At 35.9% G+C, this 137,167-nt stretch overlaps 6 protein-coding genes across 6 annotated transcripts; 4 read left to right on the top strand and 2 right to left on the bottom strand.

Annotated features, from left to right (window-relative positions):
* The first annotated feature begins 12,721 nt into the window (after positions 1-12,721).
* Positions 12,722-23,885, top strand: LOC119084374. Its single transcript, XM_037194326.1, has 3 exons — positions 12,722-13,918; positions 15,524-15,751; positions 21,182-23,885. The coding sequence occupies exons 1-3, from the start codon at positions 13,462-13,464 to the stop codon at positions 22,147-22,149; spliced, it is 1,653 nt and encodes a 550-aa protein (XP_037050221.1). The 5' UTR covers positions 12,722-13,461; the 3' UTR covers positions 22,150-23,885.
* A 9,153-nt stretch (positions 23,886-33,038) lies between these two features.
* Positions 33,039-35,263, top strand: LOC119084387. Its single transcript, XM_037194351.1, has 4 exons — positions 33,039-33,292; positions 33,364-33,498; positions 33,557-33,855; positions 35,072-35,263. The coding sequence occupies exons 1-4, from the start codon at positions 33,137-33,139 to the stop codon at positions 35,205-35,207; spliced, it is 726 nt and encodes a 241-aa protein (XP_037050246.1). The 5' UTR covers positions 33,039-33,136; the 3' UTR covers positions 35,208-35,263.
* A 2,536-nt stretch (positions 35,264-37,799) lies between these two features.
* LOC119084382 (odorant receptor 43a-like) lies at positions 37,800-39,171 on the bottom strand. Its single transcript, XM_037194343.1, has 4 exons — positions 38,389-39,171; positions 38,232-38,331; positions 37,919-38,182; positions 37,800-37,858 (listed from the first exon to the last, which is right to left on the bottom strand). Exons 1-4 carry the CDS (start codon positions 39,129-39,131, stop codon positions 37,808-37,810), a joined length of 1,158 nt encoding a protein of 385 aa, XP_037050238.1. The 5' UTR covers positions 39,132-39,171; the 3' UTR covers positions 37,800-37,807.
* A 4,881-nt stretch (positions 39,172-44,052) lies between these two features.
* Positions 44,053-72,990, top strand: LOC119084368. Its single transcript, XM_037194317.1, has 9 exons — positions 44,053-44,422; positions 66,959-67,908; positions 69,223-69,547; positions 69,616-69,827; positions 69,893-70,386; positions 70,444-70,573; positions 70,638-70,890; positions 70,965-71,179; positions 71,246-72,990. Exons 2-9 carry the CDS (start codon positions 67,736-67,738, stop codon positions 71,901-71,903), a joined length of 2,460 nt encoding a protein of 819 aa, XP_037050212.1. The 5' UTR covers positions 44,053-44,422; positions 66,959-67,735; the 3' UTR covers positions 71,904-72,990.
* A 10,621-nt stretch (positions 72,991-83,611) lies between these two features.
* On the bottom strand, positions 83,612-84,645 carry LOC119084391. Its single transcript, XM_037194355.1, has 4 exons — positions 84,557-84,645; positions 84,196-84,363; positions 83,955-84,131; positions 83,612-83,889 (listed from the first exon to the last, which is right to left on the bottom strand). Exons 1-4 carry the CDS (start codon positions 84,638-84,640, stop codon positions 83,710-83,712), a joined length of 609 nt encoding a protein of 202 aa, XP_037050250.1. The 5' UTR covers positions 84,641-84,645; the 3' UTR covers positions 83,612-83,709.
* Positions 84,646-91,103: 6,458 nt separating this feature from the next.
* LOC119084390 (protein dimmed) lies at positions 91,104-132,899 on the top strand. The gene is made up of 4 exons (XM_037194354.1): positions 91,104-91,423; positions 122,600-122,977; positions 130,790-130,987; positions 131,354-132,899. The coding sequence occupies exons 2-4, from the start codon at positions 122,804-122,806 to the stop codon at positions 131,600-131,602; spliced, it is 621 nt and encodes a 206-aa protein (XP_037050249.1). The 5' UTR covers positions 91,104-91,423; positions 122,600-122,803; the 3' UTR covers positions 131,603-132,899.
* The last annotated feature ends 4,268 nt before the right edge of the window (positions 132,900-137,167 follow it).

Below are 137,167 nucleotides of genomic sequence, written 5' to 3'. Positions count from 1 at the left end.
TAAAATTTTAAAAAATTAAAAATTCTTCCAAATCATCGTTTTAATTAGTAATTCGATGAACATGGATTTTGCTGTGTATTGATACAATGGATATTGATTCGCAACATGTAATGATACCTTTTTCGACGAGAACATTTACACCGGCTAGAAAGTAAAAGGTGATCATCATCTTTTGCAAATCTATGTAGACAAATTGGCATTGCCCAGCTAGCCCAAATATGAGGTCGTTTCTCTCTTAGAAAGTGTTAGTCATCTGTTATTGATGTGGCTGGTGTTTCTTTTTTATAGGAAAATGTATGGTTGAAATCACTGAGAGGGATTCTTTTGAAAAACAGCCTACCGAAATCGGACGCATTTTCCAGTGGACTTTTTTATATGTGCCTAGAAAGGACTTCGACCCTAGAACCCAAAACCACTTTCAAAAAAATTCTTCGAAGCTTTTGTGACTGGTGAAAGGTGATCAAAAACCGAAAACCTGCAATTTTCTTACCAAAATTTCTCCGGGTACACGAGCCGTACATGGTCTTGTGGGGTGTCATTAGAAAGGTAATCACATGTACTATTGAGCCGAATAGAGACTCATTGGTTTTAAAATTAATCCACACTGAAATATGTGCAGTTGAAGTTTTCAACCGAAAACTTGCACTTTTCTTACCAATATTTCTCCAGTTACACGAGCCGTACATGGGGGTGTGGGTATCATTTGAAAGGTAATTTTATGTGCTTTTGGGCCAAATAGGGTCTTATGGGGTTTGGATGCATCTACGATGAAATATGAGAAGTTGAAATGTTTAAGTGCCCACATTTCATCGCATATGCATCCAAACCCCATAAGACCCTATTTGGCCCAAAAGCACATAAAATTACCTTTCAAATGATACCCCACACCACCATGTACGGCTCGTGTAACTAGATAAATATTGGTAAGAAAAGTGCAAGGTTTCGGTTGAAAACTTCAACTGCACATATTTCAGTGTGGATTACTTTTAAAACCAATGAGTCTCTATTCGGCTCAATAGTACATGTGATTACCTTTCTAATGACACCCCACAAGAGAGTACCTATAAAAAGTTCCACTAGAAAACACGCCCGATTTCGGTAGGCTGTTTTTCAAAAGAATCCCTCTGAAGTAAAAGGGACGCTATAATACACTTTGAACAAAAGAAGTAACAGATTTAACGTCAGAAAAGATTGCAATTTTCACTTGAGCTGACGTAAAATCGATATTTATAAATTAGCTCCACTTATACAATTATCGTCAATGTAATTTGTAACGCAATTTGCGTCAGTTGTTTTTTAGCTGGTCCCCTCAAACTAATGAATGTAAAGTATCGGGTATGTCTTCCAGGTACTTTACATCCATTGACTCAAACAACGTAACTATCTTACACGTATTTATAGTGATAGACGTGTGTGGTAGTTCACATCATTAAAGAGAATTTCACGAAAATTGAAGATAAGGGTGCTGAGTTCGGTCTAAAGGTCAGTGAGAGAAAAACCAAGTACATGAACATGACAAACTCATTGTCTGATGGCAGAATGAGGTGAATGGAAAACACTTCGAGACTGTCGACAGCTTTGTTTACCTTGGGTCGCTTGTCAATAGTGATAACAGCATCTGAGAGGAAATACGTAGAAGGTCTTCAAAAACTCATCCGGTCAAAAACACTCAACCGCAACCTTAAGTGCGATTTGTACAGATCGCTGATTCGACCAGTTGTAGCATTATGGATCAGAAGCTTGGTGCATGAGCATGACACAAAGTGACGAACAGACACTTTTGGTTTTAGACAGGAGTGAACGGCAATTGTAGATGCAGATACAACCATGAGATGTATCAGCTTTACAAGAAGCCCGATATAGTCAAGTTGGCTCGGTCATGTACAAAGAATGAATCAGGTTCCCGCATCTAATAAAACTTGAAATCAGTTTATTGACTTTTTCTACATAAAATTATCGCCAATGCTCTTCCCCAATTATGTGAATAGTCACCACGAAACAATATTGGCAGAATATGCAGATGACATCGGTTTAAATCGTACAGCTTCAATGATAGATTTTCGTCTGAAAATTTCGTAGGAAATAGTAGTGTTGGCCTGTTGCTTTTGTTTAAAAAAAATAATCAGAAAAGTGCAAGTACTGCTGAAAGTTCACCGAGGGTACTCGAATGATTGTTTTTCTCAAAAATTGTGGAGTGTTTTTATAGTAGATTACGTTAGATGCTGTGAAAGTAATTCATTACATGAGACAGTAATTTTTTGATAACGGCAAACTCACAAGAGTATATTAGTATTAGTTAGTATATTCGAGCCAAAGTATACAGCTAAGCCCGTTGAAAAACAGTTTCCAAAACTTGTTGCTATAAAAAACACGAGCGAGTTTGCGAGTATCACAAGATTGTTTCCGAATTAATAAATTGCATGTCCCATGCGAAAGTTGATTAGCCCAAACGAGTTCACGTAAAATGAGACGAAAATTTACTGGCATGTAATTGTCAACTTTCGTATGGGTCAGGCAACAGATTGACTTTGAAAGTTAATGTTTACCGTTTTTCAGGAACGGATCAGCAGTTCCAATTGGTTTTATGTGGCTTCATGGTACGTTTAAAAAAAGGACGTCTATAGACTGTATACAGTGATAGTCTTTATTCAAATCTGTTTCAAGCGAACCGTACACTAGTTGTCGCATGGAATTAAATGGACAGAAAATGGGAGGCCAGTTGATTTGTTCGACTTTTGCAATGGAAATTTTCACATTTTGTGTGTAAAACCACCAGCAAGAGTCACTTAGGTATTTTAGTGAAATAGCCATATTGTCATACTAAAATTGCTCATTTTTCCATAGTTTGATAAACAATTTTTGCATCTGCCTAGGCACCTGCATGCTAATCAAATCTGTTTCGATGAGCCATTGTGTGTCAGAGGTATATGAAGAAAAACATCATAAATGTCTTTGTCAATAAATATGATCTGCTGATATGTGGTTGTTGACAAATATGGCATCAGTACCACATCATACGTCGATCTGATTTGTTTTTTCAAGTAATAAATAATTGGATGTACCATTGAAACCTTCAAGTATCTCGTCAACAACATAATGTATGTATGTGTCGCCTATATTGGCCCCCTATGGATGGCGTCTGTCTGCTTGATTTACCCTTTGTATTCAAATTCACTTAGCTCATCGTAACTCTGTGTTCAAATTACAAGCTCAAATTTGAACTTAAAAATTTGGAAAACATTTTTATTGACTTTGAATATGGGAGGAGGCTCGCTTCTGTGTTAAATTTAACTGAAACATTTGCGAATATAATATACAGCGACATGCATGCTCCACACACAATGGAAGTTTATGAAATTCATAATTGAATTAGACTGGAGGTTCTAAAAAATTTCTACTTTGATAATTTCACAGAAATTGTAGCAAATTTAGCGACGATACGTATGGTATATATTCGACGTAAACAAGTTTTATTTAGATATTTTCCTAACTTATTTACAGACCAGACCGACAGGTACATATTGATGGAAAAGAATGGTAAATGGAAAAATTTTTAGACTTGATTTTCGATTGCAACAATTTCTCATTGAGTATTTTTACAGTTGTCGAATTAAATACTGAAAACGGTAAAAGTTACCCAGTTAAACACGATCACCCTAAATTATTGTTTTAGGCGCACTATAAATGTACACGTTTTCAGTAGGAAATCTACTCGTGCCTTTTTAGATAGCCACTAAAAACACACTAATGCAAACTTATTGTAGGTATGTACACATGGCAACGAGAAAGAGAGACAGACCCAATTCAAATTTTTCTGTAGTTGTTTTGTCAAGTTTGACAGTATTAACAAAAGGAAAATTTGAATTAGGTCTTCTTCCCGTCGCTATAATGTACCTAGAGTTACTATGGCTACTAATAGTACCGCGAAGGAGACCTAATTCAAATTTTACTTTTGTTATATTGTCAACTAAAGAAAAAATTGAATTAGGTTACTTTCGCATCGTTTTGTTCAGGGACAATAACTCTAGCAAGAGACAGTCAAGGGACAGTCAAGTTAAACATCATCAACGAAAATTTTTTTTGAATTAGGCATCCTTTGTGGTGTCTATTGCGTTACTATATCAAGCTTAGGTAAGAATACTCAAACTAACCCCTGTGCAGACATTTACTTTAAACTTACTGTAGCTACACATTGCGAAGAAGACCTAATTCAAAACTTTCTTTTGTTCTACTGCAAAGTTTGACAAACGAAAAATTTGAATCAGGTCTCCGTTGTATATAGCTATGTATCGCTAGAAAATGACAATTGACGGTTAGACTCGGTGTTGTACCTTTATAACTGAATTAGAGTGTCCTTCGCTTGTTACTTTGAAAAGGAAAACAGGGTTGATGAAACCGTAAAATCCTTCAACACAATTATCATTTCTAGTTACAAGTTACTCACTCCATCACGGGGGAACAGAATCTGACGAAAGTGTGCGCTCAATGAAAAATGACCAGTAGCTGCTTTTTTACCAATTTGAAAATTTTACTCATAAATCCGTATTCACTCTTTATGAATTGAATAGTAGCTTAAAACAAAACTAGTGCGGGTCTGCAACAGTCAACAGTTGTAACACGACAATAATATGCTTTGGCAATACACTTTTAATTGATTTGGTCGTTATGTACGTATTTTGATGGCAGATATTTATTTTTAATTTTAAATACAGCGCAATAATTGGAATGTTTTTTACAAGTTATTTTCAGCCGATGACTGACTACATCATTGACTCCGTTCTCATTATATATGGTGAATTTAATTAATTGAAGCGTCAACATCGTCACCACAGTCGAAAGACGTACTTGGTATCCTTAAGTGACGGAAAGCGGATGATAGGTGATATAGAAAACAACATATGATCATTTGGATACTCTTTGGATTAGTAAATTGCAGGACGTTTGACCAGGACATATTATTGGAATTATTTGAATTACCAAATTTACCTAATTTACCGGTAGAATTACCCAATTTGTTGACAAAATCGCCAAATTTACTTTTTGGTATCGATAATTTAGGTAAACCAGTAATACTGCCGTAATTTCCACTAGGTCCCACCTGTTGGGTGGGTCAGATCCCTTGACTGTTTGTCTGAGCTTCTCAATAGTATTTTTATTGGCAATGACTTGTTGATTTATTTCAATGAAATGTAATTTTGTATGTTGATGGCCACAAAAACGCATTTAGAAGAAGAACTACTAGAACGGTCTAATAAATCTCTCATTGATGATTTAATTCTGTTTAGTTTCACTGAAAATCGTCGAAACTTTGTATATAAAATGCACCTGTAAAAAATGACGTATGTTTTCAATAAAATTTTAACTTCACACTCTTAATCGTGTGATTTGCGGCCCTCGCTTCGCTCTGGGCGCAAACTTCACACTCGTAAATTTTTGTTCTATTTATTCGGTTATGTTTACAAGGCAAAGTCACATAACAAGAAAAATACTTTTGAGATACAAAAATTCTGTTAGCAACATCAGCTTGTTCGTTTGACCAACATAATCTAGAACCTAACCTCAGGAATTAATTTCATTCTCCACCAAACATTTTTTTTTAAATCGGTCGAGAATTATTCCAGTTGTCGTGTTGACAAAAAGCAGCAAAGGCTTCTTTCGAGAACTACTCCCAGATGGTTGAACCGATGCCACCCATTTTCGAACTTGACCTGAGGATTTCAATACTTCGTCGAATAAAAAAAGTTTTTGAAAATCGGTTGAGATTTACTCAAGTTATCGTGTTAACAAAGAGCAGAAAAGGCTTCTTTCGAGAAACTACCGATACCGATGGTTGAACCGATACCGCACATTTTCGAACTTGACCTGAGGATTTCAATACTTCGTCGAATAAAAAAAAGTTTTTGAAAATCGGTTGAACTCTGCTCCAGTTATCGTGTTAACAAAGGGCACAAAATTTTAGCATTTAACGTTTTTTCATCACATTTCCATACATTTTTAATCATAGTGAACGTTACGTACGGTATATTTTCTTTTGTAAAACCCATGACTTACAGTCAACGGAATAACGAACTTAACTTTTTCAGAACAATAGGAATTCTTTTGTTCTAAAAAAAGTTAAGTCCGTTATGCAAATTACGGCAGAACAGGCCCTGCTTTTGATTTGAGAGAAAATTAAATGTGTCTTTCGATTCAGTTCAAAAATATTACTTATTATCAAGCACTGTACCATGTTGCACACGAACAAGTCTAGCGAATCATAAATTGTAATGTGTCAGCAGTAAAAATTTGAATGTCCAAGTCGCTAAGAAATGTTTGTTCATACAATGAACAAAGCGCCCTGACTATCAAAAAGCTTTACAGCTTTGTGTACGTACCGAGGTACGTACATATATTCATTTCAAACAAAAAAGTTTTTTTTTTCGTTCTGCAGTTGTATCACATTGCATACGTTTTGGCGTTTGTGGAAATATAAATTATATTTTATCCACCTATGATGTATTACTATAAAGAGCTTTAGTTATACCAACGAATTATAACTCATCTTTTATACACAGAGAATTGCTAATGCAACGTAGCATTATTTAAATATTCCTCTGTACATACCAAAATTAAAAACAGTTCCTTTGTAATGTGACTACATAAAATCATATCATTTTCATGCTTCGGGGCCGAAAATGAGGGCAATTTTTTGAATTTTCTCGGGTTTCTGGCCCTCTGCATGAAAACTTACATGTGCACCTGTTTGGGACGGTTGATTTAAGGCACTTTCGCTTGTAAGCCTCACTTCGTTCGGCCTACAATCCGCGAAATTGCCTAAAATCAATCGTCCAAAACAGGTACACAAATAACCATTTTTTGATACCAACATCGAAAGTTGATACTTTCGCCCTCGAAATCCGGGGCGAAAGTAAAAAAATGCAAGTTATGTGTTTGAGCGGGGAGAAAGAAAGAATACATAAAGCCAAAGTCAATATACATAATGCGAAAGTCGACTACATAATGTAATAGTCGACTCTTGTCAATAAGTGTACTGCGATCAAAATTGAAATAAAGCGTGCGCCAGTGCTCTTATTGAAATTAACATACGAAGTTGATAATTTTTGTTGTTAATGATTTGTTAGTTATTTGTTAATTTTTGTGTGTGTTATTGTTGTGATGGCTAAATAATTAAATTTTTTATATACCAGGGGGCTGCCGCCCCCTGGACCCCCGCATTTTCTGGCTAAATGCCTTCATATTTCAACATTTTGTTCTGCTGTTTGCGATACGTATCAACTTTCGATGTTGGTATCAAAAAAAATAGTATGAACGACTCGGGGCAAAAATAAAAAAAATTAACCTGTGCGATTGAGGCCCTTGCCTTCGGCGCGGGCATCAACTCTCGCACACGGTTGAATTTTTTTACTTTCGCCCCTTGTCATTCAATGTACTATTATCACATCATTTCGCTGATTTAAAAAAAAATAAAAATGCGCCGTTCATAAGCGAACCCCAAGTCTCCAACAGTTTTTAGCTTTTCGTTGAAAGCTTCTTTCTTTAGTTCTTAAATTTTATAGGGAAATGCTCTTTGGAAACTAACGCTTAAATGTAATACGTTTTCGTATAATTCACCTGAAAATAGAGCGAAAAGAGTGAAGTACGGAAAAAAATTGTGGCGCCTGTATATTCCAACCAAAGGTTTTGTATAGGGCATGGATCTCGTTGACGTTTTACCACTTGGTCAGCAAATTTTCATTAGCTGAATATGGCGCTGTTGTAGTTTTCAGTGTAACATCTTACGAAACAACCGTTTTCAGCTATGAGAAAGCCCTATCCTTGACTTTTGTAGTTTTCGGGGTAAATTAGTAGTACGACCGTCCTATGCCTTATTAGCTTTGGATTATTCACAAGAATAATAATCATCGAATCTACTACATCTGTTGGTCTAAGGAAGCTAATAAGATAGAATAGCTATTTGTTTGGCAAATTTTCCATTTTACACATCGTTCTTCACAATTACTGTTTTTCTCCACGATAAAAGTTGTGCACTTTACGGTAGTGCAAGCGAACTTTAAGTCGCTCGAAGTATATTTTTGCTACTAGAACTTGAAAGCGGTGTTACAGTTATCGTAGCATAAATATCTATTATAAGCAATAGAAGATTACATTGGATGCTGCGAAAGCAATTCATTACATGAGGTAACAATTTTATGATGAAAGTAAACTAAGGGAAAAATGTGTTTTTTGAGCAACAAACCTCAGTAACTGATATTCGACAATTGTTTTTCGGCTCTTTTTTACACTTGTCGAAAAACAGTTACTGAGGCTGGTTGTTCATGTAATGAATTACTTTCGCAGCATCCACTGTAATCTACTATTACCTTATTGTATACGATTGATTGAACGTTCATAAGACCACATTTCATTTATGATTCACTAGACTTGTACATGCAAAAAGGTATGACCTACTTCATTGAGGTTGGTTACTCTTTGCCACTGTCGCCATGATCTGATGAGATTTGGTTCATTATAAAATGCAAACCATCGTAAGATGCTGATCACATAACTAACAATTCGAAACGGTGGCAGAAACAATTTTCATTAGACCACATTGTCTCATTATATATCGCTGTCGATAATAGATAACATGCCTTTCGTTGATGAACTATTGCTTCATTTAAAAGAAACAGTTTTTTTTTGCAAACTTCAACAAAAGTGCGAATCGGGAAAGATATGCCGGGCGATAGCTCTCCCCGAATGATATTTAATACAACTTTTTAGGCATACTACTCAAATGAATATTATTAAGTCCAATGTAAACTACCAAGAAGTGTACAAAGCAATAATTGAAATTGAAGTTACTTTCGACGGTTTTCTGTTCACTTGAAATTATGTAACTAGCCTCACCACCCAGTAAGTAGTTCAATTACAATTATTTGGCTTTTGAGTTTACTTGTCATTTAAATTTGAAATATTTATAAACTGGCTTCACTGCAACGTTAAAATATTTAGCGTTTCAAAGCTATAATTAGAGTGTCAAGTCTTTGAGTTCATTATTCATATTTCTGTATATCGTGAACACGATATTAGCAAAGACATTACCGTGACACATATAGAAATTTCGAACAGAAGCACTTTAATGCTTCGGTGTGTCTCAGTGTATACCGATCAATTGAGAAAACATTTTTCAGTTTGCCGAATAAATAGATATCAATGTCAAGACTCAGTCGAATAGATATATCAACTTTTCGGTGAATGATATGGACCATGATGACTGTTATGTGAGCTGTGTCAACAGAGCTAAAATAAATAACAAATTTTACAGAAACTAATGACTGAAGAAAACATGACACGCAACAGTGTGTATGTATAGTATAACAAGATGCCATACATATCTAACGAAGAAGTGGTAACCTTCTTCAAAGTCAAATTGTTTATGAAAATCGATTTCGCATCATCGAAAACAATCGCCACCTAAATTCACGAATTCTTTTTTCATTGAAAGCAGGGTTTCTATATAATACTAGCACTCTAGCAGTGTGTTTACTTAAAAGTAAATAGCATGGAATGGATATCTTTTCGCTCGACCGCTATTATAATACGCGTATTAATGAACATGTAGATTGTAGATTTACGTACACATTGCAACATCTTCAAACTGGTATTTAGTTTGTCAAGTCCCCCAAAACAAAATTGTTCTTTTTTTAAGTTTTTTTTTTACCACAACACAAAATTCAACGATTCCTCTTCTACCTGACTTACATATAGCCCGTTCACATACATATTATAATAATAGAGATTATACAAGAAACAAGTGGAAACCATGGATTTCGATTGCAATCTCAACTGTTTTATTGTTGCGACGAGTTCATTTTTTGCGTAAGATTTAATCTGCACTCGGAGTTTCGATATCCAACGAAATTTATGTGGACAAAAGATCAATTCCATTTGATTGATTTTAAGTGGGTTTGTAGTTTATGTGGATTGATCAATGGATAGTTTTTGTCTACACTTAAATTCTTCAAAAAAAAAACCTAGTTCAGTGGAAATAACAGAAAGGTTAAAAGTATGAAACACTTTAAGTCATAGACATAATAGCAACACATCTAGCATACTCAGTGCCCTGGACCATTAAGCTCTCTAGGGCTTCTTTATCTCGACTAGCACTAGTACATTACTGCTATAAGGCTGTATATAAGAGACGTGTACGTATACGAGAGCTTGCGCGAGTATTAGTACGAGTCTCTTATATACAACCTTATATCAGTGTGGTATTTTATCGCAGTAGGCAAATATGAAAATCTAGTGATGTAATTTAGCTTGCAAAAACGTGAGCACTTAGGATAAATTTGTTTACTTTTATGTACATCGTGTATATAGCGCACAATACACACACACACCGTATGCAATAAAATAAGTTAACACGACAGAGTAAAGTAGACCAGGCAGTAGCGCTTGATTTGAGTTTATTTTCACACAGTGTATTAGTTTATTTGACGTTTCGAAAATGCACCGCTCCCTGAACCGCGTAACAATTGGCTTTTTCCTTTACCATCCATCATATTTCACTACTATTTTCCTAGCGACATCATAGCGCCACGAACTATTCCTTCAGCAATTATTATCGTAAAGTGAGAAAAGAACGACGTAAAAAGGGGACTCCACCTTGAAACATCATCTAATTTTTGTTGCAGTTTCTAACACGATTGTTATGACAACTATTATAATTTATTGTTCTCTCTAGCAAAGAAACTACTTAATGAAAGTACCACCAAGGAATGAAGTAGCCTTTGGCATTTGCATGAAAATTACAGCATATTCAGTCAAAATGTAAAATAGTGTTTGTAGAATACAAAGAAATAAGGTGTGAATTTGACAGAGAGTACTGAGAGTTTGGTTGCTAGAGAGAGTAGTGGGAGCAGCGGAACTTCAGTGTGTTACTAAGATTTTTAAATTCTTGCATCGCAATACAACAATGGAAATATCTTGTGTAAAGGTCACATTCAAATAGTTAGTATTCTATTCTATTCTATGTCAACTCTACCTCAGGTGAAATAAAGTGTTAACTCATAGCACACGGCCTCAGGATTCCGGAACAGTAATTAATTTTGTAGTCATTTCATCCAATACCCTCTCTAGCAGCTTTATTAAGGTGGTAAAAATTAGTCAACAGTGCATGATTCTACGAACAAAGGAATAAGGTGGTATTTTGACAGCGTCAAAACGAGGTTTGTTTGCTAGAGAGGGTATTGTTTCATTATACCCTTTTTTAAGACTCTAATCGCCAAGCCGATTTAGGGCCGATTGAAAAACTGATTACTGTTCCAGAGTCCTGAGGTCCTAAGTGCCGTCGAGTGAAAATAATTATTTTTCTGTTGACATTGGCTTTGTTGCAGCGACATCTCTCAGTGAAATAGTGAATCGTACTCTATGATAGAATTGACATAGAATAGAGGAAAGAGAATTGATGTCGTATTCCTCTCCTAGAACAGGTGCTATTTGCTGTCCAATAGACACAAAGTTGCCTCGTGCAACTGCATACTGGATGCGTGCTAACAACAACGTTTCTGTGGGGTTAAAAATACGCAGTATTTCGTATTTTTAATAGACCAGAAGGATCTTCATCGTCGTTTTGCGTCTGATAACGTCACAACTGTACTGCAGAAAGATTATTTTAGACGCGTCTGACTTTTATAAGTCTCTGCTTCTTAGACTGAATTATAAGTTCATTCCTTCTCGACCCTTGTCCAGTTACTAAAACCTAGTTGGCCTCCAAGCTGGTGAAGGAATTTAAGGAATACCTGAACCTTCTTGGTCTGAGCAATCGGATCAATTTGGTCTGGGTACCAGGACATTCCGGCGTGGAGGGAAATGAGGAAGCGGATAAGCTGGCCAAAGAAGGCTCGGCGACTCAGGCAAACGGGCCAGAACCGTACCTTCCGATTCCCAGTCGGAGTGTAAAAGAGCACTAGAAGACTGGGTTAAGCATAAACACGCAGAACGCTGGGAAGCGTATAATGGAGGCGTTCACACGAAATGCTTCTTCCCTAAGCCTAACAAAAAATGGGCCAAAGATTTGCTCAAAATGGACCGAAATCGCATTAGAAGAGTAGTAGGAGCGATTACGGGACATTGCGGGCTGAATCGGCACATGAATAAGTTGAGGCTTTCGGACACTCCGAGATGTTCCTGCGATCTAGAAGCAGAAACGGGTGCACACTTGATATGTGATTGCCCCAAATTTCTTCAACTAGAAATTGCTGCAATAGGACCTGACATCTTAGACAGGTTCCTATCGGCAACATGAAGGCTGCCATGATTTACATGATGACCGGGAATGGAAACAAAGGATCAACAGATCTGTGTTTCGAGATCTTAAATGATCGTCCCAAACTGATAAATCTACTAAAACCTTTCATACGAAAACCTTTCCATTCCCAGAAAGTTTCAGTAAATTTTGATTTGTTATTCCATGAACGTTTCATTCATCCAAAGGCATTCTATAGGAATTGAATACCTGAGAAAGAGCACAAATTTTTGTATGTTAAACTCAACATAATGCTATGTGTGTATGTATAATATACAACACACAGGTAGGTATACATTTACCTGTACGTATATATACAACAACAACAACATATTTATATACAAAAGAGATGGAAAAATCTTTAGGTTTTTTTTTCTTCAAATAAACCGGCTCAACAGCTTTAACGTAGTCAGCCGATCAACAACTGAAAAGTACATCGGCAAACATTCTTGAGCTTACGTTTGCCGTGAACACAGTCAGTCTGCGCACGACGATTTCTCTTTTAACCAACAAAATCATTCAATAAAAAATACCTGTGTGTATGGACGGTGTATGGTTAGTACAAGAAATAACCTAACAACGTACGAAAAAGAAAAAAAAAATTATCTTTCGCGAAACCGTTATCCGTCATAAAGTGAAAAGGTTCAATCACCGTCAATAAAAAGTGTCGCGCAAAAGTGTTTACGTGGTAAAATCAATAAATGATCCGAACCTTTCAATTTTGAAATACTTAAGCCATCATCTTTCGCGAACCGTTGATGCACACACACTGTCTGCATGTGGATTATTATTTGTGCATAACCGATATCTGTTGCATTCGAATGTGTTTATTGTGATATAATGACCCGAATGACCTGTTTCACCAGCGAGTAAAACACTGAAACAAATTGTGGCCAATTGATTATTGAGTACCCAGATATGTGCATCGATTGACTACAATAACAGGAAGTGAATTTTAAGCCACAAGTTTTTCTTGAATCGAATTTATATCGAGCCGCCATATTGGGATCTTATAAAAATTAAGAAATTTCCTCAGACGTGATCGGAATGCAGTGTCTTTGGTGGTATTAGTGTTCATTATTGTGAACTTTTACGTTTTACGGTAACGCGAGAGGCGGTTATTGTGTGTTGTTGTGCTGCTTTTGTGGTTAGAAGAATAACATAAATAAATAGCAATGGGTGACTCAACTCCCATATGCCGATGTCGTGTTCTTTATTTGGGTAGTGCTGTGCCCCGACAAAGTAAAGACGGCCTACAGGGCATACAGGAACCGTTGCGCAGCCTGTATCCCTCCGAAGGTGCCATCGGTGCCAAAGGTATCGACTCGTGGCTGAGTGTGTGGTCGAACGGGATACTGTTGGAAAATGTGGACGAAAATCGTAAGCAAGTGACCCGTTTTTTTCCGATCGAATCTCTGCACTACTGTGCAGCCGTACGGCAAGTGTTGATACCGGAACGTGGCAACAATAATCCAGAGCCGAAATTTCTTCCGCTCGATTCACCGTTCGCCCGCACACCAAAAGCACAACATCCGCCAATTTTCGCCGCTATTTTAAGACGTACCACTGGGATAAAGGTACTGGAATGTCATGTGTTCATTTGTAAGCGCGAAGCAGCCGCCAATGCTCTAGGTGAGTGGAAATACTACCCATTTGAAAAGAGCTAGACCATGCTCGTAATGACTGACCTTCAATGTGTGTGTCACAAAGATCGTTAACTTTAGTATGTCACATTGTCGTAACTAGGCGAATGAAAGAGGATCTTTAACAAGTGAAAGTTTCTCAAGATATTTGTGTAAATAATCGCTTGCTCTTGTAGCACCTACCAAATACCATTTATAAGAAATAATTTTGGGAAATATTTAGAGAATCACATCGAACCAGACAAAGTAACGACAAGGAAATCAGAATTATGTTCAAAGTGTTTCAAACGGATTAACCAATTCTTGGAACTTAAATTTACTTAATTTTATGTGAAAGGAGGACTTGAATTTCAAATTTATTGTTTACACCAAAACCTGGTTTCTGATTGCAACCAAGCGTAGTTTTGTTCAACATTTCATCAATACAATAACAATAACAATTCTCCAACAAATGCATAGCGAGGAGAAGACAACAGATTGTCATGATTGGAGCGAGATTACCGAAGACAATTTAATTATAACTTGCCTTGATTTACTTGTCCTTGAACAATTTCATATTTAACATATCCCTTCAGGCAATTCAAATTAAATTGGCTCGAATTACATTTCAGTCTCATCATAATAGTCCATAGGAAGTTACAGATAAAACAGATCAACCTGTTACACTATCTAATTCGGGTAAAATGTCACAAAAACAGGTGAAAATATGAATGAACAGAGAACAAGTGTGACGACAAGACTTTCAGAGTCTAGCTAGGGTCTAGGGGAAAAATGATAAATGAGAGCCATAATTCATTTTCCAATGATAGCGAATAATTCGTATTTTAGTTGAGTCGAATGCGTTGATAACGGAGAAAGATTTAGGCTCAGTTGAACTTGACTGACATGGCCTCGAAAGGAAGTGGTATTTTCATTCAGTTTTTGACATTGACTCAAGACCAGTTAAACATAGCAGATCTTTGTTTAAAAGAAAATTTAAATAAGAGTGTAACTCCATCGAGCCCAGTTAAACTTACTGGTTTTTTCCTAGTTAACTGGACACTTACGTAATAATTTTGACATATCACCCATCGAGACCAGTTGAATAAGTGGTCTTTTTTCTCTCTTTTTCCTCTCTCTTAACAGTCTATACAGTACCCCATATTTGAGTCACGATTTTCATAGTCGTTTTTTTTCTAGATAGAATTCATTGTTTGAACAAAGGTCTCCGCTTTGTCTTTGTTCTCCTTTTCTAACAATAAGAAGCGCTACAAACGAAAGCCGAAAGAGACAATTTTTCTGATGTGAGAGGTCTGTTCTCTCTCGCCATTGTTATAGCGTAAACCGAGTATACTGCGTTTTGTTCTTAAAAACATCTCTAAGATACACCCAATTTTTAGGGAGAATGTTGGCGGTTGAGTCAGTAAATGATCCTAAAATATTAGGTCATTTCCCCCAGTAAATTACGAAAAAATTGAACTCTGTCGCGAATGATTTCGATTTTCCACGACTGAATCCAATATTCCTCTGAAAAAGTATTCAATCCATCCAGATTCAATTGAATTTTTTTTTCTTTAAAATCACAATTAAAGACCGTAAACATTTTCCCCTCCAGTCAGATGCTGTTTCCATGCCTATGCGGATAATTCATATGCACGTCAATTGGAAGTCGGCGGCAGTAACAATGGCGGAAGTGTATACGGAACATTAGGCAAACCAAACGGAAATGGTGACGGTTGGCGATCGAGAACGGGCAGCACGACAACGCTGAGCAGTATAGGTCGAACGCAGGTCGTCAATGGAATGAATAACGGGGTCAATGATGCGTTTACAGTTAAAAATTGTAAGTAAACAAAAGTTGTAAAAATGAAAATTGTGTCTTCGAATTTCAAACAATGTGTCATTTCAAAAGCCACGTGATTATCGAATTGAGAAAGGAATCCATTTTCAATTCAAAAAATGAAAACAAAAATTTCGAACAAACGAAAAATGTATACGAAAGAATCTTACAAAACAGACATTCACTCGACGAACCAGCAGATTTATAATACAACGTTGAATATTTAATAGGTTTATCCTGTTCAACTGGTTTTGTTTCGAGAACCCAACCACTCTCACTCAATATTACATTTCGGTTTACCGACTGAAGCGATCGTTTCGAATGATAAAAAATATTCTTGAGAAATTTCATAATTTATCAGGCGTAGCTCTCGGTTTAATTAGCGGTGGAAAACAGATGAGAAAAATAATGAAACACCAGAAGGAAAAATACTCCCAAGCAAAATGTATAGCAAGTGTAACATGACATAACTTACATGACTGTGTCTGTATCACTTCTCGTTTTTATTTCAATATCAATGTCATCGCTTTTTAGATTGTCTCGATTATAAGTTCTGACGATTAATATAAAAAATATTTGTTTGATAGGAAACACATTTTTATATCCAATGATCTCACTCTCATTCTTATAAAAAATATAAAATATTGTTGCTATGAATAATAAATTTATTGAACATGACAAAAAAAATAACACGCCAACGGGGAATGGAACTTGATAACAATTCGTTTCACGGAAATTCTAAAATTTGTTTTTTTCTACAGATGCTAATTAATTTCCAATTTTATTTTTAGTCGGACTGTTAATATAATTTGTATGTATACCGAGCGTAAAGTTGTTGTTATTAATCACTGTCATGTTAAATCAAAACAATCTAAAGTCAATCAAACAGTTGCAGCTTTTAATTCAAATGGAAAATCCAAGAAAAATTGGATAGTTCGTAATGTGTTAAAGGTCTGTGGTCCCAAATTTTTATTTCGACAAGTGGGAATTCCGTCATCCTTTTCGGGTCGGGTTACAACGTCAAAACTCGTAAAAATAAAAATTTGGAACTACGGACGTAATGTACTATTACGTGCTTCCGGTCGGTCAATGCGAAAATGAACACAAAAAAAATGCATTTATCGAGCATTGGATACGTCGCAAGAAATTCATTACAATTTTGTGATAAAACCAAGGATTATTTTCAGGAAAACGTTTTCATATTCCCCCCCCATTTTCCCACTTTTCCTTAAGTTTTTTCATATTTTCCCGAAAATGGTTGTTGGAAAAGCGTAGGGAAAATGTATGAAAAACTGGAAAAAGATGGTAAAACGTTTTCCTCAAAATAGTCACTGGATAAAAGCAAACTCTCAAGTGTGGTTTTGAGCAACATGCTTCGGCAGCTCTCTATTTTTGAAAAATGTGTAGAGTTTGTGGAAGAGCCGAAGGCGAGGCAATAGCTACACCTGTCGAAAAACTGTTGCCGAAGCAAGTTCCTCAAAAACACATAGTTCAGTTTGCGAGTATTTCAAAGTGGTGTCCAAAGTAATGAAGTACTTAGCAGCATCCAATGTATTCTGATTTACTTCCTGCCCCATGCAAAAGTTGATTTCCACATACGAAAATGAGAAAAAAAAATTAACCGAAAATAGTCTTCGAATTTTGATACTTCGTAACGATTGGGTTAAATAACTTGAGAAATACGCGTTCTACGGAGTTGAGAAAACGTTCTTACCTCTCCATTTAGGGGTGTATTTTGGAACAGTCAGCAGTGCTTAAAATGTAGGAGTTCTTGAAAATGGCTTTTATTTTTTAAGAATCCTTGAACTACAAAGACCTATTTTAAGGGAATTAAATTCCCTCAAATTCCTCAACTTTTTAGACTTTTTTTTGACTAAATACAAAGAGGGATTCTTTTGAAAATCCACCTATCAAAATCGGACCCATTTCGTCTGGCATACATATGGTTTGAAAGGTCTTTGCCAGTAGACCTCAAAACAGGCCTTACACAGTCTCGAGCCACACCTGGATGCTGGTGGAAGATCTCCGAAGTTGGAAAAATTGTGTTTTTTATCCGAATTTTTTGGCCGCTATAAATGATCGTTCCGGGTGAGATTGGGCTTGTTGGAAAGCTGAGCTTAAGTACTTTCGGGTCATGCCTAGTTTGATTAGATTCATTGATACATGTTTTTTCAAAAATTTGCAAGAATTTTTTTTCGAAATCTATGTGAACTTTAGACAGGTCTGGGCTGGTACTGATGACGCCTAATGGGAACCTAACATGCTAGTCGTAACATACATTGTCTAAGCTTTCCATTGATACCTCATTTGCAGTGCTGGTGACTGCTGGCGAGTTTTACGAGTAGCGGTTGTGCTAACATAAAATTCTGTTATGTCGGCAATCACCAGCACTACAAATGAGGTATCAACGGAAAGCTTAGACGATGTATGTTACGACTAGCATGTTAGGTTCACATTAAGCGTCATCAGTACCAGCCCAGACCTGTCTAAAGTTCACACAGATTTTGAAAAAAAATTCTTGCATTTTTTGCAAACATATATCAATGAATCTAATCAAACTAGGCATGACCCGAAAGTACTTGAGCTCAGCTTTCGAACAAGCCCACTCTCACCCGGAACGATCATTTATAACGGCCAAAAAATTCGGATAAAAAACACTATTTTTCCAACTTCGGAGATCTTCCACCAGCAACCAGGTGTGGCTCGAGACTGTGTAAGGCCTGTTTTGAGGTCTACTGGCAAAGACCTTTCAAACCATATGTATGCCAGACGAAATGGGTCCGATTTTGATAGGTGTATTTTCAAAAGAATCCCTCAAAATGAAAAAAGCTATGGACTCTTAGTTGTTTTATGTGAATTTAGTGAATTCAATTCCTTAAAAATAGGCCCTGCTTTGTACACAAAGTCTCAATATTCTATCAATCGAGAAATTAAACCAGCGAAGAAATGTTCAGTCTGAGTGCAATTTCTCGTATTACTGCTATCGAGTTTATGGCACTATCGACCACAAATAAATCTTTTCACAACTGTCACGCGAAACGAACTGAAACCCTGCAAGTTCAAATTAAAAAGAAAAAAAAATCAAAAGCAGTCGAGAGAAAAAATTTCCTTGGGAAAAGAGTTAGATATGAAATGCAATTTCAATGAACATTGCCAATCATTTAGTATGGTGCCACTGTATGACGATGAGCACTCATTCTCTTATATGAATAATTAAATGCGAGAAATGAACGTGTCACAGTAGCGAATTATGATCAATATGAAAGTGTTGAAAGCAGCAAAATATTTTAATTTTCATTTCTCTTGTAATTCGCTAATGTCATGTTTCTGTATTGAACTAATCATTTAAAACGAAATATTTGTTCAAATCACTGAAAGAAAATATTTATTTCAACAACAATTTGAACAAAAGAAGTGCCAGACTACATAAAACTACGTCTCAACATGCTGCCCCTTGTAAATGATCTAAAAAAATGCATTTCGTCTGGTGAAAACCATAAATTTGTGAATCTCTTTGATAAGAGCCTGAGATTATATATAATTATGACCAGAAGACAACGGTTCCATATTACTGCACTAAGACCTCACTATACTATACATTCCAGCAGCTTATTACTAACGTATTTTAATAATATTTATTCGAAAATTTGCATATTTTTCGATGTTTTTTAAAAGCTACGAACCATAATAGTATACGAAGCAAACCAGTATGACCTCGACATTTCCCAAACATTTTGTTTTTAAAATTTTTACACACAAAAATAATGGCCAAAGTTTGCGAAATTAAAATTTTTATTTCAAATTGATTCATTTGCATATTATCTTTATAAGTTAATTGATATGGAATATCAACCGTATGTATACCATACACATAATCTATTATAGATGCTCTCAGCAGTAGTGTGTATAAATGATGTTTCGTTGTTTTGTATGCTAATATTACACCTCGAGTTTTTTTCCAAACACACATTGTTTCCATATTTCAATGTTGAAAAACGCTGCGATCAATTATAAGCAATAGGCAGCAAACGAAACAATTTATCGTGGAGAAGATTTATAAAGACATAAAGAATCAATCAATTTTGTAACACCATTCGCTGTCGATTACACACCGTAATTAAATGAAATTACTAGGGGCAAAGATCCGATGCTTATGCGATTTTGTAATAGAAGCTTCCATTAGCATTCGCCAATGAATTGTTGTCTATTGACCGAATGCGACTCAATATTTTCAATGCGGGTTGGCCTAAATGTACATCACGGTACCACTAGTTAGAATGGCACAATCACTTTGAATTAACGTGTCACAGAAGGAAGGAATGTTATCCATGTATCGAGGTCGTTACTTCTGTCGATCGAAGTACTTTCAAGCAATTGATGCAAAATCTTCTACTTCAAATGTTTTAACATAAATTCTGGTTTGTCTTGTGAAACAGTGAATGTCACCGGATGATTGTTTGGGTTAGGAGTCCTAACTTAGGACTCTGTGTGTACCGTATAATGATACTTTCAACTTTATCTGTGCTTGTTAAAGAAACGACGAAAGTGCAAAAAAATCAACTAAATCTGCTACTTCTTTTGTTCTGTGACTGGTTGATATCAAATCTTTTACTTCTTTAGTTTGACTGTAAGCTTTATTATACAAGAAAACATTAGCATGAACTCATCTATCATTTTTGCCTATTGTCTATACCCACTGGAGTTGTTCAGTATGCTGAACTGTGGGTTCTGAAACCGTAAACATCAGTAACGACACAAAGAAGAACTTCGTGTTGAAGTTGTACGTGTCGTAATGCTGGAAACTAAGATTTCAGGTTCGACCCGAACTAGATGTGAGCCTTAAATTTTCGATTTACCTGAATTGATTCGACCCGACTTTGAGCGAACTTGTAACCTTGTGTTTGACCCGAGCGTGAACCGAACCTGAAATTTGCAGGTTAGATCAGGTCGAGTTCGGGTAAACCGAAATTTTCTGGGAAAAATAGTGTTTCCAGGTGCTTAAATAGCAGGTTCAGATCAGGTAGAAAGTATTGCTTATCAGAAACATGAAAACTTATTGTAAAACTAAAGGGAAAATGTCATTTAAAAGTCTGAGTGTTATTTGAGAGACAATCACTTAATAGTAGAACTTGCAGACGTAATCATGACAATACGTTGTCCAGTGCGATAACTGTTGACAATCGGTTTTGAGCGTATCGAAAGTTCAACTGAAAGTTTCACTTCATCTTTTTGACTTGAACAATGTAACAAAAAATTGTCACCACATACGATGATGTAACAGCAACGATTATAAATTCAACAACAAAAGGCAATTATTTGCGAACCAAAATCCATAATCCGATTTGCCATGAATGAAAAACCACTCCATTGTCTGTTTAAACCATTCATCCAAACGATTTTCCTTTAAAATAATTTTTTTTCTTCAACTTTCAGTATATGCAAGCAGTGCAGATTTAGATGTGGTGGACGATGGAGACGGTTCAATATTCAACGGAGATGAGAATCACAAAGTCTGGTCTGGATCACAAGACAGATTAGATGCCATAGGAACAGAAAGTCCGTACGATTTCTATTCGGGCGGTACGTCTACATTAAGCCGAGCGCCACGAGCACGACAAATTAGTGCACCAATTCCAGTGCCACCGCCGCCAAAGGAAGAACTGAAAAAACAAAAAGTGAAGAAAGCGAAAAATGTCGGCAGTCAAAGTCTATCGGGAACGCTAATCCGACCGAAACCGGTACACGGAAGCACATTGATTCGAGGACCACCGCCGCCAGGTAGCATGATTTACGGTCCAATGAACGGAATGGGACCGCAACCACGACAATTCCACACATTTAGTCATCGCGGTTATATGAACGGATCGAACGGTCAAATTATTACCATGCCAATGCATCATCCTCATATGCAAATGCCCGTCATGATGCCCACACAATATGCAACGCTCCAGAATCCACGCAACAATAAAAAGAAAAAGAAGGACAAAATGAACGGCATACCGCTCGGCATGCCAGTTGCACCACCAATATTCGCCTATCCGCAACCGCCAATGATACCCGAACCGCGACCGATCGGTATGAGCAATCGGAAACTGGCTCAATCGGCTGCAGCACTGGACGAGTCGGGTAATTCGGGAGCCGAATCGCCGGGCGGAACCGGCATTTATCGACGAAAGGGCATGATGAACGAACGAGCGTTTAGCTATTCGATTCGTCAGGAGCATCGCAGCCGTAGTCATGGATCGTTAGCCAGTTTGCAATTCAATCCGCCCGATATGAAAAAGGAGAGAGAAATTGCACAAATGGTGGCCGGTTTGGATTTGAACGAAGACGCAACACTGCATAGGCGAAATCATATGGCCGTACCGGTGAATGGGTCGTATGGTAATCTGAGAAGATAGTTTTTTGTTTGTGCTGTGGTAAAAAAAGAAAAGAAAAATCTCATTCCATCCGAATCGATTTCCCATTGTGGTGGAAGGTTGTTCGAACTTGATTTGTTTTTCTTGTTCGTTTAATTAATTAATTCGACGACAACAGTGTGTCTGCTTGATACATTGCATCTTAATCAGATAATTGATTTTGTAATTAGAAAAAAAAAAAAAATATTTTCCGTTCGTGCGATTATGCAAAATACCTAAAGTGTGTCGAACATTCATAGCGACATGTCTATATCATTAGTCAGTCAATGTCACCGTTGTGTAGTTTTCATTAATTTCAAGTGGAAAGAAACATTAAAAAAAACTGTTAAGGCATCACTGGTAACACGAAATGTACCTTCAAAATAACGAGAGAAAAAAATTGTATTTTCAGCTGTTTAACAATAGAGAAACAGCTATACCAATTACATTTACCAAGTACATACATTGTCGACGACGACATACGTATATAACTTACCGTCAAACTTATATATATATTGCATACGTACTTAATACTTATATACATACATGCCAGGCGTGCTATGTAGCAGCGAAATACATTCATTTTGACTGTAATAGTACTGGTTCCCATTCAATGCATAATTCCCACAAGAATTTGTGTAGCAAAATAGTTCAAAACAGAGGGCATTTTACTGTAATACGTGATAGGTCACTAATGAAACATGATAAACGCAAACGACTTTTGTTACATAAATTATGTTGCTTGATGAATAGTAACATTGTAATGTCTACATTGTATGTGTGTGATTGTTTGTGTGGCCGGCTATTCGTACACACCACAGAAAATTTTAACTTGACTTTAAAGGACGTTTCAGTGACCGTCATGGTAACATTGCAAACGAAATGGAAGAAGTATTCCAAACAGTTTTCCAAGAAGATTTAATTGGTTCAACACGAATCACGTGAATCGTCTACCCCTGCCTCGAGAGACTCAGTCTCAAGAGATGTCACTTCTGATTTTCTTCTGAATTTCTTCAGTTTCTTTTCGGTCTTTGAAATTGTTGGAGGAAATTGTTTCTTGAACTGAATACTCAACGTTGAGCCTCATACACAGCACTGAGTGAAAATTCGATAAGAATGTATGACATGCTTTGAAACCGCATTGAACTTACTGGGAAGCTTGAGATTTTAAAGGGTAGTTGGGAAAAGGGAACGCTGAATGTGAACCCTTTCTATTCGATAATCATAATTAGTTTGTTTGTTCACAACACGTCATGTCTTGTGAGACCGTGCAACTTCACTTCCAAAGTTACAGACCACCCATATCGAGTGACCCAGTTATGTCGGATTACGTTCCTGTAATTGATGTTTGATGGCCTATTTGATTATATTATGAAACTTGATTTTTTTGGTTAAGGAAATCGTACAACAAAGAAAAAACGTGCAGAACCTCAGTAAGGTAGGACGGTTTTTTTAAACTTATGGCCCTTCATTGCGTTTTTAAATGGAACCCTAAGTCAATTTTTTTCAACTGGTTGTAAGCCTGATCATTACTACGGCGAGTCACAGAAAGCATATTCACATTGTCTATGAAATTTTTAAATTTCACTCAGTGTTGTAGACCGGGCTTTACAATTAAGCGAGAAATGAAAATCAGATTCGACTGTGACCAGCGTCGGTTAGTTAGCCATGGAAAATGTTAGTTAATAATTTTGTTGAATTCATACGAATTCGTAACGAAACAGCAGTTAAACCAACAATAAACGTCTCGTTTCAATAAAATAAAACGAAAAACAAATACAGCAGAAGCAGAAGAACATGATGCAAGAACCATAATAGATTTTAAAGTTTCGTTTTGTTAATAATAAATAAAAGCTAAAAATAGACATTTTTATAAGGCGGAATGGATAGAATCACGTTGTGTGATTGTGTATGTGGTTTTTTTTGTATATAATTAATAGAAAAGTAAAATGGAATTTAGTATTTAACAATGAAATGAAAACATCGACGAAATCAAATTACGTGCCTTACTAGGTGTAACAAAAAAAAAATATTTTTTTTAAATTTTATAAACTTTTAATCAATTTAATAATAAAAGCAAAAAAATTGTATAGAAAAATAATTTTATGAATAAAAAAAAAACATTTTTACACAAAAAACCGAATGACCGTTTGGTATTAAACACTTCATTTAGTTTCGATTGTATCTGAAATGATGGATGTGTGGTGTGACCACAGACACGAAATGATAATAAACAATTCATTACAATAAGAAATAACTGAAAAGGCAACGTGAACAATAAACATCGACAACGACAAGCGAGCGATGAGCTTTGGCTTATTGTAAATCTAGTAAAAGCTTCAGTATCAAATAGAATAAGGAATTGGTTCTCGCTTTATCCGTTCGTCAAGCGAGTCGCCACCGTTCAGCAGTGGATTTTGATAATTTATTTTTACAAGTTGGCACACATGCATTCGTACGTTATACCACTGAAAACCCGTGCTTCCACCTACATAATAAACACACACTAAGCGAGCTAATCTGAATTTTTCGATACTTTACACCTCAAAGAACGATAGTATTATAGTATAGTTGCTCTTGACGACAATTTGCAAACGTTGGATGTCAAATGAAACTTGAAATTTCTTACCACAATTAAATGTATTCAATTGATCGATTTTATTATAGATCCCCCGACAAGACTGTTCGACAAGACTCGATATAATGTAATGCATAATGAATGTGGGCGGCATAAAGTGCATAAAGTGTTGACAAATACACTATTGACATGAACCGCCGCGCCGCAGTACTCCCAGTACCAGTGCCTATATTCGCGAAAATATTTTCACGAATTTTCTCAAATTTTCACGAATTTCTCAAATTTTCGTGAATTTTCACAAAAAGTTTTTTGTGAAAATTTGGGAAAATCGCGAAAATTTGAGAAAATTCGTGAAAATATTTTCGCGAATATAGGCACTGCCCAGTACTGAGTTTAGAAATTCTTACAATTGAAAAAAAAGATTCCCATAACCCGTCGAGACTTTTCTGGTACGTTGACTCTCACCGGGAGTAGTAGTTGAATTTGCTGAGCGACAGTGTTCTCACCCTCTTTTCAGCGTGTTTAACGCATTGCTCGTTTGAAACTGTAAGACTAAGTTTATTTATTCTGAAAATTTGTTTTCATTTATGATAAAGCAAAACGATTTTATCGGTCAAAGGATCCAAAAGGTTGGGCCTAGTACTTAATTTTAGTGCTAATTTGTATGTCAACTGGCACAGCAAATATTTTAAAACTTTGAGTATAACTTTGAAAAGATATTTGCCATTTATAAAATACAAAGATAAATCATCTACGTTCAACTTCACTTTACAAAATATGACAAACAAAAGAGTTCGTTCCCACTACGCTTCTTTCCATTTTACAATCAGATCCATTTTTTTGGGTGATTTTCATTGATATAGTAATTGTATCGATGGTGATTTAAGTCAATCATTCATTACTATATTTAATGAATAATCTCAGACATACAGTTGAGGGCAGTGAAATTTAGACAAGAATTTACTTCAGCTGTTTTTCAGCTCATACAAGCAAAAGGGCTTATATAAAGACGTGTGAGCAGTTTTCTTTGTATGAGTGAACCAGCTGAAATGAAACGGAAAATTATTGTGACTAAAAGACAGTTTTCGTTAGTGTACCAAATTTGTCCTAATTTTCAACATTTTCTTTGAATTTCTGACAATGTGTTTCAGCTCCATTTAAATCGAACGTATAAAAACACCTTCAATTATTTTATTGAGAAATAGTGCGGTCAGTGAACTAAACACTAAACACTTACAATTGACTGGTACGTTGTACGTCAATTATATTTTATGTTTCATTATGAAAATGCGGTATAACTCTCATAACTACAAGCAGATTAAATCAACCTCAAAAATTACACGAAAACCAATACCTATGAGTGTAGTGTACGAATTTTACGAATCGAGGTAAGATACCGACAAGAAAATATGCACATTACAAACGCAAGTGAAATCGCTTTACAATAAATACGTGAGAAAATGTAGATATACGAGTGAATGAATGACACACAAAATTTTTATTTTCGGAAAGTAAATTAATTGAGAAATTAATATTGCGAGCGAAATTTCGATTCCGATTTCGTAATAATAAATGTTCGGGTGATTATCTCTTCTCTTCGGTGTTTCTGATTTTGCTTTTGAATGGTGGGACCCACTAGGTGTGTGAGCTGCTGAAAATAAGAAGCCAGTCATGCTGACGAGTAATTTTTCACGAAAACAATTTCCCTCGTTTTATCTGCAGACATTTAAGCAGTCATCGAAGCAGGCTTAATTGGCCTAAAAATACAAGATCCCAAAAATCGAAAATCGGTCCTTCCTTGCAATCGAGATCGAGAATTGATTATAAAGCTAGAAAATCGTAAAAATAGCGAAATGAGTGGGAAACGAGCACGAATCAGAAATTAAAATGATTTAGATGATAACAGATGAAAACTGATCAAACGAAAATTTTCTCTAGCTATTTCAGGTAAAAAAAATTGTTAATCAATTTTCTTCATTTCGGAAACGTTGAAATAGTGTAGCTTCAGACAACATACTTTTTCCTCTGTCACTTTTTTTTCTCTCGCGCCACTCGCTCTATTTTTCTTGATAAGTACATTCCCATTCATCCGTAAGGCTCCATTCGCAACACATTCGCTCGCTTCGCTACTGCCTTTCTGATGATATGAAGAAAAACATTGTTTGTCAGCATTATCGAAGAATTATGATGAAATTATGCCATATGTGTTCAGTAACCTTAAAGAGGATTTACAAAGGTATTTTGCTTCAGTAAGATTGAAAATAAATTTTTTTATCGGGAAATCCCAACATTTTTACCAGAAAATCTCAATATTATTACTGGCATATTTGGTCGAATTTTAGTGGATACACCAGGTAAAATCCTTAAAGGCTAACACACATTATAGTCCAGGGCCACAGAACATCCTGTGACCATGAAAGGGGAGGAGAATCTGTTGGTCGTTCTTGGTGCATTGATTACGAAAAGTTCTGGTGCCAGGCTCAGTTCATTTTTAACGATTTTTACCTCATTTTCGATCGATTTTTTCGACCGTTCCTTCAATTCCTACAAAATTTTCGTCCAAAGGGCTAAGATGCAGAATTTAATATCCTATAATTTTCTCAAAGTCTGTTTTAGTCTAAAGTTTGATCTTCATGGGCCGATATAGCAAAGACTGAAAAAAGTCCGAATTTGGGCCAAAAACTGACTGATATCTCGAGAATGACCAGGAACTCAGCCTAGCACCCGAACTTTTTGTAATCAGTGCACCAAAATGCACCAAGAACGACCAACAGATTCTCCTCCCCTTTCATGGTCGCAGGATGTTCTGTGGCCCCTCGATTATTAGCATCTAAACCGGTTTTAACAATCGAAATCTCATATTCCCAACTGACACTAGATGCTAGTGTGTGTTGGCCCTAAATTCTTACCAATTCTCAAAAATTCTTAAAGATTTTGAAAATTGTAAGAATTTTCAAAAACTAACTCTCAAAAATTATTGGAAATTCTCAAAAAAATTAAAATTCTGAAAATTTGCAAAAATTCTTTAAAATTCAGAAATGCGAATTTCCAGGAATTTGAAGAAATTCTTAAAACTATCCAAAAAAAATAGTCTCATGAATTCATGAAAAATCCGACTAATAAGCCCTGAGTATCAATTTGACGAGGTTTTTCAATATTTTTTTGTAGTTTCAAATGACCTGACGCCGTAACCTTGAGATGGCATGTGATACAATTTTGTCCCATGGGCTTAGTTTTGCAAGCACGTAAGTTCAGATGCACCACGTTCAAGTGCAAATCTAATGATGTTATACAGATTCAACATTAATGTCCTACTGAAACTGTTCACATGAGTCAGAGCGTGGCTTATCTTGCCTGAACCTAATATGATCAATTTTGACCTCAAACTTGAACATAGCAATCAAACATTGATATTTTGAAGTCAAATCTGACCTGACAGGCTTCCTGAACAATTCTAGGTTTTATGAAAATGACTGGAATGATTGGTTTGAATCGGACCACGTTCACGAAAAGGTTGACATCAGGTCAACCAATTTTTCTAAGCTTTCAAACTGTGGTCGGTCCTGGAACCTACTCTGAGCTTTACCATCGACAATTTAGTTTTGGCTAGATATTCGCCTGGACACTGTAAACTGTTACATTAACATGAAGATGTGATTCGCTGGAGCCGTCGAAAAGGTTTCCCCCTCAAAAAATGGTAACTGTAGGTGAGTGCAAAATATGTTTCCCTTTTCTAGAATTATCTCCCTAGTTCTGGATGCATACGAATAGATCGAATAGCATATATTCATAGGTGCGACTTGAACGTTTGGATTGCTAGTGACCAGTTATATTTAGTGATTAATTCCTCTAAACTTTGAATATTGGTCTTGTGGTTATATTGAGACGCTTCGCTAGCTCAATAACAAATCAGTCAAAAGACATCGTAATTTCCTTGTCCAACAAAATGAATTTTATGTCTGAGGTCTGGGGTCATTTCTTTCGATATATTGAAGCAATCGACTGTTATCGCCAGGCCATTATATAAAGTCCAATCATATTTAAGACCAGAAATTCTTGCACAAAAATCAATTTGTAAAGCAAAGACAAATTCAACACTCATGCCAACGACGCGAGAATGCGGTTGCCAATAGTTTTTCTTTCATAATTTGTTTGAATATATACATCGAGTAATCAAAATACTAAGCGTCTGTTACATAATAATAACAGAGTCCGCAACGTCTTAGACATTTTTAGTTTTTAAAAGAAAACTCGTTTTGGTGTTGTGCGTTTTTAATTAAACATTTTATGTTTAAAATACTTGATTCAAATGAATGTTTAAAATGTGTGTTGATTGGAATTCCTGACTGCTAATGACTGCTCAACTGGTGGTATGTCAAAATTGGAAACCCATTCATAGCTAACGTGTTTGCCGTTAAGTTAAAGGAAACTTTTTTAATTTAGTGAACTAATGCAATCCCGAAAGGAGCATATGCCACCGTAAACGTAAAAGTGCGATATTTATGCTGTCACATGCAGCCAAAATGCAGTTTATCTTGAAGTTTTCCATAATTCGTTTTTTGTTAAATGAATATTTATTACGACTTGAATAACAAAGCGTAGAAAATTTGAATAAAATTTCATATGAAAATCTATCATCCAGTCCATGGATAACACGTTATGAAAGTATGGAACGAGAAATGGAATATAAGTAGTTGCATTAGGTCTCATGCCACCATATTTTTGCCTCTCTTCATTTTTCTTTCCAACCTAAAACCTTTAAATGAGAAAAAAAAATTGTACCTCCACAAGTTCAGTCAGTTTTGTAGCTCTACACATAATTCGAGAAACAAGAATTTTATTTCTTTTTGCATAAATTTGATTTTAAAATAGGCGATGGTTTACACGAACGAAAAAAATTTACATTTTCAGGTGTGGTATGCAATAAAAATTAGTATTAAGTGTGTGGAATTTCTGAGACTGGAGAGAAAGAATGCAAATAAAATGACATTCATTTCGGTGGGCTTGCTGTTGCAATCATTCGATGATATTGGGGCGATTGAATCCGATGCTAGTTGCAATTGGTTACACATGGTCTTTCAGTGTTTTCAGATGCGGGAGTTGCTGCGAGACAAAGTATATAAACAACTGATAATGAAATCAGCCAAATCAGCAAAATCACCCCGAGCCCAGTGAGCGTATACTCATATAAAGTTCACTGACAGCTACACCCCAGAAGTGTGTCGGTGTCGATACACTTAAATTCACCCGAAACTTGGGTTCCGTATTTTTTGTGTGATTCGCTGAAGATTTGCATAAGCCACGAGAGGATTGACACTTGAGGTTCAAGCTGACAACAGCAATAAGCAAAGATCACGATACGTCAAAAATATATGGAAATATGAGAGACATGACAACTTGTGATCTCTGCTCCCACTCATTTTTCATAGAAAAGTGACACCAAAGAACCTAGCAGGGTAATAGAGATTTTTAAACGTCAAATAGAGTTGTATTTCGATACCAATAATACCATTAGCAGCACTAATGGTAATGGTGCTTTGGTGACGCCATTTACAGTGCAGCACTGCTTCTAGCACGAACCTAGAAAATATTCGGAGGCTGAAGCAATGCCTAGCGTTTCATCCTAAATGCCAGTCACTTAAAGATAGATAATAAATTGACAATTTCGTTGGAGAGTGACTTAGTAAGCAAAATGTCGTAACAGACGCTTGTTGTGAGCCGCGTATATTTGGTATTGTTGTAAAGCTGAGATTATTGTTTCGATGTAAGCAGAGTCAATCTGTGTATTGCAGTGTAGTCCAAGTTTCGCCGAGGACGGTGAAAATAACCTTTCATTTTCTCTTCGTCTTGAACATATTACCATTCAAAAACGTCGAATTTTCGACTTTCGCTGGTTGTAGCTTGGTGGCCAGGTTGTCGAGGGAAGACAATTTAACACGAATTACCTTAGAATTAGTCCATCTATCCGTTGCGATAACAATCTGTACTCAAATTGATTCGTGGATCCCGAAACGGCCGAACGGATCCGGAAACTTAATAGTGTTTCGTGTAGTACTCGAGTACCTCAAACTAAGTATAAAGAAAAATCAGAGGTGTTGTCGCGACCCTATTTAAACTTTTTTCAACCCCACCGTGCATGCGTGTCAAAACTTCTATCCCTAATTGGCAAAGCAAAATGGTAATGAAAGAAATTAGGCGAAAATCATTCGACTGTTTACCGCATCAGAAATGGCTGTATGTAAAACTGTTAAGGAACGACGAGGTTAAATTTTTAACTGAATCAGCTGAAAGCGTGAATTACAAATCAATTAATTTTCAAAGTACTCCAGTCTGCAATTAATCTTGCCATCACCTAAATTCTCGCTCTTTACGATTTCGTAAATTTATGCAAGAAAAAAGGTTATTCAATAACCGAATTGCTCAAATTATTTTCTTTGCTATTTACAATGGTGATAACATGTGATTGATTACCAATCGTCGAGCAATCGATATTAGGAGTGGCCCTCCAGAGCACGTATTCGATTCGATGCTAATTTGAACACATAAATCTTTGAAAAATAAATTTCAATATTTTGTGTGATTCTCAGTGTTGGTTGTTGTTGGTTTGGTTCTCTCGTTTATTATTTATGTGTGTACACGATCCAACGCTGTTATAATGTATAGATGATAATGTGTAGAAAAAAAGAGCTACGATTGTAAGGTAACATGATTTTCAATTTTGTATTTACTTTGAAAATATAAATGGAATGAATTAACGAACGGTTCAACTATTGTTATCCAATGAAAATAAGTTCAATGTCTTCAGATAATAAAAAAAAAAAGATTTTTTCATCTTCTCTTATTACATTAAATGTTTGCTTTTATTTAAGAATATAAATCACGCATCAAACTGTACCTCTGAGCACGTCGGTTCATGAATATTATGTACCAATTGTACTAACCGAAAGAAATTAAGCGCTACCGTACTGCTGAGAAGGTGATTCGAGAATGTAGGTTTGTGTTCAGGCTTGTCCGAAAATTGGGTTAATGATAAAAAACGTTTTCCCACGAAATCGAAAAACTTCCAGGACATTACCTAGCAAAATTATTGGACACTGCCGCCGTTTGAAACCTCTACGGAAAATTGTTACATTACCTGTCCAAAATACGTAAAACATTTCGTCTTTTATTTTTGGTCCTCGAAGGGCCCTGAGGAGGCTGGCGCACATAGTACGAACTTCAAATTGGTGTCAAATGAAATTTAAAAATAACATTTTTGTTGAAAGACCTGATGTGCCAGACAAGTAAAAATTTTATTTTTAAATTCCATTCGTCATTCCAATTTGACAATCAACTTGCAATTTTATAATATGTGCCGGCCGAGACATAGATCCTCTCTCTTTCGGGTTCTAAACTCCTCTATGGCTTAACTTGTTACAGATGGCTGTCGTCTGTTATGGACCATGACAGCAATAATAAACGACAAGCTTCGACTAATGAAGTTTTATGTAGCAAAGAGCATGTTCAAAACAAATGAAGTAAAAGATTTCTGAAATCAATCTCAGAAAATCTTCCATCAAATAAAGTAATAGTTTGAACAGTAAAACTGTTAATATGCTTGCCGTCTGTGCCAGGTTAAAAATAGAAGTCTTAGAACAGTCATAATATATTGGTTAATAGAGCAATTCGTTTGCTTTAGTTACACTCTCATAGAGTTTAAAATAGATGGCGTTGCTTCCTACAGCCGGAAAATTTGGTAAATGAACTTTGCCATTTGTGTTTGTAGGTCAGTCTAAAGCTCAATCATTGCATCATCGGTACATGTTATGGTACTCTCATCTATGAATTCTTATTGTCTTTAGAAACGGCGTATCTTCAAATCTACTACTTCTACTAGTTGATGTGTCGTCAAATGTTTCACACAAAATCTTTTGCTGCATCTGTTTTAAAGTACACTTTGCACACGGCAGAGTAAAACCAGGCAGGACCACTTCACTTTTCGAATGTCAAAAAAGAGACTGTAAGAAAATGAACTCGAATGAACACTGCCATAAAATGAATTAATTTTATTCGCAAAATTTAAGGTCCCTTGTCAAATGAAGCCCTCTTGTCTGGTTTATTTTACTCTGTCGTGCTTTGCACATGTTAGAGTACTGTCATTACCACAGCAAGCAATAACTGCTTAATGACAGACACGATGCTAACGAGCTAACGACACATGCCTGCCCGGTTGAACGAAAATCGTCATGGACGTGCGAGCCCTAACTTTGACCGCAAAGTAGGTTGCTGAAGACACGATAAACGATTGAAATAACAATGACTTATCGAGAAAAAAGATTCAGTTAAAGGTGAGGTGCGAGAAATTATTTCTGAAAAACGTACACATTACAGTCGGACGTCTTGATTGTTACGGTAGTGATTTCATGCAGAAAAATGAAATCGTCGAACATCATTTCATTTGTGATGCTCGTTAGAGCAATCGAGTGCTTAAATGCCGTGGCACCAGTCATACCTTACTCTTCCAATAAAACGGCAATTGTTTCACGTGAATCAAGGGCATTGGCTTTTCCCGGTTCCAGTACCGTTGGAGTATGTTCGAATGGGTATTACCGTATGTTACATAGAATTGATTAAACAAAGACCGTTTCTCGAATGATTAGATACTACTGGCCATCGCTGTACCGCTAGGACTTCCGGATCAAGAAGTATTCCTATCCTACAACTTTGAAGCCAATTACAACAGTCCTGCCGCTCCAGATTATGCTAACCTAGGATTAGCTGGCCTGATAGATAGGGTTTGATATTCCATTTACATTTAACGTAGGACAACAAATCCATGATGACTATTTGCAGTATGGATATCCTGACGATGGAGGTCGATCGGTAGACGGAAATAATCAAACATCAGTCGTTCCACCGAAGAAAAAGTCAAAACAAAAGAGCAAAAAGGGTAAAAAGAAGGGAAAACCAAAGAAAGGATCCAGAACTCGTCGGTTTATCGATCGAAAAATTGTGTTCAATGTCATTGAGAATAAGCTGATTTCGTACGGCTTCAGCAAGGCCTGTCTCTTACGAGCAATATGTGAAGTGGCTTCTATCGAATACGGTTACAATAATGGCGTGTTTGGCGACATTTTTCACATTTTATTCACGTGAGTTTTTGTCGTGTCATGTCCAGTTCAGACGTGAGAGTCGTGTTAAAAAAATGAGCGAAAAGTGTTGCAACGGAGATGTTCTTTGAGGAGAGATAGTTTACCAAACCGTTCAATTTCATCATACAAAATTGCGGCAGAAAGCAGATCCTTAATTTTAAGCCCCGTACGAAGTATAGGATTAATATATAAAAGTTTAGCAAAGCGGGTTTTCTGGACCATGATACCTCAGAGTGGACTTAAATTATGCTAGTCGGCTGTACAATGATAGGTCTTTGCTTGTAACTGAAGAAAAACCGATTTGTATAATTCTCTTCAACTTTCGGAACTATTGAGGTGGTATGTTGGGTCCTAAAATTCCAGCACCACAATTTCTATAAATCGTGGAATTTGACGGATTTGTGAGGGTTTTCTAGGTTTCCTTATGGACTTTTGAGATTAGTAAGGTGGCAATGTGTTGATTTTAAGTTCCACCACCTGACATGGTTCACCATCTTCTTAGTTCTAGAATTTTAAGAATTCAAAGGATTTGAGAGGTTGTTTTTGGATCCCCTTCTGGACTAATTGGCTTATTCAGGTGGTGGTAGTCTAGTCCTTACAATTTCATTGTTAATTTGGGCTCCAAGCTATTCCTTCTTACCTTTCGTTAGATTTGACAGATACTTCGTATGGGCTTTCGCAATTGCGCTATTGACGCATTACGATTACGGTGTCACTAGGTTCACGTATGTAATAGGTTAGGTATGCTACGTTCTCATATTGTTTATAGTGAGAAACGATCCGGTGGGCAATCAATTTACTCTAACGCGTTCATTGTGTCATTTCAAAGAGAAATAGTTCGCCCACATATAAATTTGCGACTATACCGCAGTTCTAATCTGCTGCAGTTTTGTATGAAGAAAAAGAGCTGATAGGTACAGAAAAGGGCAATCAAATTTCAGTCTTTTACTTCCTGCTGATTTTCAGCTGGTTTACTCATACAAACAAAACTGGCTATGAGTGTTTATACGGATTTAACGGTACATACATGCGCGAGATATTGATAGAACCGTATTAATATGCATATACAGTTTGGTTTTATGAGTAGATCAGCTGAAAATCAGCTGAAGAAAATTTCGCCTTTGGAAAGGGTGTATCGGCTCTCACATTTGTTCAAGGGGCGAAAATAATTCAAACAAAAATATCGACAACTTACCTTACGCTTTATCCACCATAGGCCTACATCTTCGCACGACGATGGAATTGACTTAAAATATTATATCGCTGAATACAATGGCAATTCGGGTAACTGTTCCCCGTACAAAGCGGAATGTCCGAAAAGTATTTTGGATTTTTTTACGACGGAAAGGTGATCGGACGATTTGTTTATAAAATTAAAAAGATGTTTTTGACCACTCTTGTCCTTGATGTTTTACTACGGCAGAGTAAAGTAAACCAGGCAGGAGCGCTTGTTTTGTTTACATCTAGCACCTGTTACATTTAGCAGACTTTGTGGTTTGCGAATAAAAGTTTTGCAATAGGTTTCTTCCATCGTACGGTAAAAACGAATTTTGACAAGCCGAAAACAACCGACCGTCGTCATCCACAGAAGCAAACATAACCGCAACTTAAACAAATTTGTTCGTCAAAAATTCAAAGTGAGGTTGTGTTGGCCTATCTGTGGATGACGATTGACATTTTGAACGGCCTTGGAAGAAACCTATTTATGTCAGTGTTCATTTGAGTTCATTTCATTCAGTGAATTTAGGTCCGTTATTTGACGTTTCAAAAATGAACCGTTCCTGCCAGGTTTACTTTACTCTGCAGTGATTTTACAAATGTTTGACATTATATTATACGAATCAGAGTGAAATACGAGTTTTCACATTCATTAAAATTGCATAATCGGCTCACTGAGTTTAACCGCATTGATTGATCAAAATTAGTAATCGCCCATCGATTTTAATTGGTGCGATAACACCATACATAACTTTACACTGTTGACTGAATGATTTTTCCACTAATTTTCACATTTGTTCAGTTTTACACGTAGAATGCGGATTTACAAATTAATAAAAATAGCCTGGTGGTATGCAACTCGATATTCCTCTTCGTTTTGTGTTATGTCTGCAATTTTAGCATTTTATTTTCAGTGGTTTGAATATACACTCCAACTGTATTATTAATCACAAGCTGTTATATTGTGGTTATCGCGGTATATATTTAGTTTGAAGAGCGAATTTATATTAAACGCCTGAAGCTTGCCTGCAGCAACATATGTAATACGAGTAGGGTTATGGAAGCGAATGGAAGTAATGCGAGCGTGACTGTTTATTTACTTACAAATAAACCAGGCAATAGATTGTTCCACATATACTCAGGCCACTAGTGGCAAACTGAATGAAAAACAGGTCTGAAAAGAATGACTCCACTTGGTTTACCAATCTTGGAAATGAAAATGAAATCCCTGAACTTCGCACTGGATTACAAAGTGCAGCACGGTCACACACTCTCTTAAATAGGTGTGAACGACGATCGACGCCTTTAAGTCTTCAAGAACGTTGTTGTGCCTTTGCGTTTCCATCATGTTTCTACATGTCAGATCGTCCCATATTCCTCAACTCACTTCCCAGCACTTCATATCTCAGGGAGCAAGTCAAAAGTAGATACCAAATTATTATGGTGAAAATGAAAACCAGTTGTCATCGAAAAGACACAAACTCGATTCAACAAATCGAGAATTTCGTTCTGCTTCCAGATTAACAGGCAAAGTTTTACGCACACAACTGCGATTCCGATCGATACTTCAGCTAAGAATATAGAATTGTCCCTATTATGGTTTATAATTACTCCGACCACCAATGATAGAAAGAAGAGGGCGTAATAAATGCAGCAGAATGCCAATTATGATAGCGATAACTCTGTGAATTCGATCTGAATGCATCGCTCGGCCGTGGTAGACGTAAACGTTTCAAAGTAAAAGCAACACTAAACTGAACTGACGTGGCTAAAATACAGACCAAGTTACTGTAAGCGAAGCTTTCGATCAATATTTCATCGATATTTCCACCCACACCCACATTGTGTACACCATTGCAACGTCAAATTATATGAAAATTGTTTCGATTTTATGTCACGGTCATTCAGTGAAATGATAACTGCGTGTGTCCTTTTGAAATATATTCGAATGAATTGTCTTTCATCCACCTCCCACATTTCACGAATATTGTAACCAGGTTAAGTCAGTACAGTACACACTTGACCACGTTAGTAGATTTTAAGTTTAACCAATAGTCGCGACATCTATAAGAAATTAAACTACCAGCGCTCCCACAGTGTCTTAATTTCCTACTTTGGCTCACTAAGTGCTATGCTTAGTGCTATGATGAATTCGATTAAATCTCGGAAATTGGGATAACAAAGAGAATTTCTCGTTCCCTAAATATTGACCTAAACCCAGAGAGGAGAGGTTTGGTTTCCGCTAAATTTACTGTTATGCTAGAACCACCAGATGTACTTACTTCGATTCCAAGGTCCGTTCTATATCGCTGGAATGTGCGTGTTTACATAGGCGATTTTGATATTTTAGGGTAATTTAAGGTGTAGTGTTAGTATTTTGGCTAAGTAAACAGATTTATGGGTTAATTTGTGGATTTTATTCAAAAACGTAAGTTCGTTACATTCATGTTCTAAAAGGAGCAGGATGCGCAATGTTTCAATGGACCCTAGTGTAAATGTATGACACACTGACACTGTCCAATTATGGTGTGTACAATGATACACGAATGATTTACTATGTTCTAATTGCAGGTTAAGTACGTGTTTCTTGTGTAGCGTAGCGAATGATGTTTGTCGTTGAAATAGATATTTTCCAGCTGCTCTTTACAAAGCAGATCTACGAATTACAATAATGAAATATTGGTTCAACGCCATTCTTATAGAGTAAAATTCACAAAATGACTTAACAATTTCACTACTGAAAACTTTTCAAGATGTTGAACATGCTGTAGGCTGAATTCATAACCTGAAACAAAGGTCACGCTGAAATCAGTATACAAAATTATAAAAACAGACCGCGGTGAACCCTTGTAAATGTCTCCAAAGTAAGCGGGTACAATTTTCCGATCACCAGCTCTTGCGGTTTCTTTAAATATTCACCAAAAATAATGATGCACTTTTTGGTCGACTGCGGTTGATTGTACCAGTCCGGTTCGAATAAGCTGTATGAGAGTCGATTACTTGAAAGCATAATCTCGTTACCAAAGTACGTGATCATAAATAGCTCGGCAATGAAGTAGAAAAACACAAAGATGTAGATAAGACGTTCCACTAGATTGTCACCGATATCCTACGAAAAAATTAACGAATAAATTTGTAAATGATGTCAATTCAATTACAAATGCCAGGCAATAGATTGAGCCGCAGATGCACAGGCCGCTGGTGGCCAGTTGAATGAAGAATAAGTTTAAGAAGAAGGACTCCACTTCCTGTATCAAACTGTAACATAAAATTAATTACAAAGACCACAGACTGGACTACAATGCGGTCACACACTCCTTCAAGTGCAGATGAGCGTCAATTGACGTCTTTAAATCTTCAGTAAAGTTGTTGTGAATCTGTCTTTTCATCATCTTCCTACTCGATTTCCCGCTAATTCGTCCCATATTCCTCAACTCGCTTTCCAGCACTTTGTACCGCAAAGAACATGTCAAAAGCAAATACCAAATAACTACGGTGAATAACATAATGATGACTGACAAAAACATTTCAGTGAAGAGAAACGTAGCTGCAAGCCAAAATGCAATTTCATTTCCCCTGTAATCCAACGGAAATCCAATGTCCACAAATAAAGTTCTGTCACGCCCAAGTAACGGGAAAACTATAGTCGATAAGGAACCAGCACCGGTGATCGCAATTGCAAACACAAACACGAATTTCATGAATCCTCGAAGATTGTTATTGAAACGGTTGAAGTCGTCTTCAATACGTATCGAAAAGACGCAAACTCGATTCAACAAATTGAGAATTTCGTTCTGCTTCCAAACGAGAAGCCAAAATTTCATTGCCAAGACTGCAGTTCCGATCGATACTTCAGCTAAGAAAATAGAGTCATCCATTTTATCGGTATTCTTTGCTCCGACCACAAATGATAGAAAAAAGAGGGCGTAATAAAGGCAGTACAATGACTTTATTCGTATCTCCTTGACTGTAGGTTGATCTCCACGGTGCCAAACGCCAATGCGATAAAAGATGGAAATTATCAGAGCGATAACTCTATGAATTCGAACGGAATGCATCCTTCGGCCGTAGCAATCTTAAATGTTTGAAAGTAAAGACAACACTGAACTGACGTGGCCACAATTGAGTGCAGCTTATGTATCCAACATTCCAAGAAACCACTGTCCGTGTGTGTATTGCAATACAAAGCGTTGTGAAAATTATTTCGATTTTATGTCACTGTCTACCAGTGAAACGATAATTTTGGGTTGTCCCTTACAAGACATTACTTGCAATCGATATTTATAAGCATCCAATTCGAATGTTTTCATTAACTCCCACATTTCGCGTTTGCTTTAACAGGGAGTTGCGGGAATCATAAATAATTTTTAAAGACGACAAGTCTAAAAGAATTAAATGTTTAGCTCTTTTTCGGAATTGTTGAACGTGGTAAAACTAACATCGGTACATCGGTAACATAAAGCAAGAGAGTAATACTATTTACCCTGGTAGCAAAATAACAGAAAAAACACATGAAAAACGCGCTACAAGTTATTTGATCCAAAGGATGGCGCTGGCCGTTCAACGTGGTCATGTTGCTTCCATATTAAGCACTTTACCGCCTTCGAAGAACTTAAATGAATTAAATTATCTGTAGATCCAAAAACTAGTACATTGATCCAAGTTTTTACAGGTTGGAATGACGGCTTAGCCTGACTACCTTTTCTTGGCATGTAAATAAGGAAACGAAAATTTTGAACCTTGTAACTACGAATCCTCTCATTCCATCATACTTTTTATGAGTGCCAGTGTTCCAAAACGTTACTGCCACATTCATAAATCTATTTTTGACATCATTACGTCACTTTGCGACCTCTTTATGCACTCCTACAGTAACAGTAGACTTTCGAAAAACCAAGAAAAATTTTTCTTGGTTTTTTGGGTTTGGGAGCCCATTTTCCCCTTGAGGGTTTTGTAAATTATCCTTGTTAAATATAAAAATCCTAAGGACGTTGCAACTTGCATTGAGACATCGTGATACGAGATATCAAATTATTTCACGTGTAAAGTATGGCGTTTTACTTTACGAGCGAGGGAAAGGGTCTTCACTAGTGAGGGAAAGGCCACATTACCTCACTAGTAAAGTAAATACATTTAATCCACTTTACTCCAAAAACTCCTAAAAGTGGATTTTTTCGCCTTTTAACATTGTAGTATGAGTTGTAGTACATGGTTCGATCAAAATCAACAATTTTTAAGACTTTTACAGTAAAATGAACTTTTTTCCTATTTAATCCATTTAATCCAATTTTTATTCCATTTAATCCATTAAATCCATTTAATACCATTTAATCCATTTAATCTAGAAGTGAGTCACCCCTTGGTTTTGACATTGACATTTTTGACATCTGAAAAATTCCGTCATAACCTCAACTGAAAACGTGAACTGTACACAAAACTTGTCTTTAAACAATTAATTTTGAATAATTTTACAGTGTTATCGTAAATATTACAATAAGGATGTGGCTTGACTCTTTATTATTATTTCGTATGGTACAGATTACATGAACACAATTTTCCTCTTTATAGAAAAAAAGAACAGCAAGAATAGAATTCTCTAAGTCGTTGAAACGTGAAAGTCAATTAGAGGAAAGAGAGGATACCAAGAATTGGCTTGACTCTAATTAATCAGAAATAATAGGTCTGTTCCAAGGTTATTTGAGCTATCAAAACGTCATCCATATGGCCATAACCAAAAAATAATTGTTGACGAAATGTTCCCAAAAAAGATGAGGTTGTTGGCTCTGTGGATGCTCTTTTCGTTTTCGGTTTCTCAAAAATCGTTTCAAATGTAGGCTGATGCATAACACTCCTTATCAGATTCCATCAATTGTTAAGTTGGATTCACAGTTGTCCGTTTTGCCTCCCGTCAGCTCTTCGTTTAAGTGACGTTTCTATTGTTTAAATGGCTTTTGCATTTAACGGCTGGAAAACAGAGGCAACACGGCTGGAAAACCGGAAAACGGACGATTGTGAATTTAACTTTAGCATACTTTTCACCGAATTTTTGTAATTTTTCACTTTACACACATACAGTTACATCGTAAACTGAATTAATAAAAAAAACACGCACAACAGAGTCTATTGAACAGAACCCCATGAAATTTGTAATTCATTCACTTCCAATGCTGTGAATTTACTCTAAATGAATTACGAAATTAATCAATTAAACAAAATGTCTACATACCAGAAAAAACAACGCGGTTACTATCGGTTCAGCAATTATTCAGATCTTGTTTTGTGGTTACGTTGTCACCGGGTTATTCGTTTTTTTTGTAATTTAAATTTATTGATTTTTAGCCGAGAAAATTTCTTTGACCGCGGTACCCAAAACTCAAATCGAAGTACCTATACTATTTAAACACTTAAGGTAATGCCAACCATCAGAGGTACACATATGTTACGACATCCCAACTTCTGGAGAATTTGATTGCTGCGGGATATATCCTTCAGTAGGAAAATTCGAATATTGGAAAAGCACGATTCTAAGTCTGGTCGGTCAATGTGTTCATCGATTTGCGTTCCTGTTTCATATTTATGTCATTTTTGTACTCTGGTCATATACCTGCTTGAGTTCCGTAGCACCTCGTATAAACTGATCGATTAATTGAAAGTGTGTTACATCGTCCATCATAGACCCACATTCTAGTGACATAGAAAATTTTATGGGTGACCGCAGTGTTAATAACCCAAATCTGTTGTATCAAAGAATCAAGAATATAAAGAGAATTTGAGTCATTGTGTCGCACAATATTTTATTTCAATCACATTGGGGGACAACACACCAGCCAGAACAAAACAAAAAACGAAAAATATCTTCTCCAAACTTCGACGCATAAAAAAGCATCACGAACATTTCTGAATAGAAATAAAAAGTTACATAAAAATGGATTTGTTTACAAGAATAAAACCAATAAAATAAATTCAATTCAATTCAAATCCATTCAGATTTACCTACAAACCATAACCGATATAGTACGATATGGTAACCGCATAATAGTACACATATATACCATACATCGACCATAAATAATAAAAAAAAAAAGAGAAGAAGAAGATTATCGGAACAAGAGTCCAATACATAAGAGCAACGAAGCAAACTTCTTCCACACTGAATGAAATAACTGAAATAATAACGTTTTTCACTCGACGATCGAAGATGTTTTAATAATAAAATTTTTGAATAATTTTTTCTCGCCTTACAAAAAGAAAGATGTTTTTGCTAATCCCGTTACTAATTCGATAATCGTCCGACGTGAAGCATTCCGCATCTATGCTGGATATGAATCAGAATTAAATTAATTTAAAAAAAAATATTTGGGTGAAAGTGTAGGAATGGTATTCTATCCCACATATTCCCACAGTAAACAGTTAAATAACCAACCGAAGAATATCCCAATAATTAATTTAGTTAAATAACCATTTAGTCATTTTTGTTGTTGATAAACACAAGTGAAAATAATGAATCGGCTCTGAAAATCGTTCTCTTTTATAGTAACATTTTTGTTGAAACAAGTGAAGTAAAAGATTTTGTATCAAACACCTAGCGACGCTTTGAACAAAGAAAGTAACAGATTCAATTATTACGCTGTGAATCGCAAATGACTCTTGGTTATTTATCTACCAAGGTACACATGAATGTATTTTTTCGCACTAGATGTCGAGGCGAAGCCGAGTTCGACAAGTCGTCGTATGCGAAAAAATACCGGCATACCTACCGTGGTAGATACAATTTTTTTTTGACATAATCAACTTTCCAATGCAAAACATGTCTTGTACCAAAATTCATTTGAACGAGTAAGAAGACTGCATTATAATTTAGGAGCATTATGTTTAGAAACTAAGAAGAAATGTAATAGAGTTTTTCCATAGTTTAGTACATTCTGTCATAAAATTACTGCTGTCACTGCGCTTATTTTCATGTGAACCAACTTCATATGGTGACACTTGTTCTGTGATGACAAATCTGAAGTTGGTTCACATGAAAATTAGCCGTAGAGAATGAAGTACTATGAAAAAAATGTGGCTCCTCTACAGGCCAACCCACATTGCAATGTGATGTAAATCAAGTGAAATCAAGTAGTCAATGGTTAGTATATTTACATGCTACATGCGTCGAAAACCGTACTTTTCATGTTTTAACCACTTCTTTCGACGCCCTCAGCATGTAAAATCCATTACATAACTCGGGATAAATATGAAAAGTCTCGTTTTCGTGTGTTTATTGACCTCGGCTTCGCCTCGGATCAACAAAATTCACACGAAAACTCTACTTTTCATCTTTTTATCCCTAGTCATGTAAAATACTAATACGCTTCAACAACCGATAGGACGGGATTTACATTTTCCGAATTTAATTTTAAAATTTATTTTAAAACTCAATTTGATTTGTTTTCCATCTTCTACTGCTACAGTACGCTCGACAAAACTAAGAACCAATTTCCTTCTATTAATCACATTTACGTTGGCTCTGTGGTCTCGCAAATATTCTGAAAGTGAAAGAGGAAAGTTAAGGATTCTTGAAGCAACGTTCAAAAAAAGGCTCGGAGCTTTCAAGTTTCATTGAATTTTCCATGGATGAAAGACCGCCTTAGGATTTTAGGCATTTTGACGATGTCTAATTTTACGAATACATCCACACTAGTCGGATGCCTATTTTCAAACCTATGAGTCTTAAGAAAGGTAACCAATGTAAATAAACACCGAATTCGCTTTTCACAAAGCCCAAACAACGACCACAAAACCAATAAGTCGCTCGACTTATTTACATATTTTTTTAACACCAAAAATGTTAAACCGAACATCATGTGTTGGTATACAATAAGGCATCGATGGACTATTTTACGATATATTAAATTCTTGTTGAATATAAGTTTGTGTGCGCAACCAGGTGAATTGCGCTTTTCTTTTGCTGAATTATTTTCAGTTTACTTTGAGCTGTTCGCCGTTCATGTTGTACATTTGTCTTAACATTGGCTTCGCGGTTCGCTGTTTTTTTTTCTTTCTTGTATCCATAAATTTTTATGTGCAGTACGTGCTAAATAGAAACATATAGCTCGCGTTTTTTGTTTTCCACCTCGTTGATTTTGACTCAGACTTTTAGTGTTAAAAAAGAAATTGTTCTTCGATACAGATAGAGAGAGAGAGAGAGGAGAAAAACCATTAAACTTTTAAATAACCAAATTTTGTTACAATCACAAAAAAAACTTGTGTTAAATATCACAGCATACGACAATTGTTTTATATACACATCTCCACCGATCATCTGGATTATATGGACTAAATATTGTGTACACATTGCCGACATGGGGTAAATATTTTTATTTCGTTAACTCCTCTATGTTGTATATATAAATGGTTGGATTGGATACAATATTGAAAATATTGCATTTGACTGTTCACAAAAAATACACTTTCTGATCGAATAAAAAAAAATTGGTTAAATTTGCAGAGCGCACGTGAAAGCTTGCCTAACTAGATTTCAGTTCATTTGACAAAATGTTATTTTTATGTGATTTTAATGTCGTAAAAATGTTTGATGACGAGATAATTCCATCAGGACGGTTTGTGCAATATCGGTTGATCACAAACATAGAAAGCGATTGTTTGTTTGCAAATATTATGGCAAAGTTAATTACTGTTTTGCATGAAACGTTGAAAGCAAAATTAATTTAATCAGGAAGTAAAATAACAAACACTCGTTTCTGGGGAGCAAACCAAGACTCTATAGTTTGGGGAGGTCACGCAGATCTCCATTTTATTAGATACGCGGGAACACACCTTTTCCATACAAACAAATTTACAAAAATTGAATTTGTATTCTGTGGTGAATTTTTTGTATGAAACGTGGTGTGTAACCCGCGTATCTGCATCTGCGTGACCTCCCCAAAGTATACAGCCTTGGGAGTAAACAGCTGATAGGGAAACATTATGGTTTGACGAAAAGACGTAAAGATTCGAGAAGGCGATTTGGTTTTCGGTCGTAGGAATTTTTTGTAAATTTGAATGACATTTTTGTTAGCTACCGTTGACCAAGCAGTATCTCAGACTCCAATGATTAAAGGGGTTTTCCGACTTCTGTTTCAGCTAAGACTTGAAATTTAAAACCATTGTCAAAATCCGACATATTTTCGGTGAATTCCAACAAATCAAAATCTGGATTCAGTATTTCATTTGAAGAAAATAGGAATCTAGACCTTTATTTGTTCAACGAAATTTATGTGGGGATTATCGATGAAAGACGCCATTTAACAAAGCAACAGACGTAATTATTTGCTTTAAATCAAACACAACAACTCTTAAATCAGACACTTAATTAAGTTCTAACAGTTTCGTGGCACAATACTGTGTTACGTGCCAGGAAACACACAATTTATTGGCAAGCTTGTTATACAAAACACTTCTAGGGTGCGTATGATAACATTCATATAACTAATCACTGAAATTATTTGGCAGAATGACTTTTGGTCATTTCTTCCCGAAATGTTTATTATTGGCAAATAAAACTTTCTGGAAGGGGTGCCACAACTTTACCTATTTCGTAATCTTTGTAAAGCGTAGCGAATATCTTTTTCTTTTGCCTATTCCTTTTATGAAAAGGAAAATTGAAACAACTCCATCCGAAAATCGAACTCGGGTCTTCTGTTCCGAGCTAGACCAAAGAAGCACTCTTTCATTTAAAATCTAATTTTGAACTGAGAGATTTATTCATGGCATACAGTATTGTCAAATTAAAGAAAATGTCCTATTCAATCAATTTGTAAGGAAACATCTTGCATGTTTGCATAAATACTGTCGTTAAATTGATCAACACGCACCGATATTTATACTCGAGCAAGTACTCGTATACGAACACGTCAGGTAAAAACGAGGGTGAGCGGTAATGTACTGTATGCGGACACGTTTTTCTTTATAAAAGAACGTAAAGCTATTGATATCTTGTAGCTTCATTGATTCGACGTGACGTTCGACAAATATTTTCTAATTTGGCCCATGTTTCATGAGAAGCTTCAACCCTTCGGTATTTTGGTTTCGATTTTCATTCACTGTAATGACATAAAACATTGTCCTTACACAATGTTAATTACGCTAAATGAAGCGCAACTGCTAATATTTATTGTCGATCCCAGCAATTGTCATTACTGTATGAGAGTAATGAAAGCACTGAATGAATACTCGACCAGGATTCATTTCAATGTGACCGCAGATTTCATCTCTGGATTGAAATTTCGGTGTATTTATCAAATGGTTTCCCAGTTGTACTGTTTGTTGGGTTGTTGTTGTTTTTTTTGCATACTATTCTTGTTCAACCATAATTATAATTAGCAATTCAGAATCTCTGCTGCGTCTGCTGTTTTAATCGCGCCGACATTTTCACTGAAAATTTTATGAATTATTTATATTTCATTTTAAAAGGTATTTAGACCATAAACGAATCAAAGTTATTAAAGCAAAAGAAATGGCATAATGAGCATATCTTTTACAGTAAATTATGCGATTCGCCCGGTGGGTGGATAAGTAATATGTATGATGATGATGATGATGTGGTACAAAATGAATATATTTCGTTCTCTTTTTCATATATGTGATTAAAGCAACAAAACTTGAAAAGAATTTTGCTCTGTAGCCGTAAAAAATTTTCATTTAACCTTTTTTCATATCGTTAAATTCGTAATTAATAAAAATTAAACTTATGAACGATAAAAAGAAGCTGAGTTCAATTTTTTTATTGTTTCACAGTCGTGTTATATGGTACTTTGAACACATTTCCTATTTCTTTTGTTAATTTAACATACGCATCGACTACGCATACATTGGCCCAATGAATATCAGATGTTCAGCTCATGTGCAGTTATTTTATTTGTTGATAATTTATCGGCCAGCTATAATTGTCTACTGTTTGACTACGAATCTTGTACTTCGTTAACTTCGAAATACATTCGTCTATGGAAGGGAGAAAGGTGGAAAGTTGTTGCTATATTTGAACACATCCAACAGCAGTGTAATACAACTTAAATATGTATTTGAGTAATGTCGCAATCTTTGGTAACAAAAATTTACTTGTTGATAGACTTTTTCACTCTTTCGATGACGTTGTCACTCTTTCGATGACGTTGTCACTCTTTCGATGACGTTGTCACTCTTTCGATGACGTTGTCACTCTTTCGATGACGTTGTCACTCTTTCGATGACGTTGTCACTCTTTCGATGACGTTGTCACTCTTTCGATGACGTTGTCACTCTTTCGATGACGTTGTCACTCTTTCGATGACGTTGTCACTCTTTCGATGACGTTGTCACTCTTTCGATGACGTTGTCACTCTTTCGATGACGTTGTCACTCTTTCGATGACGTTGTCACTCTTTCGATGACGTTGTCACTCTTTCGATGACGTTGCCACTCTTTCGATGACGTTGTCACTCTTTCGATGACGTTGTCACTCTTTCGATGACGTTGTCACTCTTTCGATGACGTTGTCACTCTTTCGATGACGTTGTCACTCTTTCGATGACGTTGTCACTCTTTCGATGACGTTGTCACTCTTTCGATGAGGCTGTCACTCTTTCGACGAAGTTGTCATTCTATCATTATGTATGGTTTCCACTCAACAAAAAGTACTCAGTGAGAGAGCCGTGATAGAGCAAGCTGTCAAATAAACAAAGAAAAATTGAAAAAACTCAATTTTGTCTCTCAAACGGAGTACTTATTTGGTTAGTGTAAAACAAGCATTAAGCTGTCACTCTTTCGATGAATAGATTGATTCAAAGAGGCGATTCGCTCAGTTTCACTATATATTCATTTTTTGTCGCTGTACGTTGTTGTTTAAATTTCCATTTAACACAATGGGAAAGAATGTGACACACGCGAAAAAAGCTCTCTTTGCATCGGTCTAATGTCACTCTATTTCGTAAAGTTGTCACTCTCTCGTAAAGTTGTCACTCTCTCGTAAAGTTGTCACTCTATCATGAAGTTTTCACTCTCTCGTTAAGTTGTCACTCTTTTCGATGAGAAGTCACTCTCTCGGTGAATTGTCACTCTCTCAATTTTCAATCATTATTAAAATTCCGTGTAAATAGATCGGAAGCAGAGAGGCCTAATTCCCATTCGGTCGAATAGATTTACCATTTAATTCTCGTTTCAGCGAATAGATTTATTATTTGTATAAATTGGAATGCGATTTACCTAAAATGTGATGCAATCGGCGGTAAACCAGAATAAAAAGTCAATGGCAAACTAGACAAAAAATACTTTTGAAAACAATTTCTGTTTCTGTGTTTTACTAGAGTTTTTGATTTTTTTAAATATAAAAATGAATGCAAAATTAACAAAGCCACAAAACGGAAAATGTGTCGGTTTTCAAAATTACATGAGTGTATTACTCAACTCATTCACGAAAAGTAAAACTTTCGTTGCCTTTATTGAGAAAAATGTTTTATTGAAATAACTCGGTGATAAATGATTTTGTATTCAGGCGGGCCAAAAACTTCCCGTTCTCACACCCGTCCCACTTTTTCGTCTGTCAATTTTTGTTCAGAATATGACTTTTTGGTACGCCTGAATATAAATTAGGTGTAATTTTTGGTTCTAGTGACATAATATACTATTTTGGACACACGATGCGTATTCTGCACATCTAGTGCCGAAAATAGCATATCATCTAGTGCAGGGCAAATGAAAAGTGTCAATTAATTTTGTAATTGGTGAATTTTCTATATACACCACAGCACAATTGCGTTGATTTGGTACTAACAATTCACCACGCCATTCAAATGTGATTTTGCTGAATTGGTTAATTAAAATGGTTCCCGTGTATCTAATAAAATGACGATCAGCCTGACCTCTCCTAAGTTTACACCCTTGTTGTGGACGTCGTCGTAAGAAGTGCATGAACTATGAAAAGTACGGTTTCCGACTCATGTAAAGTATTTGCTCTGTACTGTTGAAGTTATCAAACTAGTAAATGTGTTCAAAGTGGAATGAGACACAGCTGTAATTAATGAAATTTAAACTCTTTTTTTTAAATGAACGAGAAAGAAAGAAAAACAGCTAAATCTGCTGTGCATTCATGTTCTTTGTATTATTCGTTACCATTATTAATAACAATTTGTGAACTGTGGAAGCGCATGTTAAAGATAAGCATAAATTACATATCATTATATTTCCATTTTATCCACCCGAAAAAAAACCTGGTGTGTGCTCGATGGACGCCAGTTATTATTGTTTATTATTTAAGCATAAAAACACTCTTCTTCCACTTTGGACTTCGCTCTATTGAAATGATAATTTTTCTTCGTCTTCTTCTTCTGCGAACAAAAATTTATTAATCAAATTAATAATTTTCACAGTTCGACGATCTACTTTCTATTATTTGGTTATAAATGCGTTATTTGTGTAAAATATAATGTGTACATGCAAACACACACACATATCACAGCCGAAAAATTAATAATCTCTAATGGATTTCAACAAGTTACGCCATATGTTCTAGATATAATATGAAATAACCATATGCAAGACTTTGATGGATCCATACCAGGTAATATTCAAACGGCAATCATGTTTGCGTGCATATTTTAAATGTAAATTCCATAATAGTTACAATAAAGCAAAAGCTTAACTGATTTCAAGCTTACCATCCATATGGAATGGTTGAACTGAATCAATTCCAATTTGAATCTGATGACCGGAAACATCGGCAATATTATGCTCTCCGACAAAGTCGATTTATTAGAATCAATAACTAAGGCCAAAGTCAGTCAAATAGGATTCTGTTAGTATAGATTGGGCTGTGAGAAGTGAGATGTGTATTAGTTCATATTGGCGATTTTCACGACGAAAATATGTCACTGCCGTTCTATATACGGACGGGTTGGCTCAGCCTTCCACCAAAATGATCCGGGTTCGATTCCCGTGTCAAACAATTACACATGGAATTTTTCTAACGATTATATCGCATTGGTACCGTCCTGAACTTCACTCAAGCTTCATAATTTGGGTAGTTGCAGTGTGTTTGATGCCATTGTAACGATGTACACACAGAATGACTCGTATGAGGCAACTCAAATTTGTCTGCATGTGTCTAGTCTACATTCAGGCGAGATATCAATTAGAGCATACTTTGAGGCGTGGTTCAGAAGTTTTGTTGTTGGCCGTAAAGGGCTGTTAGTGAGGTCTCTTAACAAACAAATCAAATCTAACTGAACTGTACTTCGTGTAATGACAATATCTTCCGCTACGCAGTAATCTCGCCACTATCTATGTATCAGGTAGAAACATTTGGGGACGATATTTTTTCCGCTATGCATCGAAATATAACAAAGAAATTGTGTTTACCAGCAGCAGTGCTTCTGGTCAACGTATAACAGAGAAAATAACAACTGGCCAATCCTACCACACAACGTATAAAGAACTTAGTGGAAAAGAGATGCAAGATTTTGGTAGAGTAGACGTATGAAATTCTCTCACGAAATCATGCATCTCCTTTGTACTAAACTTTTTATGCGCCGCCGGGCAGATAGTGTAAAATACATTTTTACCAACAAGGTGCAAAAATTCTATTTGCACCCATAGAGTCTTAGTCCGAGTTCTTATGTCATCCTTCAAGCTTCAAATAATTACTAGTACGCTTGAACATGTAATCAAAAATTAACCCTTACAAGACGATTGTAATTCATTAGTGTTCACTGGTCATGACTTTTTAAATTTTAAAAACTTACCTCTTTAAACTTTAAGTTGTTTTTTGCGCATTTTATCCTTGAGTTCTAGCGTTGTGAGCAAGATGGTCACTGAGGAGTGATGAGATCTAACGAACTGACCTCTAGAGGCCTTCAACTATCCTTAAAAACAAAATACAGTTGAAAAAAAACTGATGGAAGCTCACTTTATCCTTGAGTTCTAGCGTTGGGAGCACTTAGAGGACATTCAAGAATTGTCATATTGTTCAGGTAATTTCTCATTTTATTTAGAGAAAAATGTCTGTGGAAAAGGGGGTGTTTCATAGCGGTATATCTCATGTTCCTCTGATACGTACAAGCTCGGCCGACTAGATCTGAAAGTACTATTCACCAGCTTTCCAACGCGCCCTCTAACGTCAAATTTTATTTAGAACTGGCCGAAATGAAAGTTAGCGGTTATTCCGGTACACTTTTTAGGAACCCAGGATAACTCAGTGAACTTTAAATTTTCAAAAAAAAGTTTTTCTAGCGATTATAGGTATTGAGCCAACCTTTCCGATTCTGGTTCAACTATAAAAAAAATATTCAGTTTTGACCGAGATATTACCAATTTTAAGTTTTACACTAATATGGTTCAAAGCACAAAAAAAAAATAGTTTGGAAAGTCTGGCCCCCCAATCATATCCAGTCGTCAAAAATCAAAAAAGTTATGAATCGACATAAGAAACCAGACTAACTCTTCATTTTTCCTTGCATAAACTGTTCAAACAATTCGTGAACATCGGTGTCTCCACGAAAGCAACTTGAATCTTCCTTGTACAAACTGGCCTAACAATTGTATGTTTCGACAATTGGGTACATGCATATATACAGTTACATCAATATTTCCACGCTGCAAATAGTGTATTTGTGTGGTACTTGTACTTCAGGTCTGGGTGCAAATAGCATATACCTCCATTAGCGTTTAGATCATATTACAAGCCATACGAAACGCAGAGATCCTCTTACCATTTTTGTTTTGTTTTCGTTTACCATTATATCAACGAACAATGGCTGTGAAAGTAACTCGCAACAACAAAGGATTAACACAATTGCAGTGTTGATAACAATACAAAAAAGACAGAAAAAAAATGAAAATTCATCCAATAAAATCTGTGGAGCACGAAATTTAAGTGTCACATTGAAGTCAACACACATCACAATGAAAAAGAGTTTCAGAATTTCACGGTTCAACGAACTGTGCGAAAATGTGTTACAGAAAAGTCAAGTCCAACAACAAACAAACAAACATAGAGACGACGATATGATGATTTTCTACTTCTCTTTTTTTTTCCTATTTTATCAAGGAAAGCTATCCATGTGAGTGCACAATTTGCTGTACAGCAAAAAAAAAAAAAAAATTTTTCCAATATATGAGTTACTTAAGTTAGCTCCATACGAATCATCACTGAAAAATTGCACATTATAATCTCGTAACGGCTTTTCAGATCGACTTGGTGAAAAGTTGTTGAACAACATTGGGATCATTTTGTTGCATCGATCAAAGCTGGTATTGCCTTATTGAACTAGTTAAATTTAAAAAAAAATGATTTTTGAAGATCGCAATATAACCTGAATTACATACGGGGTCTGGGTATCATACATACACAGTATAGGAATGACAAAACGTTATGTCCATTGTGTGTGGAATGAATAGCGTTCATTCAACTTGCGGTGATAACAGGCCTTCAACTTTGTTAGACTAATTAAGTTACCGAGAATTTAATTACGAACGATTTCCTAGGAACCGATACCGTAATTACCTTTTTAATGCGAAAGCATACTCAAACACCATGGGTTAATGTTTTGAAACTGAAGATTCATTGCTGCGCTGAAACTTAATTGGTGTATTCATCAATATAGAGCTTTTATGTTGAAGAGTCCACATTGTCAAAAGGTTGAATAAATGAATGTTCAGATTGTTGAATTTCGAAAGGGGGAATGTTTAGAATGCCAAATATTCGAGACAGTGAATTAGTAGAATGGAGTAGAGCAAATAACATGTTGAACGTCACACATCGCAGAAAATGGAAATGGATGTGAAAATGATGGCATTCAGCCGAGGGGGACCGCACTGAAAAGAGCTGCAATCTGAAAAAAAGAGTTGCACGCAAAAATAAAGAGTTGCAAAAGAGTTGCACGCAGAAAAAAGAGTTGCAATAGAGTTGCACGCGGAAAAAAAGAGTTGCAAAAGAGTTGCATGCCGAAAAAAAGAGTTGCAAAAAGAGATGCAAATTCAGTGCGGTCTCCCTAGCATTCGGCACCTACAAAGAATAAATTACATTTAATGCAATGGGAATAGCTATTTTCATAACTAGGTAGTAAATGGGGTTGTTTTGCGCACAAGATGCGTCATTATTTCGTTTGTATCGACAATCCCACATCTAGTGCGTAAAACACCATTTAGACACTTAACGGGAAAATAGCTATCTTGAAAGATCTACCGTGCACAAGGTAAATAAACTAACTGAAGGTAACGCAAATCCGTACATGGATCCCTACTTTCGGATGAATATAATTTTGATAATGTTAGATACCGGTGTAATTCACAAATCTTATATTCACCCGAAGCTTGATGTCCGTGTTTCTTGCTATTATCTGACTGTTTGCGTTATCTTCAGTAAGTTTATATACCTTGATCGTGCCAGTGCCTTGCATGACAAGCCAAGTTTTCGACTTGTCTGACATGACAGGCCTTTGAAAAACAATGTTTTTTTTTTTTAAATAGGTTTAAACTACGCATGCGCGCCTGAAGGGAAAAGAATCACAATTTATATATGAAAAGACCTGAGCGAAACGGGAGGAGTGATTGATGTTTACGACTGACGTGCGTAATTTCTGAATGAGAGTATTAGGTCCCTTATTTGACATTTCGAAAATTAACCGCTCCTGCCTGATTTATTTTACTCTGCCCCGTGGTAGAAGTTAAGCCGCGGTGAAGATTGAATAATAAAGCATCGATCCTTCTAACACTTGCATTAATATCGTCCCAAGAACCCGTGTGCAGAATTATCAAGCTGCAAAGTAACGTTTTGCTCAGTCTTTCAATTTTCAGTTCTAATTTTCACAAGCTTTCGCTAAGTTATTGTCATCATTGTCTGTATCAATACTCTCTCTAGCAAACTGTACTGAACGGTGTTTTATTTGGAAAATAAGTCAAGTGTCACGTAACTCAAGTGTAATTTATTGCCAAGATTTTTTGGTGTTAGTCAATGGATACATTGCCATCAAATCGGTCTAACCTAATTTTTGTCAAATTGTAACTGTTAAATTCGTCAAAATATATGTTTACCATCCACGTAAGAACAGAATTAATTGAATTAAACTAACGATTTACCGCTGATAAGTGTGCCTGTCTTTAGCTTAACTGTTTTGCATTCATTCAATCTGTAATTACCAACCGCATAATTGTCCATCATCTATTAAAGATTAATGCAGAAATTGTCAAGTAAAATGGGTCAAGGCTGCCTGTTCGAACGAAGAACATTTTCATCTCACACAGCTCAACTCAACCAGTCATTCTGGTTTTCAAGCAAAATTTTTATGACCTCCTGACCATCATAATGTGCATATAAATTCTTAAAACGTTAAAATATTCAAAGTCGATTCAAGTTTACGGTTCGATACAGAGAGTACATAGAGCCCACTTTGCGTCGCAGTTAATGTAGAAAGATATAATGTTGGCGACTCTTTTTAGTTCACCAGTTCTTTCTCAATTATGTTTACCTTTTCTTCACACACACACACAACACCGTAACCACACATTATTATCGATAGGCTGTGTAAGTCGACTCTGAATGATTTTATTTTATGCGTTTTGTTCATTTAAATTGATATCTTCGTTCGGTATTTTGGTCTATTTTTTAGCAGACTCGTAAAGTGGCAGGAAATAATGTCTGTCCGACTAATTGTTGACATAAAGAAGCGGTGTTGGTCTGGTATCATATACTCGTCCATGTGTAATTATATATGTAGACGAGTAGGTAATGTTTTTCTTCCTATTCTTTACTATTGGCAGAGAGTTCTCTGCTGAGGTTTAGTTGTTTTTATCTAACAGAACTCAATAACTAAAGGTCATCCATCATATTTTTGATTTTTCTTACCCTTGTCTCTTTATATCCAATTTTTGATTCTGACCAACGCACTTCAAGCATGGATGGTCCTCTAAATAGGGTACTGAAACTGGACAGTGTATCGAACAAATTTTGGCACTGTAAAAAAATTCGGACACTTTTTTCATACAAAGTAGTACTCTATTTGGCAGCTGTCATTAAGAGCACTTTTTCTTGAAGTGCGTTGTTCTCACTTAAGTGACTTGATCACTTGAGGGACGCATTTCAAACGAGGAACTGATAAGTTGGTATGCCAGTGGCTGATAGAAAGAACATGTGAATGACAGATGGTTCCTATGGTAGACTATAGAATGTTTAAAGAGAATGTCAAAAAGAGTGGCACCCATGGAACTCAGTTAAACTTCCATCAAAATTTTGACGTATCACCTATCGAAACCAATTCTTTTAACTCTCTATACAAGAGAATTGCACAGACAATTGATTCCATTTTCTCTCATATGTGCCAACTGTCATAGGTCTGTTCCATCATACAGTAAAAACGATTTTTAACAAGTCGAAAACGCACTAGAGACCTTAATGCTTTTGCGAACATTTCGTCAACAATAATTTTTTTCGCTAAAAAATTTTTATGAACAATAAATCAACGCGACATCACAGCGTAGCGACGCTGTTGCAACATTATAATTTCATCTTTAGAGAAGATTTTCTTTTCTTCGAATAACTTAATTAACAAATTTTTCGATGTCGTATTCGTCGTCGAATATCCCGTTCCCTATTTGTCCAACATTCTCAAGAAACTTTAATTAAGTGAAATGTATAAAAATTGACTAATGACAACTCACTTGAAGCATGAGTGGTACTGAAAACTATACTGAAGCATGAGTACATACTATTAATAAAGTCCTGAAATGATTTTGACCATGTGCAACACTTTGTCTTTGTCTTTCGTTACTCATGATAAATGCTAAATAAGAAAGACCGGCAGTGCTTTAATGAGACTAATTTTCAATTATTCCCACGCTGATTAGTCTTCTTCAAGTTACGTACGTAACGCTTTATGTGTTTCAAATCTAATTGAATCATGTAAATCTTGTAATTTTTCATAAAAGATGTGCATCAGAAACGCATAATATGGAGATGCAACTACAGGAAAATGCTACTCGTAACAAACAATTTGTTCACAAGACATGTGAGCTGGCTAACGTTTTAACGTTTCATAATAGGGAGCCGTTTGACGCGTCGACGCAAAATGTCACAAACAAACTGACAGTGTACCTTACATTCGACTAACGCTCATAGCAAATGAATGGATAGAAACATTCTCCCATTTTTTGCACATTTTCCTAAATTTTCACACATGTTTTCCCAATTTTATTTGAAAAATGTGTGGATCACTCGCTATCTACGAGTTTAACACAAGGGTGGACTGACACACAAACGCCTTTCGGGTGCAAAAATGCCAAAAATTCCTAAAATGATCTTCATCATACAAATTGAAAAGTCTTTCGGGGAAGGGGCTTAACAGATTCAACCATTCGATAGATCATTTTCAAGTAACGGTTACTTTCAAACGTAGGCTCCAGAGAAATCATAAGCGCGGCCACTCATGGCTGGGATTAGTTTCGTTGTGTTTTATTTAACACAAACTTTTATGTCAAAAAGGAGCTTCCATTGGAGTACTAAATTTAAAATCCTGTGTAAAATATAGAACTAACAATAGGCGGCGGTTCAAAATCTCTCGTTCAAATAACATTATTTTTAGCGTAGATGACATTACAAACGAACCTTGAAGCCGATCTATAAAGCTTTTTGGCGCCTTTTCTCAACGCACTCCAAGAACAGGCACAAGAATAGATTTTATGACTGTCAAAAAGTCTCTTATTTTGGTCCCCGCAGTGGTATTTATGTGGTACCAACATAAAAAACTTAATTTATATGAAAAATACTGACGTCGAGTAGGACCCTTATTTTAAATATGTTCTTGTGCCTGTTAAGGAGTGCGTTTCTTTTCTTCACTCTAAGCGCCTTCTCCTACACTTCACAGGAGCGCCTTTAAGTAGTCAGTACGGCCATGTTAAAAATGGATATATCGAACAAAGCCAACGCTTTTTTTGGCTGCCATTGTCATCGACGCAGCCGGCGCACAGACCTATGTCATTTATTTTTAAATAAAATTTACGGAGCGATATTTGACTCCAAAAAATATTTTTTTTAACAATTGAATTTTTGTGCATTGCAATTCTGCTATTAAATTTCAGTAATTTCAGTGAAAGTTTTTTTTTTAATTTTATTTTATTAAATAGACTGAGCTCTCTGCTTCATCATATTGTTACATATTTTCGTTTTCATTTTATTGTTTAGCAAACGTGTGATCGCGGTGTGATGGTAAATTTACCATCATACAGCTTAAAACTATTTTTTTTTTAATTTTCGCTAGGTATCGTCTTACACACAATAAATCTCATGAAATATTATCTTTGAAATCATAACAATCATTTAATTCAATTACAGAATGATGCGCTCGAATTTGTCGTCGCGTCTGTTGTTTTTGTTTTATTCGAAAAACGAAATTAACTTGAAAAGAAAAATATGGATAAATGGTTGAGAGTAATACACACGGCTATTATAGCTGACAATAGATTACAATATACCAGTTAGTTGTAATGCAAGCCACTGTATAATTATGTCATTGCATCACAGACTTCGACATAATATTTTATTAGAGTTTACCTATTGAGGTGCTCATTATATTGTTCGATAAGGTAGATGACGCAGGTTTTACCTTTTATTCAGAAATTGCTTCACATTTTCCAATTATTAGTTTTCAATTTTCTACCATGGCGGCCTGAGCACTTTGTGTAACCATGTAGCAAGTACGGATTTTTGTTGTGCGCTATTAATAAAAGTTGTTTTTTTTGCTTCATTTTTTCTTTTGAAAGCCGCATTTTTATGCATAATATGTTTTAATTCGTTGGGTTCTTAGGTTGTTGACATCTCGTGTAGTATGTGTGTCTGTTCAATGCACTTGGTATACATAAACGTATTTCTTGTTACACAAAAAAATGCTTCTGCAATTTTACATTAATTAAATGCAAATTAACGAAATGTGAGTTTCGTTTAATTTTTCTCTCTTTTTTTTGAAGCGAAATTCATTAGTCCATAACGAAAATAAATTATTCCTTTGACTGCAGTTGATATATGAACTTGAAAGTTTGCTCAATAAAGATGGCATTTGTTGACGTGGAAAATTCGATGTCGAAAGCCTTACTTTCCATAGTTAATACTATTTTACGTACATGCGTCGAAAACAGTACTTTTCATGTTTCCTAGCACTACTTTCGACACCCTCAGCATGTAAAATCCACTACATAACTTGGTATAAAAAGGTGAAAAGTCTCGTTTTATTGACCTCGGCTTCACCTCAGATCAACAAAATGCACACGAAAACTCTACTTTTTATCCCTAGTCATGTAATAGTAGAATACTGTAGATTACTATACCAGTTAAGTAATTTAATATCTCGTATCCAGATCAATCAATCAATCAATCAATCATTTTAAGCAGACTTAAAGTATAGCAGGGAATGGTTATATTACCTCCCTAGTAAAGTAATATATATTACACACTTGTCGCGAAGAAGTCGAGGCTTGCCGAGACTAATAGTGACAAGAGTGTACTCTATTTTATCACATAAGCGAAAACGAGACAACAACATAGAAATGAAGTGTAATTTTTGAATTATTCTTCTAGTTAAGTAATTTTGACATCCGAAAATCGCGCGTATGTGATAATAGTATATTACTTCCGAGGTTCCAAGTTGTGTATTTGATAAGTGGGGTGTTACAGCCCGACCCGAAGGGGAGGGCTGTATTCCTCACTTGTCAAATACACAACTTGGAACCTCGCAAGTACAATGCTTTACGTGATTAGGAAATGTAAATGAAAATGAAACATGCCGTAACACGTAAACAACTATTTCGTCGTACATCAGTATATAAAGCTACATCAGATTTTTCTTTGTTACATGTTGTTTGCCATCATAATGTTGTGGAACAAAAACTTTTTCCGGAAAATTAAATATCGTTTTTCCAGCTGGAAACGACATTTATATGAAAACCTTTATCGTCGAATATCTCCGGAACTAAAATATTGAAAAATTTCTTGTGGTTTGGAAAGTATAGCTTATTACCGATATTTGATGGAAGAACGTTTTTGACAGAGTCGAAATTTTTCATACAAGAGATGTCATTCGCAAGCTAAATTCAATTACTTCTTATTTTAACCAACCGGCCGAGCATGTTCAGAAGCCAGAGATTTTCTAAGTTTTGTTTACATCATTCTTCGCTATAATTTGGGATACTAGTTCTCTAGTGTTTCGTACACAGACCGTTCATAACTACTTCCCCTCTCCTTCATTTTTGTTCTATTTTTGGGACGTTACTGACGATTTTCCCTATGAAAATTACAATTGACTTTTACGGAAGCTTTTTCGTGTCACATAACTATTTTATTGATCCCGTTCCTCGATGAATTATTTTTTGTGACTGTTTAGACTATTTATAAGTTTTTTGGCCATTGTCTCGGCTAACATTTCGTCTTTTAACAAGTTTAAAGTCACAGAGGTCAGTTCCAAAAAATCAGTGACGTCTTCATCGTCCCTGTTCTAGAACTAATAGACGATTTTATGAATAGTTACACGATAACACCAATAAATGTTTTCTCACATTAACCTGTTACAGACGGCAAGCATATGACCAGTATTGTTATCGGCTCTATTACTTCTAGTATTTTTAATCGATTGATTTCAAATCTTCAAAAATATTATGAGAGTGAGGCGACTGAGGCTTGTATTGTTTCCCATTTTATAAATTTTAGTTTAGAAGGGAATAATAGAACACAGAAGAGGATGATTCCAATTATTTTTCAATTTAAATTTCATGTAGAAAGACAAGAAGAAAAGTAAGCAGTAACAAAGACTAGTAGTAGAACATAAGCAATATACTAGCATTCCATCCTAGGTGCTATAGTACTAACACCTTCCGTTTAAAATTTTGGTAGAGATAGAGCGACTACTTAAACGATTTTACTTCGCGAGCAAGTTTTTCGAAACTGAACACGTTGCCCAATTTCTAAATTCAATCACTGCAGTGAAATTGAAGGAAACTTCAAACAAGACGTCTCTAACAACTGCCTTTGGTTGTTTCAAATTTCTAGGCTAATCAATAAAGGGCTAGACAGGTCCCATCCAAAAGATGGGATATAATCATTGAAATTAATTAACTCAAAACATTGCTCAAAATCAATAAGCTAATCAACGGTCAGTGTACCTACCATTGAAGCACACATTTATACCAAAGTCAAGACCAATCAATTCGAATGATTTTTTGTTTAATATTATTTCAATTTCAATTAATTAAATTGGGTAAATATTGTTATTTTAACCATCAATCAATTTCAGACTTTCTAGCAGAGTTATTAAACACTTTCATAAAAATTTAATCAGAAAAATATTGTGTTCTTCGATGGGTATAAATTATATACGATGTGTACGAACTCATGTCTATATATGCGAAATGTAAAAGTTTTAATTGTTAAAAATATAATAAAAAAAAACATTTTTTGTTCAATAGCTTGGTATAATATCCAACAAAAAAATTGATTTCAACATATTGTTATACATAATATTTAAGTGTTCAGTGGCAAGGCCAGGGCCGTAAGAAACAGCTCTCGCCGCAACAATTTCCCCTCGTCAACTCTAGAACAATCTGAGCGTTTTTAGGAAACGTTCAAAGAATCTGAACACGAAACTATCAGATCGTGTTCTGCTGTTCAAACTGTACTTGTAGAGTGTGGGTTTTTTGTAAGATTTTGCAGAAATTGCCGCCATTGTAAAAATTGTGTTATGTTGCTCTCGAAAAGTCGAAAAAATGTAATTTTCGGTCATTAGTACCAACGCGAAAGAGACCTATAATTCCAAAAATTTTCTTTGACTTTTTGACTGTCAAACTTGACAAAAGAACAAAAGGAAAATTTTTATAGTTCATTTTCGAGTCGCTTTGTGTAGTTAGAGCAAGTTTTAGAGGAAGCTGATTCCAAATCGTAGCTAAATTATTCAATACCCAATTAATTATTACCCAATGACGCCGTAAGTGCGCTGAAAATGCACTCAAAATTTAAATTCTGAAGCACACTTACGGCGGGAAATGTAATGTTCTAGACCGGTGCGTTGTGACAACATTTTAAACGGTGACGTCCTATAATTCGAAAAATACACCATGAACAGAAACACCATATTAAGGACAAATGCTCATATAACCTCTTGCAAAAGTCCGTGAATCTGACATATGCAGATTGGTTTTTTAATGTTACAACTTGGCAACGGACTAAATGCAACAGTAGAACTCACCCACAGCGCAAGGCCATTATAGATCATTTTCATGACCTTGTAAACGTCAGACACGATCCCAGCTGTCAGACATGTCGAAAAATAACGAATGAATTGAACGAACGATTTTCATGTAAAAACCAGTAAATTGAACGCAGTCAACGTCAATTGATTGAGGTTAAGGACTGCTTGACGAAAAATTAAGTGGGGTTACGTTGACGAGTACCGTATAATGAAAATGATCACGGCAGAGTAAAAGTAAACCTGGCAGGAGCGGTTCATTATTGAAACGTCAAAGGAGGGACCTAATACATTGTATGAAAATGAACTCAAATGAACACTGACATAAGTTGAAAAATTTAATTCGCAAAAAACATACGGCTACTAGATTATTCAGGTCCCTAGTCAAACAAGCGCTACTGCCTGGGTTACTTTTACTCTGCCGTGAAATGATCTATACTAATTCAGCTGAAAATAAACTTTAGAAGGCGATAATAAGGGCCAATTCTTTGTCATAGTAAAATACGCGATAAAACGACGAAAATAAGTTTTTCCAAGTAATGTTATCCCTAGAGTACCTAAAGACACCGTTTCGTTCCGCTAAATTAAAAAACTACAAAGTTCCTCTTTACAATTCCCGTGAAATGTAAAGTGAAGACAGACACATTGGGGAACTCATCAGGGTGGGTAAAATTTACCATCAAGAAAGTGAAGCAGAAAATTAAACCAAATAAAGACTCAAAATATCAATCGAAAAAACTTTTAATTTTAACAAATAACAAATTCAGACCTCCAGTTATCAGCTCACGCACGTATCACTAAGCTAAAAATTTCAAAGTTCTATTTATCTGATACGGTTATGCCCAAGGTCTTATATTGGGAGGTTAAACTGTTCAGACCGCAGAACAGCTGTTGTAAATTTTGCACTCCAATGACACCCACCCAGTGTATTACCACTATTCATCATATCATAGTCAAATTCGAAGGAAGTGTGTAAGTTTTGCAATTAGATAAGACTCACGCATCATGTTATAGATAAAAGACCGACCCGTCCTACGATTCAGTTACGGCTCTGTGCATAACTTCTTCTTTGATCGAAATTCGAACTGTAAAAACTGTTCATTAATTTCAGTTTTTAATAAACAAATTTTTTGTATGGAGACTTGCCTTCTATACGTTCAATAAATCAATAAAAGTAAGAAATTCATTGTCTTTCACTCGCGCTCTCCAGTTACGCTGCAATTTTATTTTGTAAAATTGTCTACAATTAACTGCATTCAGAAGCACATTATACATAACTGTCTGTTCGGAAGATTGTAGGTAGGAGCAAATCGAACTGAATTTTCACCTACTTGTGTCAACGTAATATTAGAACGCGAATAGAATTTATAGTTTCTGATTGTTGATTTAATGAGTTACACAATATCGCCAACCCGTTTCCACTGATCACAGTACAGCTAAGAGATAAATTGCAATATGTTGCGTTTCATATATGGGTCAACTAGTTCGATGCAACTGTAAACTGAACATTTTGTTACATTTATTCTTCGTACGTTTTTTCATCTACTTCTCGCGTAGAAACTGTACAAAACAACACTCGTATTCAGGTTCCATGTCTCATATCTGCGAATTTATCGATTAATGAATGTAATCGCAATTTTGCCATTAAACCAAAGAAGAAATGAGAAGAACGAAAATAAAAAAAAACTTTAACTAAGTTACGGGTTCCATGATTGAATCTTACTAGTTTTGCTGCATGCTTTACCCGAGATGCAATTCTCGGTCACATTATCGAACATATGTTGATGCTGTTACTGATTCGCGATTGGATTATAGCATTTTAGAATGGAACGTTTAAAATTTACCATTACGTTACATATATCTCGCGGCGATGTTGCTATTATAATTCTTCGGTATAGTACATCGATGGTTAAGTAACTGTACCGTGTCCTTATACCTTGTGAAGAATGTTAGCAGCTCATAAAAACGTTCCGTATTCACACTCGTCTCGTCTCGTAATAGGGTGCAAAAATGTGAACTGTGGAAACTTCAAAGTAAGTGCAGTTTATGGTAGTCAAACCGCAGAGAAGTTGTATAATTATTGGTTGATCTTTGGAAGCAGATTACCGATATCGGCTTTCGAGCTGTAAATATTACCTGGCCGGTCTTCTTGTTTTTAAGCTTAATGAAAAAGAAGGGAAAAAATAGCAAGCACGAAGTTTGTCAAACCAAATCAAGCGCTGGCCAAGGTTTCCCGTCACTATTACAATCGTTATTTTTACGTTGTGCACATGGTTGCTAGGAATCTCGCGCCGCGTCATTCACAATAATTCACATTTTGACACATTTTGTATAAGGAAAATGTCACTTTGTGAGTAATTGTGAATGACGCGGCGCGAGATTCCTTTACACCTGTGCACATAAATCTTCTAACCATTATAGGACAATCCTTGGAGCAATTAGTGTTCTGCATACGAGAGGACTTTGAATCCCATAATGCTATTAGCAAAATATTTCACCCAAAGTGCAGATTTGGTTGAAAACAAAACACTTAAAAATACCGAAAGTCTTTTAAGAGAAGTGGGATGAACATAATTCCGAAAGTTTCGAAGTTTTCGAAAAATGTTCCACTTTTTCAACTTAGTTTGCTACCATCACTTCCCTGTAGCAATATTGTTTGGTCTTATTATGTACAGCATTTTTATACTATGATTAAGCGTGAAAATCCGTCTCTTATTACCAATGTGTATGCCAATGCGGAATAAATAATTCAATTTAAACCTTCAGCACACCTAGCTGTTCGTTCAGAATGCGATTGTAAAATTGGTTCCACATCAAACGAAAGACAAATCGATGAATAATTCCACGTTTCAACGTTTATCTGCAGTGTAAAAACAGAGAAAAATCTGGACCAAAAATGCGGTTTTCATTTTGCATATAGACAGTGCCGAACTGGCCCTTTGGGCATTCGGGCGATTCCCGAAGGGCCTTTTGATTTTTGTATGTATAAATGACGACGAAGGGCTTTTTGAAAAATTTCTCCATACAACGCCCGAAGGGCTTTTTTGAGCCAGTCCGGCACTGCATATAGATTACGGAAACAGTCAAAGCACCAAGCAGGGTAATAGAAAAAAATAAAGTAGGTAATTTTAACAGTGTCAAATGTCATTTTTTTCTTTCAATGAAAATATGATCACTGAAATGTACATTATTTTAACAAATAATCTAACATCACGTAACTGAATGTAAATTCTTTAATAACAGTTAAATGAAAACCCTTCGCAGTAACCACTGTTTCGTTTTCAAATTTGCCATGCGGCATCTCACGGCGACTCCTGTCTAATATAATGTAAATGGCAACTCGTACTAAAAACTACTCTATTTGACACCAAAAAATCTCTATTACCCTGCTAGGTGCTTTGAAATAGTAGTTTCCGCTTTCCGTGCCGGAAAAATTTATGAATTGTCACGACAATGTCAATGTCATATAAGAAAATTTTGATGCAATTATGCCCATTTTGACAAGAAATCAGGGCAAGATTTATTCATCAATGACGTCGATTCTTTGCAAGATACGCTACTTTGAAACGTAACCTGCCCTTTGTTTCGTTCATTCATTTGTTTGAGTTTTTTTTAATACGGAAGGTACGTCGGAAGGTACTTGAAGATTATGCTGATAACATAACCATTAAAAACTCGAAAACTGCTAATTTTCGTAAACTAATGGGTGTATGACCGATGAAAATGCCTCCACAAGAGGCAACTATTTTGGCTCATAGGATCGATTTTTATCGAACTATCAACGATTTAAATCTATTCGACCACATTACGTGAATTTCCGACTGTCAAAGTTTTTTTTTCTTGCTGTGTAAAATTGTAAAAAAGTACAATAAAAACGTGTCTCAACTGAATATTTCTATTGGAAAATATCAATTAGCGATTGGAGTTTCTCGAGCTTATGGAGTTTCGCGCATACGTGCTAAATTTAATTAAATTTATCGCAATCGAAATCAGAGCAGTGAAACATAACCTGAAACGACAAAAAGCAAAGCAACTGACAGCCCAAAATCTTCTTCGGAAAATGTTGTTCTTCGATGGGAAATGTTAACTCGAATACAAGAGTCCATCTTTTAAGCATTGCTTAAAGAAATAACATTATTTGGTTGCCGAACTCCTGTGGGACATCACGGCAAAACGACTGGAATCAACAACTGCTAAGATCGAAACCAAACATGAAACATTCGAATGGTATCCACGTCAATGAACACTTGGCAAACAATTTTGGAATGGGGAATTGTCTCGGTTGGATGGTTGATCGTTACGCTCATCATTTGGTTGCTGATTCCGAATGGACATCCCGGACTATTGTGAAAGTGGATTCACCAATCAATCGTTTTCTTTCCCACATCATGAACCGACCGATTATTTCTAGCCGACCGATTGCTTTGACTGGATTCTTGATCGTTGTGCTCATCATAATAGCTGCTGAACTCCGAATAGGACATCCCGGGCTGATGTAGTGTGATTCAATTGTTGGTCATTAGCAATCGTTTAATATGTTGCTTGCTGTGTTTAATGTTGGTAATCCGATTGTAAAATTTTTAATGATGTTTGTCGTTCAAACCATACGATAAATAAATTAAAAAATGTTCGAGAATCTTTATTGGTTGCTTTATTGCTGTCTTCAAACGCTGGAAATAACATAAGAATCGTTCCAGTTATTTAAATACAAGGCCAAAAACACGCGAGAAATGCGATCGACAATTATGCTGAGTTTTCCATTGTAATCCCATATTCATCACATGCTAAACAATGGAAACTCCACCATAATTTGTGATCCCATCAACGCAAAATCCGTCAGCCTTAAATAATTTCTTCATTTAGTTCAGAAATCTGTAGCTAGAAAGAGCAATCGTCGTTTCATCTTAATAAAAGGTAGCTGTAGGCAGGTTCACTGAAAAATATCATCGAACATGCCAAGGTATAGCTGAAACAGAGAGAGAGGCATTTTAAGATAGAAAATGGCCAAATTCAACCAAGGTGACAATTTTCCATCCCGTAGACGGTAAAGTGAAATAGTTATTTGTTTACCGAGGGAAGAAATATGAAATTTCAGTAAGAGCAATTTCGCTCGACTTGCAACGTTTTTCATGCGTGCATGTTGTGTTTTGCCGTTTTTTTTTCACGAAACCAAAACATCGATTTGCCATACCATTTTCGAAAACATAAACAAAGTGACAGTTTGAATGAGAAAAGTTCTATTTTCTCCCCATGATGGGAGAGAAAGTGCTGCACTATTCTCACTAGAAATGTCATTTCTCCTATTGAGGAGAGAAAATAAGGCACAAAGTGCCCACGAAAAATTATTTTAATCAATGATTCTCGTCGGTGTGCATATAGTTACAATAATGTTCGCATGAAAAGCTTCAAAATATGCAGATAAAATTAGCGTATACGTAAAAACATTTCCTATTTTCAATTACACTATCTCGCCGATATTTCCATCATAAAAATTACATTTTTTTGCGATCCGCTCGTTATAATAAAATAATCATATACAGACAGCATCCAATCCAATCGAAGAAATGTTTTTTTTCTTATTTAACAAATTATGAATTCATTCCGAATTATGTTTAATAAACAATACCGTTCTCGATATTTGAATTTTTTTTCAGATGTAACATCTTTATTATGAACCGGTAATCAGCTCAGCTTTAGAGAAGATAATGGTTAACAGAAGTGTTCTCATCAACAACCACAATTTAAACGTTGGAGTGTAAAAAAAAGTTGCTTTTTCTTCTCTTCCACTCTTAAACCATAAAGTTAAACTCATGGAAGTGTGAATGATGGATCTGTATACACCGAAAGTAAATTAATCAATTTGTAAATAAATAAAAGCGAGGCATCAACAACAATTTAATAAATCAAAGAGCATTTTCGAATCCACTATACACACACACGTTACTTGACTATTTTATGGTATGTGGATTGTGTGTTAGATGTAAAATCCATGTTGACGCATGAATGACCGTTAACACTCGAAACCATTCAGTTCGAGTACGAGAAATGCTTGCCAATTGAGATTTCGGTGGAAGATGAGCAGACAAAACTTTTTTTTCATGTTTCCAATTGTGAATTGAGTGATCTTCGTTATACGAAAAATTATTTACGAAAAAAATTAAAAACAAATTAAACACCTCATTTGGTATTACAACCGCAGAACCGTTAGATTATTTCGTTGATTGTATGAACTCATCATTTAATAAATAATACCAAAAAGTGATCGAATGAACTGTTGGCATGACACGCGTGTTATTTAACAATAATTAAAAATTCAAAAAAAAAAACATTTTTTTCGCCTTATATTCTGAGTGACTCACTAGTTCAATAAAAACCTTATAATTGATTGGCTGGATGATTGGTCGAATGCAGGATGATTTTATTCCGTCAAAATGGTAACGTGCAATATCGATTCGAATGCAAAAATGAATAGACAACGACGAGGTAGAACATCTAGCAATTCATCGGGATTCCGTTTGCTGGACGATCAATGTGACACCGTTTCGAGTGTCAGCCGAAATTCCATTTACAAGCAGAAAATCGATTCAATGTTTGACGACTCAAGGTAAGAAAATTTTAATGGAATCAGATTAATCGTGTTATCAGTCAAGCTTGGATGTGGCTTGAGACTTGAAAGTATTTCAGACGCTACATTACAGAAAGGATAGTAATAAGTCATTTCACCTTTGAATGCTTTGCTAAAACACAGTGACATTATAATGCTTAGGTCGTAAATGAGCATCATCTGCTTATTGATGAACATATTTGATTCCGGGCAAAAATATGCCACTAAGTGTTACTATTCTTTAGCAAAAATCACTTACAGCATTGAATTTATGATGGAATCTCAGGAACTAATCTGCTGGAATTTTAAGAACCAACATGCTACCACCTCAACATTCCTAAAAGTCAAGAATGTAACCCAAAAAAACCCTCACAAATCCTTGAAACTCCTTGAATTCTAGAAATGGTAAGATGGTGAACCATGTGGGGAATTTCGGGAATCAAAACCGTGTACCTCAATCATCCCAAATATCCAGAAGAATCCAGAAAGGCCTCACAAATTCTTCAAAATGTGAGTTGCTGCAATTTTGGGAACCAACATGCTACCTCATCAATATTCTTAAAAATCCAAAAGATAGCCCAAGAAACTTCACAAATCCTTCAAACTTCTTGAATTTTAGAAATGAGAAGATGGTGGAGCATGTGACGTGCTGCAATTTCGGGAACCAACATAAATATTCCCAAAAGTCAAGAAGTGAGCCCAAAAAGGCCTCAGAAATCCTTCAAATTCCTGTAAATCTAGAACTAGGAAGATGGTGTAGGATGCTGGGTATTTTGGGAACCAACATACTCCCACATGAATAATCACAAAATTTCAGAATTGAACCCAGAAAAACCTTAGAAATCCTTCGAAATCCTAAAGCTCTAGAACTGGGAAGATGGTGGACCATGAGTAGTGGTTACAAAATCGGTTTAAAACTCTCGAGTTTCGGCTGCTAGGAATTTCGCGCCGAATCATTCACGATAATTGACACATTTTGTATAAGGAAAATGTCACTTTATGGGTTATTGTGAATGACACAGCGCGAAATTCCTCAACACCACCTCCACCAGCCTGTCAAAGTAGTACCTTTTCAGCATCTTCAAAGCTAAGACTCAAATGCGATGCACAGAACAATAACTCTTAGAACAGTGATGTGATTCTCAAGTGAAATTTCTAAGAGATGAAATTTTAAAGTCAATATTTGCAGTCGTCAATCACTCTAGAAACGTCTGCTTGGACAGACTTAAAAAATCCGAAATCAGTAAACTGACAACGAACGGTTATCCGCCTACATTTCACACATAACACACACAATTCGCTTTCATCTTCCAGGTCGATAATAAGCCAACACCTCGATGACCGAAATTCCGTACGTTCCGATCGAAAGAGCAATTCGAATCGGGGCAGTTCAGTTCGATCATCACGATACAACTACAGAAGCCAGCTGCAAAATGTTATCGAAGACGATGTTCAACGAGTTAGCAATACTGTTCAAGCTCAAATTGAACGAATGTTCACCGATGTTGTCAAGGATACGACGTCGTGCAGTTTTCCGGTAAAATGTTTGGGCTCACTACCACTGCGCGACAAAGTCACAAGTTTGGTTGGTTTGCAGGAGCCACTGCGAAAATTGTATTTAAGCGGTGCTGGACATGGCGTAAGTGTTGATTTCGATGGCGATGGGTTCTGGAAGAATTGAAAAATTGAATTTGTTTTGTTCCGAAGGTTCAGAATGCGGGTACCTTGGATATATGTGCAAGTGGCATGCGCGTAAAGTTGAGTAACAGTCAAGACATGCAAATGACTCCTTTTCATCACATTGCTGTGTGGTCAGCTGTTAAATTTATCGTCTCTGCTGCTGAAGGTGGTGCTGCATTTTTGCCACTTATTACCGATCCGGAAAACATTGATAAAAGTTCCCTGTTCAGTCCGTTGAGGTAAGTGACGCAGGTTTGTTCGATCTGTTAGATTCCGTTTTGAACACATTCCTTTCTTCAACTAGTGCCGCCGACAGACGAAGATTATCCTCCAGTCTGCATGCACCGATTTTTGCTGTGGTAATGCGTTCAATAAAGGTTCAACGCCAGCTGGAGTGTCATGCGTACGTTTGCCAAACGCCAGAAGATGCAATTGTGATAGCTGCAACTTTGTATCAAAGTTTAATGGCCCATATGGGCAATAGTCAGAATCAAAAGCCTCGTAAGCCTCGTAATCAGAATGGCGTTAGTTGCATTAGCATCGCAAGTAGCTCCGTGACCAATGGCCGTTACAATGAGAGTTTATCGAAAATCATTCAAAATAAGCTCGAAGTGCCCAGACACAAACCGCCACCAGTGCCATCGAGGCCACCACGCAAAAAACGAAGCGCTACGAGCTCGTTAAGTGGTGAAAGTGATGTGATAAGGGAAGCCCATATTCAGACCTCGACCGATGAACGAAAGAAAAAAAGCCATAAAACGAGACGTGCACCGCCAGTACCTGGCACACAGCAGAAAGGTGAGTGAGAAGAAATTTTCGAAATGGCTTGATGTCCAATCGAACTTGCATTTTCAGACCAAGCAGTGGGTGATATTTTGACAAGGGTTGCAATTCCACGGTCCGGAAGTTTCCTAAACACAAGTGGCCTAACTCGCTACAAGTCCAGAGCAACTCGACGACCGTCGAAACCAGGCGGAGGTGGAGGGTAACGCAAGACCAACGAATTTCGCTAAAAAAATTTGAATTCAAATCTTTGAAATTGTGTTTAGTAGATCGCCGCTGGGTTTCAGTGAACTGTTCAACGAATTCCGTTTGCAGGAGAATCTCCATTCGCTGGACGATATTCTGAACGCTATAATCAATTCGGATGGCATGTCCTTCAATGACCTGAAACCGATCTACAAGGAATTTCTGCTGAAACTCGCTGTGACTCTGACAAAGGACGAACTATATCAGAGATCAAAAAGCATAATGCGTCGACAGAAGAAGAAGAAGTTGCGACGCAAGAAAAGTATGGCGCTGGTAAGTTTTGCTGCTGATTCATTATTGTTGTGATTTTTGTGACATTCGTCTTTTCCTTCTTTTTCAAACAACAGACGCATCGCAAGGGATTGATCTTGGGCTCGAAGTCGCTAAAGAAAGTTTTTAGTAAATTTCGGAGCAAAAATGTTCCCGCCAAATATTCGAAAAACTTAGGCGACAATTTGAGTAAAAACAACAAAATCGATCACACCGGCACTAGTAGCTCAGATGTATCCGAACCTCGCCTGGAACATACACTGAATCAACAGAACCGAAACAGCTCTAGCGGGTAAGACTGAGACCATGTGGCGTGACCATTCCTCCTAATTTCTAATCAATTTTCTTTGGGTCTCAGATACGTGTCTTGCTCTGAATGCAGTTACGATTCAGAAGCTTGTACATGCACATCAGCTGATCGGTGCTACTGTAGCCTGGGCGCTGACCACGAGAACGTTAATTCAAAATTGGCCAAGCCAACTAATCGAGACTCACTGTTTTCATGCAATACGGAGGACAAATGTTATTGCTCAATCAGCGAAAGTAATTGCAACGAATCGGATACGACGTGGTGCGATTCGGACAGTTGCATCAGTGCGAGTAAATGTTATTGCAAGGGCCACAAAGATGTAACGATTCGTCGGCTTGCGTACAAAAAGGACAATTTGGCACTGGATTACGAACTGTTTACGGTCGGTGGAGGTGGTGGTAAGCATGTGGAGGCGCACGAAGCGTTAAGTGTTAAGAAAAGTGTAGAGATGGCAGCACTTTTCGCAGATGTTCGACTGAGTCAAACTACAGACATAACTAATATGGTGAAAAATCACAACAATCGGAAGAAATGCGAGAAGGTGGCGAACAAGAAGGGTAGTGTTAAGTCGAATAGCTCGGAAGTTGTGCTACGGAAGAAGAACGTTGAGCACTTCAACAAATTTGGTAAAAATGAGGAAATTTATCAAGCTCTACCGAGACCGGTTAGCGCAACGCTAGAGGATTCGTTAGGATATTTGCCATAAATTTTTCATTTTTCGTCAGACGAATTCGGAGTGACAGAAACGGTTCTCAATAACCGAATCTCTGTGACTGTTCAGGCTCGCAGAGACGAAGCAGATAGTTAAGGAGCTGCAGTTACATTTTAGAAATAATTTACTTAGAGTTACGTCATAGTGTAGGCTGCCTTGGTAATAATGTCAGGGCAGCATTCATTGACTGGTTTTATGTAGAAAGAGTTGACTTTGCGCAAGAGACAGCTCACTCGTTCCACCATCTGTGAAATGTGTCGACTTCAGGATTATTACGAAATCAAGTAATTGATTCCACAAATTCCACAGTCAAACAAATTCACACGTGTGAACTTACTCCGCGCACTCGCACCGCTTAGTTCTCTGTTTACACATAACAGTCCCTTCAAACAATGGGAAAGATATTTTTATCGTTTCCACAAACCACGGCAGAGTAAAAGTTAACCTGACAGGAGCGGTTCATTATTGAAACGTCAAAGGAGGGACCTAATGCGCTCCTGCCTGGGTTACTTTTACTCTGCCGTGCACAAACTGGTCAAGTAAACGGCGTAGGTGCGTGGAGGCCTTTAACCTAAGTATCTTGCTGAGAGAATTAATTCTTTACAAATTTCGAAATCAGTTTGAGCGGAAAGCTTTCTAATCCTTCTATAGATCACATAAAATACGAAACTTTCATTTTCGGTCAAACTCACCCGGTAATCTCGTTCGTCCTATTTATTTGGATTTATTGTCAACGTTCGAATCAGGAGCAAGAAAATCGTTCAATTCAAATACATTCTCTACGTCCTTGGTACATGTTCTTTTTTCCAAACCCTCTGCATTGTGGTGATCTGACGTTCTCGGTAGAGTTTACAGTGAACCCTTTCCCCTTTCGCGAAAATATAAATTTTTATTGGTTATGGGACCGTCAGTTTTTATAATGGGAATATTTTCTATTTTTTTTGGGGTCAGGTGATTGGATAGATGTTAAGACTTTAAATTTGTAAGATTTTATGTCGATCGATATTAAGACAAAGACTTAAAGTTAACTGTGCAATATTTTTGAAAAGCTGTGTAATTTATCATACAAATAAATATATTTACAAAATAACAACATTTCAAAGGCTCAATAAACTCTACAATCGAATAGAACACAGATGCGAAACCCTTCGAAACAATACGATTTACTCATACTTACCTCATACTAATTTACTCCTCTCAGCCAAGAGTACAACCAAGGTTCTGAAAGAACAGGTTAGGGCACTTCTGAGTTGATCAGGGAGACTGTGGTCTTCGTTGGTTTCTTAGTCTGTTCTAGAATCTTGAATACAACATGACAGTAAAGAGGAGTACGTGGAAAATCACTTGAACTAATTCGTCCACTCTCTCATAGAGGTGGCGTTACATCGATAAGTTACCTGGTAGAAATCTGATTGCTGGCAGTCTATACATCTCACACAGTAAGGCCGAAAACACACTAGCAATTTGCGTTTTTAGGCTGCCTCTTTCATTGTGATCCGATATTCACTACGCTACTCCATATAAAATCTCAAAAACTTACTTGTGTTTCACAAAATATTACCTCCTCCACACTATAATCTACCTTGGACAATCCAGTATTATGTTGATCCCATGAACAAAAAATTGCCAAAGATCTCAGGAATTTAATCGTTTGGCAATTCATACAACAATAATTTATGACAGTTAGATGCATCGCGCTAAGTTAGAGTAATAGTTATACACCTACGATAGAACCCAATCCAATAAACTGAAAATAATTTGATTACCTGATTTGAACGATTAATTTTAGGTAATTTCGCGAACTGTGGCATGAACGAAGTGGCTAACTTGGAGACGGGTACTGCCGATTTTTCAAAATCTGTCGATTTATCTTGAACGATGAGTGGTCAAAATAATATGAAAATGGATGCGTTAGAATCCGTTTTTAAAATCGTTATTTCCTCCGAGGTGACATTTTAAACCATACCTATGGGTGATTTAATCATTGGTTAGATAGTTGTTCTTTAACTTTCGCAATCATTTAAATCAAAGCACTCCAACAACAAACAACAGATCTAACAGGTTTTATGAACTGTCATTTGGCCTCTTATTTTGAATGAAACGTCCGTAACGCAGTGGCTTATACCAACATAAAAAAACTGAATTATATGAGAATTTTGGACTAAAGCGCCGTGGAGGGCACTTATTTAAATTCTATTCTTTTGCCTGTTCTTGGAGTGCGATGTTCAAATGCACGAAAATTCTACAACAGAAGCTCAAAAATACTGACAATACATATATATGTCAATATTTTTGTTATAGTGTCTCTGTCATCCTAATGTTTCTTTAAGTTTTCGCTTAACTAGCACAAACTGCTCGGTTGTTACTTTACACTTGGACAACATCAACCAACCAAGCCAACCTACATGATCGGTAATATAAAATTTGTCGAAAACCCCAACAGTATACAGCCTTAAGTTAACTTGAAGACACTGACCAATACTCTCTCTAGCAAAGAAACTACTTTTATTAACGTTTGTAAAAGTCTGCTAGTTGTTTAAGATTCTTGAGTCTGTTCACTTTAAGCGTTATGAAGAAGCATAATTTCTCAAACCTATTTGCTAGGAAGGGTATTGCACTGCTGTTTTTAATCAAAGCTGACACACAGTCAGCTGGTTTACTCTACAACAATGACTAATTTTAGAAATTTAATTCTTAAAAACGTCTCCACAGTTAACCAGCAAATGAGATGTGTCCTTTGCACCAACGAAAATACCAAGAACCCATAAATAACATGGACGGACATTCTTTGCGTAACACACACGATACCTTTATTCAAATTACTCAGAGCATAGCAAACATATCTACCAACAACTAACAAGATTTAACCCACCATATCCACACCTCCATCACGTATAATTCCATCACTTAAATTCAATTATGCAAACAGATAAATTAGACGAAATCCTATTTGTGCCTCGGTGACGACGACACCTCTACCAAATAAGTGCTCTATTTTGCACCGAAATTGGAATGCTTCGAATAAACTCTTTGTTTATCGATTTGTTATATTCTGTTTCGTTTGTTGATCTAATTAAAGTTAAAGAGGATTATGTGTGTGTGTGCGCATCGAATGTTAATTAACTGTCATGAATACAATTATCGCAAATAGCTTCCGCGCTTCCCCTATTGACAAACAAATGAATGTAAAAAAAAACACCTTTCGTGATTATATTTGTTCATTGAATAAACAACAGACGCAGCAGTTTCGAAAATTTGGTATGATTGAAAATTGTTTACTATCCGCTGCGTCGTTGGTTCGTAAGTTTTGGTAGCGCTGAAGCTGTTAAATTTCAACAGAAAGACGAAAAATACCGATTCCAAAACATATGACCTGAAAGTGTACGGCAAAGTGCTCAGAAAATTGAATCTACGCCTAGTCTTCTCTCACTTAAACTACATTGTGTTCATTCCATAAAGTCAACTGCTCCTATCTGGGTCACTAATTTGACTTTCGAAAAATTGACCACTGCTGCCTGCCATTATGTATTGATCAACTTAGATCTCTCTTGGAAATGACCACGTCAGGATATTTCAATCAGAAATTGTGATTGTGGGTGTCGTACAATGTCATCTAGAAATAATTTCTGATCAAAATCAGACGCACAACATTGACCACTACAGTGACCTAGCATATCATTTTATTTTTATTCCTGTTGCCACTGAAACGTCTGGAGTGTTTGGTGATATTGGTTTGAAATTCATTAAACAAATTGGCAGCAAAATTGCAGAGGTTACAAATGAAAAACGTTCAACGTCATATCTTATACAACGTTTAAGTGCAGCCATCCAAAAAGCGTCATACATGGGAACAATACCTCCATCCAAGAATTCGAAAGAAATATTTTATTTATAAAATCAATTATGTAAATCTGTGCCTAGCTTACTCATATGACATTCCCAACATTCTAGCCAATAAATTTATATGAGGACCAAAAAAAATCAATCAAGTAAGTAGTGTGAACAGTAGGTTCTACGTATCACTCAACTAACAATATCTGAATTGACTCAAAGGACACTACAAACTGAACATGAAACAAGAAACCACAAGCTCTCTTATATGAGGGAAATGCGGCCAGCTAGTGAGCGTCCAACACTTGCTATGTGAATGCCCGACCTACGAGCCTATAACTCTGGGCGGGTATATAAATGTTGTGATTAAATGCAGTGAAAAAGAATGTATCAGAAACTCAAAACCACTTTAAGCCACAGAAGTAGCAAACTTCTTCATATCGCTTATGATTCGACAGATGTGTGTAGAACAGTATGACTTACCTTTCTCATAGATGTGTAACAGAAAATAAATGTTACTTCTTGAAAGCCATTCTTTTGAATGGCACTAATTTCACCACTAGAGAGTAAATGCAATTCACTTCTGATTCGACTATAATTTTAAACTCAAATCCAACCAATCCCAACAAGATTTCAGTCTTGCTCCACTTGTGTGCTTGTGTTACAATAATACTACAATCAGTTGATAAATAAATAAATTGGCGGCGGTATCATTGTTGAACAAATCCATAGGAAAATGGTATTTGATATGAAACCTTTTCCAAAAACAACATCCTAAGTAAATAATTTTTTTTTTCGATTACATATTTTCCATCAGATTTACTCTGAATAACTGATAACCATATCCTTACCGCATCATATAATATGAGTTAAGAAATTATATTTATCTCCCATGCCTCCTGCCTTCCGTTGAATTATACTGGTTTTTGGTTGGATTCGAAACTGGCAAAGGAAGTAAATTGTAAAGCTAAATCGCTCTCTGAATTGAGTTCAAAATGTCATTCCGATTAAATCGACCTGAATTTGATTCGCATATTTTGTTGTTTGAAAGAATGGCATAATAGTGGAGGGGGAAAAAGGCAAAGAAAGGCCTATTCTACCAATCAGATTACAAAAAGGCGAGTAGATCAAGTCAGACATTTTGGTGACCATTGAACCTTTGTAAGGGTGAGGTTGTGTTGGCTTCTCTGTGGATGACGATTGACATTTTGAACGGCCTTGGAAGAAACCTATTGAGGAGAGAAAATTTATGCTAACAAGTAGAGAGAGAGATGAGTCATGCAAAAATGGCGTCCACATTTTTTATACATCATTTTCATGACCTTGTAAACGTCAGACCCGATCCCAGCTGTCAGACATGTCGAAAAATATCGAATGAAAAACCAGTAAATTGAACGCAGTTAAAGTCAATTAATTGAGGTTAAGGACTACTTGACGAAAAATTAAGTGGGGTTACGTTGACGAGTACAGTATAATGAAAATGTTCTATAGAGTGTTCCAGTTCGAATATTGGAACAGCTTTCAAAAATGGATGCCGTGGTACGCAGCTGTCCAAAGCCAAAACAAAGCAAAAGAGGACAAAATAAAATTTTTGTTTTGAGTGTTTTCCTGTTTTAAAGCTGAAAACATTTCAAACAACTTTGTCCCCGCAGCATCCCATATAAAAAATTGCAAAAGTGAATACGAAACTATTTGTTTCTATTGTGTCCCCGCGGCATAAAAGTGAACAACTTCCGAAATGGAACACTCCATTGTGGCGATATTTTCCAAAAGAAATATTTTCGAGAACATCTGATAGAAGAAGAAATTCGAGGCCAATACAGATTTAGATTGGTTTTTACAAAATACAATTTTAACACCAAGCCTTTTATCCGATTTACTAGTGCGAATAATTAAATCTTTGGATATTGCAATTATATACCAAACTGAATTGATGAATTGTAATACGCTCAGCTGTTAAGCGAATTTTTATCAGGTGGCTTTTATTCTAAAATCGATTTCAAATAATTACATTTCTATTGAAATAGAGTTTCCAACATGTGTTATTTCTACTGTATCTACCAGTATATTTATTTATAAGAATGTCTACTCCGATGAAAATATTCAGTCTTTGAGTCAGACAGTTTAGATTGTAAGAAATTTCATTTACGAACCTATGAAACGCTGACAGAAAAGCTGTGCGGACCCTAACATTATTAAAATTACTAATAACTTTAGAGATAATTACAAATTTTTTGTAATTATCTCTAAAGTTAATTCGATTGGAAGTTGATTAACGAAGCAAGTGAAACGTTTGTTTAACGATGTAGAGCTTTCAGTAGGAGACTGCGAAGTATGTAATGCAGATAAAATCCGAGCGAAAATGGTCGATCATTGAAATAAATCTGCTACTGTTGAGGAAACCCTATTAAATCTCATTTCGTTAAGATTACTTCTCTATTTCTCCTAGCACTCTACTAGACAGTAGAAGTGAGTAAAGCGTATAAAAAACTAGCTTCTCATTCGTTATTCTACAAAACCCAGAGAAATGGTAATATAAGTTGGTACGCCTGTGGCGAGATAGAAGGAGCATTTCGAAAAAATTGCCACCTCTCTTGAGAGAATTCGTATGTAATTCTCTCCCATACCGTACACAATTTTTGACCTCAGATTCCAGTTTTTAACCTAAGATTCCTTCTATCTCGCCACAGGCGGACTTATCATTTCTCTGCGTTTTCCACGACAAAGTTTCATCTGAGATGAGAAAATGACTGTTTTCTCACCTCTGTTGTGAAAATTAGGTTTTCATTCAGGCGGACCAAAAACCTCACATTCTGTCACGCAACAGAGAGCCAAAATAACTTTTTCTCTCACCTTCTCTTTCACTTTTCGTACAAGTGACATCATTTTTCGTTTTACAGTGGCATCGCTTTTCGTTCCCACTCACGTCACTTTTTGCGTATTGCTGGGGATTTTATGCAATTGTTACAGAGGCGCCGACTTCTTTTTACGTATAGTGTTGCCCAAAAAAGTCGCTTTTTTGTATGATCGAAAATTGATGTTTTATTAATTAATGCTTTTGTAAAATTTAATTATCGATAAACAGCCGTGTCCTGGGCACTTTTGAACATTGGGCGAAACTTCTTTATAAGAACCATAAGCTTTGTAAAGAATAAAAGATAATTGCGAGCGTAGCGAGCGTTTTTTTTCTTGATTGTGCTGCCAGTGTAAATTCGGATGAAGATAAAGTTCGTTTCAATACGGTCACTCAAAAACTTTGCTAACGCTCTTGTTTCATAAACATTCACACTTGAATACATATACTCACACACACATTCAAATTTGTCATGTAATGACTCACTTACTTTCCTAATGTTGTAACATACTCTTACAAAACTAGAACAGCGATAAAAAGATGTTAGTCGAGTTATCGTGTGGAACCGAAGGATTTCTTTTAAATTATGTAGCATTCCGAGAAAGTAGTGAAGCTAACGTTGGAATTGTTCTTAAAGTGAAATGCCACGCAGCGAGAATTTTTGACTTACATGCTCGTTTCCTTCTACAGTTTAAATCATTTTTGATGTAAAAATGATATTTATTGTGTCGTCGAGTCATAGTGTTGCTCAGCCTCGACTAATTTGGTCATAGTGTTGCCCGAGCCTCGCGGCAAGACCGTAGTCGGCGCCTCTGAATTGTTAAGAATAAAATGAAATTTGATATTAATGTAGATTGATTCGATCAAATGGTGAGGGATATACCGCAGTGTTTGTTGTTGTTTTTGGTTCGGAATGTGACTTTTTGGTCAGCCTGAACGAAAAATAGTATTTGTCACGCTGCTGGTCGAAAACGAACCTTTTTGTTCCTAGTAATGTAATATACTATTGCACTCTTCTCTTAGTGTTATTTGATTACAGAGGGGAGAAAATAGAAAATTCCAAGGAGATCGTAGTTTTGGGATCAGAGCAGAGCGACATTTTAAATAAATATTTTTTCCCCGAACTGATATTTAAGTAATTTTTTAGTGTAGATAATAAGGTTAATCACACCGCAAAAATTATTTTTCTTCATTTTTCTTATGATTTTCTACATATTAGCAGGCAAGATTATATGACCTTCTGCCATTAATTGGTGTGACGCTAGCGGATTTGATCGGTTAATTTAAGTTTTTTTGAAGGTGTAACCGGAGACAATTTTTGAAAATTTCTAGAAATTTCCTTTGTGAGAATGGATTTCTCAAAATAGTTGCTAGATGTACCTAGCTTGTTTCCCTTCATCAACGTCATCCCTTATGTGCTTTGAATAATAATTATCCGCTTCATTGCTTCGTACCTGTGTAACTATGCTGTTTTTGTTCCTATATCATTGACACCTATACCGATTATTTGTCAATCTTACAATAAAGTGAAATAAAATGGAGGGAAGCGAGAATGAGATATGCGAACTTAAAAACCCGTATACGTTTTACTTCTTATGTAACTGACACAAATTAGATCCGTACGATTTGTACATTTGTTTGTCTATTCGATCCTTATTAAGACAAATATGAAATCGTTGTGTGCCACATTAAACATAATACCGAACAACAATTTGAAAGAATTTTGTACCGATGGGTAAAGGAGGCCCCCAAGCTGACAACAATCATTTATATTTATTTATATCCTGTTCCAAATAAATGAATGCAATAGATACGTGATTTCAACATGGACAATTTGTTCGAACATCGAAGAAAATAGAAATTTATTGGAGAGATGTAGCAGCCCGATGTCTATTTTTGTGACAATTTTTTACAGAGTTTAAGTTTTGACAAAGAAGTTGCTTTCGTAAAACGGACATAGTTTCTACCAAATAATAACCGAGTGGCGCTTATGCAAAGTGAAAAGATCAACTATCGATATTTGGAGACACAAAGAATTGATATGAAATGAAAGTTATGGCGCATATTGTACATATTGTACACAAATGTCAACAATCAGAATGTAAAACAACATTTTTTGAACCAGTTCTGACATGTTGGTGACGAAATTTATTGACATTTTTTCAATGTAAAGACTTTCAAAGTGTAGCTAGCATCACTGCATTCGAACATAGTAATTGAGTATCAGAGCCATAAAATAACAAGGGATAAAATGTCGAAAAGTCGAATTTTCGTGTTCATTTTGTTGATCCGAGGCTAAGCGTAAATCAACAAACGATAACGAGACCTTTCATTTTTATCCCGAGCTGTGTAATGGATTTTCTCCCTCAGTGCCTTTATTGAGAAAAACGTTGCATGCGACTCGGTGATAATAGTTATTTATATAACAAGGGATAAATAGTCGAAAAGTAGAGTTTTCGTTTGAATTTTTTAAACACACAAAAACGAGACTTTTTAACTTTTATTCCAAGTTATGTAATGGAGTTTACATGCTAGTACGTCTATCGACGCCCTGAGCATGGACAATCCATTACATAACTCGGGATCAAAATGAAAAGTCTCGTTTTCGTGTGTTTATTGACCTTGGCTTCGCCTAGTATCAACAAAATTCATCTTTTTATCCCTAGTCATGTAAAATCCTATTACATGCTTTTGAAACCTAAACCAAATTTCTTGTTTTCCTTGGGGGTGTAATAAGCCACTTTCGACCCTAGAGAAAACAAAAGCATGTAATAGTATTTTACATGACTGGGGATAAAAAGATGAAAAGAAAAGTTTTCGTGCGAACTTTGTTGTTCCGAGGCGAAGCCGAGGTCAATAAACACACGAAAACGAGACTTTTCATTTTGATCCCAAGTTATGTAATGGATTGTCCATGCTGAGGGCGTCGAAAGACGTGCTTGAAACATGAAAAGTACAGTTTTCGACGCATGTAGCATGTAAATGATTTTTAAGCACACTATGTGTAATGTCACACTCGGGCGACGGGCTACACGTCTAGTGACCTTATTTTCAGACGGTTGCATAATTAACTACTATGAAGGTATATTATCGCACTAGATGTCGATTGTCAACACGAGACGATGTCGAGGTTGAGAAGACATCATGTGTGATTATATATCTTCCTACATTTCGTGTTGTATATACTTAACCTCACAATCATGATTCTATTTCAAGGAAAAGTCGATTGAGATTTACCCAAGTTCACAGAGTTCGCTCAAGTTCACAGACAATTACATGAAATTCCATGTGTAACAAACGGCAAATTATTCCTAATCAACGGACGGGCCTGAAAACATGGAGCTTTACTCAAATTCGAAAATACAATTCAATATTTTTGTAATCCGCGCTGAAGGATTGTCCTTCCAACCTCTCATCTTGACCATCACCAAAAAAGGTTTTTAATAGTTAATATCTAGTACTCACCCCTGCATGAACATCCATAGCGAATTACAGTGGTGGATTAACCCATGGGAAATTCGTTACCGTGCCCATGGCGCTGGAAAGTTTTTAGCATTGGTGAAATTCGTGCACAAATTTTGATTCGTCCAATAGGACCTTCTAACACAAAATCAAAATTGGCACTAAACTAAACTTTGTCAGTGGCATTAGAAACCTTTATCCGCCTCTGGCGAATGATTGAACTTTTCAAATATATTTTTTAACCCACTTGAGGTTTGATGGGCTGCATTTCATTCATTTATCATAAACATTTTAAATCGAAGACATGAAAGTAACTTGTCAGGTCAATTTAACTATTATCTTAACCCCGTTCCACGTTGTGCAATTTCTCATTTTCTTAGATCCATTTTATTGTAAAAAATGATATTCATTTCTCCATTCATACAGTTGCCCACTCTGTCTACATTTTGTTGTCATATTCAGTCATATTTTCAGTTTGGCTTTTCTTATAAAAGACACTGGAATATTGCACTGCATACATGGTTATGACATTTTGTGTCCCATTATTATTATTTTTTCTTCTTCAAACACACTTTTCCATAACAATCTAATCGATTTTCCTTTATCTTTGCAACATTATTACGTATAATGAGTGTGGGTAGGTGTATTTTATAATATGGTAACACAACCATCCCAGTTATTATTATGTAGTCGAAGGAAACAATGTTATCATTTACCCACATTTATAAAACATTATTTATCAAGTCAACTCAAACAATAACCTTGCTCGTTTAGTAGTCTAGTGAGTAGATGAGAAGAAAAAGCCCTCCGGAATGCCTATGTAACGATCGTGTGAAAATTGTTACGTAATTAGGTTTCGTTGCACGTGAGGAAAACGTTGCTGCACTAGTGCTGTAATTTCGATGTTGGCTCTGAAGCGAAACATTTTTTCGACACAAGATTTAAAAATTTGTCAGTTATAAATACAACGTCGATAATGTTGGAAAGAAGTCTCCGTGGGACAACTTTTTGTTGGTGAGTGTTTTTGAAAACTTTGTACTAGAAGAAGCCTTTTTTCCAATTTTTTATTTGGACTATTTAAGTACAAGTACATCAGGTACTGCAGCCGGTGCTTGTGGGTCAAATACACCTTGGGCAGTAGGTGTGACGTCGTGACTGTTTCTTAACTTGACTTGACTTGACTTGACTTACCGCCTCGTTCGGTGACTTTTGTTGCTTCTTGTGATTGTGATTTTTCGTTAGTTTTCATGAGTTTCCATGATTTTCCGTGACTTTCCGGTGCTTAACGGTACTTTCGTGACTTTCTGTGAGTTTCCGGTACTTTTGGTGACTCTTTGACTTTCTGGATAAGTTAGTGACTTTTTCGGCCCTGTGCCACGACTTTTCAAATCTGTATCCTCTTCGGATGTTTGTAGTGTGTGGCTTTAATGAATTCGTTTACTGGCACATGTGAAAATACATTCAAACAACCACAGACTCTCAACCAATGTTAAGGTTTTTCAGAAGCTTGCTATTAAAAGCTTCAAAATCAAAATTTTTCTGCTACCGCCTCGTATATTTTATCAAATGTTCCTTACTTTTTACTATATCGGGATGTAGATAGATAGATATAGATATAGATAGATCTAAATCCATTTCAATTACCTCAAACCATCATTTGAAATACAAAATTCCTTTCGTTTTCACTTCCAAGTACGGTCTGAGGTAATGCATCCGCTTCCTTGAACCATTCACGTACATAAAATATTGAAAATCAATGTAAATTTCAGCCGAAGGTACAATGGTCGGGAAATGTTCGTCATTGAAGGTCATATTTTTCAAGTAGAAATGTCCCTTAAATGAAATGAATAGCAACATCAAAATGGACATCAATCATCTCAACACAAAAAGATACTCACTTTGTACGGACACGGATGCATAAAATTACTAAATTTTTTGAAGTCACTCGCTAAAATGTCCAAGAATTTATTTTGTAGCACCCCGTTCATATACCCACAAATGTCCACAAAGTAATGGATTATCATGTGAGGTCGCCACTCTAGGTTCTGTTGCCGCGAGTAGACTGTAACATCCATCTGGAAACAAATTTTCGTTGTGAGTTTTGTGGTATAATGAAAAGTCGTTGAATTCTGTAATAACAAATAAATTGTCGGTATTGTTGAGGGCTGAAAAGTATGGTGAATAGAATCCATCAAACGACCAAAATTCGGTTGTCCGATTCACTCTTTTAAAATTGCATGTCACTGTTGCCAATTCGGGAGCATACGTTCCGCAAAGAAATTTTTCTCCTCTGATAATGTTGTGTTTCTGTCGAATAAACGTAAGTTACTCTCGTTGAGATGCGGTCCACAAATTTCGGGGCTACCGACTAGTCAAAATCGTGTGACTTCATTTGTTCGTGTCCTTGGAATTTTCTCGAAATTTCAGTCGATATTTACCCGACACGATCTACTCTACTCGGTAAGGCCTCAAATAATGGTTTCGAAAACATCGAACTCACTGTGGGAACTACTGATCGTATGTGGAGGAGAGCGTAACTTAATACCAGTGACGATAAAAGTTGTCGCGGCACACACACCATCATTACCATCGAATATGTCTGATAAACAGGAGTTACGATCGCAAACACACGTAGGCTAAGTTAGACTGAATCGACCTAATAGTTCAGTTTACCATAACAGGTGTGCAGGTAACTTGGTTGATTATGAAAGCAAATGTCACCGTCACTCATTTAAAATGCACGTGTGTAGAAAGAGTCAACGTTCCTCCAGCGGATTAAATAAAATTTCAATTAAAAAGGAATTTGGAAATAACTAATCATCATCAAAATTTCGTGCATAAGTAGGGCATAAAAGCAGATGCGTTCGTTGCTCGTTAGAAAGATATTATTGATAATAATCTTGTTCGAATGAAACCACAGCCTATTTGTCCTCGGAATATTTAGAAGTTGTTAACGTAAACCGATCTAAATTGGTGTCAATTCTTAAGCCCGTCAATAGGCCAGCAGTGTATGCGATGGGCACAACATTTCTCAAAAGAAAAATTCTGAATGCGGTGTGAGATTTAAATTCAACTTTTTCCGGTGCATTCGGGTCGAAAAATCGTTCTTTTCATCGAATTTCATGAGCTTTCGATGCCCACAACATGTAAATTACTGTAATAGTATGTTACGTCACTGTTTGTAAATATTTGTTTAGGCAAGTGTGAGATTTACGGCAGTGACGTAACACATTTTATCCGTCTAGAACGATAATCTCGAGCTTATCCCTCTAGGGAGTTTTTGTTTATCTCGATATATCTGTTCTCGACAGATAAAATATGATATGCACCTATTGCCAGACTGTTATTTTGACGTGTAGGCATTATGACCCACGCCTTCGGCTAGGGCAATAATGTCCTACACGTCAAAATACCAATCTTGGCAACAGGTGCATAATATATATTACATGTTTGTCGACGGTAAGTGCATTTTCCCTGTCACAAGCAGTGATGTAAAGTGCACTTTACCGTGCATAATCATGTAAATTATTATTGTTGAGGGGTGCGGGAAGACTGTATTTCGAGCCGAAGAGGAAAAAATGTCCCATCAAGACAGTACGGTACTTTGTTGTCTTGTGACCGGAAAATGCGAAAAACCGTTTTGAGCAAGACAGTAATGACGCATTTTCTGGATGCAGGACAACAAAATACATTAACAAAAATTCGGGATAAAAAATGAAAAGTCTCATTTTAATGAGTTTATCTACCTCGGCAAGGCCTCGGCTCAACAAAATTTACACTAAAATTCGACTTTTCATCTTTTTAACCTTTGTTACGAAAAGGACTAATTATTTGTACGCACCAGACTATTCGCATATTATTAGCAACATGGATTTTGATATGAACGAACCGTATTTTATAAAATAGCCAACGCGATCATAAATAAAATAATAAATTTATTGTTTTCTCTCTCACACACACACACTCTTTTTGTCTGTTTAAATGTTACAAATGCTCGAAAAATAATAACCGTAAAAATCAGGCATGACTTCATCTCGTGTATCGTTTTATAATGTTCCTTCCCTTTCAACGGTAAATTTATGCGAAAAACATTAAACGACTTGAAAATTAATTTCCATATAAGGGTGTCTTATTATCAACGTTTATCTCCTGCAAGCTGATATTTCATACATTACGCGTTTCTGCATATAAACACAAACGCATACATAACCACAGCCTATACGATTGGATAATTCACCCATAACCCACCTAGGGTAAATTTACTTTCCATCTACATATTTGAAAAAAAAAAAATCGCCGAACGGCGGAAGCGAACACGGGACCAGCAGCATATCGACCAAACATGCTGACCACTACGCCAACAAATCACATAACGAGATGCAATTGGTGTCGGTAGTGGTTCGTTAGTCACTTCTACATCAATCAAATAATCAGAGTAGTCGGAATGATGTGATTTGAACGAAATGTTGAGGTGGATAGTATATGTGTGTGAGTTAGTAAATAAAGGATTCTCAGTATGATGTTTTTTTTTTGTTGTGAATGCGTTTTAAAACAACATGCTTAATTAATTAATTTTAAATCCAAATTTTTGTGGTTATTTCGCTAATGTATGAAATATCAGCTTGCAGGAGATAAAACATTGTTCTACCTTGGTGTATATTTCTCGAATCACTTCTTATGTACAATTGTATATACACTCGCTGGCGCTCGTTATATACAATTGTACATACGAAGTTATTCTCGAAATATACACCAAGGTAGAAAATGTACTATTATCACATTCATTTCCATTACTTAATCCGATTACCATCGCGTTAGTTTCATGCATGTTTTAGTTTGTTGCATTATTCAACGACTAAAATTTAAATTGATAAAAAAAGAACAACAACAACATCAACATCAACAATGTTTACATTAGCTTCGCATTACATGAACAATATATCGGAAAATGTTTTCTTATTCTTTGGAAGAGAACGGTAAAGGGTAGACAATGTGAATTGTCGTGTTTTGTTTTATGTTTCTTGTTGGATTCGGATTACCTTCGATGATTGGATTTTAATTAAATAATTTCGAAAATTCGAAATCATTAAACTTTGAGAGAAACCTTTTTAGCATAGCGATGTACGCGGAGCACATACTTCATTATTTTGCAACAATGCATCACTTCGAGCAACACACTACTATTAAAGTGTAAAACAAACGCACTTCAAGCAAAGTGATCATAGGGAACAGCTGACAAATTTTGTATGAAATGTTTTACGGTTGTGTGATACACAGCCAAGTTTCAGTAAGTATTATTTTGAGTATCATTCCTGCTTGAAGTGCGGCTCTTCGGCGCAGTGGTCGAATGACTCTCTCCTGTAAGGTAAATACTAGATGTACGGACTAGAGTCACAGAATCTGCACTGATGATAACAAGAAAAAAGAAAAGTCCAGCATAACTACCGATCTACATCAGAATTATTGTCGAAACCGTGGTTCGAAATATCAGTAAAATATGTTTGAGACAAGTGGGAAAACCAACATTGTGTAAACGTCAAAAAAAGAGACTTATTTAGTTATTATTCAGAAGTATTGATTTTTCAACTTGCTTCAAAAAACTCTAATTTTACCAAATTTCGGGTCACTGTAAAGATTTTAAGTCGAACAAATTTACATTTTTTTCCTGATTCACAAGACAATATTTAAGGTCACATGTTTTTAGAGCTCACTTTGAATTTCACAATGATCATGCAAAACGAAATTCAAAAATATTTTTCAACTTTTTTCATACTTTCATCGGCCGGACTTGTAATAGCTTAATAGCTATTTTGCTAACTATTGCGTAAATGGAAATTTTGCGCAATAGATGTGAAAATTGTCAATCCGAGGCGAAGCCGAGGTTGACAACACATCGTATGCGCAAAATAGGCACGAGTTAGCAACAAGATTTTATGTACGGAAGCAATAAAATACGCACTGAAGTACATAAAGTATTTTTTGGTGACCTTCGACACATATATATACTTTCAGAAACTCGTAGATTTTCACCTGAATTTGCAGGACAAGCTTATATCAACTCAGAATAAAAAATTGATGGGTGATAGTATTAAAATATTAGGGTATGTGTTCATGATAAAAAAATCGACAGATCTTCTGCTTTTGTTGAAAAAAGTTTGTATTTTTATGGTTTTAGCCAAAACACCTTTAAAGTGAATTTTTTGGGCTCAAGTTTTGCGCCAGGCTTTTTAAAACCCGACTTTGTCAATATTACTTGAGAGTATATGAATACAAAATATACAACATAAAAATGAGACTTGGAAGAATTTGTAAAAATTTAGGTGACATACTGCCCATACTGCCATGGCTATAAAAAGTTTAAATTTCATTAAAATATTGATAACGAAATCACTCTAGAGCGATCTAAATTTGGCGCGATATTTTCGATTTCAAATTTTCCTATGTAATTTTAGAGTCATTTTTTTGCTCATAATTTTTTCCAGCGCCCCAATTTTTCCAGCGCCCAGGACAAAGTCCCGAATTGCCCATGGCATAATCCGCCACTGACGCTCACTTAAGTCCAGATAATGATCCACTAAACCGAGTTTCATAAAAAAAACATCCCCGATAGTGAGAATATTTATTGAAACAAAACAGTAAATGTGCTGCCCACTTAAAGTAGGTGGCTTACATACACAGCATAGAATTGTTAACAATATGTTGAATTTAGATTTTTTTTTTTCTTTAAATGGATACAAAATTTGTATAAACAAGGTTTGCGTAAAGTTGTGCGCTCAATACTTCAGTAAATATTAACGAAAAACCTTCACCAGTCGCTCTTTCCATTATATTTCCGGACATCCTACCCGATTTTTCCCATTTTCACACAAAGCTCATAATTGTCGTTACCTTTGGGATCGTTCATAAATTACGTAACGCAAGAGAAAGATGAAGGTCTTGAAAATAGAGATTTTAGAATTAGGTTACAGTTTCCTATAATCCGAATAAATTCTCACAGGTTTGTAATTTTGTGTCATGTTTCGCCCTTTAGATCTAATTCTTAGATTTTTCGATAATTAATTTCTTTGACTCGCGCTCTGTTATACCTTGAACAAATACGACTCGCAAATTTCTAAATTATATTTCGTACGTAAATTCCACTCGAACAATCCTCAGCTAAAAAACCTAGCTAAACTTTCAAGGAGATTTATTGCAGAAACAATCTGGAGGTTCAAGTTTCCTATAGAGTACTTGATAGACTTCCACTTGATGAGACAGTAAAGTTAAATAAAATAAACTCCTGCAAACTGAGATCAATAAGCGAATGAAAATGTAATGAACCAGAGGTTTCCTCCATATCACTGCAAAATGTAATTTTGTTTATCTTTCCGTTTTATAATGGCTTCCACCATTACAACCAATGGGAGTGCAAAAATTCTAAATTAATAGATTCGCTGGAAATGGAAACTATTTGTTTGAATGAAAATCGGAGGAAGGGAAAAGCAGCTGCAAAAACAGTAAATTATAAAGAAATTGTTTAACTTGACTGTTTGTTCTTGAACCGATAAGACTAGCAGTTCTATAAAATGAGAGTATTTACCTTCGTGCTTAACTTAATACTCATTGAAAGCAGGCACACCTAATGTTCACCATCTAACTGTACACAGATTTCGTTATTTTATTTTCGTTTTTACAATATTTTTTTTCGAAACAACAAATTTGGAGTGAATGGAATTTGAATACAGCCGCTTTAAAATATGAATCCGATTTGTACACTGAACAGAAAAGCTTTACGTCAAGGCAGATAGTAATTTCCCAAAGGAAGCGTTAAATTTTTCTAAAAAAAAAGAAAGAAATGAAGATCGTAGAAGACATTGCGACGTTAAAAATGGTGAAAATTGTGGAAATTTTATTGGGGTGTTGTTTGCAGTCAGAGCGTAGCGAGTGGCACAAATCACCCGAGAAAATGCAATTTACAACTTTCTTCTCGCTAAATAAACCCAACGTTTTTCACCACAAAGATTTCTTAAGTTTCAGCTGAGGGAGAAAATACTTCGCTACGCTCTGGCCACAAACAACACCCTAGTAATGAAATTTCCAACTTGTCTTCCCTCGTTGAACACAAAACTACTATAATGAAAGATCGTCGAAAGATTTTGAAATTTGATTTCCCGTTCTATTGGGTATATAATCTCTTAAGGGTTGCATAAACCAGTTAACACCTACACACTGTACACAAAACTAGCCATCTGATACAACCAATTCACTAAATGATTCTCCGAACAAATTTGCAAAATGTGCACCTGTTGCATTCTATTTATCTGAGAACATGAAAACGTTCACACCATCTGTGTAGAAATCGGTTAAAAAAGGGGAGTAATGTTTCGTTTTAAGTTATGTAAAATCGAGTAGAACTAAAAAGAAAATCTGGAAGAAACTCTTACCCACACCGAAACTTGGGAAAATCCATTCAAAACTTTTACTGAGACGACAACCGATCAACAAACACTTCATAATATACATCCTTGGAGGTCACTCGAACAAAAGAAAGTCAAATAAATATATTTTTAACCCGAAGAAAATTGTGATGCAAAAATTACGTTTCGCAGCACATTTGTTGGTACAGCACCCTATAATATCAATATAGCATGGGTTTCTTCGTTCTTCTCCCGATATACAGTTTTGTCGTGCTTTCATACACTTCATATTAATCGCCTTTATGGAGATTGTTCTCTGGTTCATATCAATGAATAATAAGAGTCGTGGATGTTCTAGAGATGATGATGATGTATACAACAAAAATGTGTACACACCAACACAGCGCAGAAAATAAAATATATTCTCTGTATATTACACGACGTTCAACGACGACACAAAAACCGTTATCGAAAAATTGGTTTCCCCATTTTTCCCCTCGGTCGAGTGTGTTGTATATTTTGTGTGTGCTTTTTTATCACAAAAATTTTCATCTCTTTCTCACGATTTATACATATCGTGCATTGAACACAAACCTCGAAAGCTACAAGTTGCTACAGCCTTTTCTCGGCTAGTCTCAAAATAACTGTTGCTTGTGGTATATAACAACACCGGAGAATTCAATGTGTATGATGGTAAAGAAAATTGTTTTATGAAAAAGAAAAATTTATGTGACGTGTCTTGTGCGATATTGAAGAATACAAATTTTCATACAAAACAGAAATTTATTGGTTTGGTTGTTGTTCATTCGGGAAAGTTTGTCTTGCAAGGTTTGTTTATTTATTTAAAACAATAACAACAAAAAATAATTTCCAAAAAAAAAGAACTCAAAAGCCGTAGTGGATTTAAAAGCCTATGGACTATTTAATGTGTTTCGTGCGATAACAAAATTGGTAGAATTTCGTTAGCAAAGGTAAGTGAATATTTCATAGTTCATTTAGAGTATTAGACACAGGTTTGATTAAAAATCGAGCGGTATATATTATGCATACGGAGCAGCACATTAAATGCATTTTCAATTTGAAAATGTGCATTGATTAGGTTAAGTTTTATGTAAAATTTTATTATTATTTTCAAGGTTTGTAATACAAGGTGTCATGGACTTGAAATCGTGTCATTTATTTATATTTTATGTAATTTAGTGGCGGAAATAAATCCTCTCGCTCTATCGCCTATTTACAATGTTATAATGATCTAGTTTATTGCAAAAAACACCTTTCTTGAACCAGTACAAAAAGAGTTTTTCTTGTACTGTGATTAAGAAATTTCCCACGTTATTTCGTAGTCGAAATGGAACTCTTTGCCGCACTAGTGCGGTAAAGATTTTTTTCCACACTTCTGAGGCCAAAAGAGCTCTATGTCAGATAGTCAAGCCATATAATAAAGGAGTGATTTATGCGACAAAGTTGAATATTCGTGGGACAAAAGAACCTGTGTTGCTAACACTGATTTTGACATACAACTAGCAACTCATTCATGATAACTGCAAACTTATGAAATGTTACAACGATGCACGTTCAGACTTGCCCTTAAAAATCTCATTATGGAAATGTTGAGTGAAATGTAAATGTGTTACTGTAGCACATACCATTCATTTGAGTGTCGTGGATAATATAATTGGTGGACTTTTAGAAAAGTAATTCAACATTTTGTCTTCCCCCGCTCGTTTTTGTGAACTTGCATTACCTCTTGAATCGAGAGCAAGGCTCTATACATTTGGTGAGGTCATGCAGATGCAGATACGCGGGTTACACATCACGTTTTATACAAAAAATTCACCACGCCATACAAATTCAATTTTGGTGAATTTGTTTGTATGAAAGAGGTGTGTTCCCGCGTATCTAATAAAAAGGCGATTTGCGTGACCTCCCCAAAGTTTACAGCCTTGATCGAGAGTACATAATATTGGTCTAAACCATGATAGTCGTTTATTTTGGTGTTAATCGCTTCCAAATACAAATGAATTAAAGGAATGCGTGAACGATTTGATCTAGATTTCTATGACATTTCGTGGTTTGACCAAAGTGAAATTATTTCACCAGATGAAGTACTGAAGTAATGAAGTACTAAAAAACAAAATATGTTGCGTCTCTACAGGTCAACAGAGTTTTCCAAAATATTCGCAACTGAGTAAGCGACACGCATTAAGTTCTTGCTGCTTGATCACATATTGAAATTTATGATCAGATAGCATTCACAGTAGGCCATTTAGTCGGATAAAATACGTTCATACGATTCTTGGTGCATAAATAACTATTTTATACATTTGACGAATATCGGAAATGTGCTACCCTTTCACATCTGATGTACTTTCAATTTGAGGCCACGGTAATTGTAATGGAAAATTTGTGATTTTCCTAGGATATCCTAGCGGTATATTGTCAGAGACTATGTCAAATACCTTTGGAGACTGATGATATCACTGTAGCACATGGCATATTTTCGGGAATTTTAATTTTGAAAAACTGCCGAAAAATTCTGAAATAAATTTCCAAATTCTCGAAAATAACATCTGCCGTAGGCGCTCTGTTTTGTTATGCGAGTTAAAATATGCAATACAATCTTAAATGGTAGCTCTAAAGCCTCCACATTTGACGATTGAAAGAGCAGAGCAGAGCAGAGCTTAGAAAAACATTCTGTCGAATCAAATTGATGCAAAAAATAGTTTCACGTACGGTAACAAACAGAAATCTTCAAATCTCAGACTGCAAATATCAGCACAACTTTCATTTCACGTATGATTCGCCAGATATGTACATGTGTACAATTATATAACTAATAGAGCTTGGTTACTTCTTTGGAACTGTCGTGATGGCTTGAAGAGATGCGAGAAGTAGTTGTGAAGCATCTCATCATCCCACAAAAGAAAACAGGCACTGGAAATCATTTTGTAAATTTTTGTACATTTTCGGAGGCTCTCGGCGAATTCGAAGTAATTTAATGTGATTTCGCACATGAACGGCTACGTAGGAATGACTTCTGTGCCATTTCACAGTTAGATTCTTAAAATTCTACCGACTGTTCTATGAGTGATTCCAACCAGCATTTTTTGAAATTTTAAATACGTTAAAAGAATACGGTGACCTCCTTCTCAGCCACATCTAGTTAAGTTGAATCGAACCACCTGCAACGTAAACTCATTGAACTATAAACACATTAGGTTAGAGGTGTGTGTGACGCCGTCGATGCGGATCACTCCATTTGTCTTCTATCCATTTCTATCTGTTTACTGAAAACACAATAACCTGCCAATTGTTTCAGATGATTTTGTCTAACCAAATATTTGTTTTGTTTTACATCATCACAAATGTAGATAAATGGAAAAAGAATTCAGTTTTCATGTCCCTATTGGGATTTCAATATACCGGTGTACGTCACTTTTTATTACACCGATTCATACATAACACGACGCTTTCCCTCCGATATGGTCTGACATTTTCTGTGTTTATATGAACTGCATGTGTACACAACGTGTACACCATGTACAACAGGTGGAGCAGAATGGAAAGTAGTGGAAAAAGGAATCCTGCATCATTAATTGGAGATAAGACAAACAGAAAACATTTGTGTGTTCGTGTTTCCAGCAATATACTTAATCGAGCTATGTTCCTCGGTGTAATTGAGTTCGCATGTAGATAGAAAATTGAATCTTGAGAGGTGTTTGGGTCCGGAAATGTGTAGATTGCGTTAGCATTCGAAAATTGATCGATTGATTGATTGACAGAGATTGGATCGAAACTATGTAGAGAACTAGAGAACTAGAAAGCCTCAATCCACAAAACCTCCATATCCACATAAGTTCCACAATGTAACATTCTCAATGTTTTCGAGTCTGACAACTAATGCAGATAAAAGACTAAAGACGAATTAAATAGAAAAAAATACAAAAAAAAAACTCTCGTGACCCCACCAGTCTCTGAACATGTATCAGAAGTCTATTGTTTTTTCGTTGATAAACTTTTTAATGAATAATGTTACAACAATAGGTGTACGACTACTGTTATATATATGTCCGTCCGCCACCCTAGTTGAATGAAAAATCAAAGGACATGGGACGACGTACTAGTTTACCCTGAAAACTACAACAGAGACATCATTGGTTTCATAGCTGCATGCGGTCGTTTTTTGAAGTTTTATCCTGAAAACTACAACAGAACCATATTCAGCTACAGAAAATTTGCTGACAAGTGGAGAAAACGTGAACAAGATCCATCCCAATAGGAACTACTTCGCAGTTGTTAAAGAATTGATCGTTAAGAAATTTAGCACTAAGTCAAAAGTACTAGATAAATTAGGTACCAAAAAACAAACAATAATCTCAACAAGGAAACAAATTGTAGGACAGTTCAATGGTTGAGCAAGTCATCTGTATTTCTCTATTCTCTACTCTACCCGGTAGAGAAATATTGTGCACATTCTGTGCACAGAATATGCTCAATATGTATACTAAACGTGTACTATAAATTATGTGCACAATATTTCTCTACCAAGTAGAGTAGAGAATAGAGAAATGCAGCCGTAATTCCGCCCTGGTAATCATAACAATGTCACACGAACAAATAACATTTTCAGTAATTATTCCGCACTAGATTATAATTTTGAGTTGAGTTAATCTCTACGTTACACACATCTAATTGTGGTTTTGTTTATTGATTCCAGTCCACTCCGCCACATGCATTCTCTATTGAAATATCAGTTGTAAAAATGATACCAATATACTAGTGGAAAGCTATAGCGATGTGAAGTTGACCTAATTAAAATTTTTCTTATGATTGACACAAGAAAAAAATGAATTAGGTCCCAAATTTGTTTACAAAATATTCCGCTTCAGCCAGCTGACAGCCATTTGCAGTTGAGACAAAAAATAATAAATAATCCTAAAGTGAACGTAGAAGAAGTGATCAGATAGAACTCTGCCTATTCGGAATTATTTTCTATTGACTTTTGTTTGTGCATTTCGGTTTGTGAATGCAAGAACTTCGTTATATTGTCAATCTTTACTAAAGATTCTTTAGAGGTATTGATGCGGAACTAAAATGTAGCCTAAATTTGCTGGTCTTGCATTTCGCCTTCGATGATATATTTTCATAGGAATGATTCTGAATCCTTTTTCACAAATATAGCACCACGAATGTGTTAGTCTTAAATAAAAATTAGTTTTGGTTGTAGTCGTTTGACCAGCTCTGAGAAAAGTCAGCAGTCTAACGAAATGTTCATACACTCTTCAGTTTTATCAAAGCAAATGGTCAAACTGCTGCAACCAAATCTATTTTCTATTGAAAGCTAACACATTCGTGGTTATTTATTTATTTACTTCACATTCGTGGCCGTTAAATAGTCGTTTTTGAAATAGTATTCTGGTGGAATAGCGTTGCGAAAGAGACCTTATTTAAGTTTGACAGTTAAACAAAATTTTAACTAGGTCTCTTTCGCGACGTTACGTGTAGTTACACTAACTGTCGCTACACACAGCAACGGAAAAGAGACCTAATTCAAATTTTCCTTTAGTTTTCCTGTCAAACTTAACAGAACGGAAAATTTGAATTAGGTCTCTTATGCTGTGTGTGCCTACAGTAAGAAATGATGCACAACTACATATTTGTGGATTCAAATCAGTGTATTGTAAATAGTTTGATCGGTTGATTCGATAATAAGTATAAAGATTCATGCTGAACTTTTAAATCTGAACTGAAGGTACCTACACATCAGCAAGCAACATGAAAGAGACCTAAAACCAATTTGTTGTCAAACTTGATAGGATAGCAAAAGGAAAATTTGAATAAAGTCTTCTTTTCATCGCTCTATGGAGTTACTGTAGCACAGGTACAAATCACAGTATATAATAACTGAAGGTAGTGCGGATCACAAAAATACGGAATCCAAGTTTCTGGTGCAGCGTCATATTTCGTTCTATTTCGTTCGTTGTAGCGCTAAAGACAGGGCTAAAGATTTCGTTGGAATGTGGTGAATATGGTAATTGGAATGTTTGGAAAAGTATTTCCAGACAGCAAAAGTGCTACAAGTGAAACTTGGGATTGCGTGTGGTTTTGCGGATTTACGTTACCTTCACCCTCAGTGGTTTTTGTACTTTATTTTGATCTCCTGTCAAGTTTTACAGATGAATGAATTAGGTCTCTTTAGCGTTGCTATGTTTATTAATCTTTGCGTCGCTAGAGTAAGAGTATAATAGCCTTCATAATTTTCATACAGTGTAATCGAACTTACGCAAGCGCCTATGAGTTGCTTTACTCGTATATTACACTACAATGGTTATACAAATAATACTTCAAAAATGCTCGAGAAAGTTTAATTTTAAATCAAGATATGAACAAGAAACTCGATCAAATTATTCTGCATTCATTTTTAATTTAAAGTTTAAAATGTCATGGCAATTTCGTACCTAAATACAAGGACGAAATGGAACTTCTCTAACTTTAAATTAATTTGTAAACGAAACGTATATGGAATTTTTTTTAAAGAGAAAACTGGGATGTGCAAAATGTACCTGCTCGTAGCTCATTTTACTAACTATATTTTACCAATTTAGTCAAATGAACATGCACAGACATTTTGATAGTTCAACATCTACCATTTCAACTTTGTATGTGTAAGAGTTCTGAGTAAGATAGAAATAATTTAGAAAACTTTGATTCGAAGAAAAGAATCCGAATGTTCCTTTCAATATACCTTAACATGCGAATTATATTTTTGAGCATGAAACTGATTAGATTTCACATTTCACGAGCTTGAATGTTTTTTAAATTCAATTTAATCGTACAGCTTCAATGAAACAGTGCCAGACGAACGTACTATATATTTTGTGTGCGAAGCTATATCGAAAGTATAAATACCAGAACGAAACAGTAAATCTTTATCCTTGCCAAAGTAAATGTAAATATAACTCTCGAGTGTTAAATATGATATCTTCTATCATAAGTAGGTGTATTATTGACATAAATATCACACCTTAGGTTATTTATATTATGGAGATAGGTTGCCGATATAATATCAGGAGTCCCATTTGCACAGAATTTATTTATTTTTTAAGTCCTTCAAGTATACTGTTGTATAATGTTGTATACTTGTAGAAGTGCTGGTCTTTTTGGTGTTTTGCAACTAACAGTGCCTGTGGGAGTTTACTTATATTATTATTACAAGTGGAAATGTTATGTTATTGCACAAAAAGCCCGCATAATCACTACTGATCTTGGTGTAAAGTGCTTTAAGAGCAAGTTAACCGGTGAAAAAACCAATTAATTTAACTGATCTCAAAATTTCTACTCACTTTTAGGGACTGTTCATAAATAAACTTTTGTTGGTAACTTCCATTTTGTTGGAATCCGATCTAAGTCTTCGCGTAGTGTCAGTCCAACTTTTTTTCCTTCACAAATGTCCAATTTCCAGCACTTGAAAAACTCAGCGACGCGTTCGAGATAAGAGTTGAAAGTCCTCGTCGCCAGACTGAAGTCTCAAATTGAGATTTGTTGATGCCGGGTATATATCGTTGATGTAAACAAGGGAATACAATGTGCGAAACACAACTTCCTCGTGGGAGTCCCGTATGAATTAATTGTGGAAGTGAAAGCGTTTGACTTGACCGAAAGTGATCATGTCAAGTAATATGGCGGTAGTGATTTTTCCATTATTTAGTCCGGTCATGAAGCCATCGTGTAGTTTTGCCTGTACATGTAGATTGACCCAAGAAAATCTAAGAAAGAAAATTTTACAGAAAGAAATTTGCCTCACAGGTGGCAGATGTTGAGGAAACTATTTTTAGGAAAATAGTTATAATAGGGAATAATATGGCCTGAATCATCTGCCACTTTGTGACGCAATTTTTTTGTACGGGCGCAGAATGTGTCACCCTCAGCGACATCAGTTATTTTGTAAGTAGACACAAGGACACAAGGACCTACAAAATGAGCTATCACAACAATAGCTTGAAAAAAATTCACCCAGAAGAGATGACTTTTCCACTTACAAAATTCTTGAAAATTCCACCTCGGTGAAACTTGATGCTATACCAAAATGACGGTAAAACATTTTTTTAACTTTTTTTAATTTTTGTATGTTCTAGTAGACCCTCTAGATGCCGTACAGAGTGAAAACTTTGCAAAAGCATCTGTAGATTTTTTTTGGTTCGGACCCATAATCCAGCTATCTCGTGTAGCTCGAAAATTTTTGAAAAAGTGACGGTGCAAGCTTATATTGACTTAGAAAAAAAAAAATTGCTGATTATTATTGCTAGTGCGAGGGTGAATCGCGGTAGGGCGGAACCCGGAATGACTAAAAAAAATAATTGAAATCGACACACCCTATTGGGTCACTTTTACCTTCATGGTTTTTTGACTGAGATATTCAAGAAGGTTTTCATATGAATGGCTTTTCCGGCCGGAAAAACGATTTTCCATTTTCCGGAAAAAAATTCTTCTCTTCGTGGCAAACAATATGGAACAAAGAAAAATCTTAATTTTTGATTTTGATTTGAGAACATTTATTTATCAAAAGATCATAAATAATTTACAAAATTAAGACTGACAAAACATCAGCGTTCAAAATGCTGCGAAACACGGCAAAAGCGAACCGTGATTTAAGCGAACCGTGATTTAAGCAAAACCGGAAGTGGCAGCTACCCAGGCGACCCGTCAAAATAGCATCCACCTTATGCTCTTCATAAAATCAATTATCGTAAGCTGCTGCGTGAACGTAGGCCAAGCAAGTGACATGACATCAACGTGAGGATGATTTCACCCTGGAACGAAAAATCTCACGAGAGTTACTAGTTCTATAAATGTCAGTAAACTTTTCAAATTCTCTGCAAGTAGCAGCGACAGGTTCGTTAAAACCGTAAGAGGTCCTGTACGGTAGTCGGAAAACTCTAACAAAGCCAGTAAGAGGCCCGTAAGAGTGCTCAGATACATACATATAATAGTCAAAAGTAGCAGTCAGTCATCCGTTTGCACACCAACGACTCAAACAATTTTCCTAGCGTCGTCAGAATGGCAATACCCCTGTAGTTAGAAATATCATTCCAAAGCCCACTCTTGTAAACAGGCGTCAAATAGGACAATTTCCATTGAGTAGGAAAACTCGTGAGCTCAGAGACATATTAAAGATCCGATGTAAGGGAGAAAATAGTGAAGCAGCACATCCCCCAATGAGAAGTGGCAATACGTCGTCAGGTAAATCGCCTTTACTCGCATCAAGACCATGCAGAGCTTCAAGCACTTCTGACTCGCTCAACTGCCAACTGAAAGTATCACCCATCTTCTCAACACCAAAAGAACTGAAGGCGCACGGAGCCCTTTTTTCGACAAAAGGACCAGGGCTATTGGGACGAAAACCAAATGGATTGGTGGAAAACGAATTATTGTCGTTGAAGTGCTTTCAAATTGTTCTTTTTATAATGAATTCGTCGATCTTCGAAATTGAATTGAGCAGCGAAATGGGCCGACAGATAGCGTGTTTTGAAGCGGTTGAAAATAAGTGTGATGCTTAGAAGATTTGTAAATGATTTTTTTAAATGCTGTTCAATGCTCCTTTTGATGAGAATGTCTCTTCACCTTATTAAATTTCATAGATTGTACGACAACTGCAGCGTAGTAAATAAACAGGAACGCTTCTCGAATGTACAAAGGAAAATCCCACCCACAAAGTTTGCATCATAATCAAGGGCGAAAGCTATTTTTATACCTCTACGTTATTACAAATATGTTTCCCTATGTGATGTAGGCGAACATCATCATCATTTATGTAAACTTACCGATTCCACTTTTGAGGATTTTCGTTTAGTTTCCCGTAATTATATTCCCTTTCTAAGATGAAAACATTCATTCTGAATGTGATTTAAAACATTCTCCCACGTTTTCGTCTAGACGCTCTATCGATTGTCCTCCAAATTACCGTTTTCTTAAACAAAATTTAATTGAAGATGAATTTTGGTCCACCTGGATATGCCAGGGTATAGATTAAGGTTAGCTCGCTTAGTGTGTGTTTATCAAGTAGGTGGAAGCACGGTTACCAATGCATGTATGCCAATTTGTAAAAATAAAGTATTAAAACCCACTGCTGAACAGTTGCGACTCGCTTGACGAACGAATAAAGCGAACTCCTTACTCTATTTCGTAAACAAATCCGATGCACGATAATACGTTGTGACCTTTTCGAGTATCGCGGATGTTAGGTTGTTAAATCAATATGAAAAGAACCATGGGAAATGACATAAATACATTTTTAAAGAGACTTCACATCCCCAGAAAGAAAGGTCAAACAAGTTATTTGCGAGTTGAAGTCCTCCTGGGCTGGGATCAATTTAGGTTTCTTGCTCTATTGAAACAAAGCTACACAATTAGGTCATTCACATAGTTGCTACTGCTGAAACACGTATCAAAATGTTTTAGAAAGGCGGCAGTCAAAGATGTTAGTAAATGATATTCCCATCCTGTCACAATTAGTCATGTTGAAAAAGAAAAACCGTTGACATTAAGAATCCCTTTTTACTGTCTGTACACAAAGCTCTCTTACATACATTTAAGTAAATTTGAATTTGAATTTTAATTTCTCAGTTTGTTCCGTTGAGAGGGCTCTTGGATGCAGCATTTCAAGAACGCGCGTAAAACCAACGCACTTCAATAACGCAGTGGCCTATCCCCACATAAAAAACCTGAATTTATATGAGAATTTTAGACTACTGCATCGTGTAGGCCTCTTATTTAATTTTGTTCTCGTGCGTGTTCTTGGAGTGCATTGGTATTCGCCTAGTCGGTTGGCCTGTAGAGGCGCCACATTTTTTTATAGTACTTCAATCTCACTGGACTATTTTTTGTGTAACAACTTCACATTGACTCATTCCCATGAAATGTCACAGCAGTGAAGTTTGTTCATGAAAAAAAAAATTCAGTGACAGTAGTCTTTTTACGAAGAAAAGTACTAAATTGTAATAGATTTTACAATTAGTTTCTAAACTCCATTCTCGTATAACGCACTACATTCATCTTAATCTAGTACTTCAAGACCAAAAAACATATTTTCATACCTAGGACCCGAAAAGTCCGAATTCGTCGCACTTTTTCTCCGTCCAATATGCAAAATACTATTCATACCACGGACTAAAAGTCTTTTTTTAGCATATTCGATTCCAGACCTCGCCTTCGGCTCTGTCTGGAAACTTCTCACACGCTAAAAAAGTCTTTGAGTTAAAGAATCATCGAAATGTATAAAGAAAGCATCGTCTCATGGGGGGTTTCAAAGTACAGGTTTTCTATGACTACCTTCACAATCTGAGTTTGTCAGAGAGACGCTAATATCACGACTCGGTCGTATCGACGGAACGACGTCTCAATCGTGATATTAGCATCTCTCTGGAGTTTATGCCAGAACGAGCAAAAGATATTTAATCTATACGCCATATTTAACCAAAACACGAATTTTTAAGTGTTTTTTTTACTACAAAGGCGTCCAACTTCATGAATTTTAATGAATTTTTTTTCTTGATTTTTGACGTTTGATAGAATGATCCTGTCAGCTGCCACCTATAGCAGAACTATTTTGCCCTAATATGAGACCTAGGGAAGCAATCATTTTTTTCAGTGCTTCATTTCTCTTAATTTTTTGCGCTCTATTTCCTGATGAAGTAACTTCACTCGGTGAAATGTCATAAGAGTAAAGTAGGTACGCAAAGAAAGAGCGCTGACGTTAGTAATTTTATGACGAAATTTTACTAGAAATATAACACAACAGTCTGCTAAATTTGATATTTAGTTTCGGAACAGTATTTCTCTATAACAAAAGGTCTTATATTAACGTCAACCACTAGGGCAGTCATCGCATAAATTTCGGCATGTACTACCTTCTGCTGTGAACAAAATTTTAGTACAATTTCAGTTTTCATAAGAAAATGAAGGAAAACGTACCACATTGTTTGCGATATTGCTCCGGAGAAAAAATTGTCATTGACATAAGCACTTGCCCTATATTTTGAGCTCCTGTAACAAAATCAAGTTTTTATATGAAAAGGTTGTAATAAACAAGTAATAAGCTCTGCAGTGATGAAAAAGTAAAAAAGGAAAGTTTGGCGGAAACTGCAATAGAGTCGCTCTCATCACTATCGTTGTTTTATTAATAGCGCAACAGTCCTTTGAACCATTTTAAAACATTTCATTTGTACGGTGTAGATATGTAATGATGCTTTCCGTTCCGTTCGTTAATCTACAAAGTTAACACAAGCAATTACAATTTACCTAATGTCGCTCATAATTCTTCGTGTAAAAATTGTCAAGCTTCAATTCGATCCATTTAAGAAATTACTATTCCAAATGGCAACAACCCAAATTGACGACTGGCTATAAATATTATTCCAGATATATTCTCAATCACTCTTCCAAACATAATAATTCTAAATGATGTCTTTTATTGACTATACATTCCATTTATTATGCTTCTTGATACAATTCTTTTTGATAAAAGATGACGACTCGTTATATATAATAACGACGACCAATGTGAAAATCAAACTTTTCTGCAAAAGTCGAATCGAACAATCATATCACAAAGCGGCAAAACTTTTTATGCCCACAATTTACTCGTTAAAACCTGTTGAATAAAGAAAAGCGATTTACAACTTTTCATGGTTATATGAGCAAACAGACTTATCGTAATTGTGATAGGATATTATAAATGTGAAATTCTCGTGATAAAATGGTGGAATTTAAAGGATTAAAAAAAGAGGAAAAGGGATTGAAAGATTAACTGAGGTTTTAGTGAAAAATGAAACACCTAAATACGTATACACATACGCCGCCGAGCAAATACGCATAAATGTATAGATATGTGTCTCACGATGATGGGTTCATGCATAAAAAGGTTCTAAAATGTTTAGCTCGGTTCTAATTTTGACTTTCCACCACATGGTCGGATCATAGACGAAATAGTTACGAAAGAAAGTAACTAAGCACTCGACTGACGACGGTGTTAAGGGCGAAAACACACGAGCAATTTTGTGTTGGTGGTTGGTGTTGGTTTCCATGCTAAATGTCAGATTATAGTGGAAAACCCAGCAAGAACAAGAACCCAAAATTTCTCGTGTGTTTTCGCCCTACACTCGATGAACTTAGCTTAGAAATCCCAATTATCAGGTGAATTATAAGGACAGATTGCAGCGTGTAGCACTAATAATTTCTATAGTGGCATTTTACCACTGAAACAGTTCTATTGAATTTAAGTGCTATAATTTGCACTGAACCAAAGCACTTCAAGTATGAGTGGTACCCTAAATAGACTGAAAATTGACAGTGTGTTAAAACAACTGTGAATAAGTGAAACACTGTAATTAACCATTTCATACAAAATATTACTCTATTTGGCAGCTGTCGACTATGTTCACTTTTGCGTACGTTGACTGCACTTGAAACCTTGGTGTTCCGTCTGCTTTTGGTTTATATACTTTGATTCTAACGTGGTCGTAAGGAAATCTCATCACAATGACTCAGCACTCAGCAATTGCAATTGTAACACTCAGTGAGGCATTTTGGATTCGTTGATATTTGTCATCATCACGCGATCGTTTTTATCCAATGAGAATGGTTATAACAGAGAAGTTCGTTTCGACACTTATTGGATCTATACGCAATTGGAAATGACGGAAATTATTTTCCGATCGGGAAATGTGTTAGTTAGTTCAAAAAATGTTATCCGGTGCCGTTCTGGCAGTATTATAGTAGATATAGTAACATTTTCCATCTGACGAATTATTGTCTTTTTACCATGCCGAACGCCATATAAAAGCTTCTGTCGTCGAATGAAGCACATAAATAATAATCGGCTTTTGTTATTTTAAGTTTTTTTTTTGTTGTATTTTGTATTTTATAGAAATGGATAGATGTTTTATTTTGATTAGGTGAATTGCATGAACGACATATTTATGTTGTAAAATTTTGGTATCAATAAAATCCTTATTTTATTGTGAATTGAATATTCTCAACAACTCTGCAATTATCGAGACAATTTATAGGGTTTCTATAGTAATACATATCTGCTATTAATGCGACGAATAACGAAATTGGTGCCTAGCGCCTCTGTATTACCTAAAAATGTTGGTAACTCAATCACACATAACTGAACCAACGTCTTCATATAATGAATAAAAACCTTACCTGTTATACTGTGAACAAATCTTCATTATTTATTCTTGGACAGTGCTTGTGCTTAGCTTTCTAAACCAGCTTTGTGGTAGTCTCACCACACAACCGTATATGTGAATCACATATTATGTGATGCATGTGTGGTGATGAAATGATATTTTCATTTCGTTTATGATTCACCAGATGTGTACATGTAAAAGTTTATGACTAACAGTAGCCTGGCAGTATTTTTGAACAGAACAGCAAAACATCGATGGCAGTACTGAAGCTCTGAACCGGTATGACGGAGATCCTCAGCCTCTACCTCTATCCCGCGATGTACTCGTCTGATACCCTTTACGTTCGCATCCTCATAAGGAAGCTACAAAAGGTCAAATATTCTGATTTGGCTAATGTCAAATGTCATTGAATCAGTCGTTCAGACAGCCTTCACATTCACCCAAACAAAATAATCACATACGAAGGCTACCATCAAGTTGAATGAATTACTTCAAATGAATGGACTATTAAAGGGAAAAGATAACCAATGTACTGGCCAGCGACCGTTTATTATTTTAATTGAACTGAATGATACAGGAATTAGACTTTCAAAGTTACACGTGTTTTGAATGTGATTTTGAGTTAGTGTACTTTCAGAAGTCATTTTGATCATGAACGAAGCGATGTTGAAGGTTTTACCGCTGTTGTTCCTAACACTATCTGTTCGGAGTCAGGAACATGATCTAATTAACCAGCTAAACAACTTCTGCTCCTTCGACCATAACATCTTTTTGCTGGACTCTTCTATTGACCAGGATCGATTTGCTGATTTGTTGCATTTGACAGCCAAACATCAACACGTAACGCCGCAAAGTGTCTACATTTACAAGAAGGTTTCTTCTTCTTCTTCTAGACAGGCTTCTTCTTCTACAAAGGTTACGAGCGACAAAATTGTTGGACTTGAAGAGCTAACCGAGGTCAACAGCAAACATTTATTTTTGATTGTTGCGCCTAGTAGCACCAATTTCGAAGAGAATTTAACTTTGCTGAAGCGCGTCAAAAAGATACAGCTCCTGAACATCAACATGAAAATCGGTCTGTTTTTCTCAGGCATCATTTCCATTGACGATATGACTAAAATGCTGCAATGGTGCTGGAAGCACAGGATCGTCAATATTTTCATTACTTTTGCATCGAAACATAGCCGACCGCATTCGCAACCTTCTGATCATAATTCAAATATTTTCCGCTTAAATATGTTTGAAACACGCAAAGTGGAGAATGTGTCCGGTTTTGACTGGTTGAATCGTGTGTTCTACCCTGCTAATGTGAATTTTCACCAATATCCGCTTCGAGTTATCGACTCATTCTTGGAATCCGATCAGAAAGTTTGGCAGTCGGTATTACATGTGCTTAACGCGTCGACAGTGTCGATAGCGGAGCATATTAAATACGTATACCACACCAAGTCCCAAATATATGACATTGATCTTGGGATCGATATAGACGCAAGGGCAGACTTTTTTGAACCGGATTTGTCATATTTATACCCAATGTTCACGCTAACGATTGTATTGGTTGTGCCGGAGGCGCTACCATACACCACCTTTACTAACTACTTGGTAGCAATAACAGCCGACCAATTTTTCGTCTTTTCTGCAATCACAATATTGGCAAGTGTTTTGGCATTGACATGCATACGCTACGTTAACAAGCGAAAAATAAAGATCTTTCAATCTGCAGCCGATGTTCTCAACGTTCTTCTAGTGCACGATAATGCATACATTAAATATGAACGACTTTCCAACGCAGAAGTATTTGTAGTTGGATCGCTGACATTAAGCGGATTTTTTGTTGTAAATGTCTTTCTGTCGGCATTCCAAAGCCATTTAACGCGGCCATATAAAGGTCCCGAAATTAACACATTCGAAGATGTCTACAGGTCTCCATTTCCAATCGTGGTCCCTGATTTCAGATATAGAGATGGTGTCGTCAATAGATTGCAAAACTTGCTGGAATCTGTAGATTGGACTGAGAAGGTGCACATAATCGGCTATGATTATTACGACGACATATTGACAAACAATGTGTCCATGATATTCTCCTTGGAGGAAATGCGTGCCAAACACTTGGTACGAATTCAGCACCAATTTAACATACAAGGACACCGCGTTCTACCGGAAATATATTTGCAAAAGTTAGCGGCTTCGTATAATTTATGTGATGATTATCCCTTCATTGATCGACTGAATGGAATTCTTCACAGAATTCACAGTGCGGGATTGCACCAAAAGTGGTTAGACGATGACCTGCAGGTTTGGTTGCGAAGCGTTTTATTATTAAACAGAAATGTGGCCAGTGACGATGCAGAAGTAGATATCAGTACGATTTCATTGGGCAACACTATTATTTACGGCTGGATTTGTGCATTTGTCGTGTTCGTGATTGAAGTACTTTGGAAGAAAATGAAAGTCCTCAATAAGGCAGCAGGAAATGCACATTTCAGTAGATCGTGCGGCAATGCTCACGGAGCAGTGGAACCACTAGGATTGTTTTGTCCATACGAGCGATAGTAAACGGGTGATGAATTGGTTCATCGTTGCAAGACGTACACTCAATATTTATTTTCTCTGTGTTTGTGAGTTGAGGACCTGGAAGATTTACACACAGAAGACAGGCCCGTACTGTGAGTCATGGGCCTTTCAGATTTTTGTATGAAAATGTTTAATTTTTTGTCAAATGACAAATGAGTTTTATATGTCACTAGCCTTCGAGTTGTTTCCTTTTTTCCTTTTTTATCTTATTTTACATTGTGTGATTTGAACATAAACGTAAATGTCCAAGAGTGATAGGACTGATCAAAAATTTTGTTTTCTTAATCTTAATCTTTCTAGCATTCTATCAACGCACTTAAAGCATGAGTGGTACTCTAAATAGAGTAATGAAACGGGACAGTGTACAGAACAAATTTTGGCACTGTTAAAAAATCTGTAAACATTTTTCTTACAAAATAGTACTCTATTTGGCAGCTGTCACTCCAAGCACTTTTGCTTCAAGTGCGCTGATTCTATCGAAAACATCGGAATTGATTCTCAGATCAAATAAGACCACCTTATTCCTTAGTTTGCAGACTAATTTCTAATTTTACATGTAAAGTGCAAGGGCTACGTTGAATACGAATTTTGAATGAATTGAAAGCATTTGCATCGCTCTACAAGTAAAAGATTATTGAATTGAGTTTTTTAATAGTAGATTACATTGGATGCTGCGGATGTAGCTCATTACATGAGGAATCAATTTTGTGATACGAGCCGAACTCACAAGTGTGGTTTTAAGCAACAAGCTTTGGACACGGTTATTTTGACATGTGTAGAGTTTGCATATCCGAGCCGAAGGCGATGTAATAACACTTGTGATGTAATAAAAAAAAGTTCCCACACATGTTACATGTTACATAACGACCGCTTTCCGCTGGTGAAAAATGTATATGTAACAACAATGTTCCGGGTGGATAGGCAATAAATAATTACAAAAATATGAAGTAAGAACGTCAGCTCTTCTGGTCAGATTTTTTTTGCGTCAGGGCTGTTGAGCTTTTGAACTAGTTATAGTGACCATAAGATTCTCCACTGAGTGAGGCGAAAAAATGTCCGTCGGCAGGCTTTGCTACTTTGATGCTGAGTACGAAACTCGCTGATTTTGCAAATTCTTTCTTTTTCGGTTGGGTATTACCTAATTTGAAGGGATTTCGACCTTTTTCGCTTTATTGGATAAGTGTTTACAATATTTAAAATCCAGGAAAAAGTCCATAAAATTCCATTGGAGTGAGCGTATATCATACTACTCGGTCGTGCAAGCAGAAAGGTGGTGTTGTTCTTACCTCGAATAAACTTTGACCGATTTTCACACTGTTTTCATTTGAAAGGTAAGAGACCGTAATACGGCGGAAGTGTTTTCCACTGCCTCACCAAATAGCCGCTAGTCGTCATCTTGGATTTTAGTGAATAAGTCGCTAAAAATAATACTTAGAAAATTGCTATTAAAAGGGGAGTGATAGGTTAGGTCAGAGTGTTTCAGGCGACGTCGGCGACGTCTTAGAAACATTTTCGCTTGAAATTTAATTTTTCCTTCTCTAAAAAATATAAAACCAGTGACGTTAAAAGTGTTTTTTGGGCAAAAGTAGTAGCATACTATACCCAGTAGAAAGAGAATTGGTATAGCGTGAATTGGAGGAACTGGTGAGAACAACTATTGTTTCCGAATAGACACGAAAGCTTATGCCCATTTTCAAGGCCATCTTCAGAATTAATACGTCGATTCTAGCCCCTAAGTGCAATAGAACCTGTCCAATCTGAAATTGTAGTATATTCCAGTCGCTCGGTGGGTGACTTAATTTGTAATTCTGACATAGAGCTAGATTGCCTTTTTATTGGAAGGTTTTTCGAATTCTGTGAATTCAGGTTTATTGTGAGTAGAAGGAAAAACGACTTCCAAGTAGAAAAGTGAGAAAATGGCTTTAAAAGCTTTTGTCTATAAGCGCGTATGAGTTGCCCAGGCGATTATTCCCATCCCATCTCCCGCAAAGAGCTGCTACCTTGTTCTTACATCACCGTTAAAGATTACGTCGTACATTCGCATTCCATTGCAGTCTGTTATGTTTATCATCTTTGTGTCATGGAAGTCAATTTTTTGTCATTAAAACAGCTAAAAACCATTTGCGAAAAATGAAAAGTAAATATAACAAAACGAAGACCACAACAGATAAATATTTTTTAAGGTTGGCATATGCCCATGGTTATACACATTTTATAAATCCGCCCAAACAAAAACCTGGAAATGTATCCCAAAAATGGGGATTTTGTTATAGAAAAATATTATTTATGTTTTATGGTTCTCTATGTCCCCATAATAATGTTGTTAACCATAATCAAAGCGAGCTTTTATTTTTCGCAAAACAGTAATTCACTTAGCTTCCTGTGTGTTATTTAATGGTAAAGAAAACTAATTTTGGAAAATGTAGTTATCTTATCGTGTTTTGTTTGTTAGGCACGATTCGTCGCATTGGGTTCTCCTTGCGGTGCGGTCTCTATTATGATGAATTTGTTTCACTTGTAACACATATTAGAACACTGTACTGTAGTACATTCAGATTCATATTTGTATGGAAACTACGTTTTGACTGTGTAGCCATATAATATTGAAAATCCGATAAAATGATAAATAATTAGGGTGTAAACGTGCATAGATTGTTCGGTAACAATTACCGACTTCATATAAACACCATACATGTAGAGCCTTATCTTGACTCGACGCTGCTGATTTGCATGTAAAATTAATAACAGTAAATTCCCCAATTCATAACTGAACCTATGAGTCTCATATCACGAGTCTCATATGAGTCGTTTAAAATCAGTTCAAGTGACGTCAACAAAAAAATATGTTGAAATCGACACCAATTTAGAGGTGCAACTGTGGAAAATGAATTACTGTGAAAATTGTTCAAGTTCTTTATTGATTCGATTTCTTCCAACTTTTTACTATGCTATTCCAACTTGATATATATGGAGTCTGTGAACAAAATCTTTAGACAGGGAATTTTCCCAAATTTTACTTAGTTTTTCCAAAAAAAAAACGGAAAATTATTTAAGAAAATATGGGAAATTTTCGGAAAAATAAGAAAATTCAATAAAAAATTGCAATAGAAAATACACAGAAATAGTCCCTGGTATTAGTTGGAAAAACTTTGATCATCCGTTCGTGAACAATTTCAATTAAACATTTTAAAACGAATCTGATTTATTTACAGCAAATTAATTATCGGGAAAATACAATTATTTTTATTGAAAATTATAAATAAAAAATCTCCTCCATTTTGACGTCGTCTGGAATACTTCCCATGATGCAAACTGCATTATTCTTTTGAATGGCCAGCGACAATCTTTGAAATAGAAATTGAACGCTACGAGGGTCACCGCTGATCTTTTCCAATTTTTTTCCGAGTGACGAAAAGAATTGCTTTGCTTCGGTTGACCACGAGCCCATTGTTTCCACGGCCAATGCAACGAAATGATAATTTTGACTCTTTATATTTTTGTAAAGATTATGTTTTCGTCTAACTGCTTGATCGGCAGCTGAACCAGCTCTTTTTGATGTCTGATTGAGGTACGAATTTGCGAAGGTGTCCACGCATGTTGCGTCCCAAACGAGCGCTTGTCCTTTAGCCCAAGGGATAAGTGTCATTCCGTCTGGTCGTTTGCCGTCATCACGATATAAGCCTGTTGGTTCAAGTTTCGCTGGGATATTTGTTGATCGAAGGGCCCTCGCTGTGATATCGTTGAATTCGCTGTGACGTGAAAATCTTCCTTGACTCTTTATGCAGCTTAAACTATGAAGACCGTTGGAGTCTACTCGTTCACCGCAGATGCACTTGTGGGGTTTACAGATTTCGCTCCCCAAACGTAGTGCCATGCCGATTCGTAACTCGTTGTTATTCAAAAATGTCCCAACGTTTGCAGATGGAATTGCGTTCAACCATGCTCCTGACTCTGGTGTTTGTGATGCAAGAAAACGTGAACGTTCGATTGGAGACGAGTGGTTCAGGTTTCTGATGATTCTTTTTGAATTGATTGAGTCCCAATTACGTTGGTGTTCAGGAACTTGCGGTATTTGATTTAGATTTAACATGTTCCATTCATTCACTGCATCTTCAAAATAATGAATCAAAGACTCGCCTGATGAATTATTCATTATTTGCGAAACGAGATTCTTTGATCCATAAGTTGATGATAAAAATGATGGCAATGCAATGTCCTCGGATTTTCGGATTCCTAAACCACCCAACTTTATCGGTAGACTGGCCTGTTTCCATTGCTCGTCTTTGATGTGGATGTTCAAAATTGATTCCAATGAATTCTTTATTGCGTTGTCTATTCTTTCGATGAAATTTTGATGCATCCAGACCGGATTTGTTCTTAATAAATAAGTTAATTTTGGTATTCCGAAACAGTTTTTCAAAATGACATATGCGACATGTGAGTTCAATTTTGGTAGACGATCGAGAAGTGCTGATAATTTGGTGAAAGTCTCGTTTGAAAAGTGGTCGAAGCCTTCTTCCAGAACAGGTGAACCGAGTAAATTTAAATTTGCTGAGTTCACGACTTGAATATTCGGTGCTATTTCCTCGAATTTTGATATCACGTTCTCATCTCTGGAACCGGAACAGAAGTACAATTCGCATTTACTCGGATTCACTTCAAGGCCAAGATGTTTTGATTTTTCAATCAAATTCTTAAAATCGGCCAACACTTTCTCTGCATGGTCGCACAGGGTACCATCGTCCAAGTACCAAACATTTAATTCGGATTGTAATGAATTGTAATAATTGGTTGAATGGAAAGACTGAAGGCCAACGGTCCAGCTGGGTCTCCTTGTTGTGCTCCCACTTCTGATAAAATCATTTCGTCTCCGTAAAATAAAAATGATGGTTCAGAATAGCACTGCCATAAATATGCGTATGCGAAGAAACAACACCCAACATAAATATGCGTATATCTTCGGTGTGTTTTCTTTGATTTCAGAAAGCATGACGTCACGCTCTACGGAATTGAATGCATTCTTGTAGTCGATTTTTAACAAGATTTTGTTGGTGTTTTTCGAAGACAACACCGTGGATCGTGTGGCGTGGATTGCTGCTTCACATCCCAACTTTGTTGCGAAGCCGATTTGATGTGGACGGAAGTATCCACCGATTTCATCTCGTATCTTGGCACACGCCAGTTTTGATGCCAGCCTCCTGAAGTAATTTCCGATGGCTATTGGACGTATTCCTCCACATTTTTTTTGCAATGCACATAAGGCTGCACCATAAATGTACTTGCATATGTCCTTGTTTATCTGCCCACTCAGCATAAAATGGCAAAGACGTGTTATGGCTGTTAAGGCTTGAGTAAACATTTTTTATATTGAATTAGGAATCGCAAGATCCAACCATTTCGCCCAAATATGGTGTATGTGCGGTATCCATACTGCATGTGGCATGTGGAATTCGAAGTATAAATTGTTGGAAGTCAATGGTTTACTTTTTTTTAAATTTTATTTTATGACCACGCCAACTTTAATTTTACATCTTTTTAGACCCGAACAATGAGGGTCTTATGCGTTTACTGACACGTTTTTAACACGTCTTATGTGTATATTGTTACGTTTGTAACACGTCGAATTCGAATATCTGAGTAAGGTGACATCTTTTACGGTTGTCCAGGTACTCCAATTCTGCAAAAACAAAAGAAGAAGACCCGTAAAAATAATGTACGAAATGAAGCTAGTTGTAGCTATATTGAATCTTCCATTTTAAGTCAACCCTAAGCTTCATCCCATTAAAATTAGAGACTGCATTTTCCCATATTTTCCCAAAATTCTAAACCTACCCATATCTTCCCCAATTTTTCTGAAAAAAAAAATTGGGAAAATTTAAGAAACTGCCAGAGAACTTCCACTGAGTTTTTTTTTTAGTTCGGAACATATTATTTGAGATTTTTTAGAGTTGTAAGAATCATCGATGTTTCCAGTTAATAAAGCGTTTTTATATATTGGGAATCACTTAAATGACTGGGAACGTTGATGAATTTTAAAAATTTGACAAAAAAAAGTTTTTTTTAAGGTAAACCATCTCCATTCTGCAAGAAAATTTTAGGAAAACGTTTCCCCAAAAATATAGTCTGATAAAAATTGCAATGTTCAAAATCTCGTCGAATTCAATGAATTAATGACTATACAAGCAGCGAAGTAAATTTTTACCTTTTCCCTGGCGTCCAGTGTGCGTGTGTGTGAGATCCTTCATCTCGCAGGTTGATATGATTAATCTGCCACATACTTACCGCAAAAGTGGTAAGTAAAGACGCGTTTTCTGAATGCAAGATATAAATAACCCTTTCATTTTAACAGCAATTTGTTCAACTTTTATCCAAAATTTAAAATCACAACTCAGCAGGAAGCACTTTCCACCAGCTACTAAAACATTGCATTATTTCCCAGTATAAACAGCCATTTAACGCACAAAAGCACAATTTCAAAACAATCCCCATGTTTCTGCCATACAACTCTCTAATCTGCCTACGGAAAGTTTATTTCATTTATTACGTCATGAAAGCATGATGGAAACAACAAATAAAATTTCATATGGAAAATGTGCATTGAATTGATAATTTGTGTTTGGCGGTGGCTAGATCTAATTTTTATGACCTCGTTCATATGTTCCATTACTGTCCTAATATTACGCTAATTTTTGACGACAATGGCCCGTATAAAAGCTAAATCGTGAACCTTACATTCGTTAAGAGCGCTCACCCCTTGGTAATTTTCTAGCCTACATTTGTGCGCAAAAATATTGGTTTTTTGATGATTTCTCTGAACCAAAATCTTTTTTTGAAAAAGTAAAACCATTAAAGCATGCAAAAATGTGGTACTTTTAAGGGAAAAATTGGTTTGTGGTAGATAGCTTAACCCATTTTGAGAAACCTTTGCAAAACACATAAATTTACACATTTGCAAAGGTTTCTCAAAGTGGAATAAGTTATCGTTCACAAACCAATTTTTCCCTTAAAAGTAACACATTTTTGCATGCTTTAATGGTTTTACTTTTTCAAAAAAAGATTTTGGTTCAGAGAAATCATCAAAAAACGAATATTTTTGCGCACAAATGTAGGCTAGAAAATTGCCAATGGGTGTGCGCTCTTAAATCAAATCGAATCTCAACCAAGCACCAGAATTCTAAGCGAATCGGTCGAACCGTTTCAAAGATGTCTGCATGAATACGACGGCAAATAAACACAGTTCTCAGCTCAGGTTACTTAGTACTACTGACTATGCTACTAAAAATCGTCAAAATAGGATCACTGGATCCTCTAGCAAACTTGGAAATTTAGTGTTGTCAAAATGCGCAGTGTACGCCGTCATAGAAAATTTCACATTTAAAAAAATTAAGTATGAGCGGTGTTTGTGTTGGGCGTCAAAACGAAGTTTGTTTACCAAAAAGAGTATTAGCGATTTTCAAGTGCTTAACAAAATGGCCACCGGTCGCCATCTTTGATTTTGGTAAAAACGATATAACTCTGCTAAATTATTCCTTAGAAATTTGCTGTAAATTAAAGTGGAGTAAGGGAAGAGATTTATGGGCATCTGTATATTAGCTGCAAAGTGCTCACCCCAGGGTCAACTGTTTTTCAGCTGGTCCAGTCATACAAACAAAACTACTTATACTTGTTCATATCGGAAGAATAGTTACAATCACGCTGCCCTATAACCCTCAAAAATCTTGGTGCAAAAGAGTTGCTTGATTTTGAGAGAATAAACGCATGAAGTTCTCTCACAAAATCGTGCATCTCTTTTGCACCAACTTTTTTATGCGGTGTACACGTACCTATAAAACCTATGAGCAGTTTTTGTTTGTATAAGTGGATTAGTTGAAAAGCAGCAGAGGGAAATTCCTGTACAAATTTTGTGGACGTTTGCTGTATTCATTAGGGTGTAGCGTTTTGACAAAAGTATTTTGTTTTTTAAGACCTGTGGGTAGGTTTGATGCAAAATGCTCCCCTGATCACGAAAATAACAAAAAAAATTTTTTTGTCATGCTGTACTAATGTCGGTCATGGGAAGACGTACAGGTGGAGTGTATGCACTGGTTGGTGCAGTATATCCACAAGAACCTGCAAGTCTTAAATTCGTTGGTTCAATGTGGGAAGAATGTAGGAGTAGGATGTAAAACTAATGCATCCTACAACCGTAGTCATAATATAATTGGGCACCTGTAGTATCGTGTTAAATAGGTTATAAGTGAGTGCTTTTGACATAGATTAAATATACGAGTATAGAGAATGTGAAGAGTGTTTGTAGTTGTTTGTTCTGCGTTGTACGACACAATCTCCTTGCGTCGGTAAGGTCGGTAAGAAAGTTTATTTTATATCTTTTCATTATGAGTTGTTTTCAAAGTGTTTGTTAGCCTTTGATCAAGTTATAATTCACAGTACCGTTAAGCTGGATGACTCTGGGCAATTATTGTCATCCAAAATTATTCTTCCGTTCCATTCCTTTGCACATGAGAGAAAACCATTTACCTCACAGATCCAACACACTTTCAATCCAACTCAAAGTAAAATGGAAAAAATTTCATTACACAAATCACATTAACAGCAACAGAAAAATCACATAATCCATCATTGTCAGGCAACATAGACCTCTAATCAAAGACATTTTATATTTTCATGTTGTTTGCGGGGGAACAGTGGAATCTTGAGGAAAGGAAAATTAATGTTTCCAAATCATACGGACCAAATGTAATCACTTGGTTGATAGTTTTGGGAATCGGAGATTTGCATAATCACACCTAATCTCCGTTTGCACAATACACTCAATTTTCCGTTAACATATCTTTTACGCACTCTGGATATCCAACAACCGAATTTTCGATCAAATTTTTTCTCTTCTTTTCAATTGATTTTTTTCCTTTCTTTGATTTTTTTTTGAAAAATCATGCTGAATCACCAGACTTTATAATGCGATAAACGACCGTGATAAAAAGGTTCATTTTGTTTAATTTCTCATTTTCTTTTTGTCAGCCACATGTATGTCCGACCTCTGAAAGTTCACATAAAAGAGGAGGCACTAAGTTCTGGTTTGACGGGGATCCACGTCAGAGCCATCAAAATTTCTAGGTCTACAAAATTGATGAGATTTTTAAGAATGCCATTATCGACTGATAAAACATTATGGCGCTGGTGCTGGTGTATTTTGAACAATCACTGCTCATCCACTCATAGTAAAGCTCTGAACAAGTTCGGTCGGGCGTGTAGTGAATTTCAGGATTTTAGGATCATACCGACCTGACCTGTTAAATTTGAAGCTCAGTTGAAACCTGAAATCTTATTTTCATGTTCAGGACAAGAACAGGTTCCGAACTTCGATTTGCAGTTTGTTACATAGGATACCATACATAAATGACGTCAAGTTCTTTTCAGTGCAGTCATCAGATTAACCTGTCACAGACGGCAAGCATATTAACAGTGAACTATCTGATCTATTTCAAAGATTGATTTCACAAATCTTTTACTTCATTTGTTTTGACCACGCTTTTTGCTATATAAGACCTCATTTGTCGATGCTTGTAGTTTATTATTGCTGTCGTAGTCGATAGCAGATGAAAGTCGTCTGTAACAGGTTAAAATTACTGATGTAATCCGGATCGTGCTGGTAACCTCTCATTCGCAAAAAAAAGCCTTTCAGCATGAAAATAACTATTATTAATATATTAAAGCTTTTACTTGGTTAGCATTCTACAGTTTTAATTGGTCCATATCGTTCTAACATGTATCAACAAAACAACCGTAAAGAGAGTAGTTTCACTCACACTTACGTGTGCTACTATGTGGTGAAATACGTGAGGACCAATTAAAAAGAAAGAAACAAACGAAACCCACAAAATTCGAAAACTTATGAGGAGGTCCGTTTAGTGCGCAAAAATGACATTTGTACAAATGAGGATCCTACCCACCTCCATTCATAAAATCTTGTTACTAACTTGGAATACAGCGCAGAAAATGTGTTGTTGGCCTCTGCTTCTCCTCGGGCCATTTGGATACATGTTATCATGAAAACAGTTATTATTTGGCGGATCCATCACCGGAGAAGTGCCAACACGGATTTTTCTCAACATTATATGTAGCTCGGTAATAAATGTTTTTTTAGGCACACGGTGTGTACTGTAACACTCGGCCTACAACCTCCAGTGACACTCATCTAGTTCCTTAAAAAACATTTTTATCACACGGCGGCCTAAATAACTATTCGCGCACTAGTGCGTAAATGGGACGTTTGCGTATACAATGTGTTGCCAACTTCGGCCTCGCCTCGGGTTGGAAATTTTCATATATTTTTTTTGGTAAATTTTCGTTAGCTCACATGGTTGGAAAGTAGCTCTATTACGCTACATTTCTTCAGTCCAGTGAACCAGGAAAATCGTTTTTTTTTGTTCCACCTCGTGTTCCACCAACAGAGTATGGTTTCCACATAAGAAAAAAACAATAGTCCTCGCATACGCCATTCTGTCATCTTTAACGTTGTAAACCACAATTTTTCATTTTAAAATTCATTTTCATCTGGAGCAGCACTTTTATTTCCGAATGCTATTTTATTCAAATTATAATCTATTTTTGTTAGTAAAAACCAACCCCTATAAGCATACTGATTGTTTCTAGATATCCATGAAACAGGCTGAATGCGTTGGCTAGCTGGGAAAACGATGAATAATAAAACGACAACATAACATTGGCGCCGTAGTGTCGATTTTGCTTATACATAATAACATTTCTATCAACCAACACCCACCATCATTCAAACTGTAGCTTTACTTTGTACAAAATATTTTTCGAAACGTTATACTATACAGAGCTGGCTATATTGTAAGTGGAAACATTTTCTGTGTATATAAATATGCAGCATTCAAGCGACATGAATTTCAGGGAGGCTGTGTCTTTACGCACAATGTAATAATGTTTCCTGCTGTAGTCAGAGGTCGAAAGACATAAATACGTCTACGGCAAAAGAACAAGAAAGCTGAGGGGAAACAACAAGAGCAAATGGTGGAGCGAATGTAGCGAAACATGAGCGAATGAGTGGAATGAACGATAACAAATTATGAGCGAATGACTGGAAAATGCGGTCGAATGAAGGCAAAATATGAGCGAACGTAGGAAAATATGAGGGAGTGAATGGAAAATATAAGCAAATGAATGGAACAAACGACGGGAAAATATGAGCGAATGAAGGGAGAATATGAATGAATGTAATTAAGCTGTCAGCGGACTTACTACGTCGTTTAGCATTCCGTTTACGAGTGAGCAATTGAAGCTCCTCCCACTTTCCATTGTTAGAACGTAAACGGAGAGCTAAACGGTGTAAGTCCGCTGGCAGCCTAAGGCTGCGAGCGCACTTACGCCGTCTAGCACTCCGTTTACGAGTGAACAATGGAAGCTCCTCCCACTTTCCATTGTTAAAACGTAAACGGAGAGCTAAACGGTGTAAGTGCGCTCGCAGCTTAAGAATACGAATGGTGGGACAGGATTTTCCATTGTTGTTTCCCCCTCGTAGAAAGCGCGATGCAGAACTGCTTACGTGATCGTAGACCAAATTTTCCGATATTGATAATAATTATAATTTTCAACTAAGTTGCAGAACTAAATGTTATCGTATGCGAAGTCATGAAGTCATTCAAGTGTAAAATTATTCATTTAATTTACCTAAACCTCGTCATAACGGAAATGAGTATTTACTGTGTCCAGTTTTCCGAATGAACTCCAACTAAATCTCATTAAGGGAAAAGGATGATGTTGATGTTGATGTTATATAAGTGTAAGTGTGGGGGGTGAACAAAGCTATCAATGTATGATTTCTCATTCTCACACACGCTGCAATCATCAAGTGGTTGTTTGTTTATTTAACACATAACATTTTTATGTGCGACGATTTGGTGTGTTAAGTGGAAGAAACGAATTCAATAAATAGAATTGTGCCATCAGATGGGGGAGAGAGAGTGACGTATTTTTTTTAATTAGTTTTCGGAACATTGGTACGAATTAGATGGAGACATTCGGTTGAGTTGTTGGATTTGTATTTGACGAGAAGTGAGTAAATGGAGGGCTTTTTTCGGTCATGCATCTATTGATTAGACAAGACCAAAACAGCATGCTATTTGAATTGTAAATTAACATTGGCTAAAGTAGGAGAAGAGGCAGTCGATTTTTAAATCGTTTATAGCAGTGTGTTTGTATGAGTTCAGCTGGTAAAAACAGCTGAAGCATAGCACTACTTCTAGCATGAACACAAATTTTTCAAACACCGAAAAACGTCCAAACTTTCAAACATGTATGCGTGTTCGATTGCATGTGTTGAGTGGGCTGCTATGAATTTCGCGCCGTGTCATTCACAATAACTGACAAAATTACACATTTTGTATAAGGGAAATGTCACTTTGGGGGTTATTGTGAATGACGCGGCGCGAAATTCCTCAACACCATTGAGTGTTTTTATTCACACCAAGAAATCATCACTACTGTCTTCACGAATGCAATGCTAGGCCTATTTTGACTGCATAAGTCTTCGAATATTTCTTATGTTCGTGTTAAGAGCAGAGACTGACATTTCCTTCAAAAGAAACCTAATGGCCATCGATAATGCCATACGTAACTTTACGTACACTGTACACATTGTGATCAAAAGTCACCGAGTTTCTCTTCATTATATCCTCCACTCCACCTTCAATCAATATTTAGTGTACAAACAGCCAATATAGGTACATATATCCGACAAATTTTTATGGTTCATTAAGTTTACGGTCGTCCAACAACACCAGCCTTTTGCAGATTACTGTTTTTATTTCAGTTAATTGAATAATCCATTTCGGTCATAAATTTGCTGTTTCATTTACTGTGTACGGATGGGTTTAAAATTTATTTCTGATTTTGTAAGTGCTTCGGATAGACTGGGCCGATGCGTACAGCTCTGCGCAACATTTGATTGTGTGTGTGAGTGTGAACAAGCCGTTATCTGATTATCAAAACTGTTACTCGAGACTCATTTATTTTTCTATTCTAATTTTTATCGTCATTTCCCAGTTAATTAATTCGTGCAGAGAATACGTAATGAATTTCGCTAACAAGACACAGGGGAATCTTATATTAAATTACAATTTAAATGCAGAGATTGGCAGCGTGCTTATTATCGCAGTCGATTAGCAATTCGTGCTTCATAGAGAAAACGGATTGTAATTGAAATGTTGAGCAATTGAAAGATTGTAAAAAGAAATTTACAAGATTTTGATTTCCCTAGGGTGGAAAATGGCTTATTACATTACTAGAAAAAAAAAAACAAGAAGAGAATTGTTTTGGTGTATAACGCACGTAATAGTAAATTACTATACCAGATGAGTATAAATGTCCGAGAGCTTTAACCATCTTTTACAAATGAAGTAAAAGATTTGAAACCAATCTCTTGAAAATACTAACATAAGGGGCCATTCACAAATTGCGCACGCACCAAATTCGAAATTTCAGACCCCCCCCTCCCCCCTTGCACGCGAAAATGTATGGAGAAAATTTCAAAAATGTATGAAGCGTACGCTTTTGTCAAACCCCCCCTCCCCCCTTAAGAGCGTGCGTAATTTGTGAATGGCCCCTAAAATGAAGTAATAGTAAAACTGTTGATATGGCAAACGAAAAAATATTGTCAAATGAGTCTTTAAGCCAAAATTTCCTCATAGTAACTATGATTAATATATTGAACGCTCCAGTAGAGCGTTGCTCTACACATATTTTATCTATTTATTAGCTTTAATCTCAAAACGATAAAAAATCGATGTGAGTAGATTCGATGATGAAATACGACAACAAAAAAAGCACAAAAATACTTTGTAGAGTGAAATGAAGGTTCGTTCCAAACCGATGGTGCCATTATGTTTTGTCATGTCAGCAGGAATTATAGGGTCCCGCAGGAATGACTGTTCCCTCATATGTGCGTTGCACCAACACACCCTCACGTTTTACAGTAAATTACCTTCCCAAACTCAAAGGCTTGATTTCCACTTACAAAGGACAATGTTGAAATTTGACTCTAACCTATGAGCCTAACTTGAGTCAACGAATTCTGCAACGACTTTACCTAAAATTGGTTAAACGATGAAGAACCTAAAAATTTATTTGGTACATTTGTAGCACACTTTCGATTGTGGTGCGCTGGTAATAAAAATTTATTGTGGAAATTTACACCGATTTACTCATTGCGAAAAATGAACTTTAAAATTAACCGATGATGGTGTTCACAGGACCAAATCTAATCTTAACCCTAGGGAGCGTTCATAAATGACGTCTGCCTTGTTAAACAAATATTAACATTTCTCGCAACTCCCAAGGACCGTAGATAGATTCAATTTTTAGAGTGTTTTTGAATATGGAAAAATTGAGTACGCACATTCCATCAAAATTCAAATATTATTCATAAACACAATCAATACGATCTATCAAAATTCCAAGATTTTTTTTTCCCAAGAATTCAATTCTTTTGTTCTAAAAATAGATGATATTGCTGATTCGTTCGGTTTGCAAAAAATGTATTCAGAAATACTCTGGAAATGGATTTTGCAAATTTTTAATTAATCCTACATGACAAGCTTTGACAGCTTTGACATCAGTTGGTCCACTCACACAAACAGAACTGCTTATACGTCTTTAAACGGTGAACTACAACGCGAGTGCATATCTATTCCTCCGGTAATGACAAGTATCAGCATTTTTGTTTGGATATAGGAATCAGCTAAAAAAACAGCTATAGGAAATTCCCTATCCAAATTTTACTATTTAAAAAAAAACTTCTAATATCTGTTTTTAAAAGCCAAAAAAATATTTTGCGGCAATCATTTTCCCAAAAAAAGCTTCAAATTTGAAAATTCTTTTTGTTTTCTGTGAAAGTTGTAAAATCAACATTTTTACCAATAATTTGAAACTTACCATGAAACTCACCCACTTTCTTTCAAGTCTTTCACTTTGTTTATTGTTATAAAACCGCCATTGTCCGACGTATTTTTTTTAAATTATTGCGGCTCATATTACACAACGACTTCCACTGCCAATTACAATGAATACATTTCAGTTCCATTAGGAAACTAAAACTTACAAACTTCAAATTTGCAGAACTTTAGCCGACTGTAAACTCATAACATAATAATTACGTGAAAAAGTTCTTCGGAAGAGCTGAATGGTATATGTATATAGGGGGCTAAATACCATTACAGTACCCAACTAACAAGCATCTAGACATTAATATCAAATTTAGGTTTAAATTGCTCTGTAAATTATATACCATCTGTGATCCTTATGTTGAGAACAATAAGCGGAAGACAATAAAATTCAATTTTTTCTTTATCTTTTCAGATTTTCATCATCGTTCAACATTACTTGGTTGGCTTGTCGTGGAATTAAATCACATAACACACGGAACATTTAAAAAAGAAATATTTCCCTTTACGGATGAAATCAAGTGTAATTGAAAGCAAGCGAAACAATTGCGTTACACATCGATACCTATAAGCGGAACACGCGGTACGATTATATAGCCCCAATTTATCCCGACAAAAAATGCGGTCTGATAGCTTTGAAGAAAAAACACAAAGTCAATTTGTTGAAGACATTGGACAAACTGTTGCTAATGAGCTATTTAAATACTCAGCAGGAGATGAAAATTTGGCATCGAATAATCAGGAAAATGCGCACTCAGTGAGACCGAAACGAGCTACGAAAAAAATTCAGCAGGTTAGTGACTTGACTTTAATGGTGGCACTTCATTTTCGTCAGGACAGGGATCATTTAGAAATTTACTTGACATCATTTACTAGTAGTAATGGATGGATCGCTGAAGAGCAATAATGCTATATTTTAAGTTTTTTGTTTTTTGAAGGTTTTTCTTAGAAGGCCTCAACCTCTCATAGTAATCTTCTTTGAAAATGTGTTTTTGTATGAGTACACCAGTGAAAAAACAGCTGAAGTAAATTGATGTCAAAATTTCACTGACGTCGATTGTACTTCGATTAAAAATTACTTACGGATTTTTCGTTTAACATTTGCAATTAAATTTCAAAGAATTTTATTCTCTACATTCTGATGTCAAAGTTACCGACTTCAAATTTGAACAGATCACGGACATGAATTACAATTGGCATCAAATTAAAAACGGCACTCAAACATTCATAGACTGGCCACTAGTTCGAAAAGTTTGTGATTAGTTGAAATTTCATTTCAATTACGATTCGCTAGACTTGTCCGTAAGCAAATTGGTATCGCGTTCTATCAGAGCCTAATATTTGGGGATTAATTCCCAAAAATTACCAAAAAATTCGTTTTTTTTTCTTTGCATTTTTATAATTAAATTCTTATAAAACATCAGGAAAACTTCAAAAGCGTTTAAAAACTATGATCAAGCTAAGAAAGAAAATTGGTAATTTTTGGGAATTAATTCCTAAATATTAGGCTCTGGGTTCTTAGAACATTGTACACAGACAAAAATCCTGGATTAGATTTAAATCTTTTTCGGATTACATATAGGACCAAATTTATTTTGGATTGAAATCTAATTTTTCCAAAGATTACTTGCATTTAATCTTTCGAAAATAATCTGTCGACGGATTAGATCGAAATCTTCCTAAAAGATTTCATTTTTTTTTATTTTGAAATTAAAAATTTTTTTCCAAAATTTATTTGAATATTGGAGTCAGACTTATTTGTTTTATTTATTCTGAAATTGGAAATTTTATTTGTTTAATTGAAATTAAATATTTTTTTTACTTACTATGATCAGGATTTGAACTCGTTCACCTCGGTATCTCCGTATCTCCAGTCCTGTACTTTACCACTGAGCTATTGGTTTCTTAATCTTAGCAAGATTATTTTCGAACCGTTGTTGCGGAGATTTTACTCTTTCAAAGATTAAAAAATAATCTTCTGAACGAAACCTTTGTACCAACTGAGGTAACCATCATAGAAAACGAGTTCAAATCCTAATCGAAGGCAACATTTTTTTTTCATTTTTCCAATTATTTAATTAACTATTATCATAAATCTGTATGAGCAACGATAAGGAAGTTGAGCCTGGCAAAGCTATTGAAAAGTATCATAAGCGTATGGAAAATATTATTGCTACTATCAATTTTAGCCATTTTAACCCGAAACGCAATCTATCGAAAGATTTAATTTTTGTAATCTTTGAAAAAAGATTGAAACGAAATCTTTCAAAATATTTAAAATATTCGTAATCTTTCCGTAGATTAAACATTTAATCCGACTTTTTTCTCTGTGTATGAAGTACGACTGTCCAGAAACCTCTGATTCTAATTTAACAGGGAAAAACTCCATTGTTTGTTGTCTGTTTAAAGTTCAAGCTTATTCTGATATTTTCTTCGCAGCAAGTGTAACTCGATCGGTTTGATTTCAATTCCATTTGAAAATTTTGTTGTCTTTCTGGTGAAAAACGTTGACATGTGGAACAAAGTAGGAAATTTATAATGGTAAAGCCATATCAAGACGTATGAACAGTTTTGATTGTTTGTGTGGATCAGCTGAAGTAAATTCATGCTGAAATTTCACTGTCTTTAACTGTTTTTAAAGTTTTCAAACTTCTTCTCAGTCGCACTTTTTATTTTAAAATTTTCATCTCCTTCAATTTTGTGTTGTTTTGCTGTACAAAGTGTTTAATTTCAGGTTTGCATATTTTATTTTATAATTTGGAAGCTCAATACTACAACTTATACTTAGGACCACACATAACTATATATAATTCATCTATGAGAAATATACGACAAATATATGATATTCGAGATGATATTCCTTCAAAATTCTTTTATTCACCCGGTCGTAAATTAGAAAATTGAAAGAGATGAAAATTTTAAAATAAAAAGTGCGACTGAGAAAAAGTTTGAAAACTTTAAAAACTCTAAAAAATCTGATGATGTTCTAATTTAATGTGAACACACCGTACCTTTTCTGAAGCGATAACTTTAATTTAAGTAAAACATTGTGAAGAAGAAGATGATGATGATAAACATGTTCATCGCAACTTTTATGATTTTAAAGTTCAATAGACAGAGTAAAACGTAATGTAATTTGAATAATGAAACCCACGTTGCGTTGTACCATATCGATATTGTGCCTTTTATAATTTAATAAAAGGGGTGATTGGGTTCTGTTCTTTACGGAATAAATAATAAAAATAAAAAAAAAATTTGAAGATTAGTTATTCTTGTCAGCATGTCAACGTGCTAGCTAAAGTTAATATTTGTCAAAGGTTATTTTTTCTTTGATTTTCGTTTTTTCCTTCCACTTTTTCTTTTCTATTTTATTTTTAATACCTTCGAGTTGAGATGATTGACATAATCCCATAAAAAAACCTCTGTCGTACATATTATTCTCAAGTAATTTGCATTTCCTTCGAACCGAAACGCGCGATGGTGGACCGAACAAAGGAAAACCGCACGCTGTTGAGTTTCATATCATCATCGGTAACAAAATAAAAATCATCTCTGACAAGCAATTTAACAATTCTCTGGAAAAAATAATAATGAAAAAGTAACTTGGGTAACAAGTTCCTGTAATAACAAACATCAATAACAGATGCAAAAATATGAGAAGCTTTGCGTCGTTAGACACATTGAGTTCTCATCGTATTTATCTCCTGCAGTTGCAATGTTTATTATGCATCACATCAGTTTTGACGACTGAGTAGGCCGCAAGAGTTACGTATTAAGTTTTATTGCATATGGGACAAGTGGGTTGGTCTCTAGAAACGCCACATTTTATTCATAGTGCTCCATTCTCTGCGGCTTATTTTCATGTGAACCAACTTCACATTTGTCATTACAGAACAAATGTCACCATATGAAGTTGGTTCACATGAAAATTAGCGCAGTGACATGACAGCAGTAGTTTTATGACAGAATGTACGAAAATATGGAAATAGTCATTTGTGTACCTGATTTGCACGATTGATTTTAGGCAATTTCGCGGATTGTAGGCCGAACGGAGTGAGGCTTACAAGCGAAAGTGCCTAAAATCAATCGTCCAAAGCAGGTGCACATGTGAGTTTTCATGCAAAGGGCCGAAAACTCAAGAACAAATCAAAAATTACCCTCATTTTTGGCCCGAAGCATGAAAAAATATATTACAATTATTCTTAGTTTCTGAAAGAACAGGTTAAGACAACCCCGAGGGTGGTTGACACCGAAATCGATAAACGCACTCAGTACAGATTGTGTGTGAAATCAACTTGAAGGAAATGTTTTTTAGGAAAATTCGTAATTTTGTTTTTGTTACATTGCCTTTTTCAGAGTTGTCTTAACCTGGTTCTTTCAAAACCTTGAGTTTCTAAACATCATTATCCTATATCGACATTAAACAGTGTTTCTTAAACTAACTAGCCAAAATAAACCGTACTTTAATTCCCGAAGTTAGACAAGTATTCCAAGTCTATTAGGCTAACATTTATTGTAAAGGTCGGTAAAATAAGATGTTTTTTTCTCTCTCCGAACATTAATTCTGCAATATTAGGAGTCATTAGCCATCAAACGGCCACTAACTTTAAATTTCAACGGTAATGTGAACACTAAATTCGCGCTAGGAAAAGCGTTACCGTTTGCTTTACCGTTGAATTTACAGTTTGCGGCCGTTTTGCTAACGACCCCTAATGTTGCGTGACGTCATTATTATTTACCTAGAGTTCATAATCCTTCATTAATATGTCGATAAGTTGGTCGATATAATAATGGTATATTTAATAAACCATATTGTGATACCGGGGAATATTGCCAGCGGTTAATATTGTGTATCTGTTTTGGAGATTGATTTTAGGCAATTTCGCGAGTTGTACCTCGAACGAAATGCGAAAGTGCCTAAAAACAATCGTCCAAAACAAGATACTCAAAAATTTCATGTAAGGGGCCGAAAACCCGAGAAATCTCATGTCCCGACACATGAAAAATCAATTACATAACTCAGGATAAAAATGAAAAATCTCGTTTTTGTGCAGATCAACAAAATTCACACGAAAACTCTACTTTTCAACTTTTTATCCCGAGTTATGTAAAGTAGAGTAGAGTGAATTTTGTTGATCCGAGGCGTAGCCCAGGTCAATAAACACTCGAAGAATAGACTTTTCATTTTTATACCGAGATAAGTAATGGATTTCACATGCTGAGAAGAAGTGATTGAAACATGAAAAGTACTGTTTTCGACGCATGTAACAATTACATGCTTTTGAAACCTAAACCAAATTTCTTGTTTTCCCTAGGTATGTAATAAGCCACTTTCGATCCTAGGGAAAACAAATGCATGTAAAATACTATTAAAGATAATTTGGTTGATATTGCTTGTAGATGTGGAAATTGACCTCAGGAATTTTATTCCTCGTTGATTGAAACCAGTTAACCAGAATTACTAAAGTTAAAGTTATCGTGCCGTCATGTGTGACAGGTGTTACAGACATTTTAGTATTTTCTTTTCATTTTTGCCAAAACTCTTCATACATTTCACAAAATCAATCATAGTGAACTTCAAGATTTATTTAATGACGACGTAGGACCCTTGACATAACAGTCAAGTAATTAGTATTTCAAAAATAAAAGCTTTCAGAAAATCTACTGAAAGTAACGATATTGTTTCCTCTATGCATTTTTTTCACCACTTTCTATGTACAATTTCCGCTACGTGTCGTCGCACCCTTTGTTGCAAATCGCACGACAATGATGTTTAAGTATATGTGTGTAAGGTCAAAAATTGAATTAGATCTCTTTCGCGTCACTTAAAAAAAAACCTTCAAACTGGTATATAGTTCCCAGAGTATTATACCACGGTTTCCATGGCCTGATGTGAAATGGTATTAAGATATTTCAGGTAGAAAACAGAATCATATTGTGCAGCGTATCTCTTTTATAAAACTCTATCAATTTATCAAAGCTTTGTGCAAGTCGAAAAGTTGAAAGTTGCAAACGAAAGAAATAGAAAAGCTTTCATCTGTTGCGATTAAAATTTCATGTTTTTCTGTTGTTGATAATAGTAGATCTTGTTTTCAATACTTTCCTCACAAATTTTTGTTACATAAAAATTGAAAAAAAAAATTATTTACAAACGATTCAACCTGCACTTGAAGGACTGCAGCAATGCCCAGGCAAATTACTTTCTGAATTTATATCTTTGTTTACCAGGTTCGCTTTTTTTTGTATAATATTCGTTCAAACAGGCAGCTTTCGAAAGAAAATGTAAAACAGACAGTTGGAGTATTAAATTTGCTTTTAACGTCACGTTTATCCTTGGGTGTTCAAAATGAAATCTCATTCCCTTGTGAAAACGATAACACATATTTTGAGTAAACTTTCTCGCCAAACAGAGCCATTTTATTACAACTGTAAGTCGGCGTATAAGTTACAAGTGGAGGCTGCTGATATTATTTGTAAATTCAAATGACAAACACTTGAGATTCGAGAATATGTTGAAAAAGCGTAAAGGGTAAATTCTTTTTCTTAACTCTAGAAGTGTTCAAACTTCGAATTGAGGTGCTTGGTCTTGTAAGATTAGTTATTTGTTTACCGAAGGGAGAAAATAAGTAATTACAACAAGACCGGTTGGAGTTAGAATTTCTTTTTTCTCCCAGAGGTGAACACAGATTCTGACATGTTAATAAAAAACATCGCATGTCTTTTCGCATTAGCTTTTAAGAGCTTTTGAAAGCTTTTGAAAGCTTTTGTGAGCTTCAAGCTTCTTTTGATGTCCAATGGAATGTTCCACTTTTTGAATGGAATCCAAAAGAAACTCAAACCTCACAGAAGCTTACGAAAGCTCTTAAGAGCTTACGCAAAAATGACTTACGATGTTTTTGCTTAATACGGCAGGCTTGTTTTTCATATGTGCAAGGTTTCTCCACGAAACAAAGAAACATCATTTCACCACACCATTTTTAAAGACATAAACAATGTGACGGTTCAAGTGAGAAAAGCTCTATTTTATCCCATTGATAAAAGTGATGTACTTTCCTCATTCGTGTCATTCGACAAATCGTCAGCAAAACGCAATTTTCAGATGGCGTATTGAGTGGAGAAAATAAGGCAAATCACACGGCACATATGAGAAATGTCTCATGGTTATTTTCCACCTGGGTTACAGTTTGTTCATTTCATTTTTACACAGTTTCTAAAGATTGTCGATATGTGATGTACTTTCCTCATTCGTGTCATTCGACAAATCGTCAGCAAAACGCAATTTTCAGATGGCGTATTGAGTGGAGAAAATAAGGCAAATCACACGGCACATATGAGAAATGTCTCATGGTTATTTTCCACCTGGGTTACAGTTTGTTCATTTCATTTTTACACAGTTTCTAAAGATTGTCGATATGTCAGAGTTTTTAATGTACCCAGTCAATTAAGTTCTTCCCAAATTGCGCAATATTTGAATTCGCGATAGAAATTTTAAATTTTGCGCCAAAAATTCATAATTTGGGAAGAACTTAATTGACTGGGTACATTTAAAACTCTGACATATCTAAAACTGTGTAAAAATGACATGAACAAACTGTAACTTCATTCTCTTAAGAAGGCTTTGAGTCGTCAAATTAATGTTTGCTAAAACGTGTAACCATTTTATCGGTGTAGAAGATACTGAAGGGCTTCGTTTTGGGGCAACGTCGATTCGATTCTAGCTCAGTACTTCGTATGAGAGTTTAAAGAAATGGCTACCCATCATGGGATAAGGTAACTGTCGGAGCAAAGCCAACATTACAGAGCAACAGCGCCCAATGAAACTTTATTTCCGGTGATTCTTCTTGTCCAAAGAAATATGGCTTCAATGAATTCACTAAAACTGTCTGTATATTCCCCCATTAAAATTGGAATGGTTGGTCTATTGATGAAAATAACAATCCTTAAGTACGTTGGAGGAATACAACCTAAAGAAGAAATTACAATTACGTTTTTACAGCATTACAGTCAGTGGTTTGTTATGAAGCTGAGCCAAACGAAAAGCAAATCCAATTCGAAAAGATATTGTTTCCACACAAATTCAATTCTATTCACCAACTACATACTGCATCATATAGATAGATCTCACTCTATGATTAGAATGAAATGTGAAGCCGTAAATTGTACATTTTTTTATATTCCCTGTAAACTGGGGTGGAGATGTAATGCAGACTATGCAATGCATATATATCTCTGAGTACGACTCTTATGTTTCAAAATTTTCCCATTGCTTCTCGTCTTATTTTAATGTTGTAATCGGATCGTTTCGCTATAGAATTAACTCCATTCAGCACTACGGAGTAATGTTATCATCTTCTGACTTGCCCTCTGGGTATATTTTTGCATACTTACACCCCAGCAATATCGGTTAGCACTATAGCACCATTTGAAACCGATTTTTTTTTCCTTTTTTCGTTTATAATATTAGTTGAGCAACAAGTGCCGCTACATAATTCACATACAAAATACCAAATTATAGTGTAATAAGAGAGATGCGTTGTTGATTGAAATCATCTGTTTCTGTGGATTGATTTTCCAATTTATAGCAAGTTTCCGTTGTCATTTTTAGATGGAATTTTTCGATCCTGAAATGACTGACTCCAGTTCGCAAAGTGACACTAGTGGCAGTGGTAGCCGAGGCCGAGCACAAAATACGTCTTTGAGACGTCGCAAAGGTACACTGAATGCCAAGGAGAGAAACATCAGGCGATTAGAGTCCAACGAACGGGAACGAATGCGTATGCATAGCTTAAACGATGCATTTCAGGTAGGTCCGAGGTCAATTTGTTGGGTGAGACGAAGCTGAATGTGTACTCGAACTAGAACATCCGTCACGGTGGGACTGAGCAAGTTTTTAATGAAAATGTCAGGTTCCATCTGGCTTTTGTTCATAAGTTGGCTCGACAAGTTTACTTAACGTTCGTTCAGTCCCACCGTGTCGTGTGCAGTCTCTCTCCCGAACAACTTTATTTGGAGGGGCGGTTAACTCGGGAAATTGTTTATGAAAGGTTTATGTGCGTTTGCATCAGAAATCTTATTACTTCCGAGGAACCGCCGTTCCACCTTTCGAAATCAAGTTGTTCAACGGTGACAAGTGATATTTCCCATTTTATTGACATTTGATTCATTGCAGTCGCTACGTGAAGTTATACCACACGTCAAAAAGGAACGTCGTCTGTCGAAAATCGAAACACTAACCCTGGCCAAAAACTACATAACCGCTCTGACAGACGTTATTGTGATGATGCGTGGCGACGAAGACAACCATAATAGTTCGATTGACTCGCCCATAAACTGTACATTGCTGCAAGTGACCGTCTTATCGAAATGCAAGGAATTTAAGTCTAAGAAGGAATGTCTAATGGAAACGTTGAAAAACTGAACTTTGTTATCTACTGCTCTACCTAAATAAAATGTATACAAACCCTTAACGTTTAAGCGCTAAATATTAAAACTAATAACATTTTATGGTGTGAATCAAGTCGTGTTACAGTTAACGTATATATAATGTATATTCATAAGTGTATGGGTATTTGCATGGTATTTTACCGTAAGTCGTTCGATGTGTATATGAAAAAGATAATCCCATGGGAAATGGCATGCATTCCGTTCCAAATTTTATGTATCCACCAATGGATCAGGAAAACATGTTCGGCGCAAAACATTACTCAAAGCAAAACATTGTTCCCAGTCTGTTAGAATGCAGAGATTTTTTATGAAAAATGACTCTTGATTGAACTCTTGATAGAACCCAAACGCACCCAAACGAGATTTTAATCCCAGACCTCTTACTTATGAAGCAAGAGTTCCTCGATCCTCGTCGGGTCTAACCGAATCAAGATTATTTAACATCACAGTCGACATGGGACTTCACGACATTCATACTCACGTATTGAATATGTAACTTTGCTGAGACTAAGTCTTAGGAATTGGTAAAGGAACTACCGTTAGAAGTCTTTGAATGGTTTAAGAGATTCAGATATATTTTGTTGCAACGCACTGCAAAGTAAGCACCAGAACAGATTTTGTCATGGTCATTTAACCACTTACTTTGTATGGAACGTCGGAACACAGTGGCATTCTCTTCTTCCTAAGTATGGTTTCCACTCAACAAAAACTACTCCGTGAAAGAGGGAGTTGTCAAATTTGTTTTCAATTTTGTCTCTCACACGGAGTTCTTCTTTGGTAAGTGGAAATCAGGCCTTATACATTCACAGCTTGCACAACCCAACATTGAATATTTAATTTGTATGAGAAATTCTGACTACTGAGTCGGATGCTTAGTTTACAGTTACAGTGCGTTGCTAGACGTCTCCACTGATTTGTATTCGCCTATGCAAACCACAATAAACAACTGTATAGTCAAGTTTCAGTACCCTATTTAGAGTACCACTTTTGCTTGAAGTGCGTTGGCAGTGGCCTATAAAACGTTTGATGACTATATCTTACCATAGAGACTATTGGATTTTTATCAATTGTCTGTCGTGCACCGTTTTTACTTGTCTGACAGAGTTACACAGTTTTTTTTTTCAATCTAGAAGAGGTGTATTGAAACCTCAGCCGCTCATTCATTATCTGTGTATTTACGGTGATAACTCGTGGGGGTTGTACATGTACAGTGCCTATATTCGCGAAAATATTTTCACGAATTTTCTCCAATTTTCACAAAAAAAATTTTGTAAAAATTCACGAAAATTTGAGAAGTTCGTGAAACTTTGAGAAAATTTGTGAAAATATTTTCGCGAATATAGGCACTGGGGTTGTAACGTGGAACGATTTTTTTTGCTTAGACCCTAGAGTAATGATTTGTGTCCAATTAAAGTTAGGTCTTTGAAAGTGCTGCACGAGTGGTTACATCCTTTCGATTCATAATCGCGAATTGGATATGAGACACGCACTTAATTAAATTAAAAGAAGAAAATTCAATTTTATTCTTTGAAACTTATACTTACATATATTATACAAAGATATATATTCGCAATTGATGTCTTTCTTTAGGAAGAGAATAAAAATGTAAAAAGCGGCTATCCAGTAAGAGAGAAATATGATTCAATTAAACTAAAATTAAAGTAACAAAAGTAGTCTTTAAGTCATTGGAATGTTCCAATCATTTTTTTTTCTTTCTTTAATTATGAAGAAGCTAGGATGTTTGGACCAAGGCTGTATACTTTGGGGAGGTCACGCAGGTCGCCATTTTATTAGATACGCGGGAACACACCTTTTCCATACAAACAAATTCACCAAAATTGAATTTGTATGGCGTATTGAATTTTTTGTATGAAACGTGGTAAGTAACCCGCGTATCTGCATCTGCGTGACCTCCCCAAAGTATACAGCCTTGGTTTGGACGCCATTTCTAGTCGGCAGAGTTTGTTGTAAGGCGATGCTTAACATGCCATAACCTCACAATTTGTTTAAGAAAAAAATAAATAAATTTAAGACAAAACTAATGCAACGTATGTGGAGCCATGATTCATAATTTTTAAAGAATTTTTCAATAAAATCCTTATCAAAATCACGTTGACATTAAAACAATTCTTCAAAGTTACGTCATTCCCTAGAGCTCCCAATTATAGAGACGTTCGGTTCTACATTTTTATAAAATGTCTTGACACACGTATAAAAACGCCAAGGTCGTTTGACTTGATCTAAAACAATATTTGACGACATAGGAGTGTTAATGCTAGGAGAACCGTGCTAACAAACCAATCCAAGTGTCTCCTTCGATTTTGTTTCGTTTCGTTGTTGGTTAAAAAGAAATTTTTGACATTTGACCTTTCATCTAGTTTTTAACTGGTCTGCACTCTCCTAGAACACCGTAACATTACAGTTCTCTACCTGAGAGAATGGAAAACTCTGAAACACAATTGGAATATTTTAACCATAGAAACTAGTTAGTTAGTGGACAATTTAGTTTGCTCATCATCGCATAAGTACAAAAAATAATTTAAATCATTATTAAGGCTATAAGAAAATAATTTTGTGTTAAATGAGCCAAGTGCGCACTTCTTCCAGATTGATTTTAGATTTATCGTGATGTATTCCCGATGGTTAAGCTCAATGTCGTATGTCGTAAAATATTAGAGACATGCGATCGTTAAAGAAAGGAAAATCCATTAAAATTTCAATTTAATATAAATATTGAACAATATTATACCCAGTAAACTAAACACTGAACATGGGGCTGAAAATGATGAAAATATTTTAAGAAAATGTTGATGTATACAAAACAAAAAACTATTAAAAATTAAGTGTAAATATCATAAGCGTTGAAAAAGAAAAACCAGCTGCTCACATATATAGAGAAAATGTTGCTTGTGTTGCAGACTTTTATGTTTCGAAGCTTGATGTAAAAAAATATTTTTAGCGAAATTTTTGTTAAATTTTAACTATACTTAAGCAAAGGTGATACTGCTTTGCACACGTAAAAAATCCCACTTTCGTATCCAAGCTGTTCTTCTTGGTTTCTATGATTTCTATCATTTCCATTTCAAATAAGAAATGAGAGAAACGATGAGAAACAGCACTAACACTTCAGATACGAAAGTGAACTATTTTGGGTGTGGAGCAGTAAAAAATAAAAGTGTAAAAGTCTCAAAAATTGAATCTTTAGATTGCTCAGGAAGGACAACAAATCAGCGTCATAAAATTTCGTTTTTGTTTCGTTTCAATTGGTAAACACTCGGCTTAGAACCAACTCCCACATAACTGTTTCTGTCTGCTTTCAAAGACAAGCCTGGGTCGGTTGAGATGTTCCAAGACTGATATTAAAATTATTTGGGGAATCCTTCAACTAGTACTACACACTAAATATTTCGGCCCGATCCGTGATAAAATCTGGTAAAATTTGAGTTGATGGAAAAAATAACAATTTTCATATTGTAAGCGCGAGAAAATAGTGATTTTCTTACCTCAGCTGAAACTTCAGGAGCTTTTGTTGTGAAAAATGTTGTGTTGAGACATCGGAAAAAACTATTTTCGCAATTTCGGTTCATAATCATCACCTTTCCATGCATCCATTTAATGTCGTTTTGAAGGTATTTATTTCACTGTATTTCTGGACACAGTGCGATATTAACTTTTTTCGCACGCAGTGCTTTTTTTCGCACGCAGTGCTTTTTTTCGCACGCTTCAACGAAGGCTAATAGTATTTTTCGTACCAATTCAGGAAATGACGATTTTTTCAGCACTGGACGTGTGCTGAAAAAATCCATTTCCTGTCGAGGTACGAACAACGTTTTGTGCATCGGACAACTGAAATAGACAAAACACATCAATTTACTTGAAAACATACACACTTCACATTCACCATATAAAATTTAATCAATCGTATAGTCATTGAAAAATTCATGTAATTCTTTCCCCGCACTATAAATCGTAAAGAAATGAAGTTTTTTCCCGCACGATATATAGTTCGGGAAAAACTGACATTTCTTAATGAAAAATCATGGCAAAATAGGTCGTATTTCAGTTGTCGGATGCACAAATTTTTATAAATAAAAATTTTGTATTCACCAGAAATCGAACCCCCGACACCAAAATGTTTTTGAACACAAAGCAGCGACTATAGCCATCAGGCTATAGAGTCACACAATTATACCGAACGTATTGTTGAAGCGTATATACCAAGCATTGACTAATCGATTTCATTCTACGCGTCTCTTTACATCACATTACAATGTGTATTATAATGCAGCCGTCTTGATCGTTCAAATGAATTTCAGTATACACAAGAATTTTGGAACAAAATGTAGGACATGTTTTGCATTGGAAAGGTGATTATGATCCGAAATTGCGAAAAATGTTGTATCTACCACGGTAGGTATGCCGGTATTTTTTCGCACACTACGTCTTATCGACCTCGGCTTCGCCTCGGATCGACAATCGACATCTAGTGCGAAAAAATACCTTCATACCTACCTTGGTAGATAAATAACTATTAAATGCTACATGCGACGAAAACCGTACTTTTCATGTTTCAAGCAACTTTCGACGCCCTCAGCATCTAAAATCCGTTACATAGGATAAAAATAAAAGTCTTGCTTTCGGATGTTTATTGACCTCAAGTAAGCCTCGGATCAGCAAAATTCTCATGAAAAGTCTACTTTTCATCTTTTTATCCCTAGTCATGTTACATTTCAACCGTTCGTCCTTCGTTGATTTTCATTTTTCGACTATTTATACGTGTACAGAGCAACACTTTACCATTCTAAACTGCCTATTTAGAATAACTATGACTACGTCTATGGTCGTTACCAAAGTATTCTTCCTAAAATATTTTAAGTCTGAAAGTCTAGCGAGATTTTGTTGCTGTTTTCGAATGATTTATATCTGTCACTTCTCTTCGAAAAAATGTTTAATATTATTTCCGGCCTATCGCATATTTATTGGCCTTATGGTTTTAAGTTTAAAATTAAAATATTGAAAGAGAAAATTGTATGTTTGCTAATGATTAAAGGAAAATATACAACAGAAGAGGACAAGAAAAATCTAATTACAATTCCTTCCCCATAAATATAAAAATGAATGAATAAACCCATGTACATTATAAATCGCATAGCAATTGTATTTTTATTATTATATCGAATCACTGCAGAACTCAGGCTCTGCAAAAGCGCCCATTTGGTCCCATCAGCAGGAAAAAACGTGCTGCTCAATATTAAGAGAGCGTTCAGTTTAGACACACTACCAAAATATGAAGAAAAATTGGCTATGTTTAGGTACATAAATCTGCCTGACGAAGGCATGAAAGCATAAACTCAAGCCACGAATTTTTAATTTGAGCCTTAACTATCATAACTGTGGTTTCACAATTAGTAAATTACTTGATTTTTCACATTTAATCTACCTTCAAGGCAATAGTATTTTTCATATCTGGTCCTACAGTGAACGACATCTCAAATGTCTCACTGTCAAATTTTTCTGAGAATTTTATTGTGTCATTGCA

The sequence above is a fragment of the Bradysia coprophila genome, unplaced genomic scaffold (assembly GCF_014529535.1).
Source record: "Bradysia coprophila strain Holo2 unplaced genomic scaffold, BU_Bcop_v1 contig_732, whole genome shotgun sequence".
In the NCBI taxonomy this organism is placed as follows: domain Eukaryota; kingdom Metazoa; phylum Arthropoda; class Insecta; order Diptera; family Sciaridae; genus Bradysia; species Bradysia coprophila.
This window is presented reverse-complemented; position numbering and strand designations above follow the sequence as displayed.

Coding starts and splice junctions, on each gene's coding strand:
- LOC119084368 (XM_037194317.1), top strand. CDS start 67,736: ATGGTAACGTGCAATATCGATTCGAATGCAAAAATGAATAGACAACGA. Junction 69,548..69,615: donor TAAGCGGTGCTGGACATGGC/GTAAGTGTTGAT, acceptor TTTGTTCCGAAG/GTTCAGAATGCGGGTACCTT. Junction 70,574..70,637: donor AAACCAGGCGGAGGTGGAGG/GTAACGCAAGAC, acceptor AATTGTGTTTAG/TAGATCGCCGCTGGGTTTCA.
- LOC119084382 (XM_037194343.1), bottom strand. CDS start 39,131: ATGCATTCCGTTCGAATTCATAGAGTTATCGCTCTGATAATTTCCATC. Junction 38,332..38,388: donor GCTCATCTGCACTTGAAGGA/GTGTGTGACCGC, acceptor TTTATGTTACAG/TTTGATACAGGAAGTGGAGT. Junction 38,183..38,231: donor CAATCTATTGCCTGGCATTT/GTAATTGAATTG, acceptor ATTTTTTCGTAG/GATATCGGTGACAATCTAGT.
- LOC119084391 (XM_037194355.1), bottom strand. CDS start 84,640: ATGATGGTGTGTGTGCCGCGACAACTTTTATCGTCACTGGTATTAAGT. Junction 84,132..84,195: donor ACAATACCGACAATTTATTT/GTTATTACAGAA, acceptor ATTTGTTTCCAG/ATGGATGTTACAGTCTACTC. Junction 83,890..83,954: donor TGCATCCGTGTCCGTACAAA/GTGAGTATCTTT, acceptor ATTTCATTTAAG/GGACATTTCTACTTGAAAAA.
- LOC119084390 (XM_037194354.1), top strand. CDS start 122,804: ATGCGGTCTGATAGCTTTGAAGAAAAAACACAAAGTCAATTTGTTGAA. Junction 122,978..130,789: donor CTACGAAAAAAATTCAGCAG/GTTAGTGACTTG, acceptor TGTCATTTTTAG/ATGGAATTTTTCGATCCTGA. Junction 130,988..131,353: donor GCTTAAACGATGCATTTCAG/GTAGGTCCGAGG, acceptor GATTCATTGCAG/TCGCTACGTGAAGTTATACC.
- LOC119084387 (XM_037194351.1), top strand. CDS start 33,137: ATGAAATCGTCGAACATCATTTCATTTGTGATGCTCGTTAGAGCAATC. Junction 33,499..33,556: donor TAGCTGGCCTGATAGATAGG/GTTTGATATTCC, acceptor GACTATTTGCAG/TATGGATATCCTGACGATGG. Junction 33,856..35,071: donor ATTTTTCACATTTTATTCAC/GTGAGTTTTTGT, acceptor TATCCACCATAG/GCCTACATCTTCGCACGACG.
- LOC119084374 (XM_037194326.1), top strand. CDS start 13,462: ATGGGTGACTCAACTCCCATATGCCGATGTCGTGTTCTTTATTTGGGT. Junction 13,919..15,523: donor AGCAGCCGCCAATGCTCTAG/GTGAGTGGAAAT, acceptor TTTCCCCTCCAG/TCAGATGCTGTTTCCATGCC. Junction 15,752..21,181: donor TGCGTTTACAGTTAAAAATT/GTAAGTAAACAA, acceptor TTCAACTTTCAG/TATATGCAAGCAGTGCAGAT.